Source organism: Eubalaena glacialis, chromosome 4 (genome assembly GCF_028564815.1).
Source record: "Eubalaena glacialis isolate mEubGla1 chromosome 4, mEubGla1.1.hap2.+ XY, whole genome shotgun sequence".
In the NCBI taxonomy this organism is placed as follows: domain Eukaryota; kingdom Metazoa; phylum Chordata; class Mammalia; order Artiodactyla; family Balaenidae; genus Eubalaena; species Eubalaena glacialis.
The window spans coordinates 130,107,778-130,251,956 of NC_083719.1; positions in this window are offsets into that span (position 1 = coordinate 130,107,778).

Genomic DNA, 144,179 nt, shown 5'->3' on the forward strand with positions numbered 1-144,179 from the left:
AAATAAACAGCAGCCACTGTGGAAAACAGTGAGGAGGTTTCTCAAAAAACTAAAAATAGAACTACCACATGACCCAGAAATTCGACTCCTGGGTATATATCTGAAAAAAACAAAAAGACTAATTCTAAAAGATAAATGCACCCTAGTATTTATAGCAGCATTATTTATAATTGCCAAGGCATGGAAGCAACTTAAATGTCCATCAACAGATGAATGGATAAAGAAGATGTGGTATATTTATACACATATATTTATATAGATATATAGATATATATACACAATGGAATACTACTCAGCCATAAAAAAGAACAAAATTTTGCCATGTGTAGCAACTTGGATGGACTTGGAGGGCATTATGCTAAGTGAGGTAAGTCCAACTGACTTATCAAATACTGTATGATATTGCTTATATGTGGAATCTAAAAAATACAACAAATTAGTGAATATAACAAAAAAGAAGCAGACTCACAGATGTAGAGAACAAACTAGCGGTTACCAGTGGGGAGCAGGGGAGGGGCAATATCGGGGTGTAGGAGTGAGAGGTACAAACTATTGGGCGTAAAATAGGCTACAAGGATGTATTGTACAACACAGGGAATATAGACAATATTTTGTAATAACTGCAGATGGAGTGTAACCTTAGAAAATTGTATAAAAATATTTAAAACAATACTTTTAAAAAGGAACAAATAGAGTACACACTAAAGACTATGGGATAGTGATTGCATATTTAATTTTATTAGTAGTACTTTTGAAATGTTTACTATATGCCTGACACTATGCTAAATGCTTTCATACATTGTCCCATTTAATTCATATCACAACTTAATTAAAATCTGCATTTAAAGGATGAAAGAATTGGGGCCCAGAGAATGTAACTCACTCAAGGAACAAAACTGGTAAATAACAGAATTGGGGCTTGAAGCCTTTCTCTCTACCACGGAGCTCAAGTTCTTTCACTTCTCCCCTGTCCTGCACCTTCTTCATTTGAGGTTCTCTGTCTAGGCCAGGTGTAAACTCTCTCTTTGTTCATTAAGCAGGCCTCTCTCAGTTCTCAGGAGTTCCTAGAAGGCAGATTATTTCAGTCCATTTACATTTACACCTGCAGGTCAGAAGGTCCCTGGATACCCCACACGTTTTGCTAAGAACTCCAGCATCACACCCCTAAGTACCACAACTTCAGTTACCTACATATGATGTGTGAAACAGGAAAACCACACCGTCAGAGAAGGCTGATGGGAGGTAGTAAAATAGCCATCACACATTCCTGGAAGTCTGGGGAGAAATGCCAACTCCAGAAAGGGGGGGGGGGTTGTTTGTTTGTTTGTTCATTTGTTTGTGAGAGTGTGTGCTTGTCAACGATGGTTTAAAAGGAACTGAGAGAAGTGGCAGTGCAAAACACAGCTCCAGCTCCCTACCCACTATATGGTCTGGGTTTTGCCACTTCCCTTCTTCCCACAGCAAACGTAACTCTGTGAAGAGGGGAGTTGCCATATTTAGAATGGAAAGATATGGGGATCTCAGTCTCCTGACCCATGGCAGTGGGTGGGTAGGGAGCAGAAATAACAAATTGTGTGAAATCACAACTCATCATGGTCAGGCAGGACTGCTCAGCCCCTGCACTGATGCACTAAATCATCTTTGGGCTAAGGCAGTAACTCAATGGCCATTCAGGACCAGGCTGGTACAGCTTTCTTCAGAGCCAGATACCCCTGATGGAGTTTAAAAAAATACATAAAGCAAAGAAGAATATCTGATCCAATTTTGGAAGAATATACTGAGGTCCAAAAAGAGTATGGGACTCAGGAAATGTCACGCAGGGAGTTAGTGGTGGAACAATTGCTTTTAGGATTAAGATCCAAATCTTAGGGCTCCTCCATGATCTTCCAGGCTCATCTCTCACCACTGTCCTAACTCACTAAATCCCACATTTAGTTCCCCTGATGTTGTCCTTCCCAACTGTTTCACGGCATAGAGAATAATAACATTTGTAAGACACAGTGGGAGAAATATACCACACCTGTTGTGTTCAGAGGATGAGGACTTGGGGTCCCGGTCCCCCTGGTGGACCTCGACACTCTAACCAGAACATTCTATGCTTTCCCTGCTACATGCCCATGCTGTCCCCTCTACTTGAACTCCTCTTTACCTGGTTAGCTTATACTTACCCTTCATTTACCAGCTGAAGAAGCCTTTCATCCCAGAAATCATCTCTGAACCACTGCACCACAAGGACCGGTTGACATAGGCTCCTCAAGAACTCAGTTGCCCCCCGCAAAGCACTACTCAGCTTGTAAATACAGCACTAGGCACCTGTATGATTATTTGATCAATATCTACCTTGCAGGGGTGGAGCAGGCTGGCAAATCCTGAGAACAAGAACCATCTCTCTCTCTTGTTCATGATTATACCTCCAGCCATTAGCACAATACTTATTATAGGTATATCCTTTCATAATAGGTTTTTGTTAAATATCTAATGACTAAATGGCTGGAGTTCATGTCCCAAGATGGTAGAGGAGTACTTTGCCCTGATAGGCCTCTTTCTAACCATGTTCGCTGAACTTATTTAACCACTATGCCTTCTTCTCCAAGTAAAATTGTATTAATATTTGCAGATGTAGTACTTTCCAGGGCACACTTCGGGAAAAGCTGGGGAAGAGCACAGAGTCAGGTGTCAGCAGACCTAGATTCTCATTCAGACTTTGCCAATGACTTTCTGCAGTACCTCAGGGAAGTCTCAGACCCTCCCTGCCCCTCAGTGATCTCATCTGTCATCAAGTCGGCTTCTTCCAACTCTACTACTCCATCATTTCTATATTATAATCCCTTTCATGCCCTTTTCTCCAATTTTACATCTTCTCTCCCTGGTATGCAGTATCTATGTATTTCCTTCTGAATGTGCCAGTTGGGCCTGTCTGTCCCCAGCATCACCGAGATTCCTCTCCCTTTCAAATCTGACTTGTCCCATTTACTTGGAGATGCAGATTTCTCCTTTAGTTACTCCATTCAACTCATTCCTCTTTAGCTTAAGGGCTAGCTAGTGGCTGGGTGAGTTACTCTGCATAGGGAAACGTTATCATTTTAATAAGTGCTCAGTCTACTTAATCCAAATTGGAATAGTTCAAGCACCACGGCAGGGTCAGGAGATGAAGTATTTTGGACCAGGGAAGATCTTCCAGTGATTCAAGTAGTGTTTCACATAGGCCTCTATCTATATATAAGGTTGATGCTGAAAAGAGGCACAATACTAAGTGAATTAACAAAATCAGAGTGTTGAGCTCTGTGAGTCTCTGTAGTCAAAACTGAAACACTGCTGTTTACCCAGGGATAGGAAGGCACCCTGCTGGCAAGCCCGCTGAGTCAGCAGGGAGATGGATTGGGCTGGTATGGGTCTGGCAAAGCCTAAAGGACACCGCAGAGGGGAAGATAGATGCCAATCCAGTTCAGAACACACAGCAGGAACATCAAGAACACTGTAGCTAAGAGGAGAGAAGGGATCCAAGCCAGATGCCTCACAGCTGGAAGTGAAAGCTCTGTTCATTGCTCTAATGCCATACAGCAAATGCCGCACAGAAGTGGAAATTCACCAGTCACCAGATGGTAAGAAGTGCCCTTGCACCATCACGGAGCATATATTAGGTAGTCTCAATTGAAAGCCCCTCTGGGGTGTAATGAGCTGAAAAGCAGCCCCCTCAAACGTCTCACCCAAAGCAAAGCCTTATAGGACCCAAGGGCCCCTCAGCCTCAGAGAAATGAAGGCTCCAGATCCACCTCCGTGAACCCCCTACAGACCCTAGCCTCATGAGTCCTCTTCAGATTTCAGAGAACAATCTAGTCCAAGATCCACCCTCACTGACTCTCCCTCTGTAGCATAGGTTGGCCATCTTTTTCTGTAAAAGTTCATAAAGTGAATACTTTAAGCTTTGCCGGTCCTATTCGCTCTGTTGCAACTACTCAACTCTGCCGTTGTAGTATAGAAGTAGTCACAGACAATATGTAAGTAAGTAAGCATGGCTGTGTTCCAATAAAACTTTATTTACAAAGGTAGGCAGTGATCCAAATTTGATCCATCGACTGCAGTTTACTAACTCCTGCTCTACAGCTGTACCAATGACAACAGCCAATACTGCCCCCTCTTCTTATTTGCTCAAACCTAGTACTCCAGCAGACAAGATCTCTGAAGTCCCCAGATTCAAGGAGTTGGATTGTCTACCCTTCGCCTATAAGTCCTTCATTCCCCCAGGTCACACCTAACCTTCCTCCCCCAGCAAGACTTCACTGGCACAAATCTGTGGATTTAGTCACACAGTGTTTTTAATGTCAGGATATAAGATAGCAGGCATAATGGCACAGGAGAAAAGAACGCCCCAGAATAAACAGCAGATTATCAATGGTTGAAATAGTTCTACAATGATTACTACTGAGGAAATTGGACTCAGGAGGCTTACTCCTTAGTTTTGTTTTGTTTTGAATATTTATTTGTTTATTTGGCTGCGCCGGGTCTTAGTTGCAGCATGCGGAATCTTTAGTTGTGGCATGAGGGATCTAGTTCCCTGACCAGGGATCAAACACGGGCCCCTTGCATTGGAAGCATGGAGTCTTAACCACTGGACCACCAGGGAAGTCCCACTTCTTTGCTTTATGTCTTATTATACTACAGGTTAATGACAAAGATAAGATGATTACAACTGAGGGAATTACTGGCCGATTTTATTGATTAAAATTTTAAATAAAAAACACAAAACAAAAAACAGAGGAATATGTAAGACCTTGGATCACAAGTCAGAAGGCCAGAGGCCTTGGCATGGGGATGACTAATTGTCTGATGTCTTTAAATTAATGGTTAATCTCTCAGAGCAATTCCTCTTACTACTAGACTGGGGTAACACTTTTTCTGATATATCTTGTCAGTTCCCTAAATAAAATCCTCTAAAGACTCTCCCTAAGCTATAGATGAAAACCAAACTCCTTGCTCACCTCTCTAGTCTCACCTCTTACAAATTTTCCCTTCATATTCTACCCTGAAGCCATGGGAGCAAGACACATCTCCCTATTCACAGACCTGCACATAGATTCTCCCTTCCAGTAGATCATTAACTATGCCCCACCCATACCCTCCTTACCTCTCAATCTTGTTTACTTCTAGTCTCTGTTCAGACATCTGGACCCTCCAAGGCTGGATTAGATGTTCCTGTTTTATAATCCCATGTAAATCTATCATTATTCTCATTACTTATTAATCTACTTACTCACCCTATGAGATAATGATGTTTTGAGCACTAGAGTTTTTTCTTAGTCACCACTGTATCACTGAAGTCTAGTACTCTTCCTGACATACAGCAAGAATTCAATTTGCTGAACTAATTAATAAGACAGTATACTTCAGAAATGAAGAACTCCAGAAGCATTTAATTCTCAGAAAAAATTAATTCTTGTGAAAAAAAATTCATCAAAATGTTGCTTTGATACAAATGGTTCCCCTTGATGAATAGAAATAGTTCATCCCTCACCTCCAAACCCTTGTCCAAACAACATTTTGAAACTAGAACTTTGCTTCAAAATAATCCAATGGGGAGAGTATAAAGGAATTGACATAAATGAAACAAGATTGGCTCTAAGTTAATAATTGTTAAAGTTGGGTGATGGGTACATGGGAGTTTAGTTTAATATTATGTAATATGCTTTTCTATATGTTTGAAATTTTCCATAATGACAAGTTTTACAAAAGGCAAGAATTTATAACAGGAAAAGCAAAGTGAAGGTCTATAGCAGCTTTACCCCTCCCACCATATTCATATACACTCCATTTAAAATAACATTCTATGAGGAGAATTACTTTGGATTTTAAAAAGATAGGAATTCACATGTAGGATCAATTGAAAACTTACAACTCAAAACTACAATTTAAAATTACATGTCATTATAAATTGTCCACATGTCCAATTGTTCACATGTCCCCTGCTTGCCCCACATGAATGAGTTATAGGTATCTGAAATTTAACGTCTCAAACACTACTTCTGATATCCTGCCACTCCTCTTCCAACTGCCCTTCCACCACCATCCATGTCTCAGAAAATAGATCCATCACTCCTCCAGTTCCCCTATATATTACATCCAATCTACCAAGAACAACAAAAAATAAAATAAAAAAATAAAATAGGGGGTCTGGGCAAGATGGCGGAAGAGTAAGACGCGGAGATCACCTTCCTTCCCACAGATACAGTAGAAATACATCTACACGTGGAACTCCTACTACAGAACACCCATTGAACGCTGGCAGAAGACGTCAGACCTCCCAAAAGGCAAGAAACTCCCCACGTACTTGGGTAGGGCAAAAGAAAAAAGAAATAACAGAGACAAAAGAATAGGGACGGGACCTGCACCAGTGGGAGGGAGCTGTGAAGGAGGAAAGGTTTCCACACACTAGGAAGCCCCTTCGCGGGCAAGACTGTGGGTGGCAGAGGGGGGAAGCTTCGGAGCCATGGAGGAGAGCACAGCCACAGGGGTGCGGAGGGCAAAGCGGAGAGATTCCTGCACGGAGGATCGGTGCCGAATAGCACTCACCAACCCGAGAGGCTTGTCTGCTCACCCGCCGGGGCGGGCGGGGGCTGGGAGCTGAGGCTCGGGCTTCAGTTGGATCCCAGGGAGAGGACTGGGGTTGGCAGCGTGAACACAGCCTGAAGGGGGCTAGTGCGCCACAGCTAGCCGGGAGGGAGTCCGGGAAAAAGTCTGCAGCTGCCGAAGAGGAAAGAGACTTTTTCTTGCCTCTTTGTTTCACGGTGCGCAAGGAGAGGGGATTCAGAGCGCCGCCTAAACGAACTCCAGAGACGGGCGCGAGCCGCGGCTATCAGCGCGGACCCCAGAGATGGGCATGAGATGCTAAGGCTGCTGCTGCCACCACCAAAAAGCCTGTGTGCGAGCACAGGTCACTCTCCACACCACCCCTCCCGGGAGCCAGTGCAGCCCGCCACGGCCAGGCTCCTGGGATCCGGGGACAACTTCCCCGGGAGAGTGCACGGCGTGCCTCAGGCTGCTGCAACGTCACGCCGGCTTCTGCCGCCGCAGGCTCGCCCCGCCTCCTCCGTACCGCTCCCTTCCCCCGGCCTGACTGAGCCAGAGCCCCCGAATCAGCTGCTCCTTTAACCCTGTTCTGTCTGGGCGGGGAACAGACGCCCTCAGGCGACCTACATGCAGAGGCGGGTCCAAATCCAAAGCTGAACCCCGGGAGCTGTGCGAACAAAGAAGAGAAAGGGAAATCTCTCCCAGCAGCCTCAGAAGCAGCGAATTAAAGCTCCACAAACAACTTGATGTGCCTGCATCTGTTGAATACCTGAATAGAAAACGAATCATCCCAAATTCAGGAGGTGGACTTTGGGAGCAGGATATATTCATTTTTCCCCTTTTCCTTTTTTTGTGAGTGTATATGTGTATGCTTCTGGGTGAGATTTTGTCTGTATAGCTTTGCTTTCACCATTAGTCCTAGGGTTAGGTCCGTCCGTGTTTTTTTTTTTTTTTTTTTTTTTAACTTAAAAAAATTTTTTTTCCTACTAAATGTTTTCTTAGTAATTTTTTCCTTATTTTCTATTTTTAAAAATTAAAAAAAAATTTTAATAAGTTTTTTCATATTTTTTATTTTAAAAAATTAAAAATTTTTTTTCTTAATAAATTTTTTCTTAATAATTTTTTTCTTATTTTTTATTATAAAAAATAAATCTATTTTTAAAAATTAAAAAAATTTTTTTCTTACTAAATTTATTCTTAATAATTTTTTTTCTTATTTTTTATTATAATAGCTTTATTTTATTTTACTTTATCCTCTTTCTTTCTTTCTTTCTATTTTTTCTCCCTTTTATTCTGAGCCGTGTGGATGAAAGGCTCTTGGTGCTCCAGCCAGGCATCAGGGCTGTGCCTCTGAGGTGGGAGAGCCAACTTCAGGACACTGGTCCACAAGAGACCTCCCAGCTCCACGTAATACCAAATGGCAAAAATCTCTCAGAGATCTCCATCTCAACATCAAGCCCCAGCTTCGCTCAACGACCAGCAAGCTACAGTGCTGGACACCCTATGCCAAACAACTAGCAAGACAGGAACACAGCCCCATCCATTAGCAGAGAGGCTGCCTAAAATCATAATAAGGCCACAGACACCCCAAAACACACCACCAGATGTGGACGTGCCCACCAGAAAGACAAGATCCAACCTCATCCACCAGAACACAGGCACTAGTCCCCTCCACCAGGAAGCCTACACAACCCACTGAACCAACCTTAGCCACTGGGGACAGATACCAAAAACAACGGGAATTACGAACCTGCAGCCTGTGAAAAGGAGACCCCAAACACAGTAAGATAAGCAAAATGAGAAGGCAGAAAAACACACAGCAGGTGAAGGAACAGGGTCAAAACACACTAGACCTAACAAACGAAGAGGAAATAGGCAGTCTACCTGAAAAAGAATTCAGAATAATGATAATAAAGATGATCCAAAATCTTGGAAATAGAATAGACAAAATGCAAGAAACATTTAACAAGGACGTAGAAGAACTAAAGAGGAACCAAGCAACGATGAAAAACACAATAAATGAAATTAAAAATCCTCTAGACGGGATCAATAGCAGAATAACTGAGGCAGAAGAACGGATAAGTGACCTGGAAGATAAAGTGGTGGAAATAACTACTGCAGAGCAGAATAAAGAAAAAAGAATGAAAAGAACTGAGGACAGTCTCAGAGACCTCTGGGACAACATTAAACGCACCAACATTCAAATTATAGGGGTCCCAGTAGAAGAAGAGAAAAAGAAAGAGACTGAGAAAATATTTGAAGAGATTATAGTTGAAAACTTCCCTAATATGGGAAAGGAAATAGTTAATCAAGTCCTGGAAGCACAAAGATTCCCATACAGGATAAATCCAAGGAGAAACACGCCAAGACACATATTAATCAAACTATCAAAAATTAAATATAAAGAAAACATATTAAAAGCAGCAAGGGAAAAACAACAAATAACACACAAGGGAATCCCCATAAGGTTAACAGCTGATCTTTCAGCAGAAACTCTGGAAGCCAGAAGGGAGTGGCAGGATATACTTAAAGTGATGAAGGAGAAAAACCTACAACCAAGGTTACTCTACCCAGCAAGGATCTCATTCAGATTTGATGGAGAAATTAAAACATTTACAGACAAGCAAAAGCTGAGAGAGTTCAGCACCACCAAACCAGCTTTACAACAAATGCTAAAGGAACTTCTCTAGGCAAGAAACACAAGAGAAGGAAAACGCCTACAATAACAAACCCAAAATATTTAAGAAAATGGGAATAGGAACATACATATCGATAATTACCTTAAATGTAAATGGATTAAATGCTCCCACCAAAAGACACAGACTGGCTGAATGGATACAAGAGCAAGACCCATATATATGCTGTCTACAAGAGACCCACTTCAGACCTAGAGACACATACAGACTGAAAGGGAGGGGATGGAAAAAGATATTCCATGCAAATGGAAATCAAAAGAAAGCTGGAGTAGCAATTCTCATATCAGACAAAATAGACTTTAAAATAAAGACTATTACAAGAGACAAAGAAGGGCACTATATAATGATCAAGGGATCGATCCAAGAGGAAGATATAACAATTGTAAATATTTATGCACCCAACATAGGAGCACCTCAATACATAAGGCAAATACTAACAGCCATAAAAGGGGAAATCGACAGCAACACAATCATAGTAGGGGACTCTAACACCCCACTTTCACCAATGGACAGATCATCCAAAATGAAAATAAATAAGGAAACACAAGCTTTAAATGATACATTAAACAAGACGGACTTAATTGATATTTATAGGACATTCCACCCAAAAACAACAGAATACACATTTTTCTCAAGTGCTCATGGAACATTCTCCAGGATAGGTCATACCTTGGGCCACAAATCAAGCCTTGGTAAATTTAAGAAAATTGAAATCGTATCAAGTATCTTTTCCGACCACAATGCTATGAGACTAGATATCAATTACAGGAAAAGATCTGTAAAAAATACAAACACACGGAGGCTACACAATACACTACTTAATAATGAAGTGATCACTGAAGAAATCAAAGGGGAAATCAAAAAATACCTAGAAACAAACGACAATGGAGACACGACGACCCAAAACCTATGGGATGCAGCAAAAGCAGTTCTAAGAGGGAAGTTTATAGCAATACAAGCCTACCTCAAGAAACAGGAAACATCTCGAATAAACAACCTAACCTTGCACCTAAAGCAATTAGAGAAAGAAGAGCAAAAAAACCCCAAAGCTAGCAGAAGGAAAGAAATCATAAAGATCAGATCAGAAATAAATGAAAAAGAAATGAAGGAAACAATAGCAAAAATCAATGAAACTAAAAGCTGGTTCTTTGAGAAGATAAACAAAATTGATAAACCATTAGCCAGACTCATCAAGAGAAAAAGGGAGAAGACTCAAATCAATAGAATTAGAAATGAAAAAGGAGAAGTAACCACTGACACTGCAGAAATACAAACGATCATGAGAGATTACTACAAGCAACTCTATGCCAATAAAATGGACAACCTGGAAGAAATGGACAGATTCTTAGAAATGCACAACCTGCCGAGACTGAACCAGGAAGAAATAGAAAATATGAACAGACCAATCACAAGCACTGAAATTGAAACTGTGATTAAAAACCTTCCAAAAAACAAAAGCCCAGGACCAGATGGCTTCACAGGGGAATTCTATCAAACATTTAGAGAAGAGCTAACACCTATCCTTCTCAAACTCTTCCAAAATATTGCAGAGGGAGGAACACTCCCCAACTCATTCTACGAGGCCACCATCACCCTGACACCAAAACCAGACAAAGATGTCACAAAGAAAGAAAACTACAGGCCAATATCACTGATGAACATAGATGCAAAAATCCTCAACAAAATACTAGCAAACAGAATCCAACAGCACATTAAAAGGATTATACACCATGATCAAGTGGGGTTTATTCCAGGAATGCAAGGATTCTTCAATATACGCAAATCAATCAACGTGATACATCATATTAACAAATTGAAGGAGAAAAAACATATGATCATCTCAATAGATGCAGAGAAAGCTTTCGACAAAATTCAACACCCATTTATGATAAAAGCCCTGCAGAAAGTAGGCATAGAGGGAACTTTCCTCAACAAAATAAAGGCCATATATGACAAACCCACAGCCAACATTGTCCTCAATGGTGAAACACTGAAACCATTTCCACTAAGATCAGGAACAAGACAAGGTTGCCCACTCTCACCACTATTATTCAACATAGTTTTGGAAGTGTTAGCCACAGCAATCAGAGAAGAAAAAGAAATAAAAGGAATCCAAATCGGAAAAGAAGAAGTAAAGCTGTCACTGTTTGCAGATGACATGATACTATACATACAGAATCCTAAAGATGCCACCAGAAAACTACTAGAGCTAATCAATGAATTTGGTAAAGTAGCAGGATACAAAATTAATGCACAGAAATCTCTTGCATTCCTATATACTAATGATGAAAAATCTGAAAGTGAAATTAAGAAAACACTCCCGTTTACCATTGCAACAAAAAGAATAAAATATCTAGGAATAAATCTACCTAAGGAGACAAAAGACCTGTATGCAGAAAATTATAGGACACTGATGAAAGAAATTAAAGATGATACAAATAGATGGAGAGAAATACCATGTTCTTGGATTGGAAGAATCAACATTGTGAAAATGACTCTACTACCCAAAGCAATCTACAGATTCAATGCAATCCCTATCAAACTACCACTGGCATTTTTCACAGAACTAGAACAAAAAATTTCACAATTTGTATGGAAACACAAAAGACCCCGAATAGCCAAAACAATCTTGAGAACGAAAAATGGAGCTGGAGGAATCAGGCTCCCTGACTTCAGACTATATTACAAAGCTACAGTAATCAAGACAGTTTGGTACTGGCACAAAAACAGAAATATAGATCAATGGAACAGGATAGAAAGCCCAGAGATAAACCCACGCACATATGGTCACCTTATCTTTGATAAAGGAGGCAAGCATATACAGTGGAGAAAAGACAGTCTCTTCGATAAGTGGTGCTGGGAAAATTGGACAGGTACATGTAAAAGTATGAAATTAGAACACTCCCTAACACCATACACAAAAATAAACTCAAAATGGATTAAAGACCTAAGTGTAAGGCCAGACACTATCCAACTCTTAGAGGAAAACATAGGCAGAACACTCTATGACATAAATCACAGCAAGATCCTTTTTGACCCAGCTCCTAGAGAAATGGAAATAAAAAAACAAATGGGACCTAATGAAACTTAAAAGCTTTTGCACAGCAAAGGAAACCATAAACAAGACCAAAAGACAACCCTCAGAATGGGAGAAAATATTTGCAAATGAAGCAACTGACAAAGGATTAATCTCCAAGATTTACAAGCAGCTCATGCAGCTCAATAACAAAAAAACAAACAACCCAATCCAAAAATGGGCAGAAGACCTAAATAGACATTTCTCCAAAGAAGATATACAGAGTGCCAACAGACACATGAAAGAATGCTCAACATCATTAATCATTAGAGAAATGCAAATCAAAACTACAATGAGGTATCATCTCACACCAGTCAGAATGGCCATCGTCAAAAAATCTAGAAACAATAAATACTGGAGAGGGTGTGGAGAAAAGGGAACACTCTTGCACTGTTGGTGGGAATGTAAATTGATACAGCCACTATGGAGAACAGTATGGAGGTTCCTTAAAAAACTACAAATAGAACTACCATACGACCCAGCAATCCCACTACTGGTCATATACCCTGAGAAAACCATAATTCAAAAAGAGTCATGTATCAAAATGTTCATTGCAGCTCTATTTACAATAGGCAGGACATGGAAGCAACCTAAGTGTCCATCATCGGATGAATGGATAAAGAAGATGTGGCACATATATACAATGGAATATTACTCAGCCATAAAAAGAGATGAAATGGAGGTATTTGTAGTGAGGTGGATGGAGTTAGAGTCTGTCATACAGAGTGAAGTAAGTCAGAAAGAGAAAAACAAATACAGTATGCTAACACATATATATGGAATCTAAGGAAAAAAAAAAAAGGTCATGAAGAACCTAGTGGCAAGACGGGAATAAAGACACAGAACTACTAGAGAATGGACTTGAGGATATGGGGAGGGGGAGGCGTGAGATGTGACAGGGTTAGAGAGTGTCATGGACATATATACACTACCAAATGTAAAATAGATCGCTAGTGGGAAGTAGCCACATAGCACAGGGAGATCAGCTCGGTGCTTTGTGACCATCTAGAGGGGTGCGATAGGGAGGGTGGGAGGGAGGGAGATGCAAGAGGGAAGAGATATGGAAACATATGTATATGTATAACTGATTCACCTTGTTATAAAGCAGAAACTAACACACCATTGTAAAGCAATTATACTTCAATAAAGATGTTTAAAAAATAAAAATAAAATAAAATTACGTGTCCTGCTTTGCCTTACTAATTATAATTCCTGAAACTGTGTTATTCATGATTAATCATAATTATACAAACTATAAAAAGAAAACATCTACTTTAGGTAATTTTTGTGGAAGAGTGGAAAAGACAGCACTCTTTCAATAATAAAAGCAACTACAGCCTTCAGTGGAAACTCTGCACGGGGTAGAATGGGAGAAGAGGTAAATACGACTCTCTCTGTGCCTGAGGAATCTGAAATAGCTTTTCTATGATCAGTGGTCTGTTAAGTGTTAGAAAGGACCATTAAAAGGCTTTGTGTAAGTGTTGCTTAACTTTACCCTCTGTCCTGAGTAATCTGAAAAATGGATGTTAGGTCTGGACTCTAGATTGATTAGATCCAGGGTAAGTATTTGTGGCAAGAATAGTTCATAAATGACGTTAGGTGCTTCAGATCAGGATGCTGTAAAACAGGTTGCCACAGACCATTAGGTAAGATTGTGAAAGATTATGATTGCTTTAGCGAAAACACACAGAGGTACATTTTCCCTTAGTAATTAGTAAGAAATCAATACATAAATATATATCTGTAATTATTTTGTATACCTGTGTGTGTAAAATAAACATATGACAAATTTCTAGGGAAAAAAAAAAGGCTTTGGGTAAAAAGGAGTCTCAGTACTTCATTAAAGCAGCATCGATCAGTTGCTGGTGTTTACAGCCTGGCACGTCTTGGAGGGACTGTCATGCTGGCTCACAGTGATGAGCTATACAATTAATCGCTCAGTGCTACCTAACAGGGCAGTCAGACAGACAGTTTACTCACCAACAAAGCAAACATCAACTAGAAGACCAAGGAGTTTTGTTTTCCTTAATTCCTTCTCTCTTTTTCTTTCTGTTATTAACCCATAAAAGATAGAAATGTCTTTGAGGAGATATAGAGTCAGCTTTCAAATATACCACGAGAATGTGTGCTAGAGAAAGAGTGAACACTGAACTTGTAAGTTTTAAGAACCAGGTCCGAGTCCTAGCTAGGATGGTTACTCTCCGGTCTAAGTCACATTATGCCTCCAAGTTTCAGGTCTTTCACATACAAAGCAGAGATGACAACAGGGATGGTGGTAAGGCTCATATGATATGATGCACAGTAGATTAGGTAACCGTTGCAGCTGTAGCAGACAACCATAAACTTAGTGGCTTAAAACACTGATTTCTTATCTTACAGTTCTGGAAGTCAGAAGTCAAAAATGGATCTCACTGGGCTAAAATCGAGCTTCAGTTCTTCTGGAAGCTCAAGGGGAGAATCCATTTCCTTGAGTTTTCCAGCTTCAAGAGGCTGCATGCATTCCTTGGCTCCTGGCCCCCTCCTCCATCTTCCAAGCCAGCACCATAACATCTTCAATGTACACAGTATGAGGACACACACACACAGACACACATGCTTCTATATGGAGAGTTATTTCAAGGGACTGGTTTACTTGTGGGGGCTGGCAAGTCCACAATCTGTAGGACAGGATAGTTGCCTGTAAACTCTAGGGCAGGAGCTGAATTGGCAGTCCACAGTCAGGATTTCTTCTCGCTCAGGTAAACCTCTGTTTTGCTCTTAAAACCTTTCAGATGACTGGATGAGGCTCACCAGATTATAAAGGATAATTTTATTGATTATAATACAAACCACATCTACGAAATACGATCACAGGGATTAATGTAAATAAGGATACAGTTGACTCTTGAGCAACACGGGTCTGAACTGCACAAGTCAGGTGTACAAGGATAGTTTTCACTGAATATATACTACAGTACTACACGATCTATGGCTTCAGAACCACGGATACAGAGGGCCCACTATAAAGTTGTGCAGGGATTTTCTACTGTATGGAGGTTCAGCATCCCTAACCCCTGCATTGTCCTAGGGTCAACAGCATATTGTTTCTTCCAGGGAAATTATGAGCTATGATTATGTTTTCTTTTATATGCTTGTGTGTATCTTCTGGAGTTAAAATTTTTTTTTTCTTTTGCTATCTCTCTGTGTACCTATCCTTATTAACTCTTTCAAACTCTCTGACTTTGTGTAATACTGATACATTTTCAGTGTAGTCGAGTGCACTGGGTAATTAACCATTTCATTATTTTCAGGAAGACCTGCCATCTAGAGCAATCTATGCCTCTGTTTCTATATAACTTGGGGCATTCTAGAACTTCTGAACAATTGTCGTTCTAAGACATTTCCTTTGCTGCCTTTCAGGGAAATTCTGTATCTCTCTTCTGTGTTGGATCTCCTGTTACCTGGATCTCATGTCTTCTTTTGGTTTGCTTCCACATTTTGTAGATTATACCCTTCATAGTTCCTGGGAAAGGATGTTACAGGTAAACTCCTTGTGCAGCTTTGCATATATACCTTCACATTTGATTGGTAATTTAGCTTGGTATAGAAATCTAAGTTGAAACTAATTTGTCCTCAAAAATTTTTAAAGGTTGCCCTAATTTTATCTACTGTCCAGTGTTATTCTGATTTCTGTTCCTGATTTCCCTATTCCTTTCACCTCTTTATATATTTATGAGCTCTTTTTATCTTACTGGTTTGAAATTTCATGATAATGATGTGATAGTTTGATCAGACCGTTCAATGTAGAAACACCTTCCTCAGGTGCAGGAATCTTTTTTCTCTCCCTTCATCTGTGGGGTGGTGGCCATCTTGAAATAATTCTTTAATTTTATTTGTTCTCTAATTTTCTAACTCGTTATCTTTCTGTTCTATTTTATAGATTTCCTTGACTTTATCTTCCAATTGTCTACTGGTTCCCTACCCCCAAACATACTGTAATGATTAAAAACACAGATTGCCTGGGTTCTAGTTCTAACCCTACCATTTAGTATTTGAGTGGATTTCAGCAAGTTACTTATCTAGCCTCAGTTTCCTCACATGGAAAGTGTGGGTGATAATACTATGTGACTCTCAAGATTAAATGAGTTAAGATTTATATTTTAAAACGCTTCCTGACACATAGTAAATGATACACAGTTAATTTAAATAATTATAGGTGTCTCCAGTCCCAGCTGTCTAAAGCACTGGTGAACATCAATTAACAAAAAGTTATACCTTACATTAACCCTAACTGTGTGTCCCTACTTTCTCATACCCATTCACTCCTTTTAAAACCAGAAAGAAACACCCACCTCTCTATTTTGTCTCCAAAACAATTATTCGCATCACCCCATACACATATACACACACTGAGAAAATTCCCTTCAGCCATTTCTTACTTGGTCCACACATCACTCGACATCTTGGCTACGACCCTGTAGAGGAAACACATATCCTCTAGAAGTTATTCAGAGGAGAATAACCATGTTATTAGGAGGACCCTGAATCTCGCCATTTGAAGAATGCTTGAAAAACTAGAGCTCCTTATCCCAGGGATGACTACTCAGTCCAGCAAGTCAGTGTTTTACCCTTGCCTGTGCAGCACCCAGTTCCCTTCAATTGGCAGTAACTTTCTAATTCTCCTTAGGAAAACCATTCTTCCCTCACTATCAGTCTAAGTTGTTCAAGAGGGACTGACTCTACCCATTAGCTCCAGGAGTGGAGGGGACACACAACTGGTCCAAAGAGGGCATCAAATTTCCTTGTTTCATTGATTCAGGAGTGGACTAACAATACAATTAACATTAATTTTGGGACTCTTCTAGATCTATTGGAAAGTCATGCTAAGAAATCTTGCATGACTCTGAAGCCAACACAGAGGAAAGACAGACAGAGAGGACAGAAACAGATTACCAGCAACAGTCACCCTAAATCCACTTGTACCTGAAGCTATTCACTATGGAACTTTTCATTGATACGAGCCAATAAACTTCTACTTTTTCTAAGACAATTTAAGTTGGGATTCTGTCATTTTGAGGCAAAATAGTCCTAACCCAGGAGACATGATGAAAGCTGCCTTTATGGGTATGAAATAACAGTATAACTGAACTGAGTTCATTCACTGGGAAAATGTTTAGCTTATACCCATTCTGTGCCACAGTGTAAAGGATTTCTGAAAAAATTCTGGTCGTGACAGATGATCAATTCATAAGTTGACCTTGGCCTACATAATACAGCAACATTTTATTAAGCCCAACACTTGAAAGGATATTCTTTAAGGGGATAGGATTAAGGCAGGGATAATCTCTTCTACTCATATAAATATTTATAGTCATCCATTTCGTATTTTTTTTTGAGTAAGGTAAATGCTTAAATGCTGTAAAAAGCATATCTCCTCATGATAAGTTAAGTAAAAGTGGTTTATAAAAGGAAAAGGGACTGGCCCAAGAAACTCAAGAGTACAGGAAAGAAAGAAAAGAGACAAGAGAATGTAAGAACATAGGCCCTGAATTCAGGCTGATCAGATTTTAAATCCTGACTCTGCCACTTATTAGCTGTACACTTTTAAATAACTGATTTCTTTATGTTTCAGGTTCCTCAGTTGTAAATTATCAACAGTTGTTACAAATCACAGATCGTTGGGAGGTTTAAATGAGCTTTCATATGTAAAAAAATTTAGCATGTTTTCTGGCATAGATTTTACTGACACCATCACCAATAAATTGGGTTTAAATCTAAATATGTATCCCCACTCCAACAAAATTCTAGACTTCATATGATTGTTTTATCCATTATGTTCTACCTTAAATTTTGTTTCTATTCTCCGAGAATATTTAAGAAAGATCTGCCCACTCTCTGTCTTGTGTGATTTAACTTGCTAGTTACAGGGCTTTAGCCAATAACCTTTGCAATCTTGAGGACCTCATGTCAAAAATATAAATGACTGTCATTGCCCTGACAGGAGAGAGAAAGTCATCTGTGTGATGGTTAATTTTATATGTCAATTTGACTGGACCACGGATGCTCAGATATTTGGTTACACATTATTTCTGTGTCTGTGAGGGTGTTTCTGGGATGACCTGAGCATTTCAATCAATGGACTTCAGTAAAGTTGTCTGCCCTCCCCAAAATGGGTGGTCACCATTCAATCCAAAATAGAACAAAAAGTCAGCAAAAGGAAGGATTCAGTCATTCCTGCCTGAATGCTGGAGATAGGACTTTGATCTTCTTCTGCCCACCACAATCCTGGTTCTTAGACCTTCAGACCGGACTGGAACCTAATGTTCAGCATCTCTGGTTCTCAGGCCTTCGACTTGGACTGAATTACACCACCAGCCTTCCTGGCTCTCCAGCTGGCAGATGGCAGTTCATGGGATTTTTTCAGCTTCCTTAATTGTATGAGTCAATTTCTTATAATAAATCTCTTCCTATATATATCCTAGTGGTTCTGTCTCTAGAGAATTCTGCGACTTAAACCGATACTAAGAGCTGGGTGCTGTAACAAATACCTGAAAAGGTAAAAGTGGCTTTGGAACTAGGTAAGAAGTAGAGGCTATAAGAGTTTTGAGGTGCATGCTAGAAAAAGCCTACATCCCTATGAATGAACCTTTAAAGGCGATTCTGATAAGAGCTCAGAAGGAAAAGAGAAGAGCTCATAGACAGCCTCAATCTTCTTAGAGAATACCTAAGAAACCCTGGACAGAATATTTGTGGAAATATGGACAGTAAAGGCCATTCTGGTGAGAGCTCAGGCTTAAAGGAGGAAATGAGGAAAGCATTATTGGAAACTGAAAGATAGGCAATCCTTATTAAAAAGTGGCAAATCAATTGGCTGAATTGTGTTTGTGTTCTAGTGCATTGTGGAAGGTAGAACTTGTAAGCAATGAAACTGGATATTTAGCTGAGGAAGTTTCTAAGCAATGTGTTGAAGATACAACTTAACACCTACTGACTGTGTGTAACAAAAGGAGAAAAGAGAGAAATGATTTAAAGATGGGGTTGTTATTCTAAAAGGAAGCAGAATTTAAAGGTTTGAAAAATTCTCAACGTATCCATATTGCAAAAACGGAGAACACTAATGGTGTGGCCAGAAAATCATTTGATAAGTTTAGTGTGTATCAGCCATCTCAACAGAGGTCAGATGCTGTTCTTCAAGAAAATGGAAGAACGACACTAAAGCTTATTCAGAGAACCCCACAGTCTCACCACAGGATCAGAGTGCAATGGACTGGGGGCAGAGAAGTTTCAGGATGCCTCTGCCCAGTGCCTCAGGGGTGGGACCTCCACAGAAGACTGCAGTGTGGGCTGTGCCTTCTGGAGCCCTGGGGGGTGAGGCCACTCAGAAGAGCCATGGGTCAGGGACCCCAGCCTGGAAGGTATAGGGCCCTAGCAGAGAACCATAGTGGAGATAGGGCCTAGGTAGAAAGTCATAGCTGTGGCGCAGTCTTACCAAATCATGGGGGTCATGTTTCTACCCCAGTGGGCTTGGAAAGCAGAGCGTCAAGTCAAAGATTATTCTCGAGGTTTAAGGGCTCATGAAATCGCACCATTAGGTTTTCAACCTACTTGGGACCTGTCACTCCTCTCTTCTTTTGTCTATTTCCCTTTGGGAAAGGGAATGTCTATCGTATGCTTGCCCCATTGTTATAGTTTGGAAGCATATAACTTACTGGTTTCACAGGTGGAGAAGAAATTTGCCTCAGAATAAATCACAACTCAAAGTCTCACTCATATCTGATTTAGATGATATTTACATGAGACTTTGGACTTAGACTTTAAAGTGGATACTGGAATGAGTTAAGACTCTAGGGGCTCCTGGGATGAAATGAATGTATTTTTCATGAGAGAAGAGCATGAATTTGGGGGACCAGGGGCAGAATGCTATATACTGCATGTTTGTTTCCCCCCCAGTTCATATGTTGTATTTGGAAGTACGACCTCGGCAGGGGTCATAAGAGTGGTGCCTTCATGCATGGGACTAGTGCCCCTACAAATGGGAAAAGTGCCCCCAGAGAGCAGCCTTGCTCTTCTGCCATGTGAGGACACAGCAAAAAGACAACTATGATGGGGATCATGGGAACTTCCAATAGCCAAGTTGGACAGAAATTGTGGGTAACCTGGGATCTACTACTTGTGACTGGCATTTTAAGTGAGGGGCAGTCTCATGGGACTGAGCCCTTAAGCTGTGGGGTCTGTGCTAACTCTAGTTAGTGTCAGAATTAAGTTGAATTGTACGATACACAGCTGGTGTCATGGAGAATTGCTTGGTATGAGAAAACAACAACAGCAACAACAAAACAGCCACCAGGTGTCAGAAATTTGAGTGTGATAGTGAGAGTAAAGTAGAACAAGTTTTTGACACAGCCTCAAACCCATATTCTTTACCACCAATTCGATATTACTCCCCCACGTAGGACCCACACTCTTGTCAACTTCATATGTGTGAATAAAACTATCTACAATTAGTGTAGGCCAGAATCCCAGGATGGGCAGCAACTTAATTTGAAACTAGAAACCTTTGGGTTCCACTACTGAAAATACAACAAACACAAAAACATACCTATACCTAACCTTTTGAGTTCGAAATAGAATTTTAAAAATAATTATAAATAATAAAACTAAGTAGTATTTAACTTATTGGTTTTGCTATTATCTTAACTAAAAGAAAATAACTTAAAAGTACCATAATTGTTCTGAATTTGATCAAATTCATCTTATTCAACAGATTGTACTTCATATACCCAATTTACTTACTCTGTTACTTTAGGCAAATTTTATCAACTGACTTGGAAATTTGTCCTTTATGTTAAAGAGTTAATTTGTGTGTGTGGACATGCATTTATAAAGAATGTGAAAATGAAAAAAAAATAAGAAAATGCCCATGATTTATAAAATATTAAACCCAAATGTACAACTTTAAATGTTCAATCTCTTTTACTTCCAGGTGAGAAAAGTTAGAGCAAGAGAGGTAAAGACACTCTTGAACCTAATACTTTAAAAGAATGTATCAAAAAGTGACATTTGTCTATTGAATAACTCTAGGAGAAGAGCAAATTTTGGCAATGTTATGTAGAAGCAATTGCTCTGATTTTTCTCACTTTTGGTATTTTAAGTATAAGTGTTTGGCATATTCTTACTATTATGTTCTCCAACATTTTTACGACCAAAGACTTCATATTATATCTCCCCAGTCTCCATTTCTTGCTGTGACCATAATTCACTTTAAAATATTTTGGCATAGACCATGGATTTATATACGCATGTGTGATTTAGTTTTAGTATTGATATATAACCTGAGAATAGCTAGTTAGTTTTTACCCCTATTTTAATGGAAAATGCTCATTCTAGGGGTAAAGACGCACATAGGAATTTTTTTTAAAATATCTTTATTGGAGTATAATTGCATTACAATGTTGTGTTAGTTTCCACTGTATCACAAAGTGAATCAGCTATATGTATGCATATATCCCCATATCCCCTCCTTCTTGCGTCTCCCTCCCACCCTCCCTATCTCACCCCTCTCTAGGTGGTCACAAAGCACCGAGCTGATGTCCCCATGCGATGCAGCTGCTTCCCACTAGCTATCTATTTTACATTTGGTAGTGTATATATGTCAATGCTACTCTCCCACTTCATCCCAGCTTACCCTTCCCCATCCCCGTGTCCTCAAGTCCATTCTCTACGTCTGCATCATTATTCTTGTCCTGCGTCTAGGTTCAGCAGAACTTTTTTTTTTTTTTTGGTTCCATATATATGTATTAGCAAACAGTATCTGTTTTTGTCTTTCTGACTTACTTCACTCTGTATGACAGACTCTAGGTCCATCCACCTCTCAACAAATAACTCAATTTCGTTTCTTATTATGGCCGAGTAATATTCCATTGTATATATGTGCCACATCTTCTTTATCTAATCCTCTGTCAATGAACACTTAGGTTGCTTCCATGTCCTGGCTATGGTAAATAGCACTGCAGCGAACATTGTGGTACATGACTCTTTTTGAATTATGGTTTTCTTAGGGTATATGCCCAGGAGTGGGATTGCTGGTTCGTATGGTAGTTCTATTTTTAGTTTTTAAGGAATCTCCATACTATTCTCCATAGTGGCTGTATCAATTTACATTCCCACCAACAGTGGAAGAGGATTCCCTTTTCTCCACACCCTCTCCAGCATTTATTGTTTGTAGATTTTTTAAGATGGCCATTCTGACAGGTGTGAGGTGATACCTCATTGTGGTTTTGATTTGCCTTTCTCTAATGATTAGTGATGGTGAGCATCCTTTCATGTGTTTGTTGGCAATCTGTATATCTTCTATGGAGAAATGTCTATTTAGATCTTCTGACCATTTTTGGATTGGGTTTTTTTTTTTGGGTATTGAGTTGCATGAGCTGTTTGTATATTTTGGAGATTAATCCTTTGTCAGTTGCTTCATTTGCAAATATTTTCTCCCATTCTGAGGGTTGTCAGTTTCAATTTCAGTGCTTGTGATTGGTCTGTTTATATTTTCTATTTCTTCCTGGTTCAGTCTCGGAAGGTTGTGCTTTTCTAAGAATGTGTCCATTTCTTCCAGGTTGTCCATTTTATTGGCATATAATTGCTTGTAGTAATCTCTCATGATCCTTTGTATTTCTGCAGGGTCAGTTGTTACTTTTCCTTTTTCATTTCTAATTCTGTTGATTTGAGTCTGCTCCCTTTTTTTCTTGATGAGTCTGGCTAATGGTTTATCGATTTTGTTTATCTTCTCAAAGAACAAGCTTTTAGTTTTATTGATCTTTGCTACTGTTTCCTTCATTTCTTTTTCATTTATCTCTGATCTGACCTTTATGATTTCTTTCCTTCTGCTAGCTTTGGGATTTTTTTGTTCTTCTTTCTCTAATTGCTTTAGGTGCAAGGTTAGGTTGTTTATTCGAGATGTTTCCTGTTTCTTGATGTAGGTTTGTATTGCTATAAACTTCCCTCTTAGAACTGCTTTTGCTGCATCCCATAGGTTTTGGGTCGTCGTGTCTCCATTGTCATTTGTTTCTAGGTATTTTTTGATTTCCCCTTTGATTTCTTCAGTGATCACTTCGTTATTAAGTAGCGTATTGTGTAGCCTCCATGTGTTTGTATTTTTTACAGATCTTTTCCTGTAATTGATATCTAGTCTCATAGTGTTGTGGTCGGAAAAGATACTTGATATGATTTCAATTTTCTTAAATTTACCAAGGCTTGATTTGTGACCCAAGATATGATCTATCCTGGAGAATGTTCCATGAGCACTTAAGAAAAATGTGTATTCTGTTGTTTTTGGGTGGAATGTCCTATAAATATCAATTAAGTCCATCTTGTTTAATGTATCATTTAAAGCTTGTGTTTCCTTATTTATTTTCATTTTGGATGATCTGTCCATTGGTGAAAGTGGGGTGTTAAAGTCCCCTACTATGATTGTGTTACTGTCAATTTCCCCTTTTATGGCTGTTAGTATTTGCCTTATGTATTGAGGTGCTCCTATGTTGGGTGCATAAATATTTACAATTGTTATACCTTCTTCTTTGTTCGATCCCTTGATCATTATATAGTGCCCTTCTTTGTCTCTTGTAATAGTCTTTATTTTAAAGTCTATTTTGTCTGATATGAGAATTGCTACTCCAGCTTTCTTTTGATTTCCATTTGCATGGAATATCTTTTTCCATCCCCTCACTTTCAGTCTGTATGTGTCCCCAGGTCTGAAGTGGGTCTCTTGTAGACAGCATATATATGGGTCTTGTTTTTGTATCCATTCAGCCAGTCTGTGTCTTTTGGTGGGAGCATTTAATCCATTTACATTTAAGGTAATTATCAATATGTATGTCCCTATTACCATTTTCTTAATTATTTTGGGTTTGGTATTGTAGGTCTTTTCCTTCTGTTGTGTTTCCTGCCTAGAGGAGTACCTTTAGCATTTGTTGTAAAGCTGGTTTGGCGGTGGTGATTTCTCTTAACTTTTGCTTGTCTGTAAATGTTTTAATTTCTCCATTAAATCTGAATGAGATCCTTGATGGGTAGAGTAATCTTGGTTATAGGTTTTTCCCTTTCATCACTTTAAATATGTCCTGCCACTCCCTTCTGGCTTCCAGAGTTTCTGCTGAAAGATCAGCTGTTAACCTTATGGGGATTCCCTTGTATGTTATTTGCTGCTTTTCCCTTGCTGCTTTTAATATTTTTTCTCTTTGTATTTAATTTTTGATAGTTTGATTAATATGTGTCTTGGCATGTTTCTCCTTGGATTTGTCCTGTATCGGACTCTCTGAGCTTCCTGGACTTGATTGACTATTTCCTTTCCCATATTAGGGAAATTTTCAACTATAATCTCTTCAAATATTTTCTCAGACCCTTTCTTTTTCTCTTCTTTTTCTGAGACCCCTATAATTCAAATGTTGGTGCATTTAATGTTGTCCCAGAGGTCTCTGAGACTGTGCTCAATTCTTTTTTCTTTATTCTGCTCTGCAGTAGTTATTTCCACTATTTTATTTTCCAGGTCACTTATCCATTCTTCTGCTTCAGTTATTCTGCTATTGATTCCTTCTAGAGAATTTTTAATTTCATTTATTGTGTTGTTCATCATTGTTTGTTTGCTCTATAGTTCTTCTAGGTCCTTGTTAAACATTTCTTGTCTTTTCTCCATTCTCTTTCCAAGACTTTGGATCATCTTTACTATCATTACTCTGAATTATTTTTCAGGTAGACTGCCTATTTCCTCTTCATTTGTTTGGGCTGGTGGGTTTTTACCTTGCTCCTTCATCTGCTGCATATTTCTCTGTCTTCTCATTTTGTTTAACTTACTTTGTTTGGGTTCTCTTTTTCGCAGGTGGCAGGGTTGTTTTTCTTGTTGTTTTTGGTGTCTGCCCCCAGTGGGTAAGGTTGGTTCAGTGGCTTGTGTAGGTTTCCTAGTGGAGGGGACTGGTGGCTGTGTTCTGGTGGGTGGGGCTGGATCTTGTCTTTCTGGTGGTCAGGGTTGCGTCCGGTGGTATGTTTTGGAGTGTCTGTGACCTTATCATGATTTTAGCCAGCCTCTCTGCTAATGGGTGGGGTTGTGTCCCTGTCTTGCTAGTTCTTTGGCATGGGGCATCCAGCATTGGAGCTTGCTGGCCATTAGGTGGAGCTGAGTCTTAGCGTTGAGATGGAGATCTCTGGGACATCTCATGCCACTGTTATTATATGGGGCTGGGAGGTCTCTGGTGGTTCAATGTCCTGAACTTGGCTCTCCCACCTCAGATTCTCAGGCCTGACACCAGGCCAGAGCACCAAGACCCTGTCAGCCACATGGCTCAGAAGAAAAGGGAGAACAAAAAAATACAAAAAATTTTAAAAATTAACATAAAAATAAGATAAAATAATTAAAATTAAAAATTAAAAAAATAATTAAAATAAAAAATTAAAAAGTAATTTAAAAAAAGAAGAGAGCAACCAAAGCAATAAAAAAATCCACCAATGATAACAAGTGCTAAAAACTATACTAATATAAACATAAAAATCAGAAACAAGTCAGTTGCAGACAGCAAACCCCAACTCTACAGTTGCTTCCAAAGTCCACCGCCTCAAGTTTGGGTTGATTCGTTGTCTATTCAGATATTCCACAGATGCAGGGTACCTCAAGTTGACTGTGGGGATTTAATCCACTGCTCCTGAGGCTGCATGGAGAAATTTCTCTTTCTGTTCTTTGTTCGCACAGCTCCTGGGGTTCAGCTTAGGTTTTTGCCCCACCTCGGCATGTAGGTTGCCCTCAGACTTCTGTTTCCACCCAGACAGGATGGTGTTAAAGCAATGGCTGATTAGTTGGCTATGGCTCACTCATGCCTTTTTGGAAATCTGAGGTCTTCTGCCAGGGTTCAGTAGGTGTTCTGTAGGAGTTGTTCCACATGTAGATGTATTTTTGATGTATTTGTGGGGAGGAACGTGATCTCCACATCTTACTCCTCCGCCATCATGAAGGTCCCCACTAGTTGCAGTCAGGTCAAATATTCAGGAAGTCTGATTGAGGAGGCTTGGCGAGTCCAAAATCTGATGAGGTAGGCTAGCAGGCTGGAGACAGACCCTGGGAAGTAGCTTTTTGCATCCAAAGGTAGTTTGCTGCAGAATTCCTTCTTGCTCGGGGGAACTCAGTTTTGTTTTTAAGGCCTTCATCTTAAGGCCTTAAAGGCCTTTAATGAGGTCCATCCACATCATGGAAGGTAATGGAGGGTAATCCACTCAACGTCCATGAATTTAAATGTTAATCTCATCTACAGACCCTGTGAGAGCAGGTAGCATTCCTCCAGTCCCCGGTCAGAGGGCCATGGCACCGGCGGCCCTCCTCTGCCAAGTGACCCCAGTTCTGTGCAAGGCCCGGGGCACCTTGGAGCTGGAGAAGCTGCGGTGCCACTTGTGGGCAGGCTTCTGTGGGGACGTACTGGCTGGGCTGCTGCAGTAGCGTGGGTGCTTCGTGGAGGCCAGGTGGGAGGCTGCCGAGTGCGTGGTGCAGGCCACCTGGCTCCACACATAGGATTTAGCTGCCTTTCTCTCTAATCAAAATCAAAGGTTTGGTTAATTAGCATAAGAGATATTAGAAACACCCTTGTATGAAAATGAAAAGATGTTAAGAATGTGGCAAGCCTAGAGACACCCTTTAGAATGGTGCCTAGGATTAGGATTCAGAAGTGTGTTAGTTTAAATATTAATGTGGAGTATTTGTGTCACTTGACTCCAAGTATATGTTTCCACAACTCAAGTAGGCTTGTCCACCTCTAATGAACTTCTCATATGGTCAGGACTTGCCTGTCTACTTGCTTATATTTGTGGCAGACATCAGTCTGTGAATTACATTTTTCTAGCATATAACTCAGTTTTAATGTCATGAAGGAATATACCTATAAGCACGTACCTACTTCTAAATTATGGAGGCCACTGATATTAACCAAAATCACCAGATAATTATACAAATGACCCATTAGCTCAGGTCAGTTTGCAAGAGCAGAGGTCAGTTTGCAAGAACATACTTTGAAATGTTTTGGTTTTTGAACAGGGGCTATTTATGCACCATCAGGATATTCTGGAGCTAGATACACAGTCAAATTATTGAATAGACTCTAATGCAATGGTTCCTGAGTCCAGTTGGGCTGGAGTCACCTCAAGAGGGCTTAAAAACACAGGTGACTTTGTGGCTTCTCCATTGAAAAATGCCTCCTATTTGGTTCTACTCTGCATGTTAATTTTTCTGATCTGGGTTCCATCAATACAGAGAGATAGTACTAAGTTTTTATTAGATTATAGGTCTGAGGACTCTGCCATAATTCTAATGAATTGACAGCAATCATGTCACTATAATTATTACAATGTTTATTCTAGAAAAATATATAAAGTAACCTACATATCAAGAAATAGATTTCATTTAAAACTAAAAACTGTAGATATCTTCACCACTAATTTGTAGAAATTGGTTAAAAGGAAAAAAAAATAAAGAGAGAGTGAAGGAATTTTCCCTGTAAAATGCATTTTACATTTAGAGTTATTTTAGTTTTGGAGTCATGCAATTAAATTCTCTCTTCTAATGGCATAAATAAATAAACAAACACAGGTGACAGTATAGCTCCAGATCTACTGAATTGGGATTTCCAAGAATGACACCTGGAAATCTATATCTATATATATGGGTATCTGTATTTTTCAGAGTTCCCTGGGTGGTTCTCAAAAAGCCAACTTGACACAACTTCATGAACCAGCTGCCCTTTGGACATCACAGAGTAAAATGACAAAGTTTATTCTGTGATCCTATGTCTATATGACTCCTGGTTAAAGAAGCCTTTGCAAGATTATTTGAAATTTCCATAGTGGAGATGACCAGGTAAAGAGACAGGAAAGAGAATCAAATGATGGATCATGGAGAGAGATGGTTGGTATTGGGGGATGGGGAGATGCTACAGGAATTCTAATGAAGGATTTCTTTATAGTCTGTGATAATTACAAGGGCCATCAAACAGACACCCTTCTTTTCTTGTAACTGAGAAATCAATCATAAGCTAACAGCTTATCTTTGCCAACTCTCAGTTAAATCCCTGGCTAGAGTTTGTCTCAAGTAAATGAATTTTTGTTATTCCTCCTAACTCTTGTTGGCAGAGCACAAGACATTTACCATCTGCTCAGCTTTGCATTGGCAGTAGGTATGTACTGCCTATTTCCCCAAGGCAATGAACAGAAAGAGGTAACACGTCACAGTAGACTTGAGGATGGGACTCCAATGTTCTGGCTATGCGATTCCACTGGAAAGGATTTCTGAAGCTAGAGGGGGCTTGCTTAGCTAGCTGGGGCCAAGGACCTGACTCCTAGGCACTATACCAATGCCACTGGAGCTCTATGATGGTGGGAATTCAGAAATCTTTCTTACATAATTTTTCATCTGTTAAACTTTCTTTAAGCTTTTGCAGTTTAAGCCTCGGGTTTGCTGACAGGTTACTTTCTGTCAAGCTCTCTGTATTGATGACTAAGACTCAGGGTTCCCTGCTCTCATAAAGCTTATAGTGTAGTATGGAAAACAAGTGAATAAGTAACTGACAGTCTTCTAAGTATTATGACAGGGATAACAGGTGCTCTGTAGGCACCTAGAAAGTCTTGCTTATTGGAATTGAGGTGGGTGATGTCAGGAAAGAATTCTTTAAGAAGTTGTTGTTTTGGTTTTTTTTTTTTTTTTTAGACCCAAAGGATGGGTGTGAGTTAGCTGGTACAAAGTAGGAATCTTGTCTGAGAAAGCCTAAATATACCCAACAATGTCAATATGCCTGAAGCCCAGAGGCAAAGGTGGAGAGTGGTAAGAGTTGAAGCTAAAAAAGATACTCAGAATCTGGATAATAAATATCTCAGACTATGCTATGGAGCTGGCCTTTTCTTCTTACAGCAGTAGGAAGACCCTGAAGGATCTGAAATCTGAGAATAAGATGAGGCCCACTATTTAGCCACAGTTTGCTTCAATGTATTCATTCATTATTCATTCAACAAAGATTAACAGTGCATCTTCTATTTGATAGCACTGCTATCAGCAAAGAGATTTAGTGAAGAACAAACATAAAAGGCCCATGTTCTCACCAAGCATGAAAAACAACACACACACTCATAAGATAATTTCTGACGGTTATATGTACTGTGAGGATAATAAAATGGAACAATGCAATGAAGACTGACGGAAGCAGGGCATGCAAGGTTGCTTTCTGACAGTGGAGACAGAAAAGGCCTCCCTGAGGAAGAAATATTTGAGGTAATACAGCCCCATGAAAATCTGGGTAGATGACATTCCAGTCAAATGAAACAGCAAGGGCAAAAGCCATGATTTAAAAAAAAAGAACTGGCATATTAAAGGAAGGGAAGGAATATTGGAGTAACCTCAAGGTAATTTGGACTGGAGAAGTAGTTCTCATCATTGACTCCTTTTAACTGCTGGGAATACAGTATTGAACATAAGAGAATCTTTTCCCTTCATATACTCCTTCCTACTCTGCTTCCTTTTATATGGATGCTAGACTTTTCCCGACATACAAAGTCCTGCTTTATTTCTTTGTTCATCCTTGAGGATCCTGACCCCTTCTGATGTCTTCCAGGAACAATGTGACCAACTTACTCTGGATTTCCTAGGACTTGCCCAGTGTTAACACTGAAAATCTTACATCCCAGGAAGCCTCTCAGTCCCAGATCATTAAGGATAGTTGGTCACCCTGTTGAGGAAGCCTACTCTGATCACCCTAAGGCTAGGATACCATAGACACTCAATACCTATTTCCCACACCAATGTTTCTCAAGAGATGGATTTGAAGAAGCAGGAAGGAGCCAGATTACCAGGGCCTTGTGAATCACAGCAACAATTTTGGACTTTATTCAAAGAATAGAGGGGTATAACCCTAAAGCATCAGCAATGTTATATTAGTTACCTACTGCTATATTGACAAATCCCTCCCAAATTTGTACGCATAAAACAAGAATCACTTACTTAACTCATAGTTTTTATGGGTCAAGAATTCAGGAGTGGTTTGGTTGGACAATTCTGGCTTGGGTGTCTCATGGGCTACAGTAAGATGTCAGCCAAAACTGCAGTCACCTGAAGGCTTCACTGGGCTGCAGGATCTGCTTCCAAAGTGGATCACTCCCATGGCTGTCAGATTGGTGCTGGCTGTTTGGAAAACCTCAGTTCCTCTCCATGTGGACCCCTCCACAGGACTACCTGAACATCCTCACAACATGGCTGCTGACTTCCTGCAGAGTGAGTGTCCCAAGAATTCAAAGTAGAAGCTCCATGCCTTGTAACACTGGAGTCAGAAATCACACACTGCCCCACACTGGCCATGGTATTCTTTAGATCACAGTCTTGATTCAATGTGTGATAGGACTATGCAAGGGCACAAACCCCAGGAAGTGACAATCATTGGGGACCATCTTGGAAGCTGGCTACCACAGATGTCACTCCAAATCCTGGTTTACTAACTCACTAAAGAATGCTCTTGGTCACAGAGGTAAATAGATGAATCAATATTATAGTTTTCCACAAGTTAACTTCTACGGATGGAACTACAACTTTAGAAGACAGCTGTAAACTACAAGCTACTGGATCTATCTTTTCACAGGTGCTTGAGGAGCTCATGATGCCCATGTTATGCTCTTATTTTTGCCTTTAAGCATCACCAGACCTCCATGAGTGGAATTAGCCTACAATATAGGCTAATTCCTATAATTTGTATAATACAAACCCACTCACTCATCCCACTGATTTTTAACTGGCCACCATATCTATAGTGGGCAGAGCCAAGAAGGAAGAGTCACACATACCAAGACTTGGGACATTGATGTTTCTTAACTCAGGATGCCAGGTAGTGAACTTTGTATGTGTATCTCTTTACAAAAAACTCATAGAAGGCTTGGAGTCAGAAGATGAGTTACAGCTCTGCCTCTACCTGAAATAACTCAAATATAAGAGACACCTGACAGCATCCCAAAAGTACAAAGCCTGTGAGGCAGAAGTGTTTGAAAATGCAGGGGGACAGGATAGTTACAGAGGAGTGAAGGGGGTAGCGGAGGAGTTCAGAGAGGTAGCCAGGGGCCAGATCTGCCAGGCCTATAGTATAAGTTAGGATGTTGGATGTTTCCCAGTGTAATGGCAGACACTGAGAGTTCATGCATGGGAAAAACATAGTATGACTTCTTTTAAAAGGAACACTCTGTCTGCTCTTGTTCTTCTATAGTCAGCCAGAGAGTTCTCTGTCTGAAATACTACCTTAGGTATTCACATTCCCCTCCTCACTTCAACCAGGTCTCAAATGTCACCTCACCAAATAGGACATCCCTAACCACTCTATGATAACCAACAAGGACCTACTGTATAGCACAGGGAACTCTGCTCAATATTCCATAATAATCTATATGAGAAAAGAATCTGAAAAAGAATGGATATATACATATGCATAAGTGAAACACTTTGCTAGTAAACCTGAAACTAACACAACATTGTAAATCAACTATAATATAAAATAAAAAATAAATTAAAAAAATAAAATAGTGGTTCCAACCCTGCTCACTCTCAGCTTCCTTACCCTGCATTGTTTTTCTTAATAGCACATATTATTGGATGTAACAATATCCTTGTATGTTTTAAAAGTTACTATCTACTCCCCTTTCTCAAGAGCAGCTCCTTGTTTTACGCATCGCCACCACCCTAACACAGCCTAGAACAATTTCACAATTATTATTTGTTGAATGAATGAATTTCAAATGACCACTGAGAATTGTTTTCATGTCCCCAGTAAAGGCTCTCTCACTTCTTAAGTTCATTGGTCATAGATGACAAGCAGTCACATTGGATAAAAACTCATCAGTTGGCATGGCTATCTGGAAGGCTTTGTGGAAAGAAATTCTTAGGCCATATTTGGGACCAGTAGGAAAGAGTGTCGTGATTAATTACCAATGTCTATTGTGTGTGAGGGAGAAGAGCAGGTGAACTATCTGCTGTGAATCTTCCATCTACACATAGGTATTTAGTTTCACCTTGAATATGACTCATCAGCCTCTGCTTTGACTTTGACCATGTGTGCCCAGGCCCTATCTGCCCTATCTGACAGGTAGCTTGTTTTTGTTTTTTATAAATTTATTTATTTTTTATTTTTGGCAGTGTTGGGTCTTTGTTGCTGCGTGCAGGCTTTCTCTAGTTGCGGCGAGCGGGGGCTACTCTTTGTTGTGGTGTGTGGGCTTCTCATTGTGGTGGCTTCTCTTGTTGCGGAGCACGGGCTCTAGGTGAGCGGGCTTCAGTAGTTGTGGCATGTGGGCTCAGTAGTTGTGGCTCATGGGCTCTAGAGCGCAGGCTCAGTAGTTGTGGCGCACGGGCTTAGTTACTCCGCGGCATGTGGGATCTTCCCGGACCAGGGATAGAACCCGTGTCACCTGCATAGGCAGGCAGATTCTTAACCACTGAGCCACCAGGGAAGTCCCTGACAGGCAGCTTTTTAAGGGCAGGAATTATGTGTCTGTGCTTCAGTTTCCCAATCTGCAAAACAATTAATAACAGCACCTGGTCCACAGAACGTGCTAAAAAATGTTAGTTGCTTATGTTACGATAATAGCAATGATGATGATGTTGATGATAAGAAGGAGGGGGAGAATGTTTTAATACCTAGGACTAAATACTACGGCTTACACACAGTAGGAAACAAAAACAGCTATTAAATAAAAGCAAATAAAATTTGTTCTGGAGGCTAAAGCAGTGAGTGAGTTGCTAATGATATATAAGCATTTGTTGTTTGTAATGACACACTTAAAACACGTTGAGTCATCTTTCTCCCAGTTTAATGGGGTCTGAGCAAAAGATGGAGCAGCACTTTGACATTTGCTGTGGGCCTAAGCTCACGCCTAACAATAACCTTATCCCAGGCCAAGAAAGTTCCTAACAAAGAAGGTGAAGTATCACCTCCCAAGTCTGGGATGGATGCTTAATGACAGATGGAAGGAAAACCTTCAGCACCTTGTACCTAGGTTAACACTGTCCTCCTCCTCACCATAAATTCAAGAGAGCACCCGGAGAATGTGTGTGAGGTCCTTGGACAGTGGGAACAGATCCAGTGACCTTCAGGGACAAGCACAAAACGTCCATTTTCTCTCTGTCAGAAGCACCATAGGCATAAAAATACATCTGCCTTCACCCCAGTGATGCAGGGTAAAATCTGTTCTACCTCTTTACCAGCCTGTCCTCAGTTGGTTATAGCCCCAGGTTAATTAAATTGGAGACCTCACTTCCTTTAAGCCCTTGAGATACCACCTATAATTACTCTGCTATTTAGAGATGTCAAGTCTTTGCATTTAGGGTATTCAAAGTGCATTCAGTCCCTGAGGATGGGGAAATGGTGTTATAATAGAACTAAAAGCAACTCCGCTTGGAGAAAGATAGAAATCCCAGGCAGCACTAAAGCACACAGGAAAGAATTCCTTCAGTGCCAGTCAAGTTATGTGCAAAATAATGATGTTAATCTTCCACTCTGTGCCACGCATAATGCTAGGGAGTGTATGAGCCATAAATGAAATGATGCATGGTACCCCCTTCAGGAATCTTATCCACAATTAGGGTAAACAAAACAGATCTGGAAGCAAATGAGAAAGCAGGTGTTTTTGACCAAGAAAAAAATCATACAAATAATAAGAGCATGGAATCTAGCCTTGGGATGCAGATAGAACAGCCTTTGAATCTGGCTCAGCAGTATGACTTTGGGCAATACTTCCCCTACCTCATCTTCAGTTTCTCTATCTGCTAATGGCAGGGCTTATTCTAGATTGGTATTATGAAGACTCGATGAGAAAATACATGGAAAATACTCTAGTGTCATGTCTGGCACAGAGAAAGCACCCAGTGTGTCCATTCCCTCCACCAATATTTAATGTGTGCATAGGGCAAGGAATTGTTAGATGCTGCAGACAAGACAGATACAGTTTCAGCTTTCACACAGCTTACATTCTAGAAGGAGCAAATGATTTGGAAGAAGCTGATAACACTTAACATCACCTGAGATCTTACTCTGTGCCAGGTCCAACAATAAAGCAAGTAAGCAGGTACTCTCACTATTTTCCCATCAATAAGATTTATGAAGAAAATGACAAGAGCTGCTCTGTTAAGGACCTGATGACCTGTTGGGGGAAGGTGGTATTCGAGCTGCAGTTTAAAGAGCCTGCAGAAGCCTGCCATGCAAAGATCTGAAGAAAGAACATTCTAAACACAATGAACTCAGTAAGTGCTGACACTACTGTTAATATACTAACTCAGTTCCCAGTTTTATGGTACAGGCTATAGGACTGGGAGGAGTTCAGTAAGTGATACACCAGAGTGGGATGGAGAGAACAGGAAGCTCTGAGGAGAGAGGGGTTTCAGCTGGATGTTGAGAGTGAGTGGTACTTAACATAGACGACCAAATACAAAACCTAGCACTGCACACTCATACAGCACTTTAAAAGAGGCATCAGAGGAACTGAAATTCATATTCATTTTGCATGTGTGTATGACCACTTTTGTGTGACAATGGCAGAGTTGAATGAATGGTTGAGACAGAGACCCATCCATCATCTAGCCCACAATACATAAAATATTTACCATCTGGCCCTTTACAGAAGAAGCTTCCCAAGTCCTGATTTAGAGGTTACAAAGCACATTTAAATAAATAATACGGTTGGGCCCTCAAGCAGATTTGGGAAGGTGAGTGCTACTGGAAAGCCTGCTAATGGCACAGAAGTCCAGTGACATCCACCCTGGTCTTTCTCCAAAACTTAGAGTATAGCTGAAGGCATCTGCTTGGTACTCATTCAATCCTGGTTGAACATGAATGAATGAATCTGATGTCTCAGAGGGGTTTTCACATAAAATAGCTAAGAACGTCTTCCTCACTTTACAGACAAGGAAATTCAAGACTTAAAGTATGTAAATATAAGACACATGGTTGTTGTCTTAGCTTTTAATTCCCAGTTCAATGCTCTTTTCTACCGAGATACCATGGGTGACCTCAAATCTGGAATGCCCCCCTGCCAGCCCACACCAAACCTGCAGTATGAAGAGTGACTTCTTTCCTTGCCTTTAGCAAAGGCTCAGCCAAACCTCAGGTCTCTGATCACTCTGACACATGGGCCTAATTAATCACCGTATGGCATTACTTCTGCCAGACCACCTACTCTCGCCAACAACTCTGTTCAGTTCTGGGAGGATACAGGGGACGGGTATTTGTTAATGATCATTCCCAGCCAGCGATCACTGGAAGCCCCACTGTCAGACACAATGTTATGACCTCTGGAAACTTCCTAAACATATGTCTCTTTGACCTAGTCCATCACATGGGAAGTAAAAAGTCCTACCATTCAAGGGTTAATTGCTCCTTTGTGCATATTGGGAAACTTGAGCAAGGAGAAAATTTCTCAAATACTCTATATATTAAAGACAAAATGATGATATATCACCAGGGACAGTAGACTAAGGGTCAGAAGTCTGAGTAAGTCTAAGGCTGCAGTGAAATAGGTAGTTAAGAGTTTGGGCTGTGGAGACATTGCTGAGTTCAAGTCTCACCAGCTCTGCCACTCACCAGCTTTCTGGCCTTGGACAAGTTACAAGATCTTTCTGAGCTACAGTTCTTTCACTTGGTGAAATAGGAACAATGCTCTTACATATTTCATAGGATTACGTGGTCCACAGGGACCAGAACAACTTGTGCCAAGCATTCATAAGAGTCCTTGTTAACAGAAAGCACTTGTTGATAAAAGAAGAAAATGACACTGATGCAAGTGATGTAGCAATGGTTCTGCTCTGACCACTGTCAACCAGGTGACTCTGTGCAAGGCATTGAACCCTCAAAACCTCAGCTCATTTATCTATAAAACAGGAACAATAATATTCCCTAGCTAACAGAGCTTCTGCAAGGACTAAATGACCTAAGGAAAGATAAAGTACTTAGCAAAGATCCTGGCATTTATTAATGGGTCATTAAATGTCACCAGATGAAAACAAATCCAACAGAAGATGTTAATAGCTGCCTGGCCAAGCTCACACAACTCTTTGGGGAAAAAAAAAAAAGACTGTGAATATAAAAATGACTTTGATATGCTAAACTGCACCACATATATCACGGGTTGTCAGGATTACCACCCAGCCGAGGAAGCCGGTCTAACGTCTGTTTACTTGGCCTGTGATTTGCAGGTCATTCATGGGAGTTGGATGTTTCAGAGGCCAGGTGCTAAGTGAAGCTGAGGATTAATTAACCTGTGATCTATGACTTTTAATTATTGTTCTCAAGTCTCACCTTATATTTGCAAGTGACTCTTAAAAAGCCAAATGGCTGAGCAAAAGCATTTGGGATGGAAACATATTGGCTGAGAGACTCTTCTGTGTGATTTCACTCCCCTGATTAGATTTATGGAGAGAGAAGACACTTGCTGCTGAGCTGAAGGCTGGCCAGTTTACAGACTGGAAATTTAGGCTTTGGAGTTTAAATCCAACACAGGTGTTTGTACTACATATATGTGTGCACAAGCTCACACCAGGGCTGCTAGGCAGCATGGCATACTAGAGAAAGTATGGGCTCTGACGTCAAACATGACTCCAGATTCCATTATTCAATAGCTTTATGAGTTTAGACAAGTCATGGGGCCCTTGTGTGCCTCAAATGCTTCACTTAAATAGGAATAATCAAATCTACCTGGGAGGGCCGTGGCAAGACTGAAAGATGAAATATTTAGACACCTGCCATAACTGACAATCAATATATGGTTATAGCTAGATCAACTGAATTTTTAAATGAGCCCTGTAATTTTATATATGACCCTAAGTCATTTAGTTGAGTCTCAAATTCACCATTAAGACAATGGGGCAAATCTAACCTACGCTGTGGATTTTTTTAACCATTTTTAACAAGTATCTTCTCTGTAGCAGGTACAGCGGCAATTACAAGGAACACTGATGAACAGTAAAAGCACTGTCCTTTCCCTAAAGGAGCTAAAGTCCAAGGAAAGAGAAGCATTAAATATAGGACAACTACTTAGAATAGATGCGGTAAGAGATGGTCTACAGACTATAAAGGGAGAGCCTCCTTTGGATTGGGAAGTCAGGGAATGACTTTCAAAAGGAGTTACATTTAAGCTTAGATCTTGACAATGAACAGGAGTAGCAGAGCAAAGAATGGCATGAAGAATGTCAGAAAGACAGGGCAACAAGTACAATGGCCCTGAACAAATAGTTGATGGGGAAACTATCCTCTAGGTCTTGAGGACGAAGTGGTAACAAGACAGATCATTTCAGATTGTGTGTTGCTCACATTAGGGAAAGAATAAGGAAGAAAAGGCATTTAAATTACTGAGCCCAAGGCATGGCACAAACGCAACTTTCTATCTATCGAAAACAGTAATTAAGACCCATGCAGCAATGACAATAATTGGATAAGTGGCAATACATGTCCCCAGGGAAAAATCAGCTCTACCTATTCAAGGCAAAGCATCGTAACCCTTTTTGCAGCTTATTTGGAAGAAAAAAAAAATCCCCCCAAAAACAGTTTTCCTAAAAATTTCTGTTTTAAATCTTATGGTTACCAGCAGGAGAAGGAGGGGAGGGATAAATTGCGAGATTGGGACTGACATATATACATTACTGTATATAAAATAGATAACTAATAAGGACCTACTGTATAGCACAGGCAACTCCACTCAATACTCTATAATGGCCTATATGGGAAAAGAATCTAAAAAAGAGTGAATATATGTATATGTATAACCAATTCACTTTGCTGTACAGCAGAAACTAACACAACATTGTAAATCAACTATACTCCGATAAAAATTTTTTTTAAAAAATTCTGTTTTAGAAAAAGAACACATTTGGAATTCATATTAGAATTTGAAGAACCTGGTTACCATTCAGTCTTCCCTTAGATTTGACCACCTAGTAAAGGTGGGATTTGGCACCAGGTCTGTGAAGTGGCGAGCTTGGTCTCTCATACCTTCCTCAAGTGAACAATGACGGAGGGTTCATTGTTCCAAAAGGTCCTGCATGTTCCATTAATGGAAGGGTACAAGGATGACTAGGCAGGGCTACATTTGAAAAGATGTTCGGCCTCCATTTGGCAACAGCTAACACGGTCTCTGAGGTTCCTAGAAAGTCAGTGATTTTGAGTGCTGGAGCCAATGGTAGGGAGAACACAGATAAAACCCAGAGACAAGAAAAGAACTGCCCTTTCTCAGAGACATGGGTGACAGGTAGAAAAGTCTTGTCTGGCTAAGTCCATCTCCCCTAGTGATGTCCCAAATGGCACCATGGATGACTGGTTCTTTGGTTCAAGGAGAGCTGTCTTGTAAACACCTGGCAATTGACATTAAGCACTCCACAATCATATAGGCAAAGAGATGCTGTTTTTCTTTATTTAAAATGAGTCAGAACTTGGAATGACCTATTCCAAACTCCTCGCCTTTTTGAGGTCATTCAGACCCAGAGACATGAAGTGAAATGTTCAAGGTTACACATCATGGTAGGGACAGATCCAAGACCAGAACCCAGATTTCCTAACTATGATTTCCTATCCTGGACTTTCTCTCTCTAAATCCACTTTCTGCAAATCATTTTATTTTCCCAAGTTATTTCTCCGCCAATGGACAATAGGGCAATTAGATAGCAGTAGTTCAGGAGCTGGTAGTTGAGACAGAATTAAGGAATAAGAAGGAACAAAGCACTCAGAATAATTAGAAACTTTCCCTCGAGTTGTCCCCTTCCCAACAGGTTTTGCCAAGCCTCTGGAAATCTCTTCTTTGGCATCAAGAACCCGCTGATAACAAGTAGTGAGAGCAGTTTCATCTCTCACACACTGCCTGGGGCTCAGGATCATAAAGGCTTTAAGTTTTTCTTGCTGGCTGCTGGTTTCCTTCCACTGAGATGCATTTCAGAACTCAGCCAGTGCCTCAGAGGATCATTTCCCTCCTCCCTTTTATGAGAGTTATCAAACATTTTCCCCTGAACCTTTCTGTGCCCTCCCACAGTCTAGAAAATGAGGTTCTTTGCTTTGAGAAGCAACCTGTAGGACATTCTGTTTCTTGAAAAGTTCATGCAATAAGAGTGGCACCCTTTCTTTAAAGACGCTTTTAAGAAGAGACTGAGTCAACTTTTCCTTGGGCCTAAAGTTGTGTGTATATAATGCTAGGCTACCAGCTTGCTAGCAACTATTCTTGAACCTGTAGACTTCTTTTTAAATGGCCCAATCTGATACCTAAACATCTCTCCACCTTTCTGATAGGGCGGTGGAGAAACCGAAACAGAAACTGTCTCTTTCATGAGAGACAACCGTGAGCTTTAGGACACCATATTCTAATCCTGGCTCTGCCAACTCTGGTTGACCTGGTCATCTTGGCCGAGCCCCTTTTCCTCTCTGAGCCTCAGTTTCATTGTCTAGAAAAGTATTTTGTTTGACCTTCACAGTGCTGTTTTTTTGCTTTTCTTTAATATCAAAATTTTAAAATTATAATTTTCATATAAATATCCTTACCTCCCCTAAAAACTAGAAGACCTAACCAACTGGATTAATAATGCCACATGAAAATCTGTGGAGCTCTATAGTGACTGCCCAGTGTAAAAGGGTGTGTCTTCTGTGGTTCAATCCAGTCTCCACTATGTCTCTATGCCTTGATTTGCTTATCTATCTGGATCCAGTAAATCTTGGAGCTTCTGATCCTGGACTTAGGAGTAAGTAGCTACACTTGGCAAAACATCCCTTATTCAGGCAGAGTTTATACATTCATAAAACATTACTGACTGTATTGGTTGTGTGACTGTTTTTCTAGCATCTCAGATTATAGCACTTTCATAGTAACTCACAATTTTCTATACAATGCTTTTACATTTTAATTAAGGCTGCTGGACTATTTGCACCTAGTATTTTTATTCTATCAGTCCCAGGATGTTTCATTTGCTTCTCACTCGTCAAAACCCTTTGTCCGTAATAATCATGACTTTGATCTTCGTCTGTGTGATCCTTACCTAACATTCCTTTAGGGTTTTTCCTAGCTTTCTCAGGAGTTCTTATAAATTTTAAGTTAAACTTACAGTCTATGAAACTTTTAGATCTTAAATTAGTACTCAAAATGCATACAATTATTTGATTAGATGTGTAGAAATGCATTCAAGTCTTATGAACAGTCATTTTCTTCATGTCACCTATCACGCCAACAGATAAATTAAGAAGTAGCATTCTGAAAAAAGAAAATTACGACTAATATCACTGATGAATATAGATGCAAAAATCCTGAACAAAATACTACCAAACAGAATCCAACAACACATTAAAAGGATCATACACCATGATCAAGTGGGATTTATCCCAGGGATGCAAGGATTCTTCAATATACATAAATCAACCAATGTGATAAACCATATTAACAAATTGAAGAATAAAAAACATATGATCCTCTCAATAGATGCAGAAAAAGGTTTTGACAAAATTCAATACCCATTTATGATAAAAACTCTCCAGAAAGTGGGCATAGAGGGAACCTACCTCAACATAATAAAGCCCATATATGACAAACCCACAGCCAACATCATTCTCAATGGTGAAAACCTGAAAGCATTTCCTCTAAGATCAGGAACAAGACAAAGATGTCCACTCTCGCCACTATTATTCAACATAGTTTTGGAAGTCCTAGCAATGGCAATTAGAGAAGAAAAAGAAATAAAAGGAATACAAATTCGAAAAGAAGAAGTAAAACTATCACTGTTTGCAGATGATATGATACTATACATAGAGAATCCTAAAGATGCCACCAGAAAACTACTAGAGCTAATCAATGAATTTGGTAACACTGCAGGATACAAAATTAATGCACAGAAATCTCTTGCATTCTTAAACACTAATGATGAAAAATCTGAAAGAGAAATTAAGGAAACACTCCCATTTACCACTGCAACAAAAAGAATAAAATACCTAGGAACAAACCTACCTAGGGAGACAAAAGACCTGTATGCAGAAAACTATAAGACACTGGTGAAAGAAATTAAAGATGATACCAACAGATGGAGAGATATACCATGTTCTTAGATTGGAAGAATCAATATTGTGAAAATGACTATACTACCCAAAGCAATCTACAGATTCAATGCAATCCCTATCAAATTACCAATGGCATTTTTTACAGAACTAGAACAAAACATCTTAAAATTTGTATGGAGACACAAAAGACCCCGAATAGCCAAAGCAGTCTTGAGGGAAAAAAACGGAGCTGGAGGAATCAGACTCCCTGACTTCAGACTATACTACAAAGCTACAGTAATCAAGACAATATGGCACAAAAACAGAAACATAGATCAGTGGAACAACATAGAAAGCCCAGAGATAAACCCACGCACATATGGTCAACTAATCTATGACAAAGGAGGCAAGGATATACAATGGAGAAAGGACAGTCTCTTCAATAAGTGGTGCTGGGAAAACTGGACAGCTACATGTAAAAGAATGAAATTAGAACACTCCCTAACACCATACACAAAAATAAACTCAAAATGGATTCAAGACCTAAATGTAAGACCAGACACTATAAAACTCTTAGAGGAAAACATAGGAGGAACACTCTTTGACATAAATCACAGCAAGATCTTTTTTGATCCACCTCCTAGAAAAATGGAAATAAAAACAAAACTAAACAAATGGGACCTAATGAAACTTCAAAGCTTTTGCACAGCAAAGGAAACCGTAAACAAGACGAAAAGACAACCCTCAGAATGGGAGAAAATATTTGCAAATGAATCACCGGACATAGGATTAATCTCCAAAATATATAAACAGCTCATGCAGCTCAATATTAAAGAAACAAACAACCCAATCCAAAAATGGGCAGAAGACCTAAATACACATTTCTCCAAAGAAGACATACAGGTGGCCAAGAAGCACATGAAAAGCTGTTTAACATCACTAATTATTAGAGAAATGCAAGTCAAAACTACAATGAGGTATCACCTCACACCAGTTAGAATGGGCATCATCAGAAAATCTACAAACAACAAATGTTGGAGAGGGTGTGGAGAAAACGGAACCCTCTTGCACTGTTGGTGGGAATGTAAATTGATACAGCCACTATGGAAAACAGTATGGAGGTTCCTTAAAAAACTAAAAATAGAATTACCATATGATCCAGCAATCCCACTACTGGGCATATACCCAGAGAAAACCATAATTCAAAAAGACACATGCACCCCAATGTTCATTGCAGCACTATTTACAATAGCCAGGTCAGGGAAGCAACCTAAATGCCCATCGACAGATGAATGGATAAAGATGAGGTGGTACATATATACAATGGAATATTACTCAGCCATAAAAATGAAAAAAATTGGGTCATTTGTTGAGACATGGATGGATCTAGAGACTGTCATACAGAGTGAAGTAAGTCAGAAAGAGAAAAACAAATATCGTATATTAATGCATATATGTGGAACCTGGAAAAATGGTACAGATGAACCGGTTTGCAGAGCAGAAATTGAGACACAGACGTAGAGAACAAACGTATGGACACCAAGGGGGGAAAGCAGCGGGGGGGTGGGGGTGGTGGTGTGATGAATTTGGAGATTGGGATTGACATGTATACAGTGATGTGTATAAAACTGATGACTAATAAGGACCTGCTGTATAAAAAAATAAATAAAATTAAATTAAAAAATGAGAAAAAAAAAAGAGGTAGCATTCTGTCTAATCAGTAGAAGCTTGCCCATCTACTTCACCATGAAAACTGCCAAACCAAACTTCGGCAATATGAAGAGAAGCATTAGGAGAATTGGGGCAGATAGTATTAATTCTGCCTCCATGGTAGAAGAAATTTAATAAGGGGTTGATTCTGGATTCAACTTGATTTTTTTCAAACTTCAAATTTTGTGTTTTTAACCAAACTACAGGATCTGATATACCTAACCACACTATAAATTCATAAAGGCAGAGATATACCTTATTCATATATATTTTTTTAATTGTCACAATATTTGTGTCACCATTACAGGGGCTCGCCCCTTGGTGGAGGAAGTAGCAGAGTATTTTGGAGAAAGACTAGTTCTGTCTCTATACCTCTGTAGCCACAGTTGACAGCATTCACTACTTTTCTAAAGTTCAGAAACAAATGCAAAAATCAACCTACCTACATCAGATTGGCCAGAAAGGTTATTTTTATTCTTCATCGTTATGTATAAGATGCTTCTCATTGTTGTACGTTTGGGGGCTGTTGTTTGGATTTTTTCATATTTTAAGTGGTGTTCATTTATTATATTTGAGGCTTCAGGCTATGTTAGCAAAAGGTACAATTTTAGAAATCTGAAAAAAAATTAAATGCCATTTGCTAAATAAATAATATGTTAAAATATAGATTCTCAATATAGAAGTACTGTTTTCCTTCTAAAAGAAGTGTTAAGTATTTTCAGTAGCCATCAATAACTACTAACACTTATAGAGAGCTTACTATTTTCTAGGATCTGGACTAGGCACTTTTTATGCAGTATCTCTTATAATTCTCACAATAATCTTATGATGTTCATATTGTTTTTTCCTCCATTTTGTAGTTGATGAAACCAACTTTCAGAGAATAAATAAATTGCCCAAAATGACAGAGTCCATACAAGGCATCTCCAGGGCCCACTGCTCCAGTGGCTGGATCTAAACCACCTCATTATGCTGCTTCTCAAATCAGGGACTTCTACAGCCCTGCCCAAGCCTTGGTTGTTCCTCCTTGGAGTTCTAACTATGTAGACTGATAAGCAAAGGTCAATCTGACCACAACTTACCACTTTGCAGATGTATTTCATGCTTATTCCTTTCACGCTGCTGTTGTTCAAGTAGATCTATATTTCCTTGTATATTAGCCATTTCCAAACTCTAGGCGACACTGCCCCTCCTCCGTCTCTAGTACAGCTTCTCCTCTCCCATCTCAGCTGATTCCAGCACAGTCTAATTCTATTCAGTTCATTGAGAGTTATGAACTGTGGCACCAATAATAAAAATCATTATCCTGAGCTGCGGTGCTATGGTGAGGATGTGAACACACGGCCAGTGGTCTGAATTGTATCCATGGAAACCAGCAGCAGTGGTGTGGAGTTTGATTGGTGATGCTTTGGTTCCTGACCTCTGTACTGTTTCTACATGCACCAGCTGGCAGGACCTTCTTGGGCCACATGAACGAGACAGTCAGTGTTGGAAAAGAATGGCAATAAGGCTGCTAATCTATGAAGAGGGCAGGCCACACAAATTCAGGCCACAGAAGGTGACAAAAATCGTATTTTCAGATTCTGTCCCTGTGCTACAATTTCTGTGGCATGTCCCTGGTTCTTCTTGTTGCCACCTCTCAATTGGCATCTATATTCATTATCTTGTGTTGTTGGCATTTCCCCCATGTGTTCATATCATAGCTCATTCCTTAAATTTAATATGAAGAAATAAATGAATAATTTCTGTAATGTAAAATTTTTTTTAAAAGCCTCTTAGAAACCAATGAAACAATTAAGCAAATTAGAAAACGGGCATAGGCGGTTCAAAGAAAGCCAGATAACATGAAAAGATGCTCAGCCTGAAATGTATTTAAAGAAAAGCAAATTTTAAAAATGGCCTAGCATTTTCCACCTATCTAATTGATAAAATACCTTAAAATTTGGTAGTGCTCACAATTGGCAAAAGTATGAGATACTTGGTATACTCTACTACTGAGTGTGTGTGTATACACACTACCCATAGGTAACACTAGTACATTTTTTGCATTTTACTTTATGCATTTCTATCTCAATATAAAATAAATCGTCATGACACACAGAGGACAGTTACACAGTATTTATCAAAATTTTAAATGCACATATTCTTCTGTCCAGTGATTACAGTGCTGGTGACTTCCTATGACTCTCCTCTTACAAAGATGCTAAATATAAAAAGGAATGCGTAATGAAAAAATTGTTTTCAATAGCTTAAATCTGGAAATGACCTATCAGTTCTTTCAGACATAACTAACTAAATATTAAATACTAAATACCAAACTAAATCCCTCCTTGGTGCAGAAATTCCAAAGTAAATGGTACTACAAAAGTTGTGGGAAAACGTGAAAGCAGAGGTGGCTTGTGATCAGCTTTCTATTTGGAATTCCAGAAGGAGACTTCCAAGTTGGGTGGGGCCGAAAAGGAGTGGCCTCAGAAAAATAGAAAGAATGATACTGGAGGTGGAGGACAGCGGGGCTGTTCAGCACTCCTGGTCTTGCTCCATAACCACCTCTGCTCCCAAATGCTGCTCTCCACACTCAACGGTGCTCTTGCGGGCATTTGCAGACATGCACAGAGCAGTGAAAATCTGAACCACAAAACAAACATGTTCCCAACATGTCCCCGTATCAAACAAAAGGACACTCTGCCTTCTCGTTTTAGTTCTCATACTGTAAACAAGTATCCCTTTTGTACTCTGTTGAGTCTCACGTTTTCCACATTTGTGTGCTTTTAGTTGCTGCTATCACTGTTTAAAATAGCCCCCTGAGCGCACAGCGCTGAAGTGCTGTCTAGTGTTCCTAAGCACAAGAGGGCTGTGACGTGCCTTCTGCAGGCATGAAGTTACATTGCTGTTGGCCGTGAATTCAATGTTAATCAAGTAACAATGTATATTAAACATGATGTCTCCGAACAGAAACACACATCAAACAAAGTTATGTATTGACTAGTTGATGAAAATGTGACCAGAGGCCTGTAGGAACTTGACTCTTTATTTCACTTAGGGGTAATGGTTCTATCACTAAGTCAGTGCTCGTGGCAACTTTGTGGGACATAACTACCCACAGCACAGAAAAGAGCACCAAGTTTCCAAGTAACCTGTAGGAACATAGAGCATCACTGTGCTGAGAGCCAGTCAGTCCTTTCCGTGGGTTTTTTTTTTTTCACTTTTATAAGTGTTTATTTTATTTTTTATACAATTTTTAAAGGCTACACTCCATTTACAGTTATTACAAAATACTGGCTATATTCCCTGTGTTGTACAGTACATCCTTGAGCCTCTCTTACACCCAATAATTTGTACATCCCACTCCCCAGCCCCTATATTGCTCACCCCCACTGGTAACTGCTAGTTTGTTCCCTGTATCTGTCAGTCTGTCTCTTTTTTCTTATATTCACTAGTTTCTTGTATTTTTTAGATTCTACATATATAAGTGATATCATACAGTATTTGTCTTTCTCTGACTTACTTCACATGGCATAATGCCTTCTCCTGGCTATATATCTGAAAGGAACAAAAACACTAATTCAAAAAAGATACGTGGGGTCTTTATAAGAGTTGAACAGACCCCACTACAGAGGCTTGGTAGGTGCAGGGGGTAAACAGGCAGCCCAGTTCAGGGACTGGATGGAGAACAGGGCCACATTACAGATCGATAGCACCTCCTAGGGTGGAGATGGTCCAAGACAGCAAGAATGTCTGATTGAGTCCTGTGTTTAAAGGAGGGAAGAAGCTCTGCACATGCTGACATTAGAATATGTCCCACATTTGTATTTTAAATTTAAATAAGCCACCAATTAGATATACATAAAATATATATTACATATAATGTATATGAAATGAATCTGTAGGTTAAAAATATATCTATACACACCTTTCCTATAAATACATACAATACTTTTGGAAAGATGCACAGAAAAATATTGTAAAAAATACTTTCGACCATAAGCTTTGTCAAGGCAGGGACTGTATCTGTCTTTTTCCAGTTGTATTCTGTGCCCAGCCTGCTGCCTTGCATATATTACATGCTGTTTTAATATTTGTTGAATGAATAGGTCACTGAATAAAAATGAGAAGGGGGGGGTGTCAGGAGGATTTTCGTCCTATTTTTACATCTCTGTTGTTTGCACTTGTTAACGTGGGCACATGTTACATTCAGAATTTAAAAAACAATCTGAAATGATTATACCCCTGTTTATCCTTCAAAGGCTGCTAAGCCCCTTTCAACGTCACAATTATATTTTCTATTCCCTGGTAACTATTCTATCTCCTCCCACCCCTTTCTCTAATCCATAAAGAGAGACAGAGTGGTTTCTCTAAAAATCATGTTGGTACACTGGGACTAAACTTCAGCTATAGATTATCTGACCAGAGGTATGTATTTGACACTGCCTAAGCTGATCTGATTCTCTCCCTTGTAAATGTGAACTTGCATTTGTTTGAAACATTATACATTAGAGTCTTTGCATAGCCGGAATCATAAATTGTGTATGTGGGAGTTATGGATATCCACTGTGGGCCATGAATAGCAAAGCAAGCCAATCATTTGAGAAAGAAGGATGAGGCAGACAGGCAGAGAGAAGCCTAGAAGCCATGAAAAACAGTGTCTGGATACTCAAGGCTCCTGACATCTTCATATTTTCAGTCTCTTTTTGATGGCCAGTTGTATCACCTCTTAGGTCCTATAAGATACTCTTTTACCTTTGTAACAAAATAAACAATTATTTAGCATGAGCCACTTTTAGCTGGTTTCTGTTAAATAGCCATTTTAGAACTGTGACCCCTACATCTCCCCACTGCCTCAACAATAAACACTAAGCATTACTGTCCATATACAAAGCCATAGAGAAGACCTTTCAAGATTTGGCCCTCACCTACCTCTGCATCTTATTCTCCCCCTACTCCCTTACACATTCCCTTCCTGCAGTGCCATGGGGTACCACTCCACCCTTTTCATTGAGCTCGCATTGACTCAGTTCAGTGTTCATTTCTTTGGAGAAGCTTCGTACGGCCATTGTGGCCACCACTACCACTACTGCCACCACCACTGTATCCGGGTGACAAAGCCCAGTGTGCCTCCTTCTATAAAAGGGGCACTTATCACACTATACCCCATCAGTCTTCCACGTTTGACACTTCTACTCAACTGCAGCTTCCTTGAGGATGGAATCCTCTGCATTCGCAGCTTTATCATCAGCGTTTAACATGGTTTGTGCCTCTCACATTCAACCCGTATTTACTGAATGAATTACTCTTTCTGTATCCATGCCCTACAGAATCTTAAATTTCCATGGAAGTTCCATATTTCATTAATTAAAATATCTAACAAAAATCTAAACAATGAAAACTTGTCCAACCTGATACTTTTATATGCCCAATTGTATGAGTTAGAGATACAGGTAGAATTGGTGGGTGCCGTGAACACACACAGACTTGGGTAGCTCGAGATACACCAAATTGGAAAATGCCAGGAGAGCTAATTACAATTGATTTCAAACTGTGTATATGACAACCAGACATCAGGCAATAGAAACAACTCTCATAACTGCAGACTTTTCATAGTTACAGGAAATCTTCTTGAATCTGAAAGATAAAAATGATAAGATATCCCTCAAATCAAGATAATGGCTTCCTCCCTACTTTAACCAAGTTGCTGTACTTTTACCTTTTGCATATACTACCTCACTTCATGACGAGTTCTAATCTCCTCCATCTTCCTGGTTTTAGAGATGAGGAAATGCAGATACAGATAGAAGTGGTGAGACCAAGGTGAGAAAGCCAACTAGCAGCTGAGCTAGGACCAGAACTCACTGCTTGCAGCTTCCTCCTTTGATCCAAACTGGCTTCCATCATCTTTCATAGAGACTTTGCAGCTCAATCTCAGTGCCCTGAGCCCCTGAGCCCACCTAGAATTTAATCTTGCAGACTTGCTGAGCTCTAGCCCCTGGATAGCAGAGGTATGTAAAAGCCAGAAGAAATTTTATTGGAAACCAATCTCACAGGCAGAAATCAAAATGGCATCAGCTACAATAAATAACTGCAGTGTAGTCTTGAAGTAAAGTCTGGCTGTGTCTTGAGCGAGGTCAACTTTTGGCATCCACAAGAAATAAATATAAGGCAGCTTATCTTTTTGAAAGCAGGAGACTATAAAAACACAATTGCCAGAATGGGAGAAAATTGAAGCTGATTTCCATGGCAACAAAAGAGTTATGCAGATGAAATAGGGGCACATAAAAATCTACATACGATACATTAAAGGGAGAAAAATGGAAAGTAAACAACAGGGATTGGCATTCATCAAAAATTACCTGAGAGAGGTGACTACCACCAACACTCCTTGAGTCTGGGAGTCAGGAGAGAAAACACTTTCAACTAGAAATCCCAGGTCTGGCTACTGCAGTCTAAAAATGCCTTGGTGGTTACTGCCCCCCTATACTTGTGTGGGGTGGACTCTTCATTTATCATTTGGGTATTTCCTACAGCAAACTTTGATAGACTCATTGAATTTCTCAGTGAAAGTTTTGGTGTGGGGTTATTGGACACCTCAATAATGTTAGAAGCCTCTCAAAACCGTCACTTTTCTCTATCCTACTATCCTCACCTTAGTTCAGGCTCCCATATTACCTTCCTGCTCAGGGTCTTTCCCCATTCGGGTATGTTTGCTAACCTGCTGACCTTCTTCTATAACGAATCTGAGTCTGGATCACCGAAAGCCCTTTCTGTGGATCCCGACTGCCAAACTCCATAGCACGGCACACCAGCTCTTCATATTATAAGAGCAGGCTCCCCATCCCATGTCGTGTTCCCAGCACTCAGAACCTGCCCTTCCCCCATCATGTCATCTTTCTTGGGACTCCTATCTTTGCACCTGCTGCTCTCCTTGTCTGCACCATCTATCTCTCTATGAGAATGTTCTCCATCCCTCTCTTGCCCAGCTTTCCCTAATTGAGAGCAGCAGACCTCTTCCTGGAATCCTCCGCTAACTGCTCTAACCCCTTAATGGCCCAGATGTTTCTGATAAGATGCTCCCCTGGTACTCTCTGCACGCACTTATTACAAATGCTTATTATACTGTATTGCAATCGCAGGCTCTCTTTCCAGTCTCCCCTGCTAGGCTGTGAGTTTGTTGTGATTTGTCTGTCATCACGGCCCTAGCATCTGGCACAGAGTACACATTCAATACATACTTATAGACTGAAATGAACTAAAGATAAATATCCCCCATGAGTGTTTGCCCAGGTCCTTTTGCATGCCATCCCTAACTGGAAGCTCATTTGCTCTAATAAAATCCCAATCCATTCTTAATAGTTCAAACATGTAGGAAGTTCTTCCTCACTTTCATTTTTTAGGTTCACATATTTGCAACCTTTATGAATCATTACATTATGCTTCATTATTTAGAATTTCCACGACCTTCAAGAAAGCTCCTAATGGCCTCTTCCTACTACTCAATTGCTCGTGAAAGAAAATTCATAGAAACATAGAATCCAATACTCTGTGTGTCCTTTTGGTATTTACCCATTACCTGGGGCTGCCCCTTCACTCATTTTCCCTCAATCTACAGGGAAAATGAGTGAAGGCAAAGAAATGAAATGAATGAGAGAAAATAAAGCCTATGACCACACAAAGACTTACACACCAATGTTCACAGAAGCTTGTTTAAATAGTCAAAACTAGAAACAGCCGAAATACCCATATCGAAAGGTGAATACATAAACAAATGGTAGCATATTTGTACCATGGAATACCACTGAGCAATAAAAAGGAAGACTCTAATACAAGCAACAAAACAAATGATCCTCAAGATAACACTGAGTGAAAGTAATCAGGCAAAAAAACATCTATTGTGCTATTCCACTTATATGATTCTAGGAAATGCAAACTAATCTATAGTGGCAGAAGGCAGTTCAGCAGTTGCCTGGTGTCAAGGAATGAGGAGGGAATGGAGGGAGAGATTAGAAAGGGCCAGGAGGAAACTTTGAGATGATAGATGTATTAGCTAACTTGATTTTATGATGGTTTTGGAGGTATATACATATATCAAAACTCAACAGTACACTTTAAATATATGCTGCTTATTGTATGTCAATTATACCTCAATGAATGAAGGAAGGAAAGAGGGAAAGATAGGGAGAGAGGGAGAAGGAAATTAGCTGAAATATTGCAACTGTTATATTTCCTTCAGTAAACATAACGTTCTACCAGAAAAAAAAAAAAAAAAAAAAGGTTTACCCAGGGATGTAAATCTCAATGTGGGGATAAACAGGGGAATCCAGTAAGATTTTTCTACTCTCTAATCATACAGGAAGATGTTGATAGGACCATAATTCCAGGCACTAACAGGTAGGAAGCAACAAATCACGAGTTCCCTCTACTCCCTATTTTTTTGTGCCATGGCAATACTCTGTTCACAAACCAGTGATGGCTCTCTATGGGCAGAATCAGGCCTTATCTCAGCAGGTATTTGGAGAAGCTCTAAAACATGGTCTCTGAACATTAAAATTATATTTTACAGCTTTATTTCCCATTATCCTTCCTCTGCTATCTAATTGAAAAACTCTACATTATGTCGCACTGGGCTTTTCTGTTTTCTTAGTAATCAATCTCTCCTTTTCAGCCTCGATACAAGCAACTACATAGATTATCCACTCTGCCTACACGAATACTCAATTTATAAAGATCATTAAATGACTTAGAGAGCGCTACTCAACTCAGATTCCACCTCCTTCCAAGTGAGGTACCACTGTCTTCCCATCCCCTCATACCCCTGGTGGGATCTATGTTAGAGATTGGTCCATAGTCTGCTTTACCTATGAGCTGTTTGCATATGTATTTACTCCCTGTTAGACTTGGACTTCTGTAGGGTAAAAACATTCTTTCACTTCTTTATTCCTTACACAGGCTAGCACATATTCTTTGGAGATGTTTTCTTCTTGGAAAGTAAAAAGAAGATCCTTTTATCCAGATAAAGGAGGCAATCGTTGCTGTGCTATTGTTGAACTAGGCACTAGACCTTTATACTCTACATAGAACAAAGACTGTCTGTTCTGTTCACACTATACTCAAGGCCTAACACAGTGCTCAAGGTGGGAGATGCCCATAAGTGCATACGGATGAAATCTGGCCTTCGTGTGGATCTGAAGCAAAGGGGTGTCACTTTTGCATAATCTACCATGCATGCTTGGATCTACTTTACTCTCCTTAAACCTCACAACACCCCTATGAGACTGATAGGAAAAACACTGTAGTTTACAGATTTGCAAATGGAGGCTTAGAAGATTGGCCAGTTTACAAGGCTCATAATATCTGGGTTAGGACTCAAACTAGTGCCCACCTTCCTTCCTTTCCTCAAATAAGTATTTAGTGAGGCCTGTGCTCAGAGATGGGGATAACAGTGAACAAGAAGGTCAGGGCCCCTTCATATATGGAATTTAAAGACAAAGAGAAAGACAGAAAAGCAAAATGCACAGTTATAAAGTGGTACTGCGACTCCTTCCATGGTGTCTTGAGAATGGCATAGCTCAGACAGGGGTAGGAGGGTGAGGGGATAGGAAACACTTTGCAGATAGAAGAGTAATAAGCTGAGGCCTGATGGATGAATAGGAATTGGCCACCAGTTGCAAGGGTGAAGGGGGCAGTGTTCCAAGTAAATGCCTTCTGACATTTTTTAAAAATATCATCTTTGTGTAAATTTGTAGTTTAGGAGTTTCCTCAAAAACTAGTCTCTGTTGGAAAAATTTAAGCCTCTTGCTACAAGCCTATGGTTAGTATTGACCATATTTCTGAGCCTCTTTCAGCATTCTCTTACAGAACCTGTAATACAACCCTCTCTATAACCCACTTCCCATTCCCAAGGTGAAGTACTCAGATCTGATTATTTTCTTGTGTATACAAGAAATACAACAGGTTAAACAATTTTTGTTTTCCTGAGGTGGACTATGGTATACATAGACCTGCTGCAATTCATAGATTTAGAAGTTAATTTCTATCATTTTGAACCTGATGAAATATTAGAGCAAAAAATAAAAGATAATATTTAGTGGCATTATAAAAACCATTAATCAGCCTCCTAGTATGTGACACACAGGGTGCAAATATCTTCCATGTATTGTCTCATCTAATCCTCATAACAATCCAGTGAAGAAAACACTATTATCATCTCTTTGTAAATATTAGGTAATTGCTACCTGGACATAACTTGCCTGAAGTATGAACTTACTAAATGCAGGAACCAAAATTTAAGCCTTACTTGGTCTATATTGTTTCCTCTTGCTGCTGTAAAAAATTACTGAACATTTAGCGGTATAAAACAAATGTATTATCTCACAGTTTTAGAGGTCAGAAGTTCAAAATGTGTCTCTCAAGGCTAAACTCAAGGTGATGGCAGTGCTGCATTTCTTGTTTCCTTCTGATGACTTGAGAGATCAATCTCTTGCTTTTTCTACTCTCTAGAGGTAGCCAACATTCCTTGGCTCATGGCCCCCAGCCAGCAACTATATCACTCCAACCTCTACTTTTACTATAACATATTCTTCTGTGACTCTCCTGCCTCCTTTCACTTATACAATTGTTATTACATTGGGCCCATGTAGATAACTCAAGATAATCTCCCCATTTCAAGATCCTTAACTTAATCACATCTTGAAAGTCCCTTTTGCCATGGGAGGTAACAAAGTCATGTGCTCAAAGGATGAGAATGTGGACATTGGGGAGGGGGCATTATTCTGCCTACCATATTGTCTTTTTCCATTGTGCTATAGGGTGTGACTGGGGCTAGTGACACAGGGATATGGTTCTAATTAATGACACCTGTGGCAAAATGTAACTGAATTTGCTCTTACTGCTAAAATTGCCTTTCTCCTATTGGCTTCTGGATCTCTGGGAGACAATAATTCAGATGTCTGTACCCATAAGAGATGCTATTGACTCTATAATGCCTTCTCCCTTTATGACAATCATTTTCACCTCCACATGTGGTGTTATCTCATCGGCCATTTTTGTGTTTCTCTTCCAGCTCAGCCCCCTTACTCCTATCACCATGACAACCCATATCTCCCGATAAATGGATGAATGGCAGAGGTATCAGCAGAAACCCTAAGTAAAGCAAACCTCCAAACCCTCCCAGTCTGAGAAGTTTACCTTGTCTTATGAACACTGTTGAAAATCCTAGAATGCCACATGTTAGATCAACTAGTTCCAGGGAAATCAGTCCCATTCAGATAAAAAAAAAAAAAAATTAATGGAAGGCACACTGTGTTAAGAGTCAGTGACCTACATTCCATTTGCAGAATCAAATGATGGCACTCTGCTTCATTAGTGGACAAGTCACATGGCTGTTCTGGGCCTCAACATCCTCAGATGTGAAATGAGGTGAGTAACCTCTTCCTTTCCTCCCTCCCTCCCTCTTGGGACTGGTGAAAAGACCAAATGAGATCATCAACACAAAAGTGCTTTGCAAGCTGTAAAATTCATAGCTAGATGAGCAATCAGTGTAATTATTATTGGTGAAGACTCTGCAAGGAACTGTGGGAAATATAAAGATACATAAGGCATAGCTTCTGCCTCTAAGGGAATCTACAATTTGATAAAGGTAAGTCATGGACACAGATTAGCTTCTTCATGTAACCCCTTTCTAGCAGCAAGATTGCTTTTAACCCCAGTTATAGATAAAAGGCAGACTTATCATGGAGGATTCGGGGCTTTGCAGAACTTTGGAGACCTTTTAGTCATGGATGTTTGAGTATACTCTTAAATCTCCTACTTGAACTCCAATAACAATAATAGCTAAGATTTATTGAGAAATTACGATAGTGGTGAGTGTTTCTCCATTATTAATATTCATTTCTTATGATGGGAGCTCAATTAGTATAACCCATGGCCTGTATCCACTCTTTTATTCACTTTGTCCCTGGGGTAGTGGAGAGATTTCTCTGATTGACAAATTTGGCTAGAGGAACTACGAACATTTCATTCAGCTCCTCCTTTGACTTCCTGGAGGAACACGACTCCTCTACTCTTTCATGTCATCCCTGATAAAAGAGGCTCTTTTGTGAAGTCAGCCTGTCCTGGATAAGCACTGCCATGACTAGAGATCAATTCTGAGCTCACTTATTAGCAAGTCCATTTGGCAATGAGACTTAAAGCCATATTCTCCAACCTGCCCAATAAGGTGATATTTTGGTCTCTAGATTTTTTTTATTTCTTACTCTGTTCAAAGTTATGTAGGAAGGCTATTCCAGGATCTCCATGACTAGTGCATCCTAGGGACCATGCTCAGTATTTTTCATGCCATATTTCATGTAATCCTGATAATATTAATAACACATGCTTTGGAGGGTTATTATCTCATGCATTTGAGGAAGTTGAAGTAGTTTGTGCAGCTTACCCAAGGTCTTCCAGGTAGTAAGTGGGTTGGGAGCCAAACCCAGTTCTCTCCAAATCTGAAACCTGCACACTTAGCTGAGCTGGCTGTACACAGAAGAGTCATGGAGGGAATTCTCGTTTCCACCAGAGATAACTTACACTCCAGCAGAACCGCAGCAATGGTCGGAATTCAGGAAATCTCTCTTCTTTTTTTTCCCTTATGGGCTGTATGACCCCTGGATTTTCATTTCCTTGTATGTAAAATAGAAATAATAGTAATACTGGGACTGCCTTGGGTACCTGAATGTTGTAATGAGCACATGAGAGGGTGGATGGACGGATCCTTTGAAAACCTGATGGTATGATACCAACAAAGGTGGTCAGGGTTTTCATAATTACTTCCTTCAGGTTTTATGATGAAGATTGCTTTCTGGCAACATTTTAGGAACTCAATATTGATAAATTGTCATATGGTTCAGTACAAATTCCTGACCGAAGTTTTGATCCAACAACCCTACCACTGTTGCTCTGCCTCCCTCGCAGGCCCCAGCTCCCTCATACCCATTCTTCTCTGTGATCAGAGGACTCACACTTCAGATGCATGACCTGAACCACAGTCCCCAAGTCTGAGCTGAGTGACTGACAACTCCGCAACCTCAGTTCAGATTCAGAAATGTGTCTTATGTGTGAACTACAGATTTCTCTGTAACAGAGGAACTTCTGGGGATTGTCAAAAAGAATTTCTATGTAACAGGGACAGAATTTTAAAGTCTCTATTTGTTCTTTTTATAAAGATTCATAAAGCCACAATCCTCATCTCAATCATAATGATGAAGCCTGAAATTAGGTTCTGAAATTGCAGATGGGTTATGTGTCATGACTGAAGCTTCTCTAAGTCACCAGAGAATTGAAAACTCAATTAATTAGGGAGCAATAATACCCCACAAAAAATCTTGATATTAAAGCTAAATAGGCTATTGATGTATTTAATTTTATCATCTTCGCTCGAAAAACCAAGTGGAAAAAACTACACCCATGATGAAGACAAATTAGTACTTAAACACAGTAAAATGATTCACGGCAGATTTTGATATTTGATACTGAATTTGAGTTCAAATTAAAGACTCAAATTGGTCTTTAATTTGAACAAGGAATAATTTGTGAGAAAAACTATAGCCAACATGATTGGTTTTACACCCTTCAAAGACCAAACTATTAACTCTAGGTAAACTGATTACCTGCCATTTGATATTATCTTACAGACCCCATGACATTACCAATTGGCCACTCTATCCAACTAAGTCTTGATCATCGGCTCTAGACAGGATATCAGGTATGTAGGAACAGAATTTGTCACTGCCTCAAGTGTGACAAACTCCAGGGCAGGATTAGACTGGCATGGTAGGTGCTTTCTTGGGTGAAGCATACTTCCTCACAACTATGACTTTGGGCTTGGCCATGTGACGTGCCTGACTCATGGAAGGTGGCCATGTACCAGTTCCTGGTAGAGGCTTTTAAGAGGCATTCTTTACCACCTCACACTAGACAGAATGGTCATCATTGAAAGGTCTACAAATAATACATGTTGGAGAGGGTATGGAGAAAAGGGAATCCTCTTGCTGGTGGGAATGCAAATTGGTGCAGCCACTATGGAAAACAGTATGGAGTTTCCTCAAAAAACTAAAAACAGATTTACCATATGATCCAGCAATCCCACTCCTGGGCATATACCCAGACAAAACTATAGTTTGAAAAAATACATGCACCCCTATGTTCATAGCAGTACTATTTATTGCTATGACAGTAAATAGCCAAGACATGGAAACAACCTAAATGTCCATTGACAGATGAATGGATAAAGAAGATGTAATAAACATCACAGTGAAATATTACTCAGCCATAAAAAAGAATGAAATATTGCCATTTGCAGCAACATGGATGGACCTGGAGATTATCATACTAAGCAAAGTAAGTCAGAAGGAGAAAGACAAATACTATAGGATATCACTTATATGTGGAATCTAAAATACTACACAAATGAACCCAGCTATGAAACAGAAACAGACTTACAGACATAGAGAACAGGTTTGTGGTTGTCCCAGAGATGGGGGATGGGGGGAGGAGGGAAGGATTGGGAGTTTGGGATTAGCAGATGCAAACTAGTATATATAGGATGGATAAACAACAAGGTCTTACCATATAGCACAGGGAACTATACTCAATATCCTGTGATCAACCGCATGAAAAAGAATAAGTTTTATATATGTGTGTGTGTGTGTGTGTATATATATATATATATATATATATATATATATATATATATATATAACTGAATCACTTTGCTGTACAGCAGAAATTAACACTTTGTAGATCAACCATACTTCAATACAGTATTTTTAAAAAGAGGCATGCTGTGGTGTGAGTCCAGCCCCACGACCTTCAGCCTTCTGCCATGAGAACGTCATGCCCTGGAAGTGGCTGCTCCTTCAACCTGAGCCATACATGAGAAGACATAGTGCACCTGACAGTAGAACTGGCTACACGGTTTACAGGACCTGGTAAAAAATGACAATCTAGGGCCCCTTGTTCTAAAATTAAGAATTTTAAGAACGTGACAACAGAACATTAAATCAAATGCGGGACCCCTCTGAGCATAAGACCCTTTGTGACCCTGTAGGCGGCACATCCACGAAGCCAGCCCTGCTGGGAAGAGCTTGGGCTGAGCCCCAGGTCTCACACAATGTGAACAAGCAATGTTTGTTGTTGCACTCAGTTTTTGATGTTGCCACTAAAATTTTGGAATTGCCTGCTGTAGCAGATGCTAATATAACAGACACCTAAAATGAGTAAAGCAATCGGCTGTAAAAGTGTTGTTATCACGGCAAACTGGATGTCTTGGCCCCGTCCAAGACAGGCAGGAGCTACTCAGTTCCTGCCAACGGTTGCCCTGTGAGGATGCACCCCTGCCAGCATGCACCCCCAGTGCTGCCAGTCTGTTTTTCATTACTGGGTAGAAATCCCCGTTCTATGTGAAATAATTCCACTTTTTAATATGGGTAGCTTAATTTTTAAGATATTTTACAGGGAAAACAAAATCCTTCTGTTGTCTAGATCTTGCTTAGCACTGAACCATGAGGTTTCTTTCCTGATGCTGATGAAAATATAAGGTGGTTCAAACTAAGAGGAGTTAAAATGATGACTGAATTTCTTTTCCCAGTCTACAAGTGGACTCCTCAAAAGTCAGAGCTTACTCTTCAGATAGTAAAGTCACAAAATAAGAAGAGAGGATCATCACCTGAAACACCATGTAGGTAAATAGGCTCTTCCCCCAAATCCCCCATAATATAAAAGTGGCTTGTATGCAGTTTAAGAGAACATAATAAAAGATATCCTTTAAATCAAAATAAAATCAGAGAACTCACTACGCCAGCAAGCAAGATAGACCTATCTATCACATACATGTACACACACACACACACACACACACACACAAACACACACATTATTTAAAAAGGATTCATGCAAAACTTGGCTTGAATCTTACCTTTGTCACCTTTATCAAGATTCTTAACTGTTTTGGGTCACAGTTTTCTCATCAGAAAAATCATGATTTTTAATAGAACGTATCCTATAGGGTTTTGAGGATTAATTAAAATAATGTGTGTAAAGTTTGAGCACTGTACCTGGTACACTGTAAGCTTAGCTATTATTTTATATTAATGGTGGGGATCCCATCTATACAATGGTATGTATGTATTTTACATAACACTGTATATCTAACCCCTAGGACAGTCTCATCATATAGTAGATTTTTAAATAAATATTTGTTGAATAAAATAATGAATTAATTATGTCCAAAAGTGTTTGTTGAGATCTTACCAGCCAATGTGAGAAATGCAGAGAGAGCTAAGTCAAAGCTGTGGCAAATATTTCATCTATGTGAGAAATGCAGAGAGAGCTAAGTCAAAGCTGTGGCGAATATTTCATCTACAGGACACAGATTCAATGTATTTAAATACTCTTGATGCTATTTAACAGAGCCATTTCCTCCTTGATTGCTAATAGAACTCCAGTTTTATTCAGCAGACAGATGGCAATGTGCTCAGCAAAGACAGGTCCCTCCCTCAGTCCCAGGGGATAGATTTTAACTGATCTAAACTTAGATTGATCTTAACCAATGGTGATAATCTATTCATTCCCCTTTGCTAGTCATTGGTTTGAGGGCAGGCTTGTGAATCAGTTCTGGCTAATGAAACACAGAGAAATTCTAATGGAGAACACTTGGGAAATCTTTTCTTCCCAGATGAATAGCTGGGAATAATAATATAGAGTTTATAGAGGCAATGGACCTGCTTCCTTCGTCTTCTTGAATGTTGACCTCTGGGGAGGTGTTGTTTGCAGCCGTGGCAGCCATCTTGAGTTCATGAGGGACAAATGAAGAGATCCATGGAATAGAATCTCCAGGCCCAGAATTGTGGAGCAGTTGAATTAAGCAATTCTGGAACTCTCTGTTAACTCAGAACTTCTGTTAAATGAGATAATATTTCACTGTGTAAGTCAATTTTAGTTGGGTTTTCTGTTTCTTAAAAACTCACAGCATCCTAATTATACAATAATTTCTACATTGTTAAAGCACAGACTAGAGGATGGGACAGGTACAGAGAAATTTATTGTACAAAGTATACACTGTTAATTGTCACAGGAGGGAAAAGCTAAAACACTATGAAAGTTCAGGGGCAGGTGTAGTCTTGTCTAGTTGTTTTGTCTGTCTCTGGCGGAGTGGGGTTGGAAGGATAGGGTCAAATGAAAGGATCAGGAAAATTTTGTGCCTGAGGTAGCTTTTGAAATGAAATCCAAATGATGGGTAAAATTTGAATAGGTGAAGATTATGCCTTTGTTGTAGGTAGATAATACATCAGAAGCAAGATGTAAAGCTAATAAAATGTAACTCTTGTGAAATAAATTCATCGTTGGTATAAATATAGTGAATTACTAAGGAATACAATAGTGTTTTGAAAAAAATGAACAGTAACTAGAACTGCCCAAAGGGATGATCTACCTCATGGCCTAGGAGTACTAGATACATTCACACAGAAAAGCATGACCCGCCCTCTCCTTCATAAATAAGAGAATTCCTGTTCATTAGAATTAATTACGAGAACTTGAGACTTGTACAACTCAGAAGGTGTATCTCACATTTGAAGTTGCCATCAAGGGGGCAGCTGCTGTCCAGCAATATCTCCACACAAGAGGGAGGATGTAGGAAGAAATGATCCATGGGTTTGTTTTGGAATTAAAACTCAGGAAATTACGGGCTTTTCTAGGGTTCTAATAGACACGTTCAGGTGAAAGTGATGGCACAGTAGCCATGGTGGGTTTGGGTCTTCTCCAGTGGCTCTGAAGCTTAACCCCTAATCATGAAAGGATTGGAATCTATGTCATAAACAAGCAACTAGTTCTATGACAGTTTTATATGACAGAAGGTTAAGTATTCTTGGTCCCTATTGGCTTTATGGCACAGTAGGTAAGATGCTGTGCTTGGAGTTAAAATAGCCCAGATTTCAAATCTTGACTCTGCCTCTTACAAACCATAACTTTGGATAAGTTACTTAACCTCTATCAGTTAAGTTATTCAACCGAAAAGTGAAGATAATGCTGACTTAGCTGTTTTGCATGAGGTGAATAAAGTAATTATGTGTATGTAAACATCAAGTTCAGTGATTGACCTCTAATAAACACTCCAGAGTTTTTGTGGGAATGATGGGAGAGAAGAATGGTCTAGATCGTGAAGATACCAGAACTAGGTTTTATTTGAAAATGAAGGGGAAAATGGCATCTATTGAAATGTACAAAACAAACAATAATCATTTACCTCCCAAATAAATTACAAATCTCTGGCATCAAAGAAAATAGTATGCGAAACCCAGAAGGCTTTTAAAATAGGTCACTGAATGGAGGTTCCTTAAAAAACTAATAATAGAGCTACCATACGACCCAGCAATCCCACTACTGGGCATATACCCTGAGAAAACCATAATTCAATAAGAGTCATGTACCAAAATGTTCATTGCAGCTCTATTTACAATAGCCAGGACATGGAAGCAACCTAAGTGTCCATCATCGGATGAATGGATAAAGATGTGGCACATATATACAATGGAATATTACTCAGTCATAAAAAGAAATGAAATGGAGGTATTTGTAGTGAGGTGGATGGAGTCAGAGTCTGTCATACAGAGTGAAGTTAAGTCAGAAAGAGAAAAACAAATACCGTATGCTAACACATATATATGGAATCTAAGAAAAAAAAAAAAAGGTCATGAAGAACCTAGTGGCAAGACGGGAATAAAGACACAGACCTACTCGAGAATGGACTTGAGGATACGGGGAGGGGGAAGGGTAAGCTGTGACAAAGTGAGAGAGTGGCATGGACATATATACACTACCAAAAGTAAAATAGATAGCTAGTGGGAAGCAAACGCATAGCACAGGGAGATCAACTCGGTGCTTTGTGACCACCTAGAGGGGTGGGATAGGGAGGGTGGGAGGGAGGGAGATGCAAGACGGAAGAGATATGGGAACATACGTATATGTATAACTGATTCACTTTGTTATAAAGCAGAAACTATCACACCATTGTAAAGCAATTATACTCCAATAAAGATGTTAAAAAAAAAAAAAAAGGTCACTGAAGGTTTAATGATCATACAGAAGAAAGAAGGAAAGGAACAGAAAAAGGAGGACAGCTGGCATTTCTTGAGCCCATGTGGGTCAGACATAGTGATAAACAATTTGTGTGTGAGGCATGTAACAACCACTCTCTGGGGAAGCGCTCTTACTGCCCACATTTTACAAATGAAGGAAAATTAGACTTAGAAAGTAAGCCATCCCCCGCTTGCTGAATAAACTATGATTCACAGCCCCACCACACAGCCACTCCTTTGCTACGTGATCATAGATAGAACGGGACCTGTGTTCTCTGTCACCAACTCCCAGACATGGTCCCTTCCAGCTATAACATTCTGTGATTCTATGTATTTTAAAAGATTTCTCTCTGTTACAACTGCAGCTTCAGGTGCCAAATATTTTTTAATCTCCACAGAAACAGACTGAAAGGAAAATATGTATATAAACACATTTTCCTTTTCAAATTTAGTCAGTTGTGTTGTTCTTACAAATTGTACCCATCCATTATTTTAAGCACAAGTTCAACCAAACATCCAAAACCAGGGAAAGAGTAACAGCACTGATGTACAGGAAGAAAATTTGTAAATCAAGGTCTCTCTGTGGGTGGTTAAATTGCTATTTAAAAACCATTTAGCACTAGGCAGTCCAAGGAGGATAAAAAACAGGAGAATGTGGAAGAGACTGGTCCTTTTCCCCTCCCTATGAAAACTACTTTTGTGCTGCATCTACTAATATGATTATTTATTTAGGTGGTACAGATAGAGACATTCATTAAAAGAGATAATAGATGTGTGGGCTTATTGTAGAATTATTTTGCCCCATAAGTATATTAAATCTGATAATAAATAGGAGGCTATAGAATAAGACAGATGTAGTTTTCAATCCTAACTCTGTAACTCAGCTAGCTGTGTGGCTTTGAACACAACTGTAAAATGAAGAGAGTCATAGGACCCAGGTCTCAGGGTGGATGTGGGGATTCAATGAGGGAACACGTGATGTAAAGTAACCATTAGATAGTAAGGATTTAATAAATATTACCTGTTAGGAAGGGCAGACGAGTGAATCAAAGTTCCTTTATATATATATATATATAGAGAGAGAGAGAGACAGACAGAGAGACAGAGAGACAGAGACAGAGAGAGACAGAGAGAGAGAGAGAGACAGAGAGAGGGAGAGGGAGAGAATAAAGAAAAAAAGTACAGAAGGACTTTCTCCAGCAAGAGTGCCAGTATCCACACTGTGCCATTTACACACAGCAATCCTATCCTCCTGGATACTAACAAAGGGAAGCAGATATGTAACCAAGCAAGATCCTATGGGGCCTCCCCAGGACAGGCCTTTCCCCATATCCTCTGCTTTAGCTTCTCTCTGAAATACGTAGATAATAGTGTCTGATGCACATTTCCTGAGTTGTTTTACAGATGTGAAAGCCCTTACCAAATGCAAGATGTTAATTACTTGATGACCATGAGCATGTATCCCCCAGACCTACTGGCACCTAAGGACTAATAAAGTTAATCCCTGTGACACTGCCCTGTTACCTCACCATCAACCAATCAGAGAATTGTGATGAGCTGATCATATACCCTGGGAGTTCCCTCCCTCACCTTGCCTTTAAAAATGTTTTGCTGAAACCCGTCAGGGAGTTCAGGTGTTTCGAGTACCAGCGGCCCTGGACTCCTTGCTTGGCAGCCTGCAATAAATGCTGTACTTTCCTTCACCACGACCCCATGTCAGTAGATGGGCTTTACTGTGAGTGGATGAGCAGACCCAAGTTTGACCTGGTAACAGAAGCCCTGAACCAGGGTTAGGATTTTCTGGAAACAAAATGATGGATGTATAAGTGCACAAACAATGAGGGCAACACAGGGTAAGAAAGAAAAAGGGGTCCACAGGGGCTGGTCAAACAGAGCTTCCCAAACTTTTTACACTGTGGCACCCAAAGAAAGAAGTGATAATCTACTGTACCAGAAGAAAACTATAGTAAATTAAGATCCCAGAAAATGACTAGCAGAAGAAATGAGGTACTTCAGATTGTGAGGTTAAAAAAAAGCTCTCTCTGAAGAATGACATTTAAGATGTGACTCAATGATTAGAAGCTATCCGTGGAAAGGTTGTAGAAGAGCATTTCAGATGGAAGGCCCAGCAAATGCAAAGGCCCTGAGGCAGGATATAAAAGTGGTCATTTTCTAAGAACCAAAAGATGACAGTAAGGGTGGAGACCAATAAGAAAGGGGGCTTGTGACGAAAAGACAACCCTCAGAATGGGAGAAAATATTTGCAAATGAATCAACGGACAAAGGATTAATCTCCAAAATATATAAACAGCTCACGCAGCTCAATATTAAAGAAACAAACAACCCAATCCAGAAATGGGCAGAAGACCTAAATAGACATTTCTCCAAAGAAGACATACAGATGGCCAAGAAGCACATGAAAAGCTGCTCAACATCACTAATTATTAGAGAAATGCAAGTCAAAACTACAATGAGGTATCACCTCATACCAGTTAGAATGGGCATCATCAGAAAATCTACAAACAACAAATGCTGGAGAGGGTGTGGAGAAAAGGGAACCCTCTTGCACTGTTGGTGGGAATGTAAACTGATACAGCCACTATGGAGAACAATATGGAGGTTCCCTAAAAAACTAAAAATAGAACTACCATATGACCCAGGAATCCCACTACTGGGCATACACCCAGAGAAAACCATAGTTCAAAAAGACACATGCACCCCAGTGTTCATTGCAGCACTATTTACAATAGCCAGGTCATGGAAGCAACCTAAATGCCCATCGACAGACGAATGGATAAAGAAGTTGTGGTACATATATACAATGGAATATTACTCAGCCATAAAAAGGAATGAAATTGGGTCATTTGTAGAGACATGGATGCATCTAGAGACTGTCATACAGAGTGAAGTAAGTCAGAAAGTGAAAAACAAATATCGTGTATTAATGCATATATGTGGAACCTAGAAAAATGGTACAGATGAACCGGTTTGCAGAACAGAAATAGACACAGATGTAGAGAACAAACGTATGGACACCAAGGGGGGAAAGTGGTGGGGGTGATGGTGGTGGGATGAATTGGGAGATTGGGATTGACATATATACACTAATATGTATAAAATGGATAATAAGAACCTGCTGTATAAAAAAATAAATAAAATTCAAAAAATTAAAATTAAAATTAAAAAAAAGAAAGAAAGGGGGCTTGTGTTCTATAAGCAGATGAGGTCTAGAGGACAGGGAAGGAGACAATACAGAACTTGACTTTCAGCTCAAATTCACGGGAAAGCCATTGGAATTTTAAGTATGGGAATGACATGATGTGGTTTATGTTTCAGATGCATGCTCTGACTGATGAGTAGAGACAAGACTGGGGCACTGTGGGTGTTACCAGAGTGCAATGAGAGAGGGCAGTTTAGGGGACCATCACCATATTCCCGCTGAAAGGTCACAGAGGCCTGAGTCAGTTAATATCCACAGGGAAGAAAAGATGTGAACAGATCCTAGGTATATTTTTGTAGGTTATGCTCAAAGAATTTGATGATTGACTGAATGCAAGATGAATGGAGAAGAAGAATCAAGATGGAGTTGTAGGTATTTGAATTAAGCCATTGGGTGAGTTATGGTACTGATACCTAGCAGAAACTTGTGGGGCTCCTGGGCACAAAAGCCTTTCTGTGTCCCCCATTTACTGATTACAGAAAATAGGCTTCATTTAGCCTTCATGACCTTCCCTGAGTTCCAACGAGCAGGTTCAAACAGCTATTAATTAGGGAAGGAAGGATATGCGGAGACAAGGGAGGAAAAGTCAAAAGTTCATCCTTGGGGCAGGGTCCTGGTTCCCCCTCAAGGGATACACATAACAATATCTTTGAGCTGTTTTGCAGCTACTGAAACCCCCACGAGGTAGGAGGAGTTAACTGTTGCCCACAAGCACGTAGACCCCAGACTGGTTGGAACCAGAAGGTTGGTGATGTTGACTCCCAATTACCTCACCACCAGCCAATCAGAAGAATGTCCATGAGCTGATCACGCCCTCTTTGAACCATTACTATAAAACTCCTCACTACCCCCTCCAGGTCAGGACACACAGTTTTGAGGGTATGAGCCGACTGTGGTCCCCTTTGCCTGGCAAAGCAATAAAGCTATTCTTTTCTACTTCACCCAAAACGTTTTTTTTTTTTTAACATCTTTATACAGTAGTTGCAAATATCTTCTCCCATTCTGAGGGCTGTCTTTTCATCTTGTTTATGGTTTCCTTTGCTGAACAAAAGCTTTGAAGTTTCATGAGGTCCCATTTGTTTATTTTTGTTTTTATTTCCATTACTCTAGGAGGTGGATCAAAAAAGATCTTGCTGTGATTTATGTCAAAGAGTGTTCTGCCTATGTTTTCCTCTAAGAGTTTTATAGTGTCCGGTCTTACATTTAGGTCTCAAATCCATTTTGAGTTTATTTTTGTGTATGGTGTTAGGGAATGTTCTAATTTCATTTTTTTACATGTAGCTGCCCAGTTTTCCCAGCACCACTTATTGAAGAGACTGTCTTTTCTCCATTGTATATCCTTGCCTCTTTTGTCATAGATTAGTTGACCATAGGTGCATGGGTTTATCTCTGGGCTTTCTATCTTGTTCCATTGATCTATGTTTCTGTTTTTGTGCCAGTACCATATTGTCTAGATTACTGTAGCTTTGTAGTATAGTCTGAAGTCAGGGAGTCTGATTCCTCCAGCTCTGTTGTTTTCCCTCAAGACTGCTTTGGCTATTTGGGGTCTTTTGTGTCTCCATACAAATTTTAAGATTTTTGGTTCTAGTTCTGTAAAAAATGCCATTGGTAATTTGATAGGGGTTGCATTGAATCTGTAGATTGCTTTGGGTAGTAGAGTCATTTTCACAATACTGATTCTTCCAATCCAAGAACATGGTATATCTCTCCATCTGTTGGTATCATCTTTAATTTCTTTCATCAGTGTCTTATAGTTTTCTGCATACAGGTCTTTTGTCTCCCTAGGTAGGTTTGTTCCTAGGTATTTTATTCCTTTTGTTGCAATGGTAAATGGGAGTGTTTCCTTAATTTCTCTTTCAGATTTTTCATCATTAGTGTATAGGAATGCAAGAGATTTCTGTGCATTAATTTTTTATCCTGAAACTTTACCCAATTCATTGATTAGCTCTAGTAGTTTTCTGGTGGCATCTTTAGGATTCTCTATGTATAGTATCATGTCATCTGCAAACAGTGACAATTTTACTTCTTCTTTTCCAATTTATATTCTTTTTATTTCTTTTTATTCTCTGATTGCTGTGGCTAGGACTTCCAAAACTATGTTGAATAATAGTGGTGAGAGTGGACAACCTTGTCTTGTTCCTGATCTTAGAGGAAATGCTTTCAGTTTTTCACCTTTGAGAATGATGTTTGCTGTGGGTTTGTCATATATGGCCTTTATTATGTTGAGGTAGGTTCCCTCTATGCCCACTTCCTGGAGAGTTTTTATCATAAATGGGTGTTGAATTTTGTCAAAAGCTTTTTCTGCATCTATTGAGATGATCATATGGTGTTTCTCCTTCAGTTTGTTAATATGGTGTATCACATTGATTGATTTGCATATATTGAAGAATCCTTGCATTCCTGGGATAAACCCCACTTGATCATGGTGTATGATCTTTTTAATGTGCTGTTGGATTCTCTTTGCTAGTATTTTGTTGAGGATTTTTGCATCTATGTTCATCAATGATATTGGCCTGTAGTTTTCTTTCTTTGTGACATCTTTGCCTGGTTTTGGTATCAGGGTGATGGTGGCCTCGTAGAATGAGTTTGGGAGTGTTCCTTCCTCTGCTGTATTTTGGAAGAGTTTGAGAAGGATAGGTGTTAGCTCTTCTATAAATGTTTGATAGAATTCGCCTGTGAAGCCACCTGGTCCTGGGCTTTTGTTTGTTGGAAGATTTTTAATCACAGTTTCAATTTCAGTGCTTGTGATTGGTCTGTCTATATTTTCTATTTCTTCCTGGTTCAGTCTCGGAAAGTTGTGCTTTCCTAAGAATTTGTTCATGTCTTCCAAGTTGTCCATTTTATTAGCATATAGTTGCTTTTAGTAATCTCTCATGATCCTTTGTATTTCTGCAGGGCCATTTGTTACTTCTCCTTTTTCATTTCTAATTCTATTCATTTGAGTCTTTTCCCCTTTTTTCTTGATGAGTCTGGCTAATGGTTTATCAATTTTATCTTCTCAAAGAACCAGCTTTTAGTTTTATTGATCTTTGCTATCGTTTCCTTCATTTCTTTTTCATTTATTTCTGATCTGATCTTTATGATTTCTTTCCTTCTGCTAACTTTGGGGTTTTCTGTTCTTCTTTCTCTAATTGCTTTAGGTGTAGGTTTAGGTTATTTGAGATGTTTCTTGTTTCTTGAGGTAGGATTGTATTGCTATGAATTTCCCTTTTAGAACTCCTTTTGCTGCATCCCATAGGTTTTGGGTCATCGTGTTTTCATTGTCATTTCTTTCTAGGTATTTTTTTGATTTCCTCTTTGATTTCTTCAGTGATCTCTTGGTTATTTAGTAGTGTATTGTTTAGCCTCCATGTGATCGTGTTTTTTCCAGTTTTTTTCCTGTAATTCATATCTAGTCTCATAGTGTTGTGGTGGGGAAAGATACTTGATACAATTTCAATTTCCTTAAATTTACCAAAGCTTGATTTGTGACCCAAGATGTGATCTATCCTGGAAAATGTTTCATGAGCAGTTGAGAAGAAAATGTATTCTGTCCCCCAGTCCCCAAATGACCCTACTTGCCACATTTCCCCACAGGAGGCAGCAACAATTATCTGAGCCCTCAGGGTACATTATTTTTTTTAGGCTTTTAATCAACTTCTGCTGTGTGGCATGCCTGCTTCCCCACTTCCTTAGTTATTTCTGAACGGGCATAAAGGGATGCTCTCGCTCCCTTTCCTAGCCGGGTCTGAGTCTTATACAATCTTGTGAGCCTCCATCAGGCACATGCACCACACTTTCCACTTTTCATGTGGATGTATCATTGTTTTGTTTATTTCTCTGTTTTCATTCCTGAAGAGTCATATTCTTATTTCTCCTTTTAAACCCAGGGTGCCTACCATAACAGATAACACACTGCAGGCCCTTTACAAACATGCTCTGCATTGAATTAGCAGATCCCGTCAGGTGGATGTGGCAGAGGTGGGAGCAGAGACTATCTCCAAGGTAGTAGTGTCTACATAATAAGAAGAGACACTGTGAGACTCAAGGAATTTCACCAACAAATCAGTGGAGGGTCTCCCTCAAAGTGCAACAAAAGCTAGCCAGACCACATCACGCAACCAAGGGTCTGATAAACTGACATATTTTTACTTTCTATGTGCTGAATGCATTTTATATGCCAGGTACTATAAAAAGGGTTTACATCAATTGTATATTGATCCCCATTTTACATAGGAGACAACTAGGGATCAGAGACTCCCCTATTGTTGCGTGGCTAGTTAGACTGCAGAGCAGAACTTCAGACCCTAGTTTGTCAATCTTCCAGCCCAAGGCTTAAGTCTCTACCCAACACTTCTTCCTTTCCTTGCCCTGCCATTGCTCTGTGTCACACTGCGTGGTCTGCTCCTCAGCCAGCCAGGAGACTCTGTAGTGCCTGGAATGCTAGTGAAACCACCTGCCATAACAGTTCATAGTCCTAAATCAGGTCTCCCTGGCTGATTTGTGTTCTATCTACTTGGCCCTGATAGATCACATATTTCTCTCCCTCTGGTTTTAGGTACCCAGGAATATTCTCTCTGAAATTGGAAGAGAATAAAAACAGGTTGAATTGGGGTGAACCCTTTCTCTGGCCCTAATTTGCTCCTTCCTTCTTAACAGATAGGAGGAGAAAACGAGACCCAGTTTACATTACACATACACTGAGGCAGCTCCATTATCATTGCCGCGCACCTGTTTTCATTCAGTTTCAATGAAACAAGCCCAATTTTGTGAGGATTCACATATGCACATCCACAAAACTGCACACGCACATCCATACAGAAGAACGTGGAAGGAAATACACTAAAATGTTAACAATGGCTCACCGGATGGTGGGAATGAATGCATTTCTAATTTTCATCTTTATACTTTCTTATTTTCTCTTTATTTTCTGCAATGAAGATGTTACTTTTACAATCAGTAAAAACAAAGCATCCAAAAGTCACAATGAACCAGGAGTCAGAAGAGCTCAGTCTATGTCCCCACCCTTATTCCTACCAGTAGTGAGTCCTGGAGCAAACCACTTAATTCTCTAAGACTCAAGTTTTTCAACTGTAAAATCAGAGTGTTGATTCCTAAACAGCCTTGAAAGAATTATTCCAAGGATTAGAGGGATAATGTACATCAAAGTCCTTGTTAAACTATATTTAAACCTGTGACAGCATTGTTGTTATGTAACAGTGAAGGTTATTAGGTTATTACTTGGGAGCAAGTATAGTTTTGGAAGCTCCATCTCACTGCTGAATCTAGCAGAGGTCTGAGCAACAGGCTCCCTAAAAACAAATGAATACTGGAATTCAGAATTTTAAATGATATGGCTTCCACTGGGAGGTTACATAATCTTTTCATTACCATAGATGCTTATTATGAGATGGTATCCCCAGAGACAGTAATGGGTTTAACTACTATTAAGGGAAGGAGGGAAGGGGGAAAGAATATAAGGTACTTGCTTAAACATTATATTTTTTCCCAGATGTAAAAATCTCCAGACAGAGAATTAAGTTACAGAGGTGGAATGCCCCCCAAAGGGAAAAATTAGACTCTAAAAGTGCTTTGTTAGGTGTACTTTTATTATGATTCAAAATGTACATTTTCAACCTTTTAATGTGCTGGGTTTTAGGAAGAGTAATGAAGGCTGAAAGAAGCCAAGCACATAAAGTTGAGTAGGAAGACTAAAAAGGACGGTTAAAAATAAAAAATTTTGGACCCTATTTTCCATTACCCCAAACTCTTTCCCTGGAGACTACATTAAGAATTTTTAATTTTTTCCTAAGAACAATGGACTGACACAGAAGGGATTTCAGCAGGGAAATGAGAAGATCAAATTTAAGTTTTAAGTGAAAAATAAGCAGAATTGACTGTGGCTTTCATAAAGGCTGAAGGTCATGTTAAGAAAAATATAGTGACTAGAATTAAGGAGGTGACAATAGTCCTCCATTCCATGTTTATCCAAGAACAGTTGGAGTATCATGCTTATTTCCAAGAGCCAAGGTCTCAAGGGAGTCTGGTCCACCAGGGCTACCACCCTTGAGAGAGGATTAGAAAACATGGCCTCTCGGAAACACTTCAATGAACAGAGATATTTCCTAAGGAAGATATTGCATGGGAAACACAATCATTAACTTCTAGCATTTGAAGGACTGTTCACACTTCTTGCCATCTTAGAGGGCAAACCAGCTTGGCAAAGATACTCTGCCCAGAAATATCAAGTGTGCATTTTGCTGTTCCCATTGGTCTATTTCTCTCCAGGAGTCTGAGCCTCAAGGATAGGGAACTGAGACTGGGGAACGCCAGTATAAAACACTCTAGGAAAAGACTTACTCTGGAACTGTACATAACGATCTAAATAATCTAAACTGAAAACATACTTCTGACCTAGGGATAGGGCACGTGATCAAAGAAAACACTGAGTTTCAAGTTATTTCTGAAGAGATAATCTCAGTGTTACAGAAATCTAAAACCACATGCTATATTTATTTATGGACTCTTTAACAAACAAAAATATAAAAGGACTATAAAAACATTCCTCAGGCAGAACTTCATTTTGTGGTGGAGTAAACACACAATAATAAAATTTCATGACTGCTTCTCTTCCTTCCAGCCATCTCTTTTCATTATGAAAAAAACTTTTAATAGTACTGCCTTCTGTATTGAGAAAGGACATCCTTTACGTGCATAAACAGGAGAAAATGTATATAATTTTTCTTTATAGTTTTATCAAGTAACAAATTCTTGTTTTACTTATAAATGCACTTATAGTATGAATGTAAAGAGAATTAACATATTTTAAAGACTTTTTGTAGTAAAATATAAAGTTCAGTATTAACCATTTTTAAGTGTACAATTCAGTGGCCTTAAATACATTCACATTGTTGTGCAACCATCACCACTATCCATATCCAGAACTTTTTCATCATCCCATAGTGAAACTCTGTATCCATTAAACAATAACTTCACCCCTTCCCCCAGCCCCTGGTAACCATTATTCTACTTTCTGTCTATGAATTTGACTATTCTAGGTATCTCATATAAGTGAAATCACACAATACTTGTCTTTTTAAAAGTGGCTCATTCCACTTAGCATAATGTTTTCAAGGTTCATTCATGTTGTAGCACTTGTCAGAATTTTGTTCCTTTATTTTTTTAAAGATTGTTTTGACGTGGACCATTTTTAAAGTCTTTATTGAATTTGTTACAATATTCCTTCTGTTTTATGTTTTAGTTTCAGAATTTTGTTCCTTTATAAGGCTGAGTAATATTCCATTATACATATAGACCACATTCTGTTTATCCATTCACCTGTTGATGAACTTTGGGTTGTTCCCACTTTTTGGCTATTGTGAATAATGGTACTATGAACATTAGAGTACAAACATGAGTTCAAATCCCTGCTTTCAATTCTTTTGGGTATATGCCTAAACGTGGAATAACTGGATCATATGGCAATTCTATGTTTAATTTTTTGAGGAACTGCCATACTGTTTTTCACAATAGCTGCAATATTTTCCATTCCCACTAGCAATGCACAAGAGTTCTAATTTTTCTGCGTCTTCATCAGCACTTTAGTTTTTTTTAATCATAACCATCCTAATGGGTGTGAAGTTATAAGGGTATCACTTTTTAAACTGTTGGTAGGTATGTGTTTTTAGAGGTCATAGCATACGTCATATGCGTAATTATATTAAGTTCATATAAAAATTTTGACAGGTATGATTTGTTTTATGTTGGGAATGTACATCCAAGGCAACATTGTGATTTCCCAAGTCCATTTAAGGTCTTTGTCCCATTGGGATGTTCCAAACACTAGGGACTACCAGAGGTTCTTTCCGTAGGTCACCTGAGAGTCAGAGGTGCGTGTTCTGGACTGAACTTTGCTGTATGAGGGATATGCTACCTTGGACAAACCCTCTATTGACTCTATGAACCTTGGATTTACAAAATAAGAGCATGGACTACACAGCTTTTTATTATTTTTACAATAAAAGACAAAACTCCTTAAAATAGCCTTCAAGGTCTTACACGATCTGCCTACTCATCTCTAGCCATTGTCACCCCCAACCACTCTGCTTCTTGTTCTCAAAGCTTGCTACACAGACCTCTTTCCCACCCCCGATCATGCCTCATTCCTCCCACCATAGGGCATTTATGCCATGTTTCCTCCCACCTATTCTGTTTCCTCTCTTTGAAATGCCTTTGCCTTTTCTGTTCACCTACTTCATTCCTAGTTATTCTACAGATTTAAGCTTATGTATTGCTTTCTCAGGAAAGCCTTTACTAGTGTTCTTTTTCAGTCTGTTATAAATTCTCATTGAACTATGTGCTATACTTTTTAGAGTGGATGTTTTAGAAATATCTACTAAATTGGTGTTTCCCCAATTAATGTGTCTGTTCCTCTAAACCATGTACGCCATGGGGACACGCAACAGTGGTTGATTTCCATAGAATTCCCAAAGCCTCAGCCATGACCCCACACATAGATGGCACTTTTATCAGAACACTTTGGTTGCAAGTAACCGAAAACACAATCCTAACTTGCTCAAGAAAAAGTAATTTAAAACTCACAGGATGGGCTGGCTTTAGGAATCTCTTAAAATGAGAGATAAATTCAAGAGCCCTATCTACAGATGCAAAAGATCCTTTCATAAGCTGTGGACACAGTGTTCCTCTGTGTCTCCCTGGTAACAGGTTGAGGGCCCTAGAGGTAACTGCCAAGAACATAGGAATGAGGTTCCAAGGAACAGCCTGTCAGTTCCAGCTTTATTTTATTAGCATTGGTGTGTGCACTGTTGCACTTGAGAGCAAAATATGAGCCCAACTGCGCAAATGTACACCACTCTCTGAAAAACCAGAGAGTTCCTCTGTGGGGGATTAATGTGCATTAGCAGAGAAAAGTGAGGCCAATTTTCCCTGCAGTGAATCTACTTCTTCTCCTTCCTGTGGCTTTGTCAGGTGCAAGGGGGAAAAAAAAATTACATGTTATTTCATCTCTTGATTTTTGTATTTTTTTCGTTAAACTAAGAGCAGAGAAACTAAGACTTGCAGTCTTTGATTCTCAGATTTAGAAGAGACTTCAAATGGCAATGAGCCCAAGGTCTAAGAAATTCCTTTCACTCATGCATTCATTCAATAGAGTCACTGTCAATGTCACAGAATCCATGAAACTCTTCTTCCACAATGTCTTCTAAATTCAAACTAAACCCAAATTTGTTGCCAAAAAATTGAGTTCCAGGGACCTATTTGCTATCTTTCCCAGTTACTTAACCTTTTGATTTAAATTAAATTAATTTCTACCCAATATACAGCTGGAAGGTAGTCAAGATGTCGATTAAAAGCTGAGAAAGGAATTCTGAGATTTTTTAGCTGATACAGAATGAATATTACCTGCAAGTAATTACGAGTTGGCCTACAACTCTAAATTATTTCCAAATTAACTTTTCTCTGCTGAATATTCTTTCATTTTATCTAGAGAATTCCTACAAGATTTCATGGGTATTAAATATTAGCACCTCTACTTTATAAAAGATGAGCTAAGAGCTCATTAAATCTCACCGGTCATGGTTACAGGTTCAGAGGGACAGAAAAAGAATAAATCTCGTGGATGATGGGTAAGCATGTCTTCCACCAGGTGTTCTGAAGTACTTTGATTCTACTATGTGTCTGGCACTGTGCTAGGGGCTTCAAATAATCTTCGCATCCCATTTAGTCTTCACATCAGCTCTATAAAAGTGGATATTATTATCCCCATTTTACAAATGGGGCAAAAGAGGCTCAGAGAATTTTGAGCCACAATCACAGAATTAGTCCCTCTCAGAGGAGGGTTTCTGCTCTACTCCTAAGTGTACAATTTTAACAATTGATACAAAGTCTCCCACTTGGAGGAATAGTTGCTCTTTCAGTGATAATTTCCCCCTATTCATATATTGAGTTACCACCCTGGGCCCAGATCTATTTTGGAAGCTGTGGAAAAGCAAAAAAAAACACAAAAGTTTTGAAGACCTTACATGTCATTGAACATTCGACCAGTGAAAATGACTTAGACCAGTACAGATACATCATACATCATGGGGGAACAAAACTTCCCACCCCAAAATGTCTCTTTGGCATGCTGATTAGTTTGAGCTGAAAGCAATTAAAGCTCAGAAGACTCAGGAAGAGACTTTGACCTTCCCCTGAACTGCCTGAAGAATTTTGATAGCTCTATTCCTGCAATAGGCTCTTTATCAACAGAGATATCTGCAATGAATATAGGCTAGGTGTGATGGGGGGAACCTGGCCTACAGATCAGAGCCCACTCTGTGTCTCATTGTCTTTACACGGTGCAGCAAACATTTATTCACCAAAAATTTGCTTTTCCATCTCCATGTAAATTGCCTTCCTTCCCTCTGAACTCTCAAACCCTTACTCACGACAGTCTCCTTTGTCTTAAGCTGAAGATGGTATTTAAGGTGAGGGTTTTGCCATTTTAGTGAGTTACTCAGTTTTTCTGGGTCTCCCCCATGTATACATGTTATTAAACTTTGATTTTCTCCTGTTAATCTGTCTCATGTCAATTCTTAGACCACCCAGAAGAACCTAGAAGAGTAGAAAAAAATCTTCCAACAATATTTTCTATAACATTTCATTTCCACAAACTTGTATTGTTTTACATAGAAAAAGCAATAAAGATGTATACAAAGCAATGCAAAGCACAGGCATCTACTACTTTTTGCTTAGTGACTAGTACCCCTGTATTTCACTTCTGGCTGCCTTTAGCCACTCATTCAAGAGTTTTAACCAGCAAACATAACATGTTCTAACAAAAGCATGGTGTTGTATACACTGAGGTCCAATTACAATCCACTGACCTAGAATATCCTCATGCATGAATAGTTTTTTGAACCATTCATTCAATTAAAGACTGAGTACTTACTACCCTCAAGGTACTGGCCAGGGGCCAAGCAAACGGCATCGAGGCCTTCCTTCTTCACCACACCAGGCTCAATTCTCTTTGCTTTTGTCCCCAGCAACTTTGCAAGAGCCAAGCCTTAGGTCAACCACGAAATCTTTCAGACCTGTTCAGATCTCAGCTACTAAATCACCACGTGATAAGAAAAATGGAAGGAGGAAAGCAACAGCACCTGTTCCCAGATGTTTTAGGATAGAAAGGCTAGTACAGTGCAATCTACCAAACTTTTTGAAGAAATTGGATGCAATATGCAATATTGATTTAAAAATCTATAATTGATATTTTAATTTCTATTTTATATAACACTAAGAGCTAGTAAAGATGCTCAAGACATGTCAATTGAGCTAAGCGTTGCCAACTAAAAAATCTCACTTGCCATCTGGTTCTACATGAATGAAGTCACTAGTCACTTTAGCTGCTGACCTTCAACACACCCTGAAAGGAGTTCAGGGCAGAGATCAGGATGAGGCACTCTATGCTCTGGGAAAACTGGCAGAACGGGCTTTCAGATAGTTATTATTTTCAGGAGAAATTTTTTATGTCCCTGGATTCTTTCATCTTCCCATGCTTAGAAAAGCACTAAAATCATTAACTGACACATCTGTTCCTTGTGACCTTGTACTGAGATGTGTGCTTGGTTGCACGTAGCTGCTTCATGAAAATCACATATACTGACCTCCCCCACTCACCTCTTTGGGACAGTTCCTCAGAGCTATCAGAAAGGCTGTCTCCCAGGTTAATAGTCCTCAGTAAATCCCCAAATAAAAGTGAAACTCACAGCTCTCACATTGTGCATTTTCATCTGTCAACAGTGGTTATACCCGTTTTGCCTTACAAGAACCCTATGAGGTAGGTGTTATCATGATGTTCATTTTATAGACAGCAATGAAACCACAGAGATAGAAACTGCCCAAGGCCATTCCAGAGCCTACAGCAGGAACTACTGCGGTATCACACTCTGTTTGCTACCCAGGTGTGCTCAGTGTTGATGATGGAATATTGGCAGAGACAGAAAAAGAAATGTTATTTTAATAGGATGAACAGAAGCTCAAGACAAACAAGAGTAACATGCTAAGGTGTTCCCTGGGTTACAAAACATCAACATCCGCACAAGAAAAATGCAGGCTAAGAGCATCTGCATGCAGATACTGGCTGTGTGACACAGGCATTGAGCCTGTCAGAGCCTCACTTGCCTCATCTGGGAGAGGGAGAAGATGGCCAGAGCAGCTCCAAGTATGTAAAGGAGAGAGTGCTTATGAAGCATAGCGTAGTTCCTGGCACAAGTAGGTAACTGGTAAATCAATCTAGCCTAAATCTGAAGGGGTGGATTTTATGATTCTGTCTAGTACCTGAAGACAGAGTAGAAGGAACGTGTACACTGGATGAAAGGTTGTACTAAGTAATCCCACTGTTTTTTCCTCCTATAATGCCACTCCGTTCTTGCGCAGAGCTAGTTTAAACCAATGCACCAGGTAAATTCTATAGATACGAAATCATAGGCTCTGCTGAAGTGGACTTTCATTCATAACCCCTGGATTAGATTATCAACAGGTTCATTTTGGGGGTTTTGTTTTGTTTTCCTACAACACTGCTCAGGAGTTGTGATGCATTCCAGCAACAACAGTAGTTCATAATGGCCAAGAATCTCTATAGCATATGGATAGACTAAAAGAAAAGGAACCAAGAAGCACACACAGTAGGACCTCCAAGGAGGGAGGAGCATATGACTTGGGAAAACCTTCACCAGGTTATGGTTCCATGTACCCTAGGGAAGGGGGAGGGGCTTTGAGACTCCCCAGATTCTGGTCTAGTAATTTCTAAAACTAGGTCAGGGACAGTGCTGAGCCATCCCTAAGTTCTCATCACCTGGAATAAAACTAGGAAAATAATGACATTTTTCACAAAAATAACATTCCCTTTTAATCAGTACCCTTCATTCTGAGTTCATGTACTTCCTACACTTGGAGAGTTAAAATATCCTTCCTTTTATAAAAATCATAGTGATTATAGATGGTGGTATGTTTTGTTTTTGTCATTTAAGCTTCTAGTTTGAGGGAGGAAAATATTTAGCAATTCCATGTCAGGCATTTCCTTTTCTTCATTTTTAAAAGTTTGCTCCTTAAATCCAAATATATGGGAACTGACGATCTAACCCAAGATCTTAACTAGAATAATGCGTAGAAAAGCTGTGATAAAGTACTAAGTCCCATTCAAACATAAGTATTATTAGCACTGGCTTTTGAAAGTGTTAAGGACATGACTACAAAATTCTCAACAGCCCTTCATGGACATTATGGCTTGTGAAACAGTTTATCTAAAATGTTTTTGACCCTATTTCTAAGATCATAGCTTCTTCTTGGTGTTATTCCTTCCTAATCACTAATCTTCATTCATCTTTAAAGACTAGAATCAGCCTTAGCTAGAGGCAAGAAAATCCATCACTTCTCTTGGCTACAATTTGAAAGCAATTGCCAAATAAACCTCTAGATCAGTCCTCCCACTTATATACATATATACATAAAATTATAAAGGAGAACATTATTACATTAATATCACAATTTCTACTCTGCATGAGATCAACTATGTACAGCCTTGATTCCAGCACTGCTAGTTGCTGTGTGACCTTGAACGAGCCTCTTCCTTACTCAGATTTCTAGAAAATGAGAAGGTCAGAATAAGATTCCACCTGCCTCTGAAGGCCAAGCATAACAGGCTATCACTTACGAAGGACTCACTGTATAATAGGCATCACTTACATGCTTACAATGCAGCATCTCATTTAGTTTTTTCAACTACCCTATCAGGTGGCTACTATTGTAAGTGACTCCATATATAATAAGACACTGAATCTCAGAGAAGTTAAATACATTTTTAAGACTATACTTGCCAGTAAGTGACAGAATCTACGTTCAAACCAGAGGCTTTTTTTTTTTTTTTAATGAGGAAGTTTGCAGAAACATTGCCTACTAAATTAAAATTTGTATTTGATCACACTGGAAATAGTGTAAAGTATAAATCAATTAACACTATTAAAACTTAGCAGTCTGCAGCTCAATATCAAAAAAACAAACAACCCAATCCAGAGTCTTTGTTAACAACTAAGTTTGGGAGCCTAAAATTCTGGTACAAATTATTTTACCAGATAAAGAATTAAATAGTAGAGTTCAGTCGATAAATTAGATATTTTCATATTTGTAAAATAGAGTAATAGCTACCATAAAACATTTAGTACTGCACCTAGTACTAAATAATAGTACAATAGTAATTATTCTATAAAATGTTATTACAAAACATAACTGTAGGGGGCTTCCCTGGTGGCGCAGTGGTTGAGAATCTGCCTGCTAATGCAGGGGACATGGGTTCGAGCCCTGGTCTGGGAAGATCCCACATGCCACGGAGCAACTAGGCCCGTGAGCCACAACTGCTGAGCCTGCGCGTCTGGAGCCTGTGCTCCGCAACAAGAGAGGCCGCGATAGTGAGAGGCCTGCGCACCGCGATGAAGAGTGGCCCCCTCTTGCCACAACTAGAGAAAGCCCTCGCACAGAAACGAAGACCCAACACAACCAAAATAAATAATAATAAAATAAATAAATTTATTTAAAAAAAAAAACAAAACATAACTGTATATGTTTATAGAGCCCTTAACCTTGTAACTAAAGCATGTAGAAGGGAGGAAAGGAAAAGAAAAACAAAAATTCTCTCTCCTTTAGAGCCCTATTTGAACTCTGGTAACGGTACATCTTGGACAGTTTCTTGTTTCCATTCACCCCATCCAACCACCCAGCTCCATGGCATGTTAGAACACTGTTAGGAGCCCTGGTTAAAAGTCTGGGAACTTGGATTCCAGAACAGTGTGGTTAAGAGGATGAGCACAGAAGTCAGGATGTCAGCATTCAAGTCAGATTCTACCATTTAGTGAAGTTATCGAAACTCTAAGTCTCAGTTTGTAGAATGTGGATAATAGGATTTTTAAAATAATAATCCACATAAGGAATTCAGCACAGTGCTAAGGATACAGTTAGTCCACAGGCACTGGGTTTGAATTCCAGCAATTTATCAGCTGTGTGACCTTAGGAAATTTACTTAACTTCTCTGGGCCAAATTTCCTTACAATAAGTAGAATATTAATAGTAATGAGCTGGATACTAATCCTTCTTCTGAGGATTCCATCAAATAATATATGTACAGCAAATGCTTAAAACAGTGCTTAGCACCAAATAAGAGTGTTAGTTATTATATATATTTTTTGATGTTTACATAGCCCACTATTAAGATCTGGGGCAACCTTGGCCAAGTCACTTCTCTCTCTCTGGAACTCAGTTTCTACAATACCTGGTGGTTTCCCATTGCCTAGATCTATGTTTGGAAGCAGCAAAGCCCCTGTTGATTTTGCCCAGTACTATCTGGCAGCTGTGATTTTTGAAATCAGCTAGGAGAAGCTGAAAGAGTATTGTAGAATAAGCCCTGTCTTCACCCAGCACCTCCTCCTTTGTGTTTGTCTTTGGCTGCAAGGGACACCAGGGAAGGTCATGTGGTCATGCGGTACTCCTTCTCCCTCTCCCTTTAGCATCCTCTCCATCTCCCAGCAGTCTACCCTCCTCAAGGCCATCTACTGCAACCCTCACCAGATGAGGAAACCCAGATCCATGGAACCCTAAGGATGGCCCTTTCCGGGCCTGTCTCTGACCCAGAATGATCCTATATTTAGCCTACAGTAGCACCCCAAAGTGAGGCTTCTTTTATTTTTTTCAAGTGGGCCACTAGCTGACACTTTATATTTGCAAATATAAGTTTTTAGTCTTCCGATTCTATTAACAGAGCTGGATACTGGCCTTGAGACAAGAAGAGGATTAAAAGTAGAGGCCATGGATTGTTTTTCAGGGCAGATAGTGAGTTTCCAAACAGAAGGTGTTAAGTCAGGTGGAAACACACACTGTTTCTGGAATGAAGCCTCTAGGCTTTCCTCTGCTCCTTCACAACCTCCAATTTGAAGAAGCCAACTATACTGGTGAGTTTTAAGAAGCCACACCAGGAAAAGACAGTTTATGATCTCAGCATCATTAGGATTTATGTATATATGTGGAAATATATGTGTGTATATATATATGTATGTGTGTATATATGTGTATATAGTATATATATGTCAAGGCTACTCTCACTTCGCCCCAGCTTCCCTCTCCCTCCCCGTGTCCTCAAGTCCATTCTCTATGTCTACATCTTTATTCCTGCCCTGCAACTAGGTTCGTCAGTACCATTATTTATTTATTTATTTATTTTAGATTCCATATATACCACAGCGTCCATTGCAGCACTATTTCCAATAGCCAGGACACAGAAGCAACCTAAATGTCCATCGACAGATGATGGATAAAGAAGATGTGGCACATATATGCAATGGAATACTACTCAGCCATAAAAAGAAACACATTCGTTTTTAAACAGTTATTGAAAACTTGGTGTAAAGTCTACACGTAATTAAATAGAGGTTTGAATCATTGATCAAGAAGGTAGTTTTCTTCCTTGACACTGATGGGTGGTAACAATAGGAAGTAGGAAAATAGGTTTCAAAGACTACTGCCAGAGGAAAACCTGCTGAACTTAACAGTGTGGCTCAATTCAGCCCTAAAACCACCTGGGATTGATGTGCATTTCAAGCCAATGGTGCTGACTAAAACTCTTCTTATATACTTACTTAGTGACTACTATGTGACAAGTACTGTTCTGACTCTTAAGATACAACAGTAAACTTTTAAAGGATAATTTTTTAAAAACTGTAAAATCAGGACTTTCACGCAGATACAAATGACCTGTATTAAGGATTTGATTTAACTCATTACTAATGAAGAACCAGGCGGATATTAAATCAGGAAGTTCAAGGGTGGAAACAAAGAACAGGCACTTTTAATAATCAATATTTAAAGGAGCTTGTAAATAGATGCAAAATTGGCTTCTTCTACAATAGGGGAGGGAAGTCGGAACAAAAATGGTTTACATCCTAGTGGAAAAATCAATAAACTAGATAAATACACATAGTACATAGTACATTTGATTGTGTGGGTGGTACAGGGGAGGTGGGGTTCAATTATTGATTGACTGGCCTGAGAAGATTCTGAAAGGGTAAAGGAATTGAGGGAATATGTTGATATCTGAACCCAGGTATCTTCTTCTGTAAATTTAGGAAATTAGACTCCAATTCTAATAAACTTTAGATTCCTTCTAGCTCAAATATTTTATGCCTCTAATTTTATCCTGGTGTTATGAAGTCTATCTTGGCTATTTTATCACACGATTCAAGACTCCCTTACCTATAGGCTTAAGGACTATGACTACTGCATCTACGTTAGAGGAGAAGTAGTGAATAATGCTCACAAAGCATGGTTCAACATTGCAAGAAACTTCAGAAGTGGAATTCAGCCCAGGAAAGATATTACTCACCAAATCCATCTATCATACCAGACTCTGTTGCACCTGCTTATTATTAATTTGGTTTCTCTGCTCTTTCACATGTACTCACATGTATCTCACACATGTATTCCTTCATTCAATGCAGATGAGAACTCAAGAGTTAATGATATAATTTGTAGAAGTCATCCTACCGTTGGATGGCTCACAGATTGAAGGGGAAGACTTCGCAGACACACATGCAGGGTCACAGGGCTCACAAGGACATGTGGCACACTGTATAGGCAGCAGGCATCAGAGAAAGCTCATGGCAGGAGGTAGATAGTAATAGGGCTTTTAAAGGATAAGTGTACTTTGAAAAAGTAGAGAATATGGGAACCTTCAGTTCAGGCAGGAAGAAATGCACATGCAAATGTTTCAAGTCTAAAATGATCATCCATGACAGTGGGGATCTATTCTTTTGCCTACACACTCATTATTTTTATTCTGGTATAGAGCCCCAACTTTCCTTTGGGAAGCCACCCCTTCAACTCACACTCAGGTGATACTATGCTCTGGGCTTTAGGAATAGCCTCTGGCTTTGGCCTGGCTCATCAAAACTGGACATCCTCCCTGTGGCTACTTGGCTCAGTTCAAAAAGAAAGTCAATTCTGAACTATTAGCAAAGAAAAGCACCCTTTTCTCCAGAGATTGCTAGACTTTTGTAGGGCATAAACCTGGAAATACCAAGAATTGTAATCCTAGTGAGAAGTGGCCTGAGCATAAAACCAACATGGAAAGAATCAGAACCAGAGAGCTATCTCTGGTGATCAGAATACCTGGATCCAGCCAAGTCTGAAACTAACCACAGTTACTCCCTAAACATCTCGATCACTTCGCTTGAGCCAAGAAATTCCCTTTTCACTCTAGCCAATGGTAATTAGGTTTCTGTTAGTTAAAACTGAACTATTATTTAAAAATACATGCCAATAAGACAATGAAAAAGCTGATAATCCTGGAACAAAGAGTCTACTATGTAGAACAGTGTGAAATAAAATTGAAAAGTAACTTGAGACAGGAAGGCTTTAATAAAAGGTCAGGTGATAGAATTTTATCCTAGAGTAGGTATTCTCAAAATACAGCATGCATCAGAATCACCTAGAGGGCTTGTTAAAACACACATTGCTAAGTTCCACGTGCAGAGTTCGACACCAAGCCCAACGGCAGCCAACCCAAGGTCTGGATGGCAATCTACGGCTCAGAAAGATGAGCAAAAACAATAGGATTTCCTCTCTCAATTGATCTGATTAAAACATATAATAAGTAAGACAGTTGGCAGTGGAAGTTGAACTTGGCAGGTCTAGATACAGGGAGAGGATGGGGTGGTCCTGTTGAGCCACAAGCAAGCTGAATAGTTAAAATAGATGTCAGCCCTTCCTGGGGCAAGAGTATCAAATACTGACAATACTCCCTGTCTCAGCTCTACTTTGTCCACTGTGAAGGCTTTATTCTCAGGTAGGCTTCCCACCAAACGGTGACAAAGATGGTCACCAGCAGAGCCAGGCTCACATCTTCACAGCTTAGCAACCGTAGTAGAAAGTTGGCTTTTCTTTCTGAATATTTCAAACCAAAGTCCCAATAGCCTACCTTATTGGTCTGGCTCAGACCACATACCCATCTCCAAACTCATCACTGTGACCAGGATTGGAACAGGCCCACTGGCCAGGACTTCTATCCATCCATCTATCTATCTACCCATCCATCCATCCTTGGAGCTGGGGATAGAAGGCAGTCCTATCCTGAGCAAGGTGTCTTAGAAGTGGGGAGAGGAATGTTCTATTTATCAAAGAAAGAGGTTCTGAGAAGGCAAAAACTACAACGCCCACTTCAACAGAGAGCACAAATTGCCTGCCATAGCTTTTGTCCTTCTCAAGGAAGCCATCGTCAGGCCATGCTGGGTGGAGGCCCTTTATGCTGTTAGGTTTTATGTAACTTGAGCAAAATAACATTAAGAGGATGCATCTGGAAAATCCACCGCAGGAGCATGTTAAGACTACCAACCAACATGTATGATAGTCTTAACTAGGGTTGAAGCAGAGGAGGAAGAGGGGGACAAGAAAAAAAGGGGGGGCTGGGGGAAAGTCCTGCTTTGGGTTATGCTGGGTTAGGAAGAGTTTTTCGACCTTCTTCACCTCACAGGGTTTATGAAGCAAGTGAGAATGTACTTTGTTTGTGAGAACTCTTCCTTCTAGTAATACCTTGATCTCACAGGGTACCTCATTTCCCAAGACCTCAGAGGGTGTGACAAACCTAGTGTTCCTGTGATATTTGACTTATTCCTTTCAGGGGAGGGAAACTGAGGCAAAAGATCTGGGCAAGCAGGAATCATGGTATAATCTTACCTAGGCTAGGATTTGGAGCAAGGAAGTGGTTAGCATTCTAAGGCATTAATGCCAATTTTCTCTATCTCTTTTTTACTCCAAGAGGCTGTGACAATATTTTTCTAGTCAGAAACATAGAATTCACTGAATGACCATATCAAGAAAGGGATGTTTAGTCCTCTCTCATTTCTAATCATCCCCGTTTCCTTCTCATTTCCAATAAATGGCTAATGTTAGGAAAAAATGAAGCTAAACTCTGTATTATCATATTAAAGTTTACTTCTCTTCCATATATATTTTGAAAGTAACTATCATAATCGCCTTAAACATAAATGAAAAAAGATATAAAGAAGTTGATGTGTGTAACCTGCCTTGGATTCTGGAGATAGCACAGGCCAGACGTAGTCTGAGTCCACTGCTATTTTGATGCCAGTCTGTAGGCTGCAATTAAATTACTCAAGGACACAGGAGTGACTAAGACTGGTTTGTTTTTGATGTTGATAGAGTGAGTCAACCCAGGGGTTAAAAAAAAAAAGTCACTGATACTGATGAAAGAGCTTAATAAAGTCACAGCTCTCACGTATTAATTGTGTACCTACTATGTGTCAGGTCATGTGCTAGGTATTGGGTATACAGGGATACAGAAAAAAGTGGTCTCTTTAGCACTCTAAAGCATCCCACATGTATTATCTCATTTAGTTATTAAAATAATCTTGCAAATAACTTTGCTTCTAGCTCACCACATTGCACTTGAATTTCCTACCACAGACGTGGCCTCCATCCCTGGAACTTAAAGCCCTTCAGAAAAGAACTATACATTGTGCTGTGCTAATTCTTACTCCCAAATATAGTGCCCAGAACATAGGCTCAAAATAAATGTTTGCCAAATAACTATTATCCAGTCACTGCCATAACTATACACATCTGAGCCACCTGAGCCTCAATTCATTGCTTGAATTGTGTTGGAAAAGACCACTTCTCCTTAGTTGGGTAGAGAAAGGAATCAGATTTTTCAAAAAATTTTTGAACTTTCCCTGTCTCCCTCTCTCCCACACACACACACACACACACACACACACATACACACTTTAAACAGAAAATAATAAAAGTAGAAAATGTACGGAATGCTTATATATTCTCTGTTAAGCAGATTGTTTTTGTATCACATATATTCTCGTAATATCCTTTGAGGTAGGCATTAAATTATGATTCACATTTTAGAGATGAGAAGATTAAGGCTCAGAGAATTGAAGAAATTTCCTCTAGACCAAGAGCTAATAAGTAAAATGGCAAAGTTAAGGAGCTAATCCAGGCCTGCCATATCAAAAGCCTGAGCTTTTAAATATTATATCATGTTTATCTTTCTAGGTAAAAAGCCAAAACAATCCTAGGAATGAATGTGTTCATAAAACACAAATTCTGTATACTAAAGTTCCCCAAAACCTGCCAGAAAAACTTTTGTCAAATAATCTTGCTTTTGTTTTGGCTCTGACTTGTCTGAATAAATTGACCTAATAATTCTCTTTTTCAATTTTTAAGTCAGGGATCAGCCTCATCCTCAACATTCCTTTGCTTAATTCCATTTCCCTTTAGATGCTGAAGTGAAATTTCTTGCTACCTAATTGCATAAAATGTAAAGAAGGAAAAGATACTTTACATTTAAATTCCTTTAGATCTAGAAGGACCCACAATAACAGTAGGCTTCCCTTGGGGAAACCTTAGCATGTGTAACCTGCAAAAATCTCAGGGCCTCAGTGGCCCTCTAAAGGTCAGAACTGCCTTTAAAGATGCATATTCTTACAGCCAAAGATATAAGTTATCCAATATTAACCCAAGCCTCACAAGGACTATTAAATGAGTTCTACAGTGTAACCTACAGAAAGCTTCTGAAAAGTGTCATACTCTACTCAATCCCTAACTTCCACACTTAGAAGCTGAAGTCCCAAACCACTCGATGTTACTGTCAGCCTGTATTTACCTTCTTTCTAAAATCAGTCTCCATCTTGTCTGGTACACGCCCCCTATTCTGGATCCTCCAGTACTCCTTTCCCATGAAATAGCCCCAAATCCCCCTTAAAGTTTGGGGAGGGGGACCCATAGAAGTATCAATGGCAGTGCATTAATAACCAAGGTCCTATGTACACAGAAAAAATAGACAACACGGACACTGAAGTACAGTGCCACAGTTTTCCTCAGGTTTAATGATAATTTAAAAAAAAAAAAAAAAGACTGCTCTCAAAATTGAGAATCTGAGACCTAAAGAGGCAGAGACCACATCACACCATGAAATAGTTCCAGACCTGTGAATAGAACCCCTAACCCCTCATTTGCAGTCCACGGGACTTCCCAGAAGACAACATGGCAACAAATAAAGCCAATGAGAGAAATGGTATGCTGAACCAAAAGCCCGTGAGGTCTCCATAGCAGGGTTTCCTGGGAGACCGTCTGCTGCTGAGCAGGTCTCTCAGGGCTGCAGACACTGGCCTGCCCCACCTGAACCATAGCCAAGAAAAATACCTCAGCTCCTTAAGTCATCACCTTGCCCTCTCCAGCTCTGCACTTCATGCTCCACAAATGGCCCTGCTCTTTCCATTTAATCAATTGCATTATGCATTTATTGCCTCGTTTTTCACCCTGTTGTAGAGATTATTACTTGAATAAGTCTTAGTGAATTGGAAATGAGCAGAAAAGAATCACTTCCAGACTTGTTAGGAAGACATGTTTTCCTTGCACTGATCTAAGAACTTGATACACCTTGAATAAACCAAATTCATCCTAATTTATGTCAAAGAAAAGAAATGAGAAAGAAAGGTTGCATGTATATGTATACACACACACGCACACATACACACACACACATATATATACAAATATATGTATGTATGTAACTAGAAATTCCCCTCTTAGGAATTCTCTACGGCATACTTCCTCAGGAAGAGGACACAATGTGAAAGAATAGGAGATGTTGCTGTGAGTCGCCCTCAGCCCTGTTTGGCAGTGAGCACCTCAGCCCCCAGTCATTGGCCTGTGTCACCCTGACAATGAAGTTACGGCCACAGCACCTGACATTTTTATCTCCCTCCCTGTTTATCTTGGTTGTTTCACAAACATTATTTCAGATCTTCATAATGCCTGGTGCGGGAGACAAGGAGTATTAGTCCTGTTTAATCGACTCATTTGATTTGCCCAAGGTCACAGAATGAACTCAAGGCCAAATAGGGTCCAGAATGCATGCTTTTCAGTACACAGGCCTGTAAACCTCTATGACATTTAGAACTTTTCCAACTGGAAGGAACAGAAACGTGACAGGGTTTAATTGCTATGGATGTTATGCGTTCATATAACTGGAAAGCTAGGGGTGGGGCAGGCTGCCACTGGAGCCCTTCGGTCAGGCCTCTGGAGGAAGAAAAGGGGGGAGAGAAGACAGCAAGGCAGGAAGGGGGTGGTGCAGATGCAGAGGGGAAGGGGGGGGATGGAGGAGGGAGAGAGCAAGCTTTTGCTGAGAACAATTGAGCACTACTGGGCCTAAGACATTTCAGAAAAATGAGAAGATGCATTTGTTGGGAGTAAGGTGCCCAGTAAGTGGAACAGGAAGGAGGTGGCCACACTGCCTGGCAGGTTTGCCAACGGAAGGGTCAAGGAGAACTTCTGGGGTTAGTGGACAGAAAGATCCCTCCCTGACTCTGGTTGGGAAACGTGCCCTTCTCCGGAGAGCCGGGGCTTGCCTACGCACTCCAGACAGAGTTAGAGTAGGCAGAAGAGAAGAGACAACACTCAGTCTAGACCTCAAGAGAAATGAACTCATGGCTGACTTTCCTACCAGGCAGGAATGATAACAGCCTTTGCCTTTGAGAGCTAGATGAGAAAAGTATGATCAGGTCCGTGTGGGGAGCCGTCCTGGCTGGCAGTGAGCAAAAGATATGACTGGAAAGATCATCTGGATGCCTAGGAGCTCATCTCTCATGTCTGCCACCTGCTCAGTCCTGGGGGGTGTACTGGGAAAAGCCCAGACCCCACGAAGCCCAGGGAGGGTACAAACAACCAACCTCTGAAATGCCCTGCAGATGCTTTTTCTCGCTTCTCCCTTACTTGAAAAATAATTAGTCATGGACTAAATTAACACACAGGAAAGTACAGGGAATCAGAGACTCATCAGATAATCATGTGCTTATTGCCTGGAATTTAATAATCATACATTTTTCCCGTACCTTTTTTTCAGAATTTCTACTTGAAGAAAAAAATGTGTCATAAATTCACTGGAACCTCTCCTCCCTCTATTACTCCCCATCCCAGACTCTCCCACCCTGCAGGAAACCAATATCCTGAAATAGGTATCTCTCCCACTCATTTTCTTATGTTTATTACATACGTACATAACTTTCATACTTTAAATTACATATTCAAAATAATATTTTATGTATTTTTTAAAATTTCATCTCACATGTTTTACCATTTGCTTTTGCAATGCAACAGGTTTTAGTTTTATCTACATTGATGCAAAGTCATTTATTGTAAATGACTAGTAGATATTTATTGTAAATTTATTATACTATTTATTATTATTACTGTAAATGTATTATATTATTGTATGATATGAAGTTATCACAATTTATGAACCCATTCCCTGATTAGTGGACATTTGTTTCCAGTTTTTACCATGGCAACAGTGATGCAATAGACATTCTCAGATGTGTCTTCTTATGCACACTAGGTGAGTTTTACTCACATATATATGGTTGTACACATATATACTCCCGGATATATATATACAAGAGCTGGGTAGTAGGCTGTGCACATTTACATCTTCACTAGATATTGACAGATTGCTCAAAGTGCATGACACTCTGACTTCCCTGAGCTGCACCAAAGTGTTCACTCCTCCATGGAGGCGGTAAGGTCCAACCCATGTTGTCTCCTTACCCAAGGATTTTCTACAGGAAGTCTCATATAAAGAGATCAGTTAGCTTCAAATTGGTGCAGATATGGTGGGGTAAAATTAGAGAGATGTTTGTCCGGCTGCTGTCTCTTCCACTACTCCTGGAGTGACCTGAGACAAAGTAGTCTCTCTAAGTTTCTTTCCCCCATATGTGTAATGGAAATAAGACCACTATCACCTATTACAGTTACTGTTAGGATTCAAGGAAATGGTACCCATTTACGGAACCTGGGTACAGTGTCTGACTACCTAAGGGGAACTCAATGAGTGAATGAGTGTCCTTTTTTAAAAATTGTTGACCTCCATGCTATAGATCCCAAAGTTCTTTTGGGGTGACCCAGGCAGTGCAAAACTGAACAGATCATGAGAAGCTAGTGACAAAGAGACATTGCCAAGGTTTCTCCCATGTACTGAGGTTTCACAAAAGGGTAAAGGAAAATCTCAAGGGTATAAGAGCTTGGGAGGTATTGAAAGTAACAGCAAAAGGTCCTGCTTAATTCATGCTCCAAGACTCTGTAAGGGTTCTTTCTTCCTTCCTCCCTTTGTTTAAAAAAAAAAAAAAAAAAAGCCAAAGAACACATCATAGGAGCTCTTTAAAAAAAAACTCCAAGGAACCCTGTGTGGCAAAGAAACCTAAAGGCCACACTTACTTTGTATTAAGCCTCAGGGAGGCTACTGATTGTCCTTCACACACCTGGCGCAAGCTCCCGCCACACCCCTCCAATGCAACACATTTCTCTAGAGGCCACAGGAATAAAAATAAATAAATAAAAAGGCGCATATCTCTAGAATGTTAGCAGAGGATGCCAGCACCTAAAACATGAGTGGGAGGGAACACAAGAAGGAGGGAGAGAGAGAGAGAGAGAGAGAGATGCTGAGAGTGACAGAATTAAAGCAAGTAGTGATTAAGAGCACGAGAATGCTCAACACCTATATTGCTGTCTAAATAGGGCAACCTGCAGGGTATTTCTTTTCCCCAACAAAGTCAGTAATGGATCGTCTGCACCAATAATGCATCCTCCCCTTTATTTTGCAAGAAAGAAAAGCACAGTAAGTAGATGCCCAGAAGAAGTGTGGCTGCTTAGGAGTCCTGAGGAGGAGACAAAAATGGGATGTCAGTTTGTTCGGTCATTAACAAATGCACTGGCAAGACTGAATCCAGGAATGTTAGGATTTGGAGCAAGAGTACGATCCTGTGAGCCACAGAGTCTAATGGGGTTGGTGTTCCTTCCTGTCTAATATGGAGGAATTTAACTGAGTAAAGGCCCTGATGGGAAAGCTCAAAGTAAGCATTGAGGTACCGTGCCCTTTATTCCATCCCTCATCCTTCCAAGTCGAGCAGGATGAAAGCCTCTGAGCCTAAAATTATCAGACCAATTAGCAGGATGGATGGGAAGACATTAAGTGAGAACTGTTTCCTAGTTCAGTAAAATCTCATTAATTCAAATCCCATTTGGTAAGTTGAACATAAGCTAGAATGAAATTTACAGTAGAGTGCAGCTGTGAAGAACATGGTCCCAAGAAAGGAGGACCTGTTCATTAACTTCCCTAAGCCTCAGTCTTCTCACACGTAAAATGGGGATATTAATAGTAGCTTCTTTATTACTAGGTTGGTGTGGTGATCACGGAACAGGGGCTGTCAGATGCTTAGCACAATGACCAGAATGGAGCTAGTTCTCAATAAATTGGAGCTAATATTTTTAATCATAATAATCATTGGTATAACTCAAGTCACAGAATGATAGAATTTCTGAGCCCTGAGTGATCTTAGTCATCATCTGGTGTAGTGCTCTTCCAGAAAATGAAAGGGGCCCAGACAGGCTCAGAGACTTGTGTGAGATCACTCAGCCATTCACTGCCTCCTGCGTAGGAAAACACGTCCTGGAACTTCTGCCGCCCATGAGACACCAGGCTTAGCACCTTATGGCCGAAAGGGAGCTATCATTAGAAAGAACTTTATGTCTTCATTAAATCAAAGCCACAGAGAATTCTACTTAGAAGTGCTAGATAAGCAGCTAGTTCAAGGTAGGACAATGCTAAAAAGAACACAGCTGTTTTAAAATAGAACAGGAAAGACCAAAACAAAACAAAACAAAAACCAAAAACCCCAGTGATTCAGACTTGCTGGTAAAGGGAACCATCTTTTCTTCTCAAAGTCCCACAAAGTATTTGGCTTTTATTCGTTAAAAGTAACTCAAGTTTTTAAATATATAAATAAATAAAAGGAAGCCCCTTTTGCAGAAGGTAAGAGGAGAAAAGCAATGAGGACAAGGAAAAAGGGTAGAAATCCACAAAAAGAGGGCTTTGTAAAGAATTCAGCATTACAACGGCCACTGGAAGCTGATGGCCTGGAGTGATGAGACTTTTCTTTTGGCTTGTGCCTGAGGTCCCTACTCAACACCCTACTCCTGATCAGGGCAAAGCAGTTATATTGAAAAATATAAACTTAAATAATAGATTAAGTTTGCTTTTCAACTAAAATGTCCTTTGCTTGAAAGACTTAAGGTGTCTGTTTTGAATTCTCGACTCCGTATTTGATGAAACTGGACCCATCAAGGACATTCTATTTTTTTTTCCAATAATTCAGTTCTCGATGCATGTGTTTAGTGCACATGCACGTAACATGCAGATGGCGTTGAGATTTAAATTTCATTGAAAAGCATGTTAGTCAACTTGTGGTTGTTTCTATCTTAACCAAAAAAACACAAAAAGATATTCTTCGTTCTCTTCCTTCCTTCGCCCTCCTTCTCCTTGCCTCCCTCCCTCTCTCTTTCCCTCCCTTTCTACCTTTCTTACAGGGAATCTAAAACAAATTGAACGTGTTTAACCTGATGAATGAAAAGCCACTTGTGTTGGCCACTGGAAAAAGCCAAGTACGGCTGATAGTCATGGGAGTATGACTGATAGACACTTGATTTTTAAAATACATCTATTAGTGTATCCTCCTAACTGACCCCCCTAAAAAACAAAACCGAAACCCAGCATTCCATGACTGACTTTTTCCCTAGTCCTGACAGCCCCACATTGCACATTCAGGTCCCGCTTTCAGTGGGGCTCTGGTCTGCACATTGGCTGCCAGCCTCTGACAGACATCCTCACTTCTGTCAGGGCTGCTTGTGGCCCAGAAAAAAAAAAAAAAAAAGGGAAAACAAATGTTGCTAATGAACTGGAAAAATAACACACCTGTAAGAATCAGCATAGAGATTACATGTTTCCTATTCTCAGGAAAAGGAAAATCAACTCAAAAGAAAAGAAAAGAAAAGAAAACATCTCCCCCACCACCAAACATTCCCACCAAGTTACAGGGAGTAGCAATCCTGGTGCTTGATCTCTCTCCTTCCTGTCTTTCTGTGTGTGTGTATGTGATGTATATGTCAGTGTGTCTGTCCGAGTGTCTGTCTCGCCCTCCCTCCCAGGATCATAGCACCAGAAGATGCTATGTTACAGAACTGTTGTACAGCAACTTTGACAGCAGAGTAAAACCTGCTGTCCAGGCTGTACAGAGGGGAAGAGTCTACATCTTAAGCACCAGGAGTGGATGGGTAAGAAATACCATACTGCAAAGAGGACAGTGCAGCCTTGTTCCATCAGACACTAGCCCTGTGCTGTCTGCCACGCACACATCACAGTCCTGTGGGCCTTTCTGTTATTTTTCCATTGATGAACCGGGTAGCTTAAATTCCATATTGTCTGTTAAATGAGGTGTATCCCAGAGGCTGACAGCACAGCTGTGTTCCTAACGGACTGGAGTGAGAGTGAAGTTAACGCTAGCTGAAGTCAGAACAAATCCCCGTTTGATCTCTTGGTAGTCACCTGCCTTGCGGGGAACACTCCACACCAGAATAACCAATACTTGCTGACTGCAGTAAACCTCACTAGTTTTTACTTACCCCATGTATGTGCTTTAACAAATTATCACAAACTGGTAGATTCAAAGAGCAGAAATTTATTCACACAGTTCTGGAGGCCAGAAGTGTAAAAATCCCGGTGTCAGCAGGGTTGATTCCTTCTGGAGAGATTCTCCCATGCCTGTCTCCTAGCTTCCAGTGAATGTTGGCCACCCTTGGGATTTCTTGGTTTATCGATGCATCACTCCAATATGTATTTCCAAATTTACATTGCTTTCTCTGTGCGTCTTCTTTCTCTTCTGAGGGTACCAATCATTGGGTTTAGGGCCACCCAAATCCCAGACGATCTCATTTTGAGATCCTTAATTACATATGCAAAGATCCTTTTTCCAAGTAAAGTCATATTCACAAGTTCCAGGTAGACACATCTTTTGGGGGACACTACTCAAGTCACTACATCTAGTATCTATTCTCTAGTCTACTAGTAATAATACCTCAGTTTTTCATTAGGATACCCCAATTACTTCATGCTCAGCCCACAGAACATGAATGGGCTCTCCTGGACTCCAAGGGTGAATCCATGGCACAGACCAAGCCAATCAATAGCCCATCCCTATAGCCTCTCTGCCTGGATCAGCCTGCAATCTAGCTGTCCATTTAGATTCAGTCTTCGGTCATCTTCAGGAAGTTAATAGGGGTAAAATCTTTTCCTCCAAGAGCTGTTGGGAAAGTTAGAGGAAAGGTCTGTCTGAAAGAATATATCCCTGTAGAGTAGACTCAGGATGGGGAAAGAGCAGAGAGTTCCTGGATCCACCTGTACCTGAAGGCACCCTGAGATTTCACAGTTACATGGTCTACTTAAGATCCCACTCCCCTGACTTCACCTACTTGGGTGTTGAGTTTCCTTCATTTCCGAGTGATTTTTTTTTTTTAACTGAGTAATGCATTATCATTCATTCCACTAATATGTGAGTGCCCATCAAGAGCCATGCATGGTACTAATCACTAGGATAAAGTGATGATAATCAAAGATGGAGTCCCTGCCTTCCAGAGTTTAAAGTCTCATAGGGATTGTTGAGATGTTCTAATGGGATTTCTGCAATGGGTAGGAGGGAGGCTTCGAGATCATCTAGCGTTCAATCCCACCTTTTCACAGAGGCACAGAATATAAGAGTAAGATCCATAAGCCAGAAGAGTCTGAGGGCAAATTTGCAAAACATTGTCATCAATCCCAAAGCTCCGGGAAAGTCAAAGGTGTGGAAATGAGGGTAGACAGAGAAGATGGATTGCAGATTGGCTGGCCCTGTTCAGCCCAGAAGGAGCCTGCCCTCTCCCCAAGGTATTTTTAGCTTTCTAGTCTTAGAGATGATCACAGCACCCCGATCTGCTCAGTAATTCCAGATGAGGAAAGACCAGCAATAATAGGAAAATACAGGCTTCTGGAGACACAGGCACCAGGAAGCACTCGGGTGTCTCAAAAGAAAAGCTAGCAACAGCCCTTCCACTGGGCAATCTTTCTAGATAAACTCACTGAGTAGTAAGCTGGCTAAATGTCTGCTAATAGAAACCAGTTATAGGTTACAGTTGTGTGACATATTTAAAACACCATCACCTCTTTCCAGTTCGACTGTAAATTCGTAGAGGATAGGAACTCTAGGGGATATGGTTCCTTGGTTTGGCCCTCAGTGTCTAAACCTCCTTCTTATATAATGGAATCTTGTATTTCATGAAACCCAATCTACATGCCTCCATAGGAGCTAAAATGCCAGCCTCTTTTGGGTCTAGGGTACGGGTATGGCATCTGGGTTCTGCCAACTGGATGTATCAGCACCAAGTGTTGAACTACACTTCAGTGATGGGAGAAGTGGGATTACAAACTGTGATGAGTGGCCCCTGTGCTTGTGGACACAGTGTGCAGGATTGCCGCTTTCGACAGTACAAGGAGAGGCATCTGGTGCCCAGTGACAGTAACATCTTGGCCAGTCCTGCTAGATGATTTTAGGTGTTGCTGGCTCCACAGCCTCTGAACCTGCTTCTCCCATCTTCCTGGAGATTCCTATCTACTTACTGAATTCCTTTTCCATTTAATGAGAGTTGGCTTCTGCTGTTTGTGACTAAGAATGCTGACACTGTTTCTGTGCTTTAACCCTCTAGCTAACCCCAACAGAAGAGGTGTCCAATGAGTAGTTATTTAAATATAGTATCCTTGTTGACCAACCCCATGTTAGTTTTGCCAAGCAGGTATTATCTTCCCCCCTCCCCCAACAGAAGGGAAATGAGGTCCACAGAAGTTCAACGACTTACAATGTCACAGGGCTGGCAGTGAGCCATCGCTTTGCACGCTGTACCAGAGGACACAGAATGCTGCTTGTGAATGCAACACATGATAATGAAGACATCTCTTATTTCTAACCTGGATATTCAGCTTCACTTTGAAAAGTCATGAAATAAGGGTAGACTAGCCCTGCACTCCTGCTGGTAATGACCTACCAGAGTCAGGCTGGCCCTACTGTCTAGGGACAGAGAGCATACTGCCCAGCTCCTAACAGCCCCTGGCACCCCTTTTATCTCACACCCCACCCTCTTCACTCACCTTATCTGTCTGGTTGAGGAACTGTACCCTTCCACCTTGTAGAAAGCAAGAAAAAAGAATCCACATCTTACTGCTTCAGCATTAGAACAATATTCTGGATCTGAAGTGCAAAAGCTCAAAACAAAAAATAGCAACCTAAGAAGCCAGGATTCTGGCCAGTGGGTCAGGGTCTGATGAGGGATTGGGGGAAGAAGGGTATCAAAATGCCTTGACGGTGCTTCATACTTTACTCCTTAGGTGTTAACCTAATTTTTTTAAACTAAAGTTCAAATGAGATCATGCAGAGTGTTTTTCATTTTTCATCACAGTTTCATTTTCAGATTACAAAAGTAGTGTGTGTTGTGTGGTTAACTTAGAAAATAAAAAGGCAAGAAAAGAAGAAACAACGTACATACACACCACTCAATTTCTCAATCATTGTTGGGGTATATCTACCATCTTGAATTCTCTCGTGAAGTGTTTTAAATTATAAAGTTCTCTACAAAGGTACGTTTTTGTTTTAATACACTTCGCCCACTGCTCAACTCCCACAAAACATAGAAACGGATAATTTGGAGTACTGGAAGTCAAAAGCAGGCATTCACAGACCTGGAGTCTAGGCAGACTAGGTACCCTGGTCACAGAAGAATTCTGGGACAGTCAGAGGTGAAGGAAGGGAGGGGGAAAGTTCCTCCGTCAGTCTCCAGGAAGGACAGGGTCTTGCATCCTAGTTGGCAGAGGTAGGGATTCAGTGATGTGGAATAAGTGCCCCAGAGCTTGGGATGAAAACAGACACTTCCCCCCAGGAAGGAAATATGGAGGCAGTGAGGCATGATTCATGTAAAACGGTAACCTTCCAGGGCTGGGAGAACGAATATAGCAGATGAGATACGCCCCCTACCACCGAGGAAAGGATGAGCAAAGCTGAAACTTTATGGGGGAGGGGAGGTAAACTCAAATACCTCCAGGAGGCAGGCAAGTAATGTAAATGAATGAAGTAGGCCGGGTGTGAGGAAAACCAGATGCTTTGCTGGAATATTAAACACACAGGCATATTTTTCATTTCCACAAACAAGTATTCTGTCTCACTTTTTGGAAACATGGCAGCCTTCTTCATTAACTTTTTAGTTTCACACTTTTGAGAGAGATTTCTTCACAGTAGGAAAGACAGCAGGTCTTTGGATAATAAATGGAAAATTGACAACAGATCTTGTTTTCAGGGAGACAATTTCAAGTGGTGGTGCATCTACCAGACTGGAGAACTCATACCCCTCTAAAGCACTGTGCCCCAGCTAATAAGAATAAGAAAGTTAGAAATAAACATTGTTAGATGTTTCAAACTTCCAAGAGAAACCAGAAATACAAACGCTTACGTGTATTTTTCTGGCTTTTAAAGTGGGATCAAGGCTTATTTTTAAATTAAGTAGATTAACCAAATTAAACACATTCCTGTGCTCCCACAGGTACAATGAACTGCCCGTTTGTGACTACCGCCTCATGCCTTTTTAGATTTCCTGCTGTAGCGACACAGCCACTCAATCCAATGGGATGGACATCTGTGGCTTTCCTTCTCCTATACACTGTAAAGCCAAAAAGTATGATTCCTAAAACTAGCACTTCAGGGGGACAGTGACAAATTCAATTATGACCAAAGGACAGAAAAGGAACATGAAACTAAACACACTGGGCAATACTTCTAGGAAAAGACAAATAATACAGTAGGCTCTAGTGATAAAAGATTATATAGAATGTTATATAATGCTTTCTAGTTCACATGGTATTTTCACATCCCCTATGTCACTGGAACCCATAATAAATTCCAAAGGTAGGTTGAAAGGTATTATTAACACCATTGATGAGAGGGAAGTACCAAAGGAAAGTGAATACATAGGAATGGTGACTCAGAGGTTATATGATTTGCCAATATCATAACAATAAGCACTGGGAAGAAGGACTCATTAATTTACGAAAAAAGGAAAATTGATGCTGAGTATCATTTATAGAAAACACCATAAATTAGTTTTCCTCTTTGTAAAAGTACTTTCACAAAAGCATTGAAGTCAATAGAGTAGAAATGGTTGTGGGGAAGAAAATGGTTAACGTTTTTTGTTTTTTGTTTCACTCATGCTTTGAAGAATTAATGCTGATGTCTAATAAATCTGTTTCATGTAAAGGGTTCAGTATTGTTATACTTAACCTTTATCTGTAAGAAAGAAGAATGTACAGGGCAATATTTTAGGTTACTGTAAAGAACCTTCCAATATCAAGAGCTATTTACCTATAGAAAATAATATAGCACCAAGAGTCTGGATATTGGGTTCTAGAACCAGCAGTGCATGTGGCTTTAGCCAGGCCGCAATCTTCCAAGCTTCAGTTGCCTCTTATTTCAAATGGGTATAATAATACCTGGGTATGAAAAGGGACATGTGTGTATGAACTCTCTCTACAAATTGACAAGCATTCCACAGACATATATATAATGTAAGGTAGGCTAATATGATTGAAAAATCTATACATGTCTTTAAAATATTTTGTATTAAATTTAAACTCCTTATTTTGGAGTTCAAGGATCATATGTCCTCTAGTCCAATGCTACCCACCCAACCTCATCTCCCCCATGTCTGATCCCAACTACACTCTGGAACCCTAGGAGCCTCCAATTCCTGAGGCAGGAGACCCATGGATACATGGCAATTCAACCCACATGCTAAGCACTTAGTTGCTTCTCTCACCCAATCCCACACATCTTCTTGCCTCCAACCCTACAGAAATTCCCCACGGACTATGCTTCCCCTCCATTACCACTCAGCTCTAGCATGCTCGCTATTCTCTACCCAAATCCTTCCTGTCTCAGAAAGACTCAAGTCTTAACTCCAAAAATTCTCAGTCTATCAAAATTGTGTTTTCCTGGAATTAAGAATTAGACCAACCAAACGTAGTTCAAAATTCAACTTCACAAGCTTAGCCTCTATGATCCTGTTTCTTTAACCAAAAAATTGTGATCCTAAGGCCTATTTTCAGAGGCTGGTTTACACAGAGATTTTTTTTCCCCTCATGACATGGAGAATAGTTAACCCTTGATCACCCAGACCTGTGTAACAGTATCTAGTATCATGTGTGTGTGCCCTGTCATCCTCATCACAATGACTACATCACAAGCTTTTGAGGACAAGAACTGTTCATTATATTTTGAGTACCTTCTCTCTCATAGGCACTTTTCTCAGCCTGGGGCTCTCAGAGAGGCTGGCCACCTCTGTTCTCACACAGCTCACATCCTGAGGAGAGGCAGCTGATCAATTAATTATAACCAAAAAATTAAACAACATAACCAAAAATTAAAAAGCTGCTCCTAGCAAATGGTATAAATGAAATAAGCAGGAAACGTGATAAATACACGCCGCGGTAGCAAAGATACTGACCTGCATTTTATAGAGAGTGAAAGGAGGGCTTTTTGAAGCCACAAGGCCTGACACATGAGAAGCCAGCTACACACAGATCTGAGGGGGAAAGCAACACAGGCAAAGGGAACCAAGTAGAAACACAGAAGAAGGAACTTGCTCTGGGTCTTTGAAGAACAGCAGGAAGAGTAAAGAAGCTGAGCGAGGGGGGAGAATTACACCAAGTGATGTTGGAGGGGGCGGGGTGGGCTCCATATCTCATAGGGCTGTAAGCAGGGGAGGGCTCAGAGCATGTGCCTCTGATTTCATCATCATTTCCTGGTGGCTGAGCTACAGCATCAGTTTTCTGATTCCCTTTTCATTTTTGTTTGCCATGTGATTTCATCTAGGTCATCCTTACCTTCGCACCTGGCAGGAAAATACCTGATGTCACTCCCAGAGTCCCTGTCCCCCACCACCCTGTCATCTGCAGGACAGGCAGGTCGGGTGAGCGACGCCTGACTCATTTGAAAGTCCTCTCCTTCCAGCCACCAGTGCTGCACTCAGTGTGACAGCCCAGTGAGAACTGCTTCAGCCCATATTCTGCTTCTTGCTGGCATTTGGGAAGTTGGCTCCGTTGCCTGAGGGAGACATTTGAGGAGAGGTTTCCATAGAAACCCAAACTTTCTCTCCAGCTGCTCATGTATTGTATCCCTTTATTTTTAAATACACATCATTTTTCTTTTATCAGCTTTTGGGCTCTTGATTCTTTGGGTACCAAAGAAACAGTATCAAATCTTGAGGAACATGAGTTCTCTTATTCTCCATTCAACACTCTTTCCTAATTGTGCTTCTGTGGCCGACAGGAAGGAGACTAGAAGCTTCGATGACAAACTAACCATTTCTCCTATTAATATACACTTGCCTTCTCAGAATCCCTTAGGTGGCTAGCTCTTTAGCACCAATGTACCATTGGCATCACTGGCTTAATAGAAAAGTCTTACTAAACCATTGTCCAAGCCTCTGTCTCCTTCCCCAACCTCCTGCCTGGATGATTACATTCCAAATCTAGAAACACTTGCACTTTTTTTCTTATTCCTACAAGCTTAGGTCTTGTCTACTTTGGGCCATTAAAAGTGTCATTTCTTTGAGCTTCCTATCTCATACCCATTCTTAATTTATGTTAAACCATAGGCATCATTCTAAAAGTAGAAACTTCCTGACCTGCCAGAACAAGGTTAGATTCATCTGCTATGTTTTCTTCCTACCAATTCCCATAATTATAATGAAATCATTTCGGTGGTTATACATTTGATATCTGTCTCTCTCCATTAAAATGTAAACTCCTTATGGAACTGTGTCTTATAAATGTCTGTATCGATAGTATCTAGCACAGTGTTTTGGGATGAATAAAGAAATTAGGGGAGTACTTATACTTTAGCCCAAGAAAGAAGAAGAATCAAGTAACTAAATAAATTCTATTTTGCGCATTTAGAGGGATGAAGTTTATTTTCTCCAAGGAAACAAGAATCTATGTCACCTGTTGTGAAACAAGTGGGAAAAGTAAATCTGTTTTGGTTTTAGCGAAGCCATCATTTGATATGGTATGGCTCAAAGCAAAGGATAACCGCACTTAAGAATTGTATAGAGGGTTTCATGTGGGAATCGTGTAACTCTTCACCTCCGCTGTGTACAGCTGAGCAACAGTGAGCAGTAATGTCAGCGAGGGCCAGAACTCTTCCCTCCACATGGACAGACAAGGCGAAAATAGAGAGGAAGGGAAGACAGAGCAAAAGAAGGCCATGAGGGAGGTAGAGGGACAGACAGAATATTTAAGAAAAGGAAAAATAAAAAGAGACCACACCCAAGGAGGAAAGAGAAGAAAAGAGACTCATGGAGACTCCAAGTCCACCTTAGAGAGGGAGGAGGGAGGGGCAATGCAAATGAGCTGGGGAGGAGAGGCCTGAGGAAGGGAAAGGCGCCAACCTGCATCTCAGGAGATGAAGAACTCTTGGTAATTTATAATTCTCTTCTAAGGAAATGGACAGATACTTGGCTAGATACCTGCCATGAGGCTGATGTGTGAGATGATTTCTGTAAGCCTGCAGGTCAAACCTAATCATAGCAGCCAAGACTTACTGAGTCTCTGATATGTATGTTGGGTGCTTTCGACACACTGCTGTATTCATTCTTGACAAGAGCCCATTTTACCCATGAGGAAACTGAGACTCAAAGGCACTTGCTTCAAGGCACCCAGATAAAATGTGGCAGAGCCTAAGTCTGTCTGTCTGTCTTCAAAGCTGGGCTCTGTCTATTATGCTACCCTGGCCTGACTCATAGAAGGGGCTTAGAAAAAACAAAACAAAAAAACAGGTCCATCATTCTGCAACAAAACAGAGGGGGAGCCCTACAGAGTGAATATAATATGTGACACTCAACTCAACTTTCTAATAATGGAAAAGCTGCTCAAGAAGGGACAGAGCTTCTCTGTGAGGAAGGAACCTCACTATGTGGAATCCAACCTGATGTTCTTTTTGAAGTGAATTTGATTACATTACCCCCTTGCCTAATACTCTGCCATGGTTTCCCACTGTACTTGGGATACAGCTCTGAGTTCCCACCATGGCCTGTAAGACTCGGCACGATCTACCCCGTCTGCCTCTGCAGCCTCATCCCAACGCTGGTGTGCAGGGCCACGCAGGTCCACCTCTTCCTGGTCAAGCCACACATCCATCCCAGGAATTGCACACGGTCCCATCTGCCCTTCATAGAAGCTTCTACCCTCCATTCTTCACTTGACTTCAGGTGACTTTGACCTTCAGAAAAGTCTCCCTAGATGTCATGATGTAATTCAGGCCCATACTTTCCTCTTCACTGTTACACCTTGCGCTTTGCCTTTCTAGCACAAGATTGTTAAAACCTCTGCATATGTAGCCATATAAAGATTTGGTTACTATCACTAGATAGTGAGCTCCAGAAATACAGGGACCATGTCTCTAGTTCACTGTAGTCTCCCCAACCCATAGTACGGTGTCTCAGATGTTGTGGGATTATAAGAACTCAAATACTCTTTGTGGACTACTGACTGCAATGAACTTCATTCAGGAATGTTATTGAGGAAATGACAAAAGGAGAGGAGTAATTAGATGACCACTGAAGAAACTTCCAGTTACAATCATGACCTATGTTAATAGCTTGTGATATCACTTCCCACAACAAGAATTAACTTAAACTACTCAAATAGTGGGCATCCTTTGAAAACTGGCCTGTACACCCCACCTACCCATAAAACTGTTTTACCCTACTTTATGAGTTTTGTTATGTCTTTGTTCTCATATGCAATTTTTTTACATCCATTCCCTCTTTATTCCAAGCACCCATCAGAAAGCCAGTGCCACAGAGATCCAGGTCCTCAACTACCACTAGGAAAATGAAAAACAAAATGAATTACCGGACTTCCCTGGTGGTGCAGTGGTTAAGAATCCGCCTGCCAATGCAGGGTACACAGGTTCGAGCCTTGGTCCAGGAAGATCCCACATGCCGCGGAGCAACTAAGCCCGTGCGCCACAACTACTGAGCCTGTGCTCTAGAGCCTGCGAGCCACAACTATTGAGCCCACGTGCCACAACTACTGAAGCCCACATGCCTAGAGCCCGTGCTCCGCAACAAGAGAAGCCACTGCAATGTGAAGCCCGCGCACCGCAAAGAAGAGTAGCCCCGCTCGCCACAACTAGAGGACGCCCACACACAGCAATGAAGACCCAACGCAGCCAAAAATAAATGAAATAAAATAATTTTTTAAAAAAATGAATTACCAACAGTATTAGCATCAAGACAGTCTCTGAGCCAGACTGGGCCCAGATCTGCTCAGAGCCATCAAGGCATTGCCACACCAATGACTTTGATATCACAATCCTAGGATTTTGAGTTCATGTGGGGTCCAACTCAGAAACCTGAACTTCAGGAAGACAATGGATCTGTTATTACGCAAATAGTTTTAGATGCTGAAAAAGAGAGGAAATGAAAAGATAAGCAAACACAGACTGCATAATGCCACCTGGCTTCTAAAATAGTTCTCCCTCCAAAGTTTTAATAGGATGTCAGCTCATCTGAAATAAAGGTCTCTAATCACACAGAAAGTTTTTTACTCAAATGATTTCATTTTCTATTTTGGTAGCTCTTGCAATGGTGCGATCGTGCTTTCAGAGAAAAGAATAACAGGAGATCCTGAATGTTTTTCTTGTACTGAGAGAAATTTCCACTTCTGCTGCCAAGTAACAAATGGGCCATCAGGCCCCGTGCTTCTTCAGCCAGCACTGGTTGTGTATCAGGCACAGTGCTCGGTGCTGGGGGATAAAGTATGGAGCAGGAAGAGAAAGGGCCTGTCTTCCTGGAGCTGGCAGTCTAGTACAAACACGGGTCCAGCTTACACATCACAAACACGTTTGCCTTGCTGTTGTAACACACGCATTATTGCGCTTTGTGTTTTACAAAATCCTCTCACATCTATCATTTTTTTGTCATCCTCCCAACAACCTTGTAAGAACAGCATGAATGCTAAGACTTCCTTCTTTTCTAAAATGAAAGTAAGGCTCAGAGCCCAGAAGAACTGGCCATAAGTCACATCAGTTATGTTCTTTCAATTACACCAATAGCAACAAAAGAAAAAAATGTTTAATAAGCATTTATAAATGCTTAACCCTTTTCACGCAATACCATAGTGAATTCTTGCAACAAATCTACGATCCTGACTTAAAATAAGTTATTCAACCTCTGAGCCTCATTTTTAAAGTCATTCAGCACAAAAAGATTGAAGTAGAGATTCCAATCTAAGCAATGTGACTCTATAGCTAGCATTCAACCAGTGATTTACTGCAAATACAGTATAAGCCAGTCATATCCCTTATTTTAATTGGAGCAACTATCATAACAATCAATTTGAAAATAGAGTAACTGAGGTCCACAGAGGTTAAGAGCCACATTCAAGGTAATACATTTCAAAGTGTTGAAGTTAAAACAGCATCTAAATCCCCAGGATGTGAAATCCAACTCACTTTTCCACTCTGACAAGGGTTCTCACCCTGGCACAACTAAAAGAGGAGAAGCCATTTAGAGAGATCATCTGGTATAAACCGCTGCTTCAAAGTGAATTGAGAGGTCCTCTCATACTGGACCTAGACTGTGTCAACATTCTGGGTGTAAGCAAGAGCTGAAAGTAGAACATTTATAGAGTCAGAGGGCTCAGGGCAACCCAACACCTCATGGGTACTGGAATCCCTTTTCTAAATGAAAGTTGATTCTCACTGACGTGTCAAGTTTTGCCAATCTAAGGAGGTTGACATCTTTCTCCCTTTCAAAGAAAGATGTTAAGAGAGCAATTCTCATTAGTAAGAGTATAATTAACTCATTAGTAAGAGTAGAATTAACTGGCGGTATATTTGGGTAGAATATAGGGTTAATTCAAGAGAGAGTCAGAAGATAAAACGCAGAGCAAGATTAAGTCCAAATCGTCCAAATCATCCGTCCATTCAAAAAATCATTTACTACTTTCTGTAAGACCAGTACTATGTTTAGTCCTAGGGAGCAAAGACGAACATGACAGACACAACCCCTGACCTCTAAGACCTTACAATCTAGCACACCATGAATCAGAGGACTCAGTTTATACTTTCTTTTTTCAGGTGCTGGAAAGCTACTGAGGGTTTTCAAGAAGGGAATAATTTGACCACAGCTGTTCCTCCCACAGATTCAGAAACTCTGAGTTGAAAAGGACCTCAGAGGTTATAAGCACCCGCCCTGTGGACGTTCACAGCTGCACTTTGCACTAATCACATATGGCTATTTAATATTTGAAATACATCTAGTCCCAACTGAGATGTGCTCTAAGTGTAAAAAGCACACAGGATTTTGAAGACTTGGTATAAACAAAAAGTGTAAGATCTCATTAAAACTTTTTTATAATGACTAGCAATAGACATGATAGTATTTTGGATATACAGTGTTCCCTTGTATCTGTGGGGGGCATACCAAAATCCGTGCAGGATAACAAAATCTGCTGGGGCTCAAATCCCCAGCTGGCGGTCTGTATCCACAGATTCCACATCCACAGATTCAACCAGCTGTGGATCTTAAACACAGTGCAAGATCTGAGGTTGGCTGAATATGTGGATGATGAGCTCACAGTTACAGATTACTGACTGTACTGGGTTAAAGACATTACTAAAATTAATTTCATCTGTTTGCTTTTTTAATGTGGCCACTAGAAAATGTAAATTTACATAAGTGGCTTGCACCATATGTCTTTTGGACAATGCTGCTCTGTAGAATTCCTGATAAATGTTCAACCAGGCTTTCTTGAAAACCTGTCCAGACTAAACATTCACTGGTCCTTGAGAAAGTCCATTCTGTGGCTTAATGGTTGCATACTAGAAGTAATTCTTTTTGTTAAACCATAAATTCTGTCTTTCTGCATATTTTACCCATTGAGAATCATGATGCTCTGCGGTGTCCTTCCAATAGCAACCTTCAGCTATCTTTTTATACCCCCTTCCATTTTCCCCAGGTCTTCCAGCCTTCCCTTGTTTCAAGTAAATACCTCCAGTTGGTTTCATTATTCCTTGCACAGTGTGTTTTCTGGGTCTCTGATGATTTCTATCACTCTTCTCTACACATTTTCTCAATTATCAGCATTCCTTCAAAAAGAAAAACATAACTTCTCTGGTTGTCTGGTTGGAGGTAACAGTGTATGATGGTAAAATGACACTTAGATTAGAACTTAGAGGTAAATTATTTCTCATCTCGTCCACCCTGTGCAAACTTATGTAAGTAATTTTGCCTCACAGACAAAAGCTTATGAAAGTGAACTTAAAAGCAAAAGCAAACCAAACCAGAAGAAAAAAACTTGCTCCACGTACAATCTCAATAGTGACTCTTTATTTTTAACTGCCCAGCATTCATATGTCCTGCTAATAGAACCCATCTTCTCCACTTTCAAATTGTGCCATTTTTCAGTTGTTGGAAGGAGGAAAAGTAGATTCACCCTGTACCTCCAGCTTCAGGGAAGGCTGAGGCCAGGCTTGGAGAGGCAAGATCACAGAAATTGGTTCAGTGACCAGCAGAGTACTCAGATGAGGCAAATGCTTTACATGGAGAGAACCTGCTGCTAACAGAGGAAGCAGAACTCTAATACTTTGGGGTGGGGGACAAGACCCGATAATGCAATTCACATCATTGCAAACCCTGCTTCCAGCTGTGCTTCAAGTAATGCATTTTCTGGCTTTTTCTTTTTTTAACTGAATTCATCTATTTCCTTTTTCCCTTAACATCAGTTTGAGTCTACATCCAAGAGCCCTGTTGCTCTGTTTTCAGACGCTGAAATGCTTCCAGATCCTTGATCTTGTTTCTAGAACTTCTGATTTGTCATGTATGTACCTGGCCTCACAAATGAACAGCAATGTTTTGCAAATAAACACGGAAGGACAGGGACTTCCCTGGCAGTCCAGTGGTTAAGACGCCACGCTTCCAATATAGGGGGCAAGGGGGTTCGATCCCTGGTCGCGGAACTAAGATCCCAAATGCACACAGGACAGACACGTTGAGATGGTAGAAGTCAGGAATAGTACAGCCTCGATTCTGAGTCTCTGTCCTTTTCTCTTAAGTAATATATCTATCAATCTTTCACCCATGTCATGGAAAAGCTACATGGTCAACACTTCATTTACTCAACTTGTATTTTCATATTAAAATGATACTTGTCCTATAGTTCCTCTGAGGTGTATGGCAAGTAATTAAGTAATAGCACAGCATGCTTTTATAAAATCAATGTGTGTGCAAAACCAAATCAACTTGCATTAGGATTCACAACACACTTCATCGGCACTTCTCATGGATCTTCAGTAGGCTGTATCTTACAACAGTTCTAGTTCTCTCCCCTGCACTCCCCCACCCCAGATCCTAACAGGTAGGTTTTATTGTAGCATCCAAGACCTAGAAAGGGCTTTAAGACATCGCTGCTTTATGCCATGACTTTATGTTCTCGGCGTAAAACGATTTCTAGAGAATGGGAAGTGACTTTCTCAATGTACGATACAGTTGGAGACAGAGCCTAGACAAGAATTTTGTGCTCCTAAAATATGGTATCATACAGCACCTGTATTCTAAGTGGAACCCCCTGTTTAGAGGCCTCTTTGGGGAATGCAAATTGGGAGATCCCAAATTCCTTCTTTCACAAGATCATTTAACTGCATCTTGGTTTTTATAAAGTGGGCTTAATTCAGTTTGGGTGCATAAGCTGTTATTATTAATAGGACTAACCACTACTGTTTATCAACCAGGCAGCTACTATGTGCCTATGAGTACTATCTGGCTTAATCTCTATAAATACCTCTGATGTTTATACTCTTAGATTTTCCCTTTTTACAGAAAACGAAGCTGGGATTTAGAGAGGCTATGTAGTTGTCCTAAATCAGACATCTGATAAACGGTCAACAGGACTGAATTCAATTTCCAGCTCTGACCCTAGAGCCTGAATTTTTAACATGAATATTCTATCTTCTCAGAAAGATTAAGCAAACTTTTTCATTAGAACATGTCTGGAAACAGACAAGCCTGTAAAATTAGAGTGATCACTTTCTGAGCCCTCGCTGACCTGTAAAACATTTCAATATATCACCAGCTACGCTCAGGAACATCCCTGTCCAAGTCTTCTGACCCACTATTTAAATGCACAACAAACAAAAGTTCATAATTCATTTACATCTGGGATACATGTTCAATTAGTACAGAAATTTTTTACAAAAATTTTTAAAAGAGACAGAAATGTAAAACAAGAGACAGAAGAGCAGGACTTCCTGCTCTTCTTGTTCCCACTGCATCTTCTGCCCTCACAAATTGCAGACCACACTTCTTATCCAGCTGAGTGTCTCTTTTCAACACATGCAGAGGATCGTACTTCAAAAGCCCTGGATTAGCTGTATGGTAGTTATCTATTATTGTGTAACAAATTATCCCAAAACTTAGTGTCTTAAAACAATACACATTTTTGGCAGAGATTAACAAACTTATTTTAAAATTCATATGGAAATTCAAGGGACACAGATAGCCAAAGCAACCTTGAAAAAGAAGTTGGAGGATTCACAATTTCCAATTGCAAAACTTACTACAAACCTAGAGTAATCAAGACAGTCTCGTACTGACATAAGGACATATAGATCAATGGGATAGAATTGAGAGTCTAGATATAAATCCTCAAATTTACAGTCATTTGATTTGTAACAAGGATACCAAGACAACTCAATGAGGGAAAGAATGGTCTTTCTAACAAATGGTTCTGAGGCAACTGGATATCCACATACAAAAGAGTGAAGCTGAATCCCTACTTAACACCATATACAAAAAATTACTCAGAATGGATAAAAAACCTGAATGTAAAAGTTACAAATATAAAACTCTTAGAAGAAAACATAGGTCTAAATCTTCATGATCTTGGATTAAGCCATGTTTTCTAAGATATGACACCAAAAGCAAATCAATGAAAGAAAAAAAATAGATAAACCTGACATTATCAATACTGTAGACTTTTGTGCTTTAACAGGCACTATAAAGAAAGTGAAAAGACAACCCATTGAATGAGAGAAAATTTTTGTGAATCATCTGCGTGATAAGGGACTTATATCCAGAATATACAAAAAACTATTACAACTCAAAAATAAAGACAATAAAGTGACCAAGGGTCTGAATAGACAATCCTCCAAAGAAGATATACAGTCAGTAAGCACATGAAAAGATGCTTAACATGATTAGTCATCAGGAAAAGGCAAATCAAAACTACAGTGAGATACCAATTCATAACCACTTCTATGGCAATAATCAATAAGACAGATAAGTGTTGGTAAGGATGTGGAGAAGCTCACAACAGCACTTTGGAAAACAGTTTGGCAGTTCCTCAAAAAGTTAAACATAGAGACTCAGCAATTTCATATACATATATACACCCTACATATACATGTACCCAAAAGAAATGAAAACATATGGAGCAATACCCACCTTGTCCAGAAATCAAAGAAGCTGAAAGAAGAAGCACTTTTAGTTGCTGCAGGCTCACCTGCTGTTCCAGGCCAACCAGGTGATGCAGGAGACAAGCTGCTACAGATGTGAGCTGCAGCAGTGCCTCATGTCCTGCTACAACTCAACCTACAAGGCAAGATGTTTATAGTTCCATTTCTGACTTCCAAATCTCATGCAAAATGTCTCCATGCTAATCCATAACTAGGTAAGAAAGGGAACTCTGGGAAGTGTAGTTTCAGTTTAGCTAGATTAATACAACACAAACTAACCTCAATTATTATTAAAGAATCTGTAAGTGAGGTAGGGAATGGTGTTCAGTACACAAATTACATTTCAGCCTTACCCAGAAATGGAAACTTGTACTAAATTCCCTGGTCTAAATTTCTCTTAAATTTAAGAAAGCTTCTGCAAAGGGTATGCTCTTTAAAAAAAGGTTTCTCAACCTCAGCACTATTGACATTTTGTATTGGGTAAGTCTTTGTAACAGGGTGTTTTCTGTGCATTATAGGGTGTTTAGCAGCACCCTTGGTATCTACAAACTAGATGGAGTAGCACCTCCCAGTCTTCACAATCAAAAATATCTTCAGACAGTGCCAAGTATTTTCTGGGGGCACAAAATTGCCTCCAATGGAGAACCACTGCTTTGAATGATACTAAATATGCAGCATCTTTGTTTTGGAATAAACTCATGTTTAGCTGAAAATAGATTATATGTTATGCTGCTTATACATTTAATTCCCTAGATGATGTTTTTTGATTATGTAAAATTCTGCTTTACATAAATATTAATTCACTACATTGGAAGAGACTGTCTCTGTTTGACTTTGAGTTAAAGCTTAATAGCAAGGCTCACTTGGTCAAGGTCACTAATTAAAAGCAATGGATGTATTAGCTTTAGAAGAACCCATCTTTTATCTCAACAAGGGGAAGGATACAGCAGATCATGGATGGCCCTAGGCAAATCTATGCCTATTTCAAGGAAGTTTAACAAACTAGTTCCCTTGGTATAAAAGGCTACAGAGATGATACTCTTTCAATGGTGAATCTTCTTTCTTGACCATTTCAAATTTTCATTTGTTATTACAAACAAATTATGCTTTTTTAGAGTGAAATGGTTGGTCTCAATCTTATACTACTGAATGACATATGCTGCAAAAGTTTCACATATTTCAAAAATGACTTGCTGAGGAAAAACACTCTTTGACATAAACCACAGCAAGATCTTTTTTGACCCACCTCCTAGAGTAATGGAAATAAAAACAAAAATAAACAAATGGGACCCAATGAAACGTCAAAGCTTTTGCACAGCAAAGGAAACCATAAACAAGACGAAAAGACAACCCTCAGAATGGGAGAAAATATTTGCAGATGAAACAACAGACACAGGATTAATCTCCAAAATATATAAACAGTTCATGGAGCACAATGTCAAAAAGACAAACAATTCCATCAGAAAATGGGTGGAAGACCTAAACAGACATTTCACCAAAGACAACGGCCAAGAGGCTCATGAAAAGATGCTCAACATCACTAATTATTAGAGAAATGCAAATCAAAACTACAATGAGGTATCACCTCACGCCGGCCAGAATGGCCATCATCAAAAAATCTAGAAACAGTAAATGGTGGAAAGGGTGTGGTGAAAAAGGAACCCTCCTGCACTGTTGGTGGGAATGTAAATTGATACAACCACTATGGAGAACAGTATGGTGGTTCCTTAAAAAACTAAAAATAGAACTACCATATGACCCAGCAATCCCACTACTGGGCATATACCCTGAGAAAACCATAATTCAAAAAGAGCCATGTACCACAATGTTCACTGCAGCACTATTGACAATAGTCAGGACATGGACCCAACCTAAGTGTCCATCAACAGATGAATGGATAAAGATGATGTGGCACATATATGCAATGGAATATTACTCACCAATAAAAAGAAACAAAACTGAGTTATTTGTAGTGAGGTGGATGGACCTAGAGTCTGTCATACAGAGTGAAGTAAGTCAGAAAGAGAAAAACAAATACCTTATACTAACACATATATATGGAATCTAAAAAAAAAAAAAAATGGTTCTGAAGAACCTAGGGGCAGGACAGGAATAAAGATGTAGACATAGAGAATGGACGAGGACACAGGGAGGGGGAAGGGTAAGCTGGGACGAAATGAGAGAGTGGCATCGACATATATGCACTACCAAGTGTAAAATTGTTAGCTAGTGGAAAGCAGCCACATAGCACAGGGAGATCAGCTCGGTGTTTGCGACCACCTAGAGGGGTGGGATAGGGAGGGTGAGAGGGAAGCTCAAGAGGGAGGGGATATGGGAATATATGTATGCATATGGCTGATTCACTTTGTTGTACAACAGAAACTAACACAGTATTGCGAAGCAATTCTACTCCAAGAAAGATCTATTTAAAAAAATGACCTGCTGGACAAGTTAATATTATCAAGAGAGAAGATTCAACTGGTTGCATCTTATCCTTTGTCAAATCATGCTCTAACTCAAGGACAGAAAACTTGAGTATCTGCAGGGGTCAAGTAGGCAAGGTTAATTGCACACTAATTCTTAGGAACTACAGTGAACTGGTAAGTCTATGCCCCACCTAAAAAGGTATAGAGTGTGTTTTGTGTTTGGTAATTGTAATCATTGTTGCTTTTGTTGTGGTCATCCATTTACAATGCTTGGTGTCAGTCTATTTATCTTTTGTAAAAATAAAATACAGTGTGTGTGTGTGTGAAAAAAAATAAAAATAAAAATAAAGTGAAAAAAAAAAATAAAAAAAATAAAAAGGTATAGAACTTCTGGTTATAGATGCCACTTAGGAAGGTGCAATTTTTTGTTATGAAGCCAGGAGTCCATATATTTACATGAAATAAGTTGTCAACCAATTCAATTGTTAAAAATCATTACAAGGCAACACCACATAGGAATGTGTGTGTGTGTGTAAGTACATACCTGTGGGTAAAAGCAGGGCTCAGTTGGTAGAGATGGTGTGTATTCATTTGTATACACATCTGTGTACATGTGTGTATATACAGGTTTTGACTTTGTCTCTAGGGTGCATTCACCCATCAGGAGGCTAGATGATCATTTTTACTCTAATCAATCAACCAAAAGGCAAAAAAAATTACTAATAACAAGGGAGGTGGGAAGATTAGTTATTTCAGAGGATTTCTCTCTCCCTACTCAGTCTTAAGTAGTTTCTCAGTAACATCAATAACTCAGTATTGCCCCACATTGTCGAAGTATCCATGGTAAGCTTACTGTTATCCCGACCAGTAATAAAAACTTCCACGTTCACAAGAGAAAACTGAGGATCAGGTCACAAAGCCTAGAAATAGAGAAGCCAAGGCTCAAACTCAAGTCTCCTGAACGCTCGCCCAGTGCCCTTTGGCTACTACGTAATTTATGTCTAGGACACTGCGGAAATGACCTGCCTTAAATTAACATAAATCTATGAGGGCTCTGTGTGCAATCTTTATTCTTGAAAAAGACTATTTTACCCTGCAGGTCCCCAAGTGGAAATCTGACAAATGTTGTGGTGAAAACAAGTTATGCTGTATTATGTGTGCATTAATTTCTTGGCTAATATCTCAGTTCACTACGTTGAAAACCCCTTCAGAGTCATCATGATCTGGAAGTGCATGCTTTATTGCTTCTTAATATTTGAATTCCAATACCAAAGCCTGTCAATCTACCCAGACTCATAAGTTGGCTTAACCTGATTTTCTCTGCTTCATGGCAACATTGTTTAGTATTCGCTAGGCTGTATTTGACATAAGGAAATCTCATATTACATTTAGTCAAATAGATTGAAAGCTGCTAAAATGCCCCTCTTTCCCCAAATTTGTATGGCATTGCATTTTTTTCCCCTTTTTCCTTTTGACTCTGGTGAGTCCGCTATCAAAGCAATTACTGAGTTTATCTACATTGGGAAGCTGTCAAATGCATAAAACTCAGCATGGCGTGAATCTCAGGTTCTAAAGAAAAGATTAAAAAGAGTTCCCTTTATTCTCCTGAGAACTCTCTCACAGAAGAAGCTCTTAGATCTGTAGGTAACTTGGCTATCTAGTGGCCTTATGTATATATATGTGTGTGTGTGTGTGTGTGTGTTATCTGCAAATCAAAAAAAATAAATTTCACATTTCTCCTCACCCTGTCCAGTAACTTTCTGGGTCTCTCCTTTCTTACTTTATAACAGAAAGAAACATGCTAAAAGTCAAAAAGTCGTCCTCAAATCCTCGATTGCATGAATAAGGGAGAGGGAAATCTCAGTCAATCCTGTCTGTTCCAACTTCAGAATAGCTCTCAAGTTCACCCTTTTCTCCATTTCTAACTTTTTACTCCATGACCACCTCACTCTTCATTCTAGTTTGAGCCAAAATTTTCAATCTTCTAGATCTCAATGGTCCTTCTCGTTTATATTTTGTCACCTCCAATCCATCGGCCACAACACATTTGTGGCAGAAACTGCTGGTTGCCTTTCCAGTAAGCATTCTTGCATAGGAAAAGAAACTTGGTTTTCTTCTGGGTAGCAGTGTAGTTAGCTTAAAAGGCTCTATTTCCTGATATCTCTTGCAGTTAGAAGTAGCTAATTATTTGGAAGTCAGTGAGCCAGCAGACAGCTATCATATGATTCCAGTGCCCTTCCTCCACCCTGCCTCCCCACTGTGTGGACGATGGAAGGGATGGTGGAGTTCCAGCAGCCATTTTGTATATGTGAGGATGCAAGCCAGGGCTAAAGATAGCAGAGCAAAAAGACAGGGGCCTAGGTCCCTGATGATTTCATCAAGTTCCCGTGTCAGCCTCAGACTGTGTTCTCTACATTTTTCTCTATGTAGTTAACCCTGATATGTTTGAACCACTGTCACTACAACTGAAAAAAAAAAATCTTCTTTCTTCAAGCATACAAAGTGATTATTTTAAAAAATAAATCAGACCCAGTTACTAAGCTTTGTAAATTGTTCAGATTCTCACCTTCTTGCCATGGCTTACATGGCTCTGTATGATTTCACACCAATCTCTAGCCAAACTCCTTCACACCACAGCTTTGGGGGCCTTTCAGTTTTTTGTTTTTTGGGTTTTTTATAACTTTTCCCTTTACACTCGCTGGCCTCAGTGTCTTGACACTGCGGTTGGCTCCTTCCCCATTGTTCAGATATCGCCTCAAATAGCACTTCCTCAGAGGACCGCTCTCAGCTTTCTCCAGCTAAAAGCAGCTTCTCAATGTAGCTTTCATCTTGCTCCTGCCCATGATAGCATCTGTCCCAGTCCTTAATTGTCTCATTTAATCACTTGTTACCGTTGTCTGTCTCCATAGAAGAGAGGCCTTGTTTATTATGGAAGCACACAGCATTGATTTGACAGACTTGTCAAGATTCTAAGGGAATAAAGTTTCCACCACTCCTGTCTAAAAAACTTACCCCCAGCCCCACTGTTCTGGTCACATGTAAATCTGACTGCATAAAACCCTCATCTTAAACTCCTCCTGTACTTATAAAATCAATTCCATCATCTAGTAAATACCTCCTTTTGGGATCTGGCCTTTTATCTAGACTCCACTACCCACACTTCCCGAAATGTATCTTTTTTCTCTCTCCTTTGAATGTGTAATTAAAATTCACTTAGCTGGTTCCTACCTCCTTGAAAATTTCTCCAAGGCATCACCTCCTCTGGAAGACTTGTTGTAGTCCAACCCCCAAATCAGTGTTAGATGTCCCTTCTTACAGAGGTATGGAGACTGTTACATAAAGCATTGTGCTTTGGGAGCAAATGTTTTGGCTTTGGAGTCAGATAGTTTAGGTTCAAATCCCAGATCTACCACTGAGTGATTGTGTGGTCTTAGAAGAGTTCCAGTCCTCACCTATAAAACCTGAGGTGACACCAGCCTGGGGCAGAACATATGACTGATATCACATAACACGTGTAGCACCATCAATGGTAACCACATTGATGTTACTACCTAACAACACAAAACATCCTGTATCTGCTACTATCACTTTAATAGCGTAATAAATATCATGCATCTCCTTGACTTCCTTCCCACTAAATTGTGAGTTCAATAAAGAGAGGGATTTGTTCTGCTTCTTCCTGACCCATAGTGCTGAGCACCATAGCTTGCACAAAGTAAGTGTTCAAGTGATAATTGAATCTACTATGATGGCGATGCATTCAACTTATTAAAACATAGTATTAAGTGCAATTCTGTACCTGGCACTGTGCTCAAGGCACAACAGCTAACAGATTGGTGCTCACCTTCACAGAATTATAGTCTATTATGAGAAGATAATCCAGTGAGTATTTGCAACTGTGAGAAATGTCATGAAGGGGAAAGCACAGGCAGCTATGGGGACATACACAAGAGGATTAAACTTTATCTAGAGGGACAAAGATTCATCACCTTCTGCAGCTTAAGCCCACCCGCCACAAAGCCCCACACATGGCAGGTATTAAATGGGTGTCTGTTAGTTTCTTTGTAAGAAGTGTCTAGTGTATGCTCTTCTGTTTAAGGTTTTTCCCTTCAAACATCAGGTCTCCAAATAGCCATCAGATTTCACAACCTTGATAGAGCTTGATGTTCACTAGATGATTAAATTCCCTCAGAAAAAGGGAAGAGTAAAATGTGCAAACAAATGCAAATGTCATTTAACTTGCTCTTATTTAGAAGGAAACCCACTATCCTGCCAGGCCAGGAGGAGAAAAGCAAAGTTTTTAAAACTTAACACAAAAATGAACACTGACCACAGGGTAGATGCTGGGAGGGTGGGAAAAAATACAGAGGCATCAGAGAAGAGAGAAGGAAGCACAGAAAAGTAACCAGAAGAAAGTGGAAATCCTGTCGGGGATAATATGCTAGGACAGTTTCATAACAAGTAGTTTTCATTACCAATTTATATAAACAAGGTTTAGAAACAAGCAATTATAAATAGCTGCTGAGGCATAGATTTCACGTTTTGAAATTTTCTTCCAATCAAAGATTATGAAGTCACTCAACAAGCCCATCCATCTCAGCTTCATTCTCTGAGTGATGAACACAGACGTTAAAATTATACAGAATTGGCTTGAATTCTGGTTGTGATGTATAATGGCCATGTGACTTGCATAAAATAACTTCTGCTAACCATCATTTCCCCCTCTGGAAAACTGAGGTAATGTCTATTTCCTAAGGCTGAACCCAAACAGGAGAAAAAAAAATCATAGAAACCTATGCTGAGGGTTAAATTTCTTGTCAACGATGCAAAACAGTTTTCTCTGAAATTCAAGCTTTGTAAAGCACAGCAGACCTTGACTTTCCAGCGCCAACAAGGCAGTGCCAGGTGAAGCAATTACCAGGTTGATTGCAGGGGCTGGAAACTGCTGGAGTGAGTCACTGATTAAGAGATTGATTTGGATTTCTGTTTGAGCTGTGTTTGATTAGCTTGTCCATGAAAGTGAGCAATCCAGTCTCCATGGACACATTCCACTGGACACAGAATAGCTCTGTATCCCCAGCCCCAGCTGCCGTTCAGGAAAGAGGCATGAGTTGGTATCATTAGCACATATTCATTTATTTTAATGGGGGTATTAAGACTGATTTATATGGTAGCTTTCAAGGCAAAAAATTATTCCAGAATTACACCTGTATAAGAGCACTTAACATTATCTTGCCAATGGGCTTTTCAAAAGGATGAAGACCAGTGTCCCCAGTTCAGGAAACTTCCATTTCACTGAGCCATCAAGTTGATTGGTCAGCCAAAAAAAAAAAAAAAAAAAGGGAGCAGTAACACACAAGGAATCAGGTTCATCTCATGTTTCTTTTTGGAAACAAAGCTCATGTTACTGCTAGAGAACTCAAAGTATAGCAGAGAACAAAATAATACTTATTCACTTGAATTTCTAAGACTATCCTAAAGGTGGCTGTAATTCCTTTTAATAGAAATGATCCTCTTTCTTTTATTGGTAATACTTTAAGGTACTGATATAATCGTTATTGATTTTGCTATCACGCATGATGACAGCATTAAGAGAGCTCAGTTCCCCATTTCTTTACAATACGTAGTAAAGTCTAGAAGAACAGCTTTGCAGATTATTTTTCTCTTTAAGCAATTTTCCCCTGAATATTAGTTCCTCCCCAAGTCCTGTCTGTTATTCTACCTCCCCTTCCCTAACGATTGTCCCTTTATCCTCATTGTTAATTGCTGGTGGTTCTATCAGCAAAGAACAATGGAGGGGAACATTACAAAAATCATGCCCACTAATACCAGGCTTACTCAATTGAAAATATGGGGAAAATAACTTTCTACGAAGGACTTTGAAACATTAGTAGGAAGAGATTTTTCAGTGCCTGCCCTGGTATTGATGTGAAGAGAGGTAAATATTTAGTGATTTAATACTTAGTGATTTATTTGTAAGCTATTCCTTTAATCTCTGACTTGCCTGTTAACCTTAAACTATGAAAATAAGATCTGACTCTGAACATTCACCAATGAATCCCCAGTTTTTTGTTCATTAGTATTTGTCACATAAGGTGCTCGATAAATCCATCAAAGTAATGAATAAGATGGAGGCTTAGTTTACCAGGACTATTCTTGCCTGTTCACTGTCAACCCTCCTTGTTAGGGAAGTGAAATTAACAGGCAAATATGGTCGTATTCGTCTTTATTCAGACCTTCCCAGGCTCACAGGATGGACATATAGCCTCTCAAGTGCATCCTTGGACCTTGATGCAAGGATCCACCCATTACGCAAACTGACAATAAAATATTCATAATAATAAACAGTTTTTTAAAAGTAATTTTAGAATTTAAGAGCTGGAAGGGAAGAGAGTGCTAAAAATAACAGCACTATTCAAGTCGCTACTTATGTTCTGACCCAACAGGATAAAAATTTTACTTTCAGCCCAGGTATGGAATCCAAACCAAATACTAAAAAAAAATATATATTTACAAAGGCGCTCACATTTCAGTACAAGATTCTCTCCAGATTACTATTTATTATCAAGGCAAGAATATCTCAAGAAGTGGGACATGTTTCCTAAGTGAAACCACCTTGAGCTTGCTTTGAAACTCTGGGAATATACCAGTGTTTGTATTACTAGCACCTCACCCTTCCAAAAATAAATGCAAACAAGGCTCCAGATACTTCTAAACATATTGCACTTTTACTTTCTACCTGAACACAAGACATCTCCCAGGTGTTTGTGATCTTTATGTATTAAAAATAAGGTTTAAGGTATATATCCATCGATCTCCTGCATCTGATTTCACATCTTGTTAGTTTGAACTGAATTCATCTGTTTTATCTTTCAATATAATACCATCAGTAATTTCACATGAGAATCAACTCTAATATGTTCATATCTCATAAAGAAAGATTAATGGTCCTGCCAAGACGATCTATTCCTTTAGGTGTGCTTCTCCAGTGAAGAAGAGCTCTGCAGATGCAAAGCAAGAGCCTAGAACGATGTTTGATTTTCATAGATTTAACTGATCCTGTCATATTCTCAGGAACAATAGCTCTGTCAATCAGGAGAACATTAGCTTTAAATTGCTTATTTTGATATTGCTACCTATGGCTTCCCTTTATGCCAAACATCTAGGCTGATGAATTTATTATACTATAGCTGGTGGTTTCACCCATGCTACAAAATGAGAACAATTCAAGTAAGTAATCCCAGGGAACAAACTATTACATCATGAAACTTACATCTCCCAACCACTATTTTAAACACTTAAGTCCTTTGGACTATCAAAACAATGGGACAATATTCATGATTTCTCTATTTATAGAAAATTGGTCATTTCATTATTTCTAAGTATAAGAAAGAAACAGTGCCTATCCAAGTAGATTGAGCAAAAAGGAACATTTTCAGTAAGACAGAGCCAACTGGCCATATCTAAATATAGTGTGGGGCGTTGGGATAACAAAAACTAATTTCTGATCCCATCAATATGACTAATGTCCAGGTTCAAGCATCAACTTGGTTTTGATGAACTTTACGACATAAGTTCCCAGCACTCCAGAGACAAAGGGGATAAATCTATTGTTTAAAAAGAAAAAATTAGGGGAAGGTAAAAATCATGATTCTCATACAGGTATAAAAATTAACATGGGTTAAAGATTTTATTCAACTCATGCGGGAACAAGCAGATGTTATAAACTGTGCAAAGGAAAAGTCACAGATGCATACCTTTCTATAAAGAAATCTTGAAATAAAGTACAAAATGGAGGTACAACTAATTTTTTTTTGAATTTTTGAATTTTATTTTATTTTTTTATACAGCAGGTTCTTATTAGTCATCCATTCTATACACATCAGTGTACACATGTCAATCCTAATCTCCCAATTCATCACACCACCACCCCCGCCCCACCACTTTCCCCCTTTGGTGTCCATACGTTTGTTCTCTACATCGGTGTCTCTATTTCTGCCCTGCAAACTGGTTCATCTGTACCATTTTTCTAGGTTCCACATATATGCATTAATATGTGATATTTGTTTTTCTCTTTTTGACTTACTTCACTCTGTATGACAGTCTCTAGGTCCATCCACATCTCTACAAATGACTCAATTTCCTTCCTTTTCATGACTGAGTAATATTCCATTGTATATATGTACCAAATCTTCCTTACCCATTCATCTGTCGATGGGCATTTAGGTTCCTTCCATGACCTGGCTATTGCAAATAGGGCTGCAGTGAACATTAGGGTGCATGTGTCTTTTTGAATTATGGTATTCTCTAGCTATATGCCCAGTAGTGGGATTGCTGGATCATATGGTAGTTCTACCTTTAGTTTTTTAAGGGACCTCCATACTGTTCTCCATAGTGGCTGTATCAATTTACATTCCCACCAACAGTGCAAGAGGGTTCCCTTTTCTCCACACCCTCTCCAGCATTTGTTGTTTGTATATTTTCTGATGATGCCCATTCTAACTGGTGTGAGGTGATACCTCATTGTAGTTTTGATTTGCATTTCTCTAATAATTAGTGATGTTGAGCAGCTTTTCATGTGCTTCTTGGCCATCTGTATGTCTTCTTTGGAGAAATGTCTATTTAGGTCTTCTGCCCATTTTTGGATTGGGTTGTTTGTTTCTTTAATATTGAGCTGAAGGAGCTGTTTATATATTTTGGAGATTAATCCTTTGTCCATTGATTCAATTGCAAATATTTTCTCCCATTCTGAGGGTTGTCTTTTTGTCTTGTTTATGGTTTCCTTTGCTGTGCAAAAGCCTTGAAGTTTCATTAGGTCCCATTTGTTTATTTTTGTTTTTATTTCCATTACTCTAGGAGGTGGATCAAAAAAGATCTTGCTGTGATTTATGTCAAAGAGTGTTCTTCCTATGTTTTCCTCTAAGAGTTTTATAGTGTCCAGTCTTACATTTAGGTCTCGAATCCATTTTGAGTTTATTTTTGTGTATGGTGTTAGGGAGTGTTCTAATTCCATTTTTTTTTTTTTTTTTTTACATGTAGCTGTCCAGTTTTCCCAGCACCACTTATTGAAGAGACTGTCTTTCCTTCATTGTATATCCTTGCCTCCTTTGTCATAGACTGGTTGACCATAGGTGCGTGTGTTTATCACTGGGCTTTTTTCTTGTTCCATTGATCTATATTTCTGTTTTTGTGCCAGTACCATATTGTCTTGATTACTGTAACTTTGTAGTATAGTCAGATGTCAGGGAGCCTGATTCCTCCAGCTCCGTCTTTCTTTCTGAAGATTGCTTTGGCTATTTGGGCTCTTTTGTGTTTCCATACAGATTGTGGAATTTTTTGTTCTACTTCTGTGAAAAATGCCACTGGTAGTTTGATAGGAATTGCATTGAATCTGTAGATTGCTTTGGGTAGTATAGTCATTTTCACAATATTGATTCTTCCAATCCAAGAACATGGTTTATCTCTCCATCTGCGTTTGTCATCTTTGATTTCTTTCATCAGTGTCTTATAGTTTTCTGCATAAAGGTCTTTCCGCTCCCTAGGTGGTTAATTCTTAGGTACTTTATTCTGTTTGGTGCAGTGGTAAATGGGAGTGTTTCCTTAATTTCTTTTTCAGATTTTTCATCATTAGTGTTTAGGAATGCAAGAGATTTCTGTGCATTAATTTTGTATCCTGCAACTTTACCAAATTCATTGATTAGCTCTAGTAGTTTTCTGGTGGCATCTTTAGGATTCTCTATGTATAGTATCATGTCATCTGCAAACAGTGACAGTTTTACTTCTTTTCCTATCTGTATTCCTTTTATTTCTTTTTCTTCTCTGATTGCCATGGCTAGGACTTCCAAAACTATGTTGAATAGTAGTGGTAAGAGTGGACATCCTTGTCTCATTCCTGATCTTAGAGGAAATGCTTTCAGTTTTTCACCATTGAGAATGATGTTTGCTGTGGGTTTGTTGTATATGGCCTTTATTATGTTGAGGTAGGTTCCCTCTATGCCCACTTTCTGGAGAGTTTTTATCATAAATGGGTGTTGAATTTTGTCGAAAGCTTTTGCTGCATCTATTGAGATGATCATATGGTTTTTCTTCTTCAATTTGTTAATATGGTGTATCACAATGATTGATTTGTGTATATTGAAGAATCCTTGCATCCCTGGGATAAATCTCACTTGATCATGCTGTATGATCCTTTTAATGTGTTGTTGGATTCTGTTTGCTAGTATTTTGTTCAGGATTTTTGCATCTATATTCATCAGTGATATCGGTCTGTAATTTTTTTGTTTTGTGGTATCTTTGTCTGGTTTTGGTATCAGGGGAGGTTGCCCTCATAGAATGAGTTTGGGAGTGTTCCTCCCTCTGCAATTTTTTGGAAGAGTTTGAGAAGGATGGGTGTTAGCTCTTCTCTAAATGTTTGATAGAATTCACCTGTGAAGCTATCTGGTCCTGCGCTTTTGTTTGTTGCAAGATTTTTAATCACAGTTTCAATTTCATTAGTTGAGATTTGTCTGTTCATATTTCTATTTCTTCCTGGTTCAGTCTTAGAAGGTTAAACCTTTCTAAGAATTTGTCCATTTCTTCCAGGTTGTGCATTTTATTGGCATAGAGTTGCTTGTAGTAGTCTCTTAGGGTGCTTTGTATTTCTGCGGTGTCTGTTGTAACTTCTCCTTTTTCATTTCTAATTTTATTGATTTGAGTCCTCTCCCTGTTTTTCTTGATGAGTCTGGCTAATGGTTTATCAATTTTGTTTATCTTCTCAAAGAACCAGCTTTTAGTTTTATTGACCTTTGCTATTTTTTCTTTGTTTCTATTTCATTTATTTCTGCTCTGATCTTTATGATTTCTTTCCTTCTGCTAACTTTGCGTTTTGTTTTTTCTTCTTTCTCTAGTTACTTTAGGTGTAAGGTTACATTGTTTATTTGATATTTTTCTAGTTTCTTGAGGTAGGCTTGTATAGTTATAAACTTCCCTCTTAGAACTGCTTTTGCTGCATCCCATAGGTTTTGGATCGTCCTGTTTTCATTGTCATTTGTCTCTAGGTATTTTTTGATTTCCTCTTTGATTTCTTCAGTGATCTCTTGGTTATTTAGTAACGTATTGTGTAGCCTCCATGTGTTTGTGTTTTTTACGTTTTTTTCCCTGTAACTGATTTCTAATCTCATAGCATTGTGGTCAGAAAAGATGCTTGATATGATTTCAATTTTATTAAATTTACTGAGGCTTTATTAATACATAAAATTATTTATTTTTATTTATTTTATTTTTGGTTGTGTTGGGTCTTCTTTGCTGTGCACAGGCTTTCTCTAGTTGCGGTGAGTGGGGGCTACCCTTTGTTGTGGTGCTTGGGTTTCTCATTGCAGTGGTTTCTGTTGTTGCAGAGCTCAGGCTCTAGGCAGGCAGGCTTCAGTAGTTGTGGTTCACAGGCCCTAGAGTGCAGGCTCAGTAGTTGTGGCACACGGGCTTAGTTGCTCAGCGGCATGTGGAATCTTCCCGGACCAGGGATGGAACCCATGTCCCTTGCACTGGCAGGCAGATTCCTAACCAGTGCGCCACCAGGGAAGTCCCGATACAACTAATTTTTGTTTGTCCCTCACAGAGAAGGAACAGGAAAGGAAGCCAAGTGAACCTCTTCCAGACCAGACAGAATTCACATGCCTACAAGGTATCTGCAGTTCACAGAATTTTTAAATAGTTCCCATAGAATCAGAATATAAGGCATAAGGGTGAACTACAGGTAATGCCTACTTTTCCACTGACACAAAGTATTAACTAGGAAGAGGGAATAAGCATACAATAAAGCTGCAAACATCCCCTCTGGGTAAAACAGGAAGCCTACCCAGCTCATACTTAGTCACTTGTATCCTGAGTAGTTGTTACCTCTGTTCCACACACACCTCAGTTATTACTGTTCAAGCTAGAGCCTGACATTTTTCTACTTGTTCAGAAATAGAGAAAGACATGGAACAGACTCTCCAGACACAAACCCCAGTGTAGGTGTTCAGAACAGATCTCCCCAAGTTGTACTACTTTGGCACGTGGAGTATTTTGAGCTAAAGGCAAGGGACACACTGTGGGCTCAAGACAAACAATGGCCCCTCCCTTAACTACCTAGAAGAATTTAAATTGGGGATCTTCCCCAGAAATAGAGGTAAAATTTATCTAAGTGGCCCCATGTATATGGCAGGGCAAACCTCTTATTACCAAACATCTGCTCTCCTTCTGCTGTGAATAACCCTCTTGTCCTTGGAAGCCCCAGGCCCCAATCTCATTCCTTAGCTTAGCATGGTATATAGTTGACTCCTGAGCAACACAGGTTTGAACTGTGTGGGTCCACTTATACAGGCATTTTTTCAGTAAACACACACTACAGTACGGCCTGACGCACAGTTGTTTGAATCCATGAATGTGGAACCATGAATACAGAGGGCCAACTGTAAAGTGACACACCAATTCTCAACTGTTTGGGGGTTGGTGCCCCAACTCCCACATTTTACAAGGGTTAACTGTATATACTTCATCTTACCTTTCTGTAGCTGAGTCTTTCAAGTCTGGGGGGTCCTTGAACCTCTCATGTAAGTAGGGTTCCTGTGCATATGAAGTTAGATTTGATTTTCTCTTGTTCATCTGTCTCATGTCAATTTAATTCTTCGACGAGCCAGAAGAACCTAGAAGGGTAAAGTTTTCTTCCTCTCCAACCCAGGATTCTAACAGTTGTGCATGTATAGATGCCATTTAAATACTCAACTATTTCATGAGTCTGTATGAAGTGCCTGTACCAAGAGCCTGTCTTCTAAGGTTATGACATCTTCATGTTATAAGACACAAATGAAGGCAGAGACCATACTCTATCTCAGGAGACTTTATTGGCACAAAGAGAAGAAAACACCCAATCCCCAAGCCTTCTTCAAAGCAAGGGGCATCCATGAGGAATACATGCACCATTCACTGCCCAACATGACTAAGTCTTTTTAAATTTCCTCCCAACTTCAGTTTCCTCCCACCATCATCACAACCAATGACCTATAATGATCAGAATAATAGGTATCGTTTTTGCTTTCTGGGCTATTTGTGATATCCCATAACTTATACCATCTTTAATTCAGACTTGAGGGTGGGGGACACTGCCAGCCACTCTAGACATCCCAGTTTCTTGCCATATTTAAATCTGGCACTGTTTTAAAGAACCCAAGTTATGAATATATTATACAGCAGATAAAGGAAGCTAGGTCTTAAAAATATAACAGATGAAGGAAATGAGATTTATATCAGACAGCCGTAAGAAGGCACGAAAAAAGGGAAAAAAAAAAAAAGGTTAGCCATGTATTCAAAAGCAATTTCCTAAGGAAACAAAGAGAACAGTGAAAGACAATTAGTAAAAGATAAGCGATTCAGTCTATTCCTGACCAGAGGAAATAAGCTCCATTGCCTGGTTCCAAGAAAAAGAGGATGAGGGAGAAGATGTACAAAACTCTCCTTTATTGAAATTCACTCCTATTCTAATACTGGGCCTCTGTAGTAGTAATATTATAATAATGTGAGGATTTAATAGTAACCAAATGAGCCCAAAATCAAAAGAACAGTTTTGAACAGTTAAAAGATAAACTGAAGCATACATTAAAAAAACAAAACAAAAACTTAAGAGTTTATTTTAGCAAAAATCGACTCAAATCAGGCAACACCAAACCAGAAGTGGTTACGAGTGCTCCACCAACAGGAGCTCAAGGAGAAACTTTTACAGAGTAGAGGAGGAAGCAAGATAAGGAAATTGTCGATGTGCTGTAGCCTAAAGCCTACTTGGCTATTTGTGATCCGTGGTCCATAGGTTTCGATTTCATAACCTTGATCCATTTACAGGCTTATTTACTGCTTATATAGGCCTCCATGGTAGTAGAGCCTCCTTAGTCTGATTGCCTCCCTGTTTTATTTAACAAATCCAAGACAAAACTGTTATGAGCAAAGATTGTTTTTTTCCCATGGCTTTCTCCATGTTCTTGTTTGACTTCACGTTGCCACCTGACTGCTAATCTGGTCACCCCTTGCTCTAGGCTAATGGTTCTCAACTGGCTTCATCTTGTTCCCCAGGGGACATTTGGCAATCTTACTTTTTTTTTTTTTTTTTTTTACTAAGTTTTCTCTGCTTATAAAGGGAAAGGAATCAACTGCCCCCTCTTCTCCTCTTTAAAGAGTCTCCTAGAAGACATAGTGGGACTGAGACATTTCTTTAATACTCGGATTGTAGACAAATCTCTCCAGGGAGTAGAAAAGCTCCATCTACAGTGCAGAGATGTCTCCAAAGCCACAGGCCCATTACCCCTTGAAATGTAAAAATTAACAGAGTTAACATAGAAGCCCATGTCAGGATGTAACTGTCATTCAGGGAGAATCTAAATGCCTTTTGGGGATATAAGACATTTCCTTATTCTTTCAGAGGAGGACAATTAACTAAGCAGATACTTTAATTCCCATGAGAACTTTCTATTTGTGTTGCTATATAAATAATGTGACTTTTATTTTTTACTTTGTTGTCTCTTATGGGTTATCTATATACATGTAGAGTTGTACTAATTCAATAGTCAACTTCCTTCCTTTCCATACTGATGTGGAAAGGCCTGTGGAGGACATTAATTTCCCCCACACTGAAGCCATTTTTATTATCACAGCAGTGTGAGGGTGGGATATGGTTACTAGTGGCCATCGAGTGGGTAAAAGCTAGGGACTCTGCTAAACATTATACAATGCATAGCTCTCAACAACAGAGAATAACCTGATCAAAAATATCAATAGTGCCAAGGTTGAGAATTCCTTCTCTAGCCCAGTGGCCTTCAAAGTGGGCTACTGGATTGACACACCCAATTTATATTCATATTTTGTAATAGCTGCTGATGGTATCCCACCCAGATTTCCCTTAATCTAGCTGGCGCGCCCATCCTCCAGCTGCTGCAGATGGCTGGTAATGGCCCCTACCCACACTACCGTCCAGAGGATTGCCCTTGACTTACAGGAACCGTCTTGCCAAGAGCATGCCTTGGAGGCTGTACCCTTCCTGGAGGAGGCTGTCACAATCAAACACTGATGTTGGGTTTAACACTCCAGACTCCCTTACCTTTGGGTTATACAACCACTGTGGTACAGTTTATACTCCAGAGCTCCAGTGAGATCAGGCTGAGGCTAGATTTCTCCTGAAATTAGGTCCCTGACAACCTTCCCTGTTCGCAATCCTGTTTCCTTCACTCCCTTATGGGTGTATTTCAGAGCACCCCTTCAGTAAATTGCTTGCCAAGAATTCCCATCTTCGGGGCTTCCCTGGTGGCGCAGTGGTTGAGAATCTGCCTGCCAATGCAGGGGACACGGGTTCGAGCCCTGGTCTGGGAAGATCCCACATGCCACGGAGCAACTAGGCCCGTGAGCCACCACTACTGAGCCTGCGCGTCTGAAGCCCGTGCTCCGCAACAAGAGAGGCCGCGATAGTGAGAGGCCCGCGCACCGCGATGAAGAGTGGCCCCCGCTTGCCACAACTAGAGAAAGCCCTCGCACAGAAATGAAGACCCAACACAGCCAAAAATAAATAAATAAATTAATTAATTTAAAAAAAAAAAAAAGAATTCCCGTCTTCGGCTCTGCTTCTAGGGAACCCAACATAAGATCTAGATACATCATTAATCTAAATTAAGAAATTGAGTTTTTCTGACAGTCAGGACTTGGATGGACACTAGCGCAATCATTCTGTCCTTTATGTCAGCAGTTGCAAGTCACACGTGGCATCAGGGCAACCTGAGCAAAGGCGGGGGTTCTGTGACAGGAGTTTACAAGGATGAACTGACTCATTTTTTGCTCTCCGTGTACTGCAAAATATCATACTTCAACTGGGCCAGGTTAAACAGATTTACAGATTAATTTAGCTATAGCTAGATAAAGTAAACTTTAAAGAATTAACAAGTGGCATTAAGAAAACACAGATGAAGATAGTAAAAATGATGCAAGTATGAACGAACACCAAGAAAATGGCAGAACAGCCACTCCTATTGACCTGCTTTATCTGCCACATGATGATGTAGAAGCAGTGAAGATCCAGTCAATTCTGCTAAGAAATCAGTAAAATATACTGAAATCATTAAGGATTTTTTGAAATAAGGATTTATACTCATAACTAAATATGTAACCAATAACCATAACCAATAACTAACATCAAATATCACCCTAAGTGTACATGTCGTAACTTGAGATATTAGATAATTAAGGTATACAGCATTCTTAAGCAAAACGTTAAAATGCCCATGTGAGAGGGTGAAAAATCCCCCCTCCAAAAAAAGACATTCATATCCTAATTCAGAGAGCCTATAAACATTACCTTACATGTAAGGAGCTTCTTTGCAAATGTGACTAAATTAAGTATTTTAAGATGAGAAACTTATCCTGCATTATCAGGGTGGACCCTGAATTTAATCATGTGTATATCTGTAACAGGGATGCAGAGGGAGACACGTCAGACACAGAGGAGAAGGCAAAATAAAGATGGAGCAGAGAGCGATTGAAGATGTTAGCTTTGAAAACTGGAGAGATGTTGCCACAAGCCAAAGAATACTGGCAGCCACCAGAAGTTGGAAGAGACAAGGAGTGCATTCTCCCCAAGAGCCTCTGGAGGGAATATGGCTGACACCACAGTTCCAGCCCATTGAAATTGATTTTGGAATTCTGAACTCCATAACTGTGGGAAAATATATTTGTTTTAAGTCACTCTTATAATTGTTACAGCAGCCACAGGAAACTAACATAGTGAATTTCATCTAATTTTCTTTGGGCTCTATGTAGGTTTAATAACTCACATGATATTAGTAATATTTTACATATGACCTATAAACAAACATTTTTCTCCTCAAAAAAAATTAAAAAAAAAAAAAAAAAACCCTGAAAATCACTCCTCCCCAGAAGGGGAAATTACTTGAGATAGTTTTTGTTTTCATTGCTGCCTATAAAGTGTTTTACAACAATTTATGCAAGCATTAAATACCAATTTAAGCAAACATTTTAAAATGTTAACTATCATTTCACATGCAAATCCAAATTTCCAGGTTCTCTTTAAAAATGGGAAGATCAGGCAACCCAGGACCTACATTCCTATAGGGCAACGGCTGGCTGAGGAGGAGTATCAGCTCTCCCTTCAGGGATACATGGTCTCAGTTACCACCCGGCCAGCTCATCACCCCTACCTTCCTAGTCCTTGGATGGTGAAAGTTGTCAGCTTCTGACCTTTCCCAATATCCTTGCCCCATCACTTTCGTATTTCTTAGCTCACATTCTGTATTTTGTCCTCTGATCATCAGCTAGTCCATTGGGGTGGGGGCAAAGAATTTGATGCCACGAGTTTTAGTAGACAAACGATTAATACAGTAATGCCACAGATTTATAAATAAAACACTCTGTATACGCTAATATGTATAAAATAGATAACTAGTAAGAAGCTGCTGTATAAAAAAAATAAAATAAAAGTCAAAAAAATCTTTATCTACCTATCTTACTCTGGAAGAACTCATAAGATGATAAGGCTAATATTAATCATAAATAAAGGAGGATTCTGAAAGAAGGCTTTCAGTCACAGTGTTGAACTTTTGCCTCTTTATTTTTCCATTAAAGACAACATTCAGAAAACTTCCAGGAAGAAATAACTTCTGAGCAATTGTTTCCTAAGTGAAGCTATTTTATCGTTGATTTTCTCCCTCCTCTGACCAGTTTTATTGAGAAATAACTGATATATATCACTATATAAGTTTAAGGTATATAGCATGATGGTCTGATTTATTCAATACATATATTGTAAAATAATTACCACAATAGATTCAGCTAACATCCATTTTCCCATATAGATAAAATAAAAAGAAAAGAAAGAAAAAAAGGAAAAAAATAAAATGAATAAATAAATAACAAACACTGCATGATCCTAATCAAGTCTTACCCACATTCTGGGGATGACTTCTGGGAAACATGGCCATTTGGAAAGATTGCTTGACTGGGAGTCACAAGACCAGGGCTCCGGGGCTTCCCTGGTGGTGCAGTGGTTAAGAATCTGCCTGCCAATGCAGAGGACATGGGTTCAAGCCCTGGTCTGGGAATATCCCACATGCCACGGAGCAACTAAGCCTGTGTGCCACAACTACTGAGCCTGCAGCCACAACTGCTGAAGCCCATGTGCCTAGAGCCTGTGCTCTGCAACAAGAGAAGCCACTGCAATGAGAAGCCCACCCACCACAACGAAGAGTAGCCCCCGCTCGCCGCAACTAGAGAAAGCCCGTGCGCAGCAACGAAGACCCAATGCACCCAAAAATAAAATAAAATAAATAAAAATAAATTTATAAAAAAAAAAAAAGACCAGGTCTCCAGGCCCAAATATGTCCCTAATTCACGTGAGACTCTGGGCAGGTATCGGCCACAGTCTCAGTTTTGTTTCCACATTTTCTAAAACAAAGCAAGGTTTTGGAGAGGGGCAGAAAAGATGATGACTACATTAGTGTTCTAAAGATCCACGTGGTCACACATCTGTACCTGTGGGGCTGAGGTCAGGGAGGAAGAGAAAGTTCACAGACAGAGTTGCAGACCCCATGCCACATCCACATGAGCAGAACAGCTGTTACTCTTGACATGATCTGCAAACTCCTGTGTGATCTCCCTCCCAACTGAACAGCCACATTACAAATCCCTCTCCTCTTTGTTTTCTGTTCTCTAGTCTTCTGTGCTTTCTTCCACTTCCACCAGTGCTTCTGCTTACTCTAAGCCCTTGTCCTTAGCAGATCTCTATCCTTCTTAAAACTGAAACTGAGCAGGACTCTCTCGAGTCCTCCTGGGCACAGAAGCCTTTCCATGTCCCCCTTTCTTATTTGCAGGATAAAGGCTTCAGACTCCTAGTCCTTCCTGAATACCAAAGAGCAGATTCAAACAGTTGCTAACTAGGGAAGTAAGGGAATACAGAAACCAAGGAAGAGTAAAGAAGAAACAATAGTGCAGCTATTAAGGCAAGATCCTGGTTCCACTTCAAGGGATATACAGAACAGTATCTTTGAGTTCTCCTGCAAGAACCAAGACCCCCATCCAGATGGAGGATGGAAACTTCAGGCTGAGCACAAGATTCCTGGAGCACCACCCTGTTACCTCACCACCAACCAATCAGGAGAAAGTCACATACCCTGCAGCCCTTGCCCCAAATTTTGCCTATAAAAACTTCTCCCAAACCATTGAGGAGTTTGGGTTTTTTTTTTAGCATAAGTCACCCATTCTCCTTGCTAGGCCCTGCAATAAACCTTTCTTTGCTCTAAACTCTGACATTTCAGTTTGTTTGACCTCACTGTGTGCCAGGCACATGAATATTTGTTTGTTAACAAAACCTTAGAATAAACTTCCCACTCTTAGGATGATGTTCAGTCTCCTTACCAGGGCCTACAATCCTTATATGATCTGGTATCTTCTTACTTCTCAATTCATCATGCACTGCTTTCCTTCTTTCTTTTTCTTTTTTTAAACTCTATTCCATACTGTTCTAATTTCTATTTTACAAACATGACACAGCACTTCAACCAGCCTCAACCAACTTCTGTCCTGCTTGTGCGTGCAACTCTTCTTACTCCTTCTTCATCTAGCCAAGAACTACTCATCTTTTATATGCCCATGCTAATGCCTCTTCTTTGGGGAAGCCTCCTTACCATTTAGGAATTTTACAGCTGCAAGCAAGAGCACACTGTAATTTAAATGGTTTAAATAAAAATAAATATATTTCCTCACGTAAAAATCCATCTGGGAATAGAGTCCCAGGATTAACTCAGGTGTTCAGTCATCTCATCAGGTCCCTAGGTTCTCCCCACCTGTCTGTTCTCTCCTCAGGTTCCTAAGATAGCTATAGCAGTCCCAGGCATCACAGGGAGACCCTTAGCTTCCAGAGAAGGGGGAGGTCCTTCCCTCCATGTCTATCTTTATGAGGATATAAAACATTTCCCAGAAGCACCTCCAAAGCTTCTCAGCTCCAACTGGCCAGCACTGGTTACATGTCTTTTTTCCTAACTGCAAAGCAAGTGGGGAAACAAAGTATATTTATAGCTTCTAGGATGAGAGGCAGACATTGCTAGGAAGAAATTATATACATGCAAGATAGGGATCTCCTACTGCAAATACTTCCTAATCTTTTTAATACTTAACAGTAATAATCACAAAATTATTGTTAACTGTTTGATACTTGTAGATTCATATAAGAAACAGACATCTTCAAAACAGGCCGAGTCTTACTCACAGCTGTATACGTTTGCTTCTTTTTGACGTTTCATGACCAGTAACTCCAATTCCAAAGGTCTCCAGTGGTTCCCAAAATTCTAATACACCATAACATACCCTACCCACAATTTATTGATATGACATCCACATTTTGAAAGTCTTATTTTACATAGATTCACTTCACCATGGACAGAGTATCAGTGAATACTTGCCAGTAATAAGGTATTACTGGAGTTAGAGCACCATGGGTTCAAGCACAGTCATGGCCATGAACTTGCAGTATGACCTTAGGCAACTACTTAACCTGGTCGAGAGTCATTTTTCTCAAATGAAATATGGTAACAATGATGGTCACATCTATTGATGATTCAGTGAGAGTGTGGGAAAATCTCTCAGCAAAAAGCATGGTCATACTTATCTCAAAAAATGGTTATTATTAACATTATAATAATTACTACTACTATTATTATAGAAAGATACTTGCTTCGTTTTTTCCTTATGATGGCGTTCAGGGAAGGCTGCCCCCAAATATGTCACTTTAGTATACTGATTATTTTCAATTAAAGTTACTTAAACAACTGATATAAGAAGGACACTCTGACCCTCCTTAGTCCCCCTGAAAGCAGGAAATAAATCTCCCACGTCAAAGGTACCCTCTTTGTATCAGGAGGTAAAAGGACATCCTTATCACCAGAGAAGGCTGTAGAAACAAACCTCATTACTTCTTTACCACTTTACTTTCTAATTCACTACCCTCAGCCCAAACCCCTTTGTCTTGTCAATTCTTTACAAATTTATTGTTTCCCCCCCCCCAAACATTATAAAAAGCTGCCTCCTTTGTTCATTTATTTCAGTCTCTTATTTCTGTGAGCTCCCATATGAATTATTCTTTTTTTTCTTCCTGTTAACCTGCCTTGTGTCCACTTAATTACAACAACAGCCAAAAGAACCAAGAGGAGTGGGGGAGATTTTTCCCCTCTCTGAAATTTACCTGTATCTTCATCACAGGGTTCTCCAGCAAAAAGGAAACAGAAAGCCCTCAGTTCCCTCCTCTGATATTAGAGGGGTTTATGAGAACAATGGGAGTGCATAAGAACTATCAGACCCAGGATAAAATAGAATTCTTCATCAGCCTAAGCTTAGGAGAGGTCAAAGTCTAAACGTTCCTGTGAATCTGCACAATGCAGCCTGATTCTGTTTTCTGCTTAGGTATTAGGTCTCCCCAGAGGGGAAAAAAGAACCTCTTTAACACCTTCCAACTGAAAATCCTGTGAATCTATTCAAAAAAGCATCTGGCTTTCTTCCCAGCACATTTATCACCATTGTTATTCTTTCCCTAGCCACTTTGGAAATTCAATTCAATATGACAGAATCCATGGTATTGTTTTTTCATTTTTTTTTTAAACAGTGTTATTCTGAGAAAATGTAAATATCTGGAGAGAGCAGGTGCACATGGTCACTTGAGGTGGGGGGGGGGAAGAGGATGACACATTACGGCTTCAAAATTTCCGTCACACCTCTCAGAATCACATTTTCACCTGTCACTGAGCCCTGCTTTCAGAGCACTCTGTGGCCGCTGGATCCCCCACTGTGACTTCAGCCGCCCCTGTAAAAGCCATCTTTCCATGTTGAAAAGTGCTACCAGGCCTGGGCAAACACAAGCAAGAATAACTGAGTAAACAAAGCCAGGTGCAACTTGAATGCAAGTTTAAAAAAAGAACACCTTTCAAGGGAAAAGAATAAAGATCTAGTTTTTTAACAGTCAAGTAAGTTACTGCTTAACATCCTAATCAGCAATGAACATTGGATTTAAGATGGGGGCTTAAATTTAAGATTTGAGGGGGGGGGCTCGAAGGAATTAATACATTTGCATTTTGTAATATTACTGAATTTCTCACTTAGAACAAAACCTGACCAAATATGTAGTCTGGGTTTGGTGGTTCTTCCAGAAAACTGGGTGAATACTTGTCATTTATAGTTGGGATGACAGACAGAAATAATTGGGGATGACAGACAGAAATACTTGAACTCAATGATTTGACAAGTCAAAACATCAACTAACCATGTCTATATACCAAAAATTTATGTAGGGGACAAATACAGAACTGTTTAAATTTAGGGACAACACTTAACTGAATGAAAACAACTGAAAAAATTGACTAGGAATAGAGACTTCATATAAAACTTCGAGAGTCTGAGTGATTGATGGAAATAGTTGTCATTCATATCACAATAGTTTAACATTTATCCTCACAGAGGAAGTTTAAATGTCTACATGAATGTATTTCCCATGCTACTTATATACCACTTGATGTGAGCTCATTATATGTAGAAGAGTTCCTTGTGTTTATTCACATCCAGGGTTTTGTTTAACTTTTTCAATAGTAGCTAAAATGGAGAATGTCTTTTATAGTGTCAGATATCACTACTGGCTTAAACTTGGAACTGGATTCATTATTTGCACTCAGCTTGAAATTCTAATCATCTAAACCTCAAAGTAGGCAATATATCAGTCATTTAACTTGACATTTATATGAACATAAAACTGTAACAATTTCATGGATCTTTTATGTCCTCCAAATCAGAGTCCAAAATAATACTCAGGGTCAAAAGTGATTGTCAAGCAGATTTTTTTCTCTCTTCCAAAACAAAATGTGTCATTGGGTATATTTTGAAGAAATATTTAAACCATGGAAGTATGGAGCCTCAAGAAGCAAATGTATTATGGAGGGCAAAAGCAAAACAAAACAAAACAACAAAACATATGGAAGCATAAAAAGAACTACTATTTGAGTTGTTTACTATCTTGGAAACTTGTAGCATAGATGAAATATTCAGTGCATCATTGTCTGAGAATAATAAAACCAAAAGACATTCTTCTGTTGAGTTAAATAAAAAGCAAACCAACAAAAAAACCCTTCCCATTATTAAAGAAGGGAATAGATCTTTCTGTACTATCAACATCAATTTACCCCAAATACTGCCCACCCAGGAAATAATAAATAGAGAGATAGGGAGGGGAGAGAGAGATGAAAGAACAATTAAGAAAGAAGATAGATTGAGGATTCTAGCACATACTTGATAGAAGTTTTAAAGAAACAAAAAAGGAAAGATGGAAAAGCAAAATTTGAATAAAAGTAGCTGAAATGTTTCCAAAATGAAAGAAAAATCACATTGTAGATTACAAGAGAACTGCTAGTGCCAAGGATAAATACAGTATGTCCACATATAGACATATTATCATCATCACAGAGAAAAAAACCAGAAAGCTCAAATTACAACTATCTTCAAAGGAAGGGCAACTAAACTGAAAGCTGACTTTAGTCAGCAACAAAAGATGTCCATTCTGGGCAGTGCTAAAAAAACACAAATAACAAACAAATGAAAGAACAATAAAAAACTCATCAACCAAGAAATGTTACACAACCAATCATTCAAAATCCATTACACAATGTTTACAGGCATATGACAGCTAAGATAATTTACCCAAACCAAAACAACTACTAAGGGAAGAAAATCATGTGAACTCAAATAAGAAGGCATGGAGGTTACCAAAATACAGTGAGCACAAATCTTAATTTAAAATACTGGTAAATTTTTAGATGCCTATAGAAAAAACTGTATAGTCTGTTTTAATTAAACTTTTATTTTGAAATAGTTGTGGATTACTACACAGTTCTAAAATGACCAGTTCAGGAGGGAATACTCAGGATGGCGGGCTCTTGTTCACATTAAAATATTGAGGGCTGACTGGTAAATGTGGAGGACATGCTACAGTGATTAGGAAAATAAAATTGGTATTTTTATTTGATTATAATACAGACTGATTTACGCAAGAATCATTAATGGGGGATATTATGCTGAGAATCAGGACTTTTTTTTTTTTTTTTTTTAAATAAAGAGCCTGAATTCATCATTTGACATTGAACTAGTGACAGGTTGTAAGCCTCATTCCTCTCTTTTCCCTCTCTGGTCCCCATCTGAGAAAATGGATAAGAAGGCCAAGGTGCTCCCTTCTTTGACACAGGCAAGAGTTTCAAATCAATCAAGCCCCTGCACTATAGGAACTCTAATCCAGGAGGTAGCCCCTAAACTCATTAAAATGCCAGTCTCCTTTCCCCACTCTCTCTCGAGGCATGTTCGGACCTGTTTGGGAAGCCTGCCCTCCTGCTGTCTACCCAAGAAGAAAAAATAAAATATTTTTATTTATTTGAGTAATATATCTTTTCATACCCTCTTAATATGTGTGTGGCATCATCAATTCCAACACCCAAACCAAATTTTGCATGGGGCCCATCCCATTTATTCAGGATTGAATCCTGAATTCAAGATTATTCTTGTTTAGACTCCCTCTTGCTAGAGAACCGGAATCACAGCTAACTCGGGAACAATCGTCGACAGGAAGACACTGGAACTCACCAAAAAAGATACCTCATATCCAAAGACAAAGGAGAAGCCACAGTGAGATGGTACGAGGGGCACAATCACAATAAAATCAAATCCCATAACTGCTGGGTGGGTGACTCACAAACTGGAGAACACTTATACCACAGAAGTCCACCCACTGGAGTGAAGGTTCTGAGCCCCATATCAGGCTTCCCAACCTGGGGGTCTGGCAATGGGAGGAGGAATTCCTAGAGAATCAGACTCTGAAGGCTAGTGGGATTTGATTGCAGGACTTTGACAGGACTGGGGGAAAAAGAGACTCCACACTTGGAGGGCACACACAAAGTAGTGTGCACATCAGGACCCAGGGGAAGGAGAAGTGACCCCATAGGAGACTGAACCAGACCTACCTGCTAGTGTTGGAGGGTCTCCTGCAGAGGCGGGGGGTGGCTGTGACTCACTGTGAGGAAAACGACACTGGCAGCAGAAGTTCTGGGAACCACTCCTTGGTGTGAGCCCTCCCAGAGTCTGCCATTAGCCCCACCAAAGACCCAGGTAGGCTCCAGTGTTGGGTCACCTCAGGCCAAACAACTAACAGGGAGGGAACCCAGCCCCACCCATCAGCAGACAAGCAGATTAAAGTTTTACTGAGCTCTGCCCACCAGAGCAACACCCAGCTCTACCCACCACCAGTCCCTCCCATCAGGAAACTTGCACAAGCCTCTTAGATAGCCTCATCCACCAGAGGGCAGACAGCAGAAGCAAGAAGAACTACAATCCTGCAGCCTGTGGAACAAAAACCACATTCACAGAAAGATAGACAAGATGAAAAGGCAGAGGGCTATGTACCAGATGAAGGAACAAGATAAAACCCCAGAAAAACAACTAAATGAAGTGGAGATAGGCAACCTTCCAGAAAAAGAATTCAGGATAATGATAGTGAAGATGATAAAGGACCTCAGAAAAAGAATGGAGGCAAAGATCGAGAAGATGTAAGAAATGTTTAACAAAGACCTAGAAGAATTAAAGAACAACCACCTAGAAGAATTAAAGAACAAACAGAGATGAACAATACAATAACTGAAATGAAAAATACACTAGAAGGAATCAATAGCAGAATAACTGAGGCCAAAGAACGGATAAGTGACCTGGAAGACATAATGGTGGAATTCACTGCCACAGAACAGAATAAGGAAAAAAGAAAGAAAAGAAATGAAGACAGCCTAAGAGACCTCTGGGACAATATTAAACCTAACAACGTTCACATTATAGGAGTCCCAGAAAGAGAAGAGAGAGACAAAGGACCCGAGAAAATATCTGAAGAGGTTAGAATAGAAAACTTCCCTAACTTGGGAAAGGAAATAGCCACCCAAGTCCAGGAAGTGCAGAGAGTCCCAGGCAGGATAAAGCCAAGGAGAAACAAGCTGAGAAACACAGTAATCAAACTGACAAAAATCAAAAACACAGAAAAATTATTAAAAGCAACCAGGGAAAAATGACAAATAACATACAAGGGAACTCCCATAAGGTTAACAGCTCATTTCTCAGCAGAAACTCTACAAGCCAGAAGGGAGTGGCATAATATATTTAAAGTGATGAACCAAGATTACTCTACCCAGCAAGGATATCGTTCAGATTCGACAGAAAAATCAAAAGCTTTACAGATGAGCAAAAGCTAAGAGAAATCAGCACCACCAAACCACCTCTACAACAAATGCTAAAGGAGCTTCCCTAAGTGGGAAACACAAGAGATGAAAAGGACCTACAAAAGCAAACCCAAAACAATTAAGAAAATGGTAATAGGAAAGTACATATCGATAATTACCTTAAATGTAAATGGATTAAATGTTCCAACCAAAAGACACAGGCTTGCTGAATGGATACAAAAACAAGACCCTTATATATGCTGTCTACAAGTGACCCACTTTGGACCTCGGAACACATACAGACTGAAAGTGAGAGGATGGAAAAAGATATTCCATGCAAATGGAAATCAAAAGTAAGCTGGAGTACTAATACTCATATCAGATAAAATAGACTATAAAATAAAGAATGTTACAAAAGACAAGGAAGGACATACATAATGATCAAGGGATCAATCCAAGAAGAAGCTGTAACAATTATAAATATATATGCACCTAACATAGGAACACCTCAATACATAAGGCAAATGCTAACAGCTATAAAAGAGGAAATTGACAGTAACACAACAATAGTGGGGAACTTTAACACCTCACTTACACCAATGGACAGATCATCCAAACAGAAAATTAATACGGAAACAGAAGCTTTAAATGACACAATAGACCAGATAGATTTAATTGATATTTATAGTACATTCCATCCAAAAACAGCAAATTACACCTTCTTCTCAAGTGCACACAGAACATCCTCCAGGATAGATCACATCTTGGGTCACAAATCAAGCCTCAGTAAAGATAAGAAAATTGATATTATATCAAGCATCTTTTCTGACCACAATGTTATTAGATTAGAAATCAGTTACAGGGAAAAAAACGTAAAAAACAAACACACATGGAGGCCAAACAATACGTTACTAAATAACCAAGAGATCACTGAAGAAATCAAAGAGGAAACAAAAAAATACATAGAGACAAATGAAAATGAAAACACTATGATCCAAAACCTATGGGATGCAGCAAAAGCAGTTCTAAGAGGGAAGTTTATAGCAAAGCAAACCTACCTCAAGAAACAAGAAAAATCTCAAATAAACAATCTAACCTTACACCTAAAGGAACTAGAGAAAAGAAGAGCAAACAAAACCCAAAGTAAGTAGAAGGAAAGAAATCATAAAGATCAGATCAGAAATAAATGAAATAGAAACAAAGAAAACAATAGCAGAGGTCAATAAAACTAAAAGCTGGTTCTTTGAGAAGACAAACAAAATTTATAAACCATTACCCAGACTCATCAAGAAAAAGAGGGAGAGGACTCAAATCAATAAAATTAGAAATGAAAAAGGAGAAGTTACAACAGACACCACAGAAATACAAAGCACCCTAAGAGACTACTACAAGCAACTCTATGCCAATAAAATGGACAACCTGGAAGAAATGGACAAATTCTTAGAAAGGTTTAACCTTCTAAGACTGAACCAGGAAGAAATAGAAATATGAACAGACAAATCTCAACTAATGAAATTGAAACTGTGATTAAAAATCTTGCAACAAACAAAAGCCCAGGACCAGATGGCTTCACAGGTGAATTCGATCAAACATTTAGACAAGAGCTAACACCCATCCTTCTCAAACTCTTCCAAAAAATTGCAGAGGAAGGAACACTCCCAAACTCATTCTATGAGACAACCCTCCCCTGATACCAAAACCAGACAGAGATACTACAAAAAAAGAAAATTACAGACCAATATCACTGATGAATATAGATGCAAAAATCCTGAACAAAATACTAGCAAACAGAATCCAACAATACATTAAAAGGATCATACACCACGATCAAGTGGGATTTATCCCAGGGATGCAAGGATTCTTCAATATATGCAAATCAATCAATGTGATGCACCATATTAACAAATTGAAGAAGAAAAACCATATGATCATCTCAATAGATGCAGAAAAAGCTTTTGACAAAATTCAACACCCATTTATGATAAAAACTCTCCAGAAAGTGGGCATAGAGGAAACCTACCTCAACATAATAAAGGCCATATACAACAAACCCACGGCAAACATCATTCTCAATGGTGAAAACCTGAAAGCATTTCCTCTAAGATCAGGAACAAGACAAGGATGTCCACTCATACCACTATTATTCAACATAGTTTTGGAAGTCCTAGCCACGGCAATCAGAGAAGAAATACAAGGAATACAAATTGGAAAAGAAGAAGTAAAACTGTCACTGTTTGCAGATGACATGACACTATACATAGAGAATCCTAAAGATGTCACCAGAAAACTACTAGAGCTAATCAATGAAACTGGTAAAGTTGCAGGATACAAAATTAATGCACAGAAATCTCTTGCATTCCTATACACTAATGATGAAAAATCTGAAAGAGAAATTAAGGAAACACTCCCATTTGCCATTACAACTAAAAGAATAAAATACCTAGGAATAAACCTACCTAGGGAGACAAAAGACCTGTATGCAGAAAACTATAAGTCACTGATGAAAGAAATTAAAGATGATACAAACAAATGGAGAGATATACCATGTTCTTGGATTGGAAGAATCAATATTGTGAAAATGACTATACTACCCAAAGCAATCTACAGATTCAATGCAATCCCTATCAAACTACCAATGGCATTTTTTACAGAACTAGAAAAAAATCTTAAAATTTGTATGGAGACACAAAAGACCCCGAATAGCCAAAGCAGTCTTGAGGGAAAAAAACGGAGCTGGAGGAATCAGACTCCCTGACTTCAGACTATACTACAAACTTACAGTAATCAAGACAATATGGTACTGGCACAAAAACAGAAATATAGATCAATGGAACAGGATAGAAAGCCCAGAGATAAACCCACACACCTATGGTCAACTAATCTATGGACAAAGGACGCAAGGATATACAATGGAGAAAAGACAGCCTCTTCAAGAAGTGGTGCTGGAAAAACTGGACAGCTACATGTAAAAGAATGAAATTAGAACACTCCCTAACACCATACACAAAAATAAACTCAAAATGGATTAGAGACCTAAATGTAAGACCAGACACTATAAAACTCTTAGAGGAAAATATAGGAAGAACACTCTTTGATATAAATCACAGCAAGATCTTTTTTGATCCACCTCCTAGAGTAATGGAAATAAAAACAAAAATATACAAATGGGACCTAATGAAACTTCAAAGCTTTTGCACAGCAAAGGAAACCATAAACAAGACAAAAAGACAACCTTCAGAATGGGAGAAAATATTTGCAAATGAACCAACTGACAAAGGAATAATCTCCAAAATACATAAACAGCTCATTCAGCTCAATATTAAAAAACAACCCAATCCAAAAATGGGCAGAAGATCTAAATACACATTTCTCCAAAGAAGACATACAGATGGCCAAGAAGCACATGAAAAGCTGCTCAACATCACTAATTATTAGAGAAATGCAAATCAAAACTACAATGAGGTATCACCTCACACCAGTTAGAATGGGCATCATCAGAAAATCTACAAACAACAAATGCTGGAGAGGGTGTGGAGGAAAGGGAACCCTCTTGCACTGTTGGCAGGAATGCAAATTGATACAGCCACTATGGAGAACAGTATGGAGGTCGCTTAAAAAACTAAAAATGGAATTACCATATGACCCAGCAATCCAACTACTGGGCATATACCTGGAGAAAACCATAATTCAAAAAGACACATGCACCCCAATGTTCATTGCAGCACTATTTACAATAGCGAGGTCATGGAAGCTACCTAAATGCTCATTGACAGATGAATGGGTAAGGAAGATGTGGTACATATATACAATGAAATATTACTCAGCCATAAAAAGGAAGGAAATTGGGTCATTTGTAGAGACGTGGATGGATCTAGAGACCGTCATACAGGGTGAAGTAAGTCAGAAAGAAAAAAACAAATATTGTATATTAACGCACGTATGTGGAACCTAGAAAAATGGTACAGATGAACCAGTTTGCAGGGCAAAAATAGAGACACAGATGTAGAGAACAAACGTATGGACACCACGGGGGGAAAGTGATGGGGCAGGGGTGGTGGTGTGATGAATTGGGAGATTGGGATTGACATATATACACTAATATGCATAAAATAGATAACTAATAATAACCTGCTATATAAAAAATAAATAAAATTCAAAAATTCAAAAAAAAAGATTATTCTTGTTTATTCATTTTCAAGTAACTAGTTGTAAGGGAAAAAGTATACACAGTGGAGACATAAGACAACGCCTTAACTGGGTGATCAAAGTTGACATCACTAATGAGGAGCAGATACACCTAGTGTGATACCCTGAGAATGACAGGCCACCTATGTAGTTTTCCAAATTGGAAGGCATAATTTAAAACCAACCTGAGGAAACAACAGATAAATCCAAAATGAGAACATCTCATTAAAAAGGAGAGAGGGTGCAGATTTTATTCTTCAAATATGTCAATGTCATAAAAAACCAAGAAAGGCTATAGAAACGTACCAAATTAAAGAACACATGACAACTAAATACAGCACCTAACTCTAGACTAGATTCTATATTAAAGGGGAAAAAAGCTATAAAACACATGGGGTCAACTGACAAAAATGGAATATGGATAATATATTTAAGTATTATATTAATGTTATATTTACTGAAGTTGACAACTGCTATTTAAGAAAATACCCCTTTTCTTAGGAAATATATACTTAAGTATTCAGCTTAAAGGGCCATGATTAACTTATCCTCAAACAGTTCAGGAAAAAACTGTGTATACACATACACAGACAGTATGCACATTGATGATAAAACATAAAATGAGTAAAATATTAACAATCTATGAATCTAGGTAAAGTGTATATAGATATTTTTACTATTATAACCATTTTTCTGGAAGTATTATTTTGAAATTAAAAGTTGAAACGTCTTGCATGTCCTTGGATATTCATGGTCTTGAAAAATAGAAGAAAAACTTCAGTGATAGATTTTTATTTATTTATTTATTTTTGGCTGTGTTAGGTCTTCGTTTCTGTGTGAGGGCCCTTTCTAGTTGTGGCGAGCGGGGACCACTCTTCATCGCGGTGCGCGGGCCTTTCACTGTCGTGGTCTCTCTTTTTGCGGAGCACAGGCTCCAGACGCGCAGGCTCAGTAGTTGTGGCTCACAGGCCTAGTCGCTCCGCGGCATGTGGGATCTTCCCAGACCAGGGCTCGAACCCGTGTCCCCTGCATTGGCAGGCAGATTCTCAACCACTGCGCCACCAGGGAAGCCCTAGATTTTTAATCTACTTGTAATAAATTAATGCTTTACATAATTTTGAAAGAAAAGAAAATTTGATAATGCACTTGGACATACATATCCCTGCACCCAATAAGAAATAAATATACATGTTTCAAAACTCATGTAACATATAGAAAGCCTGCCTAGGTACTGTATCACAAAGGACCATTGACAACAATTTATTAGATTAGAAATCAACAAAAAGAAGAGTCTTAAAGATCTGGAAGCTTAAAATAATTCATGTGATAACAAGGAAAATCAATTTGGAAATATTCTTATGAGAATTGGATATTCTTATAACTGAATGACAATCAAAATAT